At 46.3% G+C, this 144179-nt stretch overlaps 1 protein-coding gene and 1 long non-coding RNA gene across 5 annotated transcripts; both read left to right on the top strand.

Moving 5' to 3' along the window:
* The first annotated feature begins 23134 nt into the window (after positions 1–23134).
* On the top strand, positions 23135–24739 carry LOC135981246 (uncharacterized). The gene is made up of 2 exons (XR_010598185.1): positions 23135–24006; positions 24247–24739. It is a non-coding gene; the product is annotated as an uncharacterized LOC135981246 (long non-coding RNA).
* Positions 24740–26489: 1750 nt separating this feature from the next.
* Positions 26490–99922, top strand: SEC22C (SEC22 homolog C, vesicle trafficking protein). Of its 4 annotated transcripts, XM_065582632.1 has the most exons (8): positions 26608–26720; positions 35559–35812; positions 37371–37580; positions 40111–40274; positions 42569–42748; positions 49646–49764; positions 50445–50510; positions 55266–57233. In XM_065582632.1, exons 3-8 carry the CDS (start codon positions 37399–37401, stop codon positions 55464–55466), a joined length of 912 nt encoding a protein of 303 aa, XP_065438704.1. In that variant the 5' UTR covers positions 26608–26720; positions 35559–35812; positions 37371–37398; the 3' UTR covers positions 55467–57233. The 4 variants fall into 4 exon arrangements, with proteins under 4 accessions (XP_065438703.1, XP_065438706.1, XP_065438707.1 ...); XM_065582631.1 differs by lacking the exon at positions 35559–35812 and having other exon boundaries at positions 26490–26720; XM_065582634.1 differs by lacking the exons at positions 35559–35812; positions 55266–57233 and adding an exon at positions 99671–99922 and having other exon boundaries at positions 26593–26720.
* Positions 99923–144179: the final 44257 nt, after the last annotated feature.

Below are 144179 nucleotides of genomic sequence, written 5' to 3' on the forward strand. Positions count from 1 at the left end.
GTTGAATGGCAGAATAAACTCACCTCCATCTCAAAGAAAGATAGATTTAAATACCTACAGTGCAAAGCCTAGTCTGAACTAAGGAGGATGCAGTATGAGTGGTGTAGGGTGACCAGAAGTCCCGATTTTATCGGGACTGTCCCGATATTTGCTTCTTTGTCCCGCGTCCCGACCAATGTTTGGTCGGGACACTGGACAAAAAAGAAATTTTGCCCTCCGCTGTGGCGCTCGCGCCCCCCCCCCTGCCCTGGATCCGCCCCCTCCTTCCCCCATTAGTTCCCTCCCCAAATCCCCGCCCTGGCCCCGCCTCTTCCCCAACCACGCAGCATTCCTCCTCCCTTCCAGGCTTGCAGCATGGCGGTGCAAGCTTGGAGGGAGGGGGTGGCGGCAGTGCCTGGATCCTGGAGCTGGTGAGTCAGCTCCAGCACCTGGGCACCAGGCGGGCGGGCAAAGGGGGGCTGGCAAGGGAGGGAGATGGGGGGCTCAGCTGTGAGCCCCCCCGCCGTGCCAGAGGGCTTCTGCCCGGGCTGCTGCACCCGGGGCCGGAAGCGCAGCCTGGAGGCTGCTCCAGCCCTGCAGCCCGCGGGGCAGCGCGGTGGGTCCGGTCGGGGGCAGCGCGGAGCGGGCAGGGGCCGGGTGAGCAGCAGGAGCCGAATCCCCGCTGCTGCTGGGGAGCCCCACGCCTCTCCCTCCCGCTCGCGGCTGTGGCTCCTTCCCGGCGGGACACGTCCCCCGGCCCGCCCCGCCCCGGGCACATGCGGCGCGCGTCCAGCGGCTCCTTCCCGGCAGGAAGGAGACTAGGCACGGGGGACACGCGCCGCATGTGCCCGGGGCAGCGGGACGCGCGTCCCGCCGGGAAGGAGCCACAGCCGCGAGTGGGAGGGAGAGGCGCGGGGCTCCCTGGCAGCAGCGGGGATTCGGCCCCTGCCCACTCCGCGATGCCCCCGCCTGGACCCACCGCGCCCCGCATATGCCCGTGGTGGGCCAGGGGGCAGGAGGTTCTGTGGGGAGGGCAGCGCGCGGGGCCTGCTAATGCCCCAGGCCCCTTTAAAACTCTTTTTTTTTTGCTCCGCCCCCCCTGTTTTTTGCTCCGCCCCCGTCCCGATATTTTATTCTACTAATCTGGTCACCCTAGAGTGGTAGGAGAGAAAAGCTGCAGAAGTCCAGCATTACACAGATAAAAACAATGCAAAGATGTTCTTTGACTCTCTCAAAGCAGTCTACGGACCATCTAGCTCTGGCACAGCCCTCTTGAAGTCAGCAGATGACACAACCCTCATCAAAGACAAGGAGGGAATCGTACGGAGATGGGCTGAACACTTCAATAGTCTACTCAATGGACATCCACAGTCGATCAGCGTGTCCTTGATTATTTACCTGAGAAACCCATCAAAGAGGATCTTGATCTCCCTCCATCGGTTGAAGAAGTTATAAAAGCCATCAAACAACTGAACTCTGGTAAAGCATCTGGAAAGGATGATATTCCAGCAGAATTGTATAAAGGAGCAGGCCCAAAGGCTATTGAGGTGTTTCATGACATCTTGAGTAGCATTTGTGAGGAAGAAGAAATGCCACAAGACTTCAAAGATGCAATTATTGTATCAGTGTTCAAAAACAAAGGCAGCAAAGCTGACTGCGGAAACTACAGAGGCATTGTTCTCCTCTGTATAGCAGGCAAAATTCTAACTCACATTCTACTGAACAGACTCATTGCAAACATATCTGAGGAGATTCTGCCAGAAGAGCAGTGTCGTTTCAGACCAGGTTGTAGTACTATGGACATGATCTTTGTCATAAGGCAAGTCCAGGAAAAATATTTAGAGCAGAATATGGACCAGTATGCAGCTTTCATCAATTTGACCAAAGATTCCCAGCTCCAGTGCCACCCAGTATGGTTCCCACTGTGTCCCTCTTGTCTCTACGGTTTCTGTGTCTGTGAAATATGCATCCCACCGGATCATGGCATAATCAAATGTGTGCCTTATATTGTAACTGAATCATTTTTTACATGGAGCCGGGCAGGTTCCAAGCAATATGTATTTTGTAAAATTTAAAATGAGTGGGAGGTGTATCCAATTTACATCTTCCACCCCTGTTTCCTGAGTGAGGTGTACAAAAATAACATGCTTGGGCCATGGAGTGGTCACTGGACATAGAGGAAGAGTGTAATATTTATGGTGGTAAGTGGCAGAGGTACTCATTTCAGGCTGGGCCATGAGATGGGCCTACAAGGAGAGATCCTGCCCAAGAAGTAGGGGAGAGACTGACAAGCCCTCAGGGAAGATGGGGCTGTGCTCAGTTGAAACTGGAGTGAAGACTGTATGAGTGTTTTGTTTTGAAAGACTTTGTGTTGGACTACTGGGAGAGACACTGAACTAGAGGGCCATTGGGCACCTGAGGAATAAATAAATGAGATCTTTCTGGGGATTGTTTGAATTCCTTTGTGAATCTGAGTTGGCTTAAGGAGCCCTGAAGCAGGGGAAAACAGAGATGTCTGGTCATGAGGGGGCGCTCTGATGGCAGCCAGCCCTGCCACAAGTCCGAAAAGAGTTGGCTGAAGAGGTCTCCAGCCCACTGATGTTAATTTTTAATAAACCTTAGAATACAGGAGACATTCCAGAAAACTGGAAGAGTCCTAATTTTGTGTTTGTATTCAAAAAGAGCGAGCAAGATGATCTGGATAACTATTGGTTGACTAGGTTGCCATCAATCACAGACACAATAATGGAAGAACCGATACAGGATTCAAGTGATAAAGAGTTAAAGGATAGGAATATAATTAATGCCAGTCAACATGGTTTTATGAAAAATAGATTTTGTCACACAAACCTGATTTCATTCTTTGGTGAGATTACAAGTTTGATTGAAAAAGAACAGCATAGGTGTGATATACTTAGAGTTTTGTAAGTCATTTGACTTAGTACTGCATAACATTCTGATACAAAAGTTAGCCCTATAGAATATCAATACAGTTAAATGGATTAAAAATGGGCTGACTGACAGCTCAAAAAGTAGTCCTCAGTGGGGAATCATAATCGAATGAGGGTGTTTTTAGTGGCGTTCCATGGGTATTGGTACTAGGTCAAAGACTGGCGGAATGGTAAGTAATGATGAATACAGGCCAGTCATACAGAGTGATCTGAATCACTTGGTAAGCTGGGCCCATTCAAACAAAATGCATTTTAATACAGCCCAGTGCAAATCTATACATCTAGGGACAAGGAATGCAGGTCATATCTACAGAATGGGGGACTGTATCCTGTAGAGCAGAAACCATGAAAAGGATTTAGGGTTCATAGTGGACAAGCAACTGAACATGAGCTCCCAGTGTTATACTGTGGCAAAAAGGGCTAATGCGATCCTTGGACGTATAAGCAGGGGATCAGGGAGTAGAAACGGGGATGTGATATTACCTCTGTCGATGGCATCGGTGAGACTGATACTGGATTACTGCGTACCGTTCTGGTGTCCACAGTTAAAAAGGGTGTTGAGAAATTGGAGGCGGTACAGAAAACAGCCACAAAAACGATTCAAAGGCTGGAGAAGATGACTTACTGTGAGATGCTTACAGAGCTCAATCTATAATTCATCAAAAAGTAGACTGAGAGGTGATTTGATGGTATATCTTCATGGGGAAAAATACTGAGTACTAATGAGCTCTTTAACATAGCGAAGAAAGGCAGGACAAGAACTGATGGCTGGGAGATGAAGCCAGACAAATTCAAATTAGATATAAAGCACCATTTTTTAACATTGAGGGTGATTAACCATTGAAACAAACTCCTAAGGGAAGTGGTGGTTTCTCCATCTCTTGATATCTTGAATTCAAGCCTGGATTCCTTTCTGGGAGCTATGCTTTAGCCAAACACAAGTTATTGGGCTCAATATAGGGGTAACTGGGCAAAAGTTAATAGCCTGTGATAGACAGGAGTTCAAATTAGATGACCTATTAGACTCTTCTGGCCTTATACATTCGTAGATTCATAGAGTTTGACTGGCACTGTTCGGGGAAATTTTTGCAAAACAGTAAAGTGCCTAAACCACTATTGCTTGTTGCTAACAGTAGCCGAGCTAGCAGGCCGTACTGAACCACTATTGTGTGTTACTAACAGTAGTCAAGTTAGCAGGCTGTATTGAACCATTCTGGCTTATTGCTAAAAGTAGCCAAGTCAGCAGGTCGTAAATTGGTCATGCAGTGGCCTCAGCATAACCAAGACAGGAGGGGAGGGGGTTTTGGGAGCCACAGATTGGGCGGCTTGACCCCGCACCCTTCCTGCTAAGAGTGTTGAAATTGCTGATGCATGTATTTTAGAAAAACAAGAGGTCTGTTTATATGCGCCCCCCACCCCCGGGAATGTTTGTCAGGGCCCCAAGGCATGGACACTGAAAAAAAAAATCTCTGGTTAATTGATGATCATAAGGTGCTTGACCTTTTAAACCTGCTTGCTTAGCAAGTTTTCTTTAAGGGATATGCCATTGTATTACTAATGTATAAATAAGGGGGAAATGTTTGAGGTAATTGGACTTCTCAGAAGGGGCTCTTCAGGGACGCTCCCTCTGGATGCATCTTCGGGACCCCACCGGCAGACAGAAGCCTGGCCAGCAGAAGCCTGTTACGGTGCCACTCGAAAGCCACGCTCGGCTTCAGTAATTTCGAGGGTTAGGGGTGTTTTACTAACCTGTTGTGGACGTGTGTAAGTGCTTGAGACTAAGTCAAGTTTATCTTTAAGTGAAAGCATTCTTGTGTTGTCCTGTTTGTGCCAGCCATCTATCAGTCGGGCGGCCGTGTATCTCTTGATTTATTTCCTGACACCACCTCACACAGAATAAAAGTTACCAAGAGCTTTGGGTTGAAAGAACCCCAGGTAACAGCACCACTGCAATAAATAAATAATAATTGGATATAATTATCCACAGATCAAAGAACAAGTTGATATCAGCCATCAGTACCTTCCAGCATAACAATACCCTGTCCCATCTCAGTTCTGCCCATCCTACCAAGAGAGTTTCAAATGTTGGCACCAGAGTGACTTATCTCCCAGTCAGGAAAAAAATAATAATGATGCATGAGAGGGGAGACACATACATGAAAGAGCCCCTAGCACAAAGAATGGGGGAAAAGAGTTGCAGGGAGACTCTGAACTAGAGAGGGAGGGGAGGGTGGCGGGCAGAGAGCTTCTGGGAGGAATGGAGGAATACTAGAAGCCCATGGCATGTGCAATGAACTTGGCCAACAGAAGCAGCGAAGGGTGCAACCATTTGATAGTAGTAGTTATAATAATAATTATTAATAATATGAATAAATAAGACTAGCATAAAATTATGATCAGTTTGTTGTATGATCCTATTGTTGTTTGTTGTATGATCCCATTGTTTGGGAGTGAACAATTATATGCAGAGTGTGCATGTGTGTGTTCATGTAGGGGACTGGACTAGATGACCTACTGGGGTCCCTTCCAGTCCTTCATTTCTATGATTCTGTGCAGTGTGTGTGTGTGTTTTCCTCCATTGTTTGGGAATGAACAATTAGATGTGGAGAGTGTGTATGTGTGTGTGCATGCGCCTATACTCCTCCATTGTTTGGGAGTGAACAGTTAGATGGTGGGGTTGGTCCTGCTTTGAGCAGGGGTTGGACTAGATGACCCCCTGAGATCTCTTCCAATTCTAATCTTCTATTATTCTATGGTGTGTGTGTTTTCCATTGTTTGGGAGTGAACATAATTAACTGTGGAAAGTGTGTGTGCAGGGAGGCTATAGGGCAGTGGTTTTCAAACTTTTGTACTGATGATCCCTTTCACATAGCAAGCCTCTGACTGTGATCCCCATCCCCCTATAAATTAAAACCACATTTTTATATATTTAACACCATTATAAATGCTGGAGGCAAAGCGGGGTTTGGGGTGGAGGGTGACAGCTCGTGACCCCCCACGTAATAACCTCGTGACCCCCTGAGGGGTCCCGACCCCCAGTTTGAGAACCCCTGCTATAAGGTCTTCTGAAGCATTCAACATTGGCCATTGTCAGAGGCAGGATACTGCATTGATCTGTTTGGGAATGACAATTCCTATATTCTGCAGCAATAGCAAAATAGTCATTCAGGAAGTTCAGAAGCCTTGACCTCACTTAATTTGATACTAATAGATCCTTATAGGGGGCAGAAAGACATAAAATTGTTAACATGATCTAGTGAGAACCCTTGTTTATGTCCCTGCATAGGAACAATTTGTCTGATGATTAAGCAGAAGCTGAAAATAAAATAAGATGACTGGTATTTAGCTTAGAGACTAACAAATTTATTTGAGCATAAGCTTTTGTGGGCTACAGCCCACTTCATTGGATGCATAGAATGGAACATATAATAAGAGTATATAGATACATACAGAGAAGTTGCCATACCAGCTGTAGGAGGCTAATTAATTGAGATGAGCTATTATCAGCAGGAAAAAAACTTTTGTAGTGATAATCAAGATGGTCAATTACAGACAGTTGACAAGAGGTTAAGCTGTAGCCCACGAAAGCTTATGCTCAAATAAATTTGTTAGTCTCTAAGGTGCCACAAGGACGCCTGTTCTTTTTACGGATACAGACTAACACGGCTGCTACTCTGAAACCTGGTATTTAATTGACACTGTAAATTCTAGATCCCCAAATATATGCAACCAACATAAGAGTCATCGTCTGAAGTGTAGTCTGGGCTTCTGTGTGTTTGTTCCAACATAGAGAAATACTAATAATGCCTAAGAAATTGTAATCAGTGCTGCCATGTTCCTTCAGCAGATTGCATTTGTTGTTATAAATGAGCAATAATTGCTTGGGCTTTTAACATCTGTTGCAAATGTACTTTTTACATAGAATTCCATTGTCTATGGCGGGAGCTGCAGCATCTTTCCCTTTAATCATATTACAGTATGGAGGCAAGTTGCAAAGAAAGTAATGAGGGTTCTCATTGTAACTATGAATTATTACTTTTTGCAGTACGCACATAGAGCTGATTCTGGTCCCATTGAAGTTCATGACAAAACTCCCTTTGATTTCAGCGGGGTCAGGATTTGCCACATGGGGAGCAGGACTGGACCTCTGATATTGCAAGAAGGGACTTTCAGTTTCCTTGGTATAAATCCAGGCATACACTGGTGTAACTGAGGACAGATATTGGCCTTAACCGTGTGTTAATAACCTAATTTAGCTACAACTAATCAGAAGAGAGATCTTGGAGTCATCGTGGATAGTTCTCTGAAGACGTCCACACAGTGTGCAGCGGCAGTCAAAAAAGCAAACAGGATGTTAGGAATCATTCAAAAAGGGATAGAGAATAAGACGGAGAATATCTTATTGCCCTTATATAAATCCATGGTACGCCCACATCTTGAATACTGTGTACAGATGTGGTCTCCTCATCTCAAAAAAGATATACTGGCATTAGAAAAAGTTCAGAAAAGGGCAACTAAAATGATTAGGGGTTTGGAACGGGTCCCATATGAGGAGAGATTAAAGAGGCTAGGACTTTTCAACTTGGAAAAGAGGAGACTAAGGGGGGATATGATAGAGGTATATAAAATCATGAGTGGTGTGGAGAAAGTGAATAAGGAAAAGTTATTTACTTTTCCCCATAATATAAGAACTAGGGGCCACCAAATGAAATGAATGGGCAGCAGGTTTAAAACAAATAAAAGGAAGTTCTTCTTCACACAGCGCACAGTCAACCTGTGGAACTCCTTGCCTGAGGAGGTTGTGAAGGCTAGGACTATAAAAGGGTTTAAAAGAGAACTAGCTACATTCATGGAGGTTAAGTCCATTAATGGCTATTAGCCAGGATGGGTAAGGAATGGTATCCCTGGGTACCTGGCATTGGCCACTGTCGGTAGACAGGATACTGGGTTGGATGGACCTTTGGTCTGACCCAGTATGGCCGTTCTTATGTTTTATATGTTCTAACCCAAGGGTTTATCACAATCCAGGTAGTAATGAGTAGAAAAAAATCCCATGGCCTGGATCCTTTATTTGGCTATAATTATTTCTGTAGCATCAATAAGAGAGCTAGTGACTCCAAGTATAAACACAGAGCTGTCACTAGCTGAAGGTAACCCGTGCCTTCTGCATACAGCTTGGAAAATGTATCCCGATTGAGTAATGTGCCTCTGTCAGTCAAATAAAGATCAATGCTGCTATTTTGTAAAGGTGAATATACATCAATTGGGATGTTAGCTGCGTTATAGTCCCCTACAGTCCATTTTGGTTATTTTGCTCAATGCTGGAAAACATTTATCTGGAGGTACCTGCTAGTCCTTGTGAGAGGAATAATGAATAAATAGATTTTTTACTATCACCGGTAATAAATGAAGTGCTAACAGTGTATCAAAGAACAAACCATGTGGAAATTCAGCCATGCAGTTATTAGTGTCAACTGGAATCCTACTATATAGCCAGATCTGTAAAACCTAATGTCACTAGATGTGTGTCTGAATGATATAATGGTGGAACAGCAATAAAAATAAATACAAATATCAGATTGTACATATCCTGAAGGTGACTGCAATGGCTTTGCCTCTACGGTGTTTCATTTGTTGTTTATTTGCTCAAATGAACAATGTCCCAAAGCCTTAGTCACATATTCTAAGCATGTTACAATATCTTTTTGTTGCAGAGACTTCACCAACCTCTAAGTTATGTATATTTATTTTGGGAGTGGGAGACATGTTTGCTGTACCAAGGCTAAGATAAATAGCTTCCCTACCTGCAAAAAAAGTCTAACTTTAAATTATCTAGCCATTGATTTATTTGTAGGAGGAACCCAGGAATATTCAGTTCCTTTGCTATTTTCCCCACATTCTTTTAAACTGAGCTTGAATGTCAGTAGCCACCATCTGTAGATCAGGACAAACTGCATTCAGTACAGGAGAAGCAGGTTTAAAGTATTTTTTCGGAATCAGATGTAGACCTGCCTAAGTCTGATCTAAATATCCAGGCCAAAGTTTTGATCAACACTCACTGAGGTCAACTGGAGTCTTTCCATCAACTTCATTAGTCATTGGATCAGGCCCATTATTTGTTCAAGTTCGGATGTTTTCCAAGTAGGACTCAGCCTCCTGGAGTTGATGAGGGACCAGATTCCCTGCTGGTGGTACACCATTGGGTCAAATTCCTACTGCAATGTAATTGAGAGAAGAATATGTACCGTCCTCTCCACCTAATGTACCAAATACAATTGCTCACCCGCTAAAACATCTGCCTATACCTCACTTTGTATCTTCTTTTTCTGATTTATCCAACCAGTTTCTTCCCACGCTCTCCTTTGCCAGAGTACTACCTCAATCATTCTGCTCCCTCAAAGGCTCCCTCCATAGGAGATTTGTCCCCCAACAGCTGCATGATGACCCTTACTGTTAGAGAAGATCTTCTGCTTCCTTGCATTTGCTGAACTGGAACTGTTGTGCCACAGATTCACTAAAAACTTCTCTCTGCATACCATTTCTTTGTCCCAGTTACGGCAAAATAAAGGATTAAACAAATGATTTGCATCTTTGCAGCATCCTTAGGGAACAAACCACTCATAGGAAGAATGCTGAACAATCACACTCAAATGGGACAACTCTAGAGCTAATATGAAAACTTAGTGTAGAATATTATTAGGGTTGGAAGGGATCTCAAGAGATCATCTAGTCTAACCCAAGCAGGGCCAATCCCCAGACAGATTTTTGTCCCAGTTCTCTAAATGGCCCCCTGAAGGATTGAATTCACAACCCTGAGTTTAAGCAGGCCAATGCTCAAAACCTTGAGCTATCCCTCTCCCCTGTATACAATGTGTGGTAATTAGGGCAGCATGTGGAAAAGTTTAAGCCAAGCAAATGCTGAATTCAATGGATGCATCCTCTTTTTCTGTTTGTGGGGTTTTGAGATTTTTTTTCCATTTGATTTGTTATTTGAAATGATTTTCTGAAAACTTTCTCCCAATCAGTCTCAGTCTGTATATTGCTCATGAACAGCTCATTGTTGGTATTTGATAGCCAAACACTGAACTGGGTTGGTTAGTTTTGATTGGACATACAGGTCAGAGGTATCGGGTCTGTACTTTGACTGCGTTACCTTGACTCTTAGACTCGTATTTCTGGAACAAATACTGTTTGCGAGTTCAGATGTCACGTTCTGGGTGAAACTGACTCCACTTGCATTCATTCCAAACAATGTTCCCTCTAATTTTTTACATCCATGCGTGGAATGAATTTTGTTATGTGCACCAATATGGAGGTGATGTGTGGCGGGGATGGGGCTGAGGGGTTCGGAGTGTGGGAAGGGGCTTAGAGGTTGGTGCGGGTGCAGGCTCTGGGGTGGGGCCAGGGTTGAGGAGTTTGGGGTTTGGGAGGGGACTCAGGGCTAGAGCAGAGGGTTGGGCTTCGGGTGCAGGGGATGAGGTCTTTGGCTGGGGGTGCGGGCTCTGGGGTGGGGCTAGGGATGAGGGGTTTGGGGTGTGGGAGGGGGCTCAGGGCTGGGGCAGAGGGTTGGGGGGCAGTGGGGTGAGGGCTCCAGCTGGGGGTGTAGGCTCTGGGCTGGGGCTGGGCATGAGGGGGTTGGAGTGCAGGCTGCCCTGGGGCTGCGGCAGGGAGAGAGGACTCCCCCCAGCCCTTGATAGCCGCAGCAGCCCAGGGCTGAGGTCGGGGAAGAGGCGCCTCTCCCCGCCGTGGCAGCTCTGGGGCTGGGGCCAAGGGAGAGGCACCTCTGCCCGCCGCAGTCCTGCATGCCCCAACTTGCTCCCCTCTCAACCCCCCCCTCCTCTCCAGGCCCCCGGGGCTGCGCGGCTTTGTGGCCCTTCATAGCCTGCTGCGCGGATCCCAAATACCTGAGCTCTGTGCAGGAAGACTGAGGAGTCCTCCACTGCTGTTCCAGCTCACAGGAACTGCATGTTTGCATGTGCTGCTGGAGCCATGTAAGTGTAGATTAGGGTTACCATACGTCCGGTTTTTCCCGGCCATGTCCGGCTTTTCGGCAATCAAACCCCCGTCCGGGGGGAATTGCCAAAAAGCCGAACATGTCTGGGAAAAATACCGGCCGGGCGGCTGGGGTCCGGAGGCAAGGGGGCTGCCCGAAGCCCGAGCGCTACCGGCTTCATGGTTTGCTGGGCAGCCTCCAGACCCTGCGCCCCCGGCTGGGCGCTTCCCCTCCCGGGCTCCAGCTGTGCTGGGGAAGCGCCGGCCGCGGGCGCAGGGTCTGGAGGCTGCCCGGCAAACCGTGAAGCCGGTAGCGCTCGGGCAGCCCTTTTCGCGTGGCTGGGAGGGAGGAGGGGGAGTTAGAGCGGGGACTCTGGGGAAGAGGCGGGGAAGGGGTGGAGTTGGGGCGGGGCTGGGGATGGGAAAGGGGCGGGGCAAGGGCCCGTGGAGTGTCCTCTTTTTTTATTTTTTAAATATGGTAACCCTAGTGTAGATTTGTGCCCATTTCCTTGGCCCATCCCAGCCTAGTACCCACAAAGTGGCCTTCTGTTGGGTGTGGGCATGCAGGACACTTCTGTAGCATGCAGAGGGTGTGCAGCTTCCAGGGGTGTCTTACTGGTACAGGGACCAGCTCCGGCCCCTGGAAGGGGCGGGGGCCTCAGGCGGAAGGGGCGGGGTTGGGGGGGGTCAGCCTCCCCCAGCCAGCCCATCCGCGCTGCCTGGCCCCCACTGCCCGGGGCTCTGGTGGCCGCTGCTGCTGTAGTGGTGGCGGCGGTTGGGAGCCCTGGGCCCTTTTAAATCACCAGCCCCAGGGCAGCTGCCCCTTTTGTCCCCCTGGGTCAGCGGCCCGGGGGGGGGGCAAAAGGGGCAACAATGTTAAAGCGCTGTGGCAGTGCTTTAAGCAGGGTCCTTTGCTGTGGCAGCGCTTTAACTTTGCTGCCCCTTCCCCCACCCCGTCGGCGGCCCAGCCGGTACGGACCTCACCGGCCGGGCCGCCGACGGGGGAGGCAAAAGGAGCAGGGACGTTGAAGCGCTGCCACAGCGCTTTAACATGGGCTCTGTATGGGCCGGTACCGGCTTCTTACCGGTACACCCTACTGGCTCACTTTCACCCCTGCCAGGTTCCCCTGTGTGGACACTCAGCACGCAGATCTCCCAAGCAGCCCTTACATAAAGCTTAAGTGATGTGGGGAGTCTTGAGCCATGAAAATTTCACTTTCTGTGCATAGATTCTGTTTGCTGATTCCATGAGCATTCGCACCAGGAAACTCATTTGCTAGAATATTTGTGGGCAACGTGTGCAGGATGTAAATGCCCAGCTCCCAGGAACTAGTTCCTTTCACGTCTTCTTTTTAAGATGTGTCACTTTGTGCAGATGGTAAAACCTGCTATAAAGCCGCTCCTTTTTCCCCCCCAGCAAAGAAAGTAGCAAACTGATTAGTGTAAAAGAAGAGATGAGTCACCTGAACTCTGCATACCCTCTCCCAGTGTACACTTGCAGTATTGACAGTCCCAAGGGTTTAAAACTCATGAGACTAGGGCAGTGTCTCTCAAACTGGGGTCGCCTCTCGTGTAGGGAAAGCCCTCCCCCATGTCTGGCCGATCACAGCTCCCACTGGCCGCGGTTCACTGCTCCAGGCCAATGAGAGCTGCTGGAAGCGGCGCAGGCCGAGGGACTGACTGGCCCACACTTCCAGCAGCCCCCATTGGCCTGCAGCGGCGAACCGCGGCCAGTGGGAGCTGTGATCGGCCGGACCTGCAGACGGGGCAGGTAAACAAACTGGCCCGGCCCGCCAGGGGCTTTCCCTACACGAGCGGCGACCCCAGTTTGAGAAATACTGGATGAGATAGACCCCAGAAAATTGTGAGATTGGCTTAAAAATCATGAAACTTTGACAATAATAAATGCGGGGTCTTTTTTAATTTCATTTCTGTTTTTGAGCTTTTAGGATTCAAAGTTCCAAGCTTAAGTCCAGGAATGAGCCATGTAACCGCCTCTCTTCTCTCTCCCTGACAGCTGGAGGATTGTCTAACCTTCAGACACCTTATCTGGAAGTTGTAAAAATGACACACCTATTCCATAAGGGTAACTGTAACTGTAAACTGGACTGCAATTCAGCTGATCAGCTAGAGTGGCCACTGCAATTGTTAAACTTAGGGTACGTCTATACTTACCCGCCGGTTCGGCGGCAAGCAATCGATCTTCTAGGATCGATTTATCTTGTCTAGATGCGATAAATCGATCCTGGAAGTGCTCACCGTCGACGCTGGTAATCCTGCTTCGCGAGAGGAGTAGGCGGAGTCGACAGGGGAGCCTGCCTGCCGCGTGTGGACCCGCGGTAAGTTTGAACTAAGATACTTCGACTTCAGCTACGTTATTCACGTAGCTGAAGTTGCGTATCTTAGTTCGAACTGGGGGCTTAGTGTGGACCAGCCCTAAGGCTTTTTCCTTCAAGGGGCTGCTTCACTGGGAGTTGAGGATGCTGAGTACTTTGCAGGATTGAGCTTTTAGTCCGCTGAACTGCTGTTGAAAAGACCCATGTGTGTATGTGACAGCCTGTGCATGTGTTTACTTCCTGCGATGCTTCAGATAAAAGCATCACACATCGATTCTTGAGGGAAACGTAGATAAGAGGATTTTGTGTCTTTTCACTGCATCAAATCACTTGAATGAAAGGCTCATACTTTCTTCTATTATTTAGAGACATTCCAGCATAGGCAGGGACTTTGTTAGCTTGTACAAGCTAAACAAGGATGGTGCTTGTGAAGAAGACCTCCAAGGAAACTCAGAAAGTGGTGTTGGTGATTCAGCAGGGGGATGCTTTTCTCAATGAGTCTCTACTGAAGCAGGTTTCAGAGGGGTAGCTGTATTAGTCTGTATCAGCAAAAACGAGGAGTCCTTGTGGCACCTGAGTTTTAGCCCATGAAAGCTTATGCCCAAATAAATTTGTTAGTCTCTAAGGTGCCACAAGGACTCCTCGTTGTTTCAACTGAAGCAGTGCCCCAGCATGGTGTTAGGGGGAGCTGCCAGAGGTGCCATCTTTCAGATGGGATGCACAAGTTAACGAATGCTTATGTTCGTCAAATAGCCTCAGACAGATAGGGATGTTTGCTCTGGTGTTCTTGCCAGATTCTGATGTGAGTAACAACATTCTGCCCATTGAAATTCCCTCTGCAATTTTAACTAGACATGTTTGTTTGTTCACTTCTAGTCCTAAAGTGTTGTTTTCTGTGCACTGTTGTATTACAAACGAGACTGCATTTAAGTGGCAGGCAAAGTTGTTTCTCTCCAGGAGATCTAAGCGCTAAGATCTTTTAGGAAGGAAGGTGCTAAATGAGTGTAAAATCTTATATTCTTCTTATTATACAAAGCTCTGCATAACACTGTTTTCGTACTATTAGGGCCACCAGTTTGAGTCTTTCTGGAGATTAGTGGGAACAAAATGCCCTGAATCCAGGTAGAGGAAGGTTAACATTAGAAACAGACAGCTTTCTATCTTTTTGGCTTTGGAGGAGACAGATAACCTCTCTACTGAATGAATGCATTTAGACATTATCTAACAGTGCTGCGGGGGATACTCAGATGCCTGGGAACCAAGGTCATTGCAACCTGCTTTTAATTATTATAGTATTCATGCTGGTACAAAGTAAGTAGCAGAAATTGTACAAAGTGTACATGCTTTAGGCCTTCCAAAAAGCCAAATGAGGAAGCAATCATAGAGAAGTGTGTAAGAAGCAAAAATACCAGCACCATAGAGTTTAAGGCCAGAAGGTACCATCCGTTATGAAGCAGGCTGTGGTCAGTGATGCCCAGTGGTTGGAGCAGAAGGCAAACCTACCAGTTGGGGTAGGAGCCAGGCCTAGTGTGTGTAGCATGGTTTGGGCTAACAGAGGAAAGAAAAAGCCCTGTCCACTGTGGACAAAGAAGCAGAGCTTCAAAAAGTCCTGCTTTTGCATCATGAAAACTGGACAAGAGCCATTTTAGGCATCTATTTTTCACCCTGGTTGTTACGACATCACTGTCCAGGTCATAGTATGGACTGGGCCATTCCTCCCAGACGTGTTACCTCTGCTTCAAGGCACCTAGGAAAAATCTTGAGGTTTTCAGGGGGAAAGAATGAGACACATTCTTCATTTCGTCAAACAAGCCTTAGCGGTCCCTAGATGTCAGGTGATGAAAGATTTTTTCAGACGAACTCCCCCACAAAGCCTCATAAAACCAATATTAATGCTTGTTGACTCTGATAAAGCTAACTGACATAGCATGCTTCATTTATTACACTGCAGTTAATCAAGCTGGTGAACATAAGGTAAGTTATGTTCACTTAAACTGCCAGGGAAACCTGTTTGGTTTTACAATGTAAGGGCACAGAACAATGTAATTTACTGCTGAAGATAAACGACAAATGACTTGAGTTTTGGCTGGGAGTCAAACATCTCCAAAAGGGCCAACCAGTAGAGGAACTGGATTTAGTCCTTTACCCCTAGATCAGAGGACTTTGCCACTGTCAGACAGGGAAGAGAGGAGCTGGGTCTGTGCTGGAAAGCAACGATTTCTATATTTTGCTGTTTCCTCTGTTCTCTTCCATATGGCATTGTGTTCACAACCTAAGTAACTTTCTTTGAATTGGATGATCCCTGTCATGATCAATATCAACAGAAACGATGGCTGGGTCATTGCTCACATAAATCTACGTTTTTAAAATGTAGTGCATACAGTGCTCACAGCTGCTAAAATATTCCAAACAGACGATCATCTGAGGGTCCGAGTGTAAATAAGATACAGCAGAGAGTTAAAAAGAAGGGGGTGAGCTGAGAAGTGAGCGGATATAGGTGGGGTGCATCTAGTCTTAAAACGTTAAATGGGACGTGGAAGAACAGAAACAGGGAGCACAGAGAGGGTCTGGGTTTGCTGTTGTTCAGGACTGAAAACGGCGTTGGAATGGTCGAGAGGTTATCCCACATCTGCCTACTATGGATCACCTCTGAAGCATTTGGTACTGGCCACTGTTGGAGACAGGATATGGGACTATATGGACCATGGATCTGATCCAGTCTACTAGCTATACCTTTACATTGGTCCAAGACACATGTTCACATGGTCAATTGATTAGTATGACTTTCCAAATCAGCGATATGGAATCCCTAACTTTCTGTTGAAACCATCACGTTTAATGGGGAAGGAGAGGGGGAATGAGCCTGTAAGATAAAACCCTGTATCAATGGGACAAATAATTTGTCATTAAATCAGAGATAAGAGAGATTCACAAACTATCCCGGACATGGACATTGTATAGTCTTTGCAGCAGGGTTTAATAATTTGTATGTTGTGACAGTTTGAGGAACAGGCAGTGCTTAATTTGTGCTAGGGCTTGCCAAGGCTGAGCCTTGGTACCTCTAGACTTGGCACTTCATAGTCCAGGCATCTCTGTGCTTGTCATGTCAGTTATGAACATAGACTCATAGACTTTAAGGTCAGAAGGGACCATGATGATCATCTAGTCTGACCTCCTGCACAACGCAAGCCACAGAATCTCACCCATCCACTCCAGCAACAAACCCCTAACCTATGTCTGAGTTATTGAAGTCCTCAAATCGTGGTTTAAAGACCTCAAGGTGCAGAGAATCCTCCAGCAAGTGACCTGTGCCCCACACTGCAGAGGAAGGTGAAAACCCCCCAGGGCCTCTGCCAATCTGCCCTGGAGGAAAATTCCTTCCCAACCCCAAATATGGTGATCAGCTGAACCTTGAGCATGTGGGCAAGACTCACCAGCCAGCACCCAGGAAAGAATTCTCTGTAGTAACTCAGAACAAATTAAGCACTGGGAATGGGCTCCTGGAAACAGAGTCCAGGTAAATCCAGAAAACAACAAAACATATGCAAGAAGATCCAGCTTATATTTAATATTAATAATTTTATTACTTGTAATTGATCCACTGAGGCATGCTGAGTAACTGCAGAACTTATTAATTCTACTTGCTGCATCCTGTCTAAAATTAGCCCCTGATCCTGTAAACGCATATGCACATAAGTAACTTTATTCTGTCTGGGAATAGATCCATTGGCCTCCGGGGGGCTACTCAAATAAATGAAGTTAAGCAAGTTTGTAAGTGTTTGCAGGATTGAGGCCTTAGGTTGAAAACTTCTGGGACAAGGATTGTGTCTTCCTTTGTGTTCCATAGGGCACCTAGAAAACTTTTGGTTGCTGTAAAAATAATAAAATAACCTGTTGGATAGCCATATTTTATTAACAAACCCCCAGAATATAGAAAATACACAGATCCAGCTCCTTTATTTTGTGGTTTGTTTCCAACGATGTTTTGGGAAGTAATGATGAAGGGAATATGACCAGAAATGATGATCATTGTAATACGATCAGGTACTGGCCTCAGTGTTTGTGCTTGTTTGTCAGACCACAGCACTCAACAAATATCTCCTGCATCAATGTGTGCACGTTCCCAGACTTTTAATCCTTTTTCTTACAATAGCCTTAGCTCTGGGTGTCCCAAGTGGCAGCATGGGAAAGAAAGATGGGAGCTGCTGAAACACCTGTTGAAGACCTAGATCCTGAATTTACCCTACCTCCTCCAGGAGGTCAGACTAGATGATCACAATGGTCCCTTCTGATATGAAGCCTCGATCATTACTAGGAGAACATCAGCACAACGTGTCAGATAGGGTCGGTAATGCACACTTTCAACATCATGTCATTACCAAAACACATAGAATTAGGCCCTAATTCCACAAAGACTTACACACAGGGTTAACTTCACACACCGTGAATAGTCTTAGTGATTTGAACAGAACTATTTTCAATGCATAACATTAAGCTTGTCTACTACCTAGCTACCTATCTAATATACAGAGGTGATATCCATATGATAAAGGTATTTATCACTCATCTTTGACCATCTCACCTGAACTCTACCGGTTAATCCATCTTCCAGCCATCTGATCTAATGTTCAAAGTCCATGAGGAGCTTCAAATAGGTGCCATTTAAAAAAAAATAAACCTGCTAGAGAAATAAGAACATAGAAGCTGCCAAAGTGGGTCAGACCATGGTCCTTCTTACCCAGTATCCTGTCTTTGACAGTGGCCAGTACCAGAGCTTCAGAGATAGTGGACAGATCAGGGCACTTTTGGAGTGATTCATCCATGTCTTCCATTCCAGGCTTCTGGCAGTCAGTGGTTTAGGTCACCACGAGCATGGGTTGCTAATAGCCAGTGATGGACTATCTTTCATTAACTTATCTAATTCTTTTTTGAAGCCAGTTATACTTCTGCTCTCCTTCTCACACCTATGGAATTTCCTCCCAAAATTACACTTGTTCAAGGACCAAGACAGGCAAGAATCAGTCCTGGGCCAGAGACAGGTGTTCCCTACATCAAAATGTCATGCTTTCGAAGTCTAATATTTCATTACTCTGCAGGGCTAGAAATGGGGACGTTATACCATTTGTAAGGGGGGAATTCCCATTTTCTTATTGGCACCCACAGCACTTGCTTCTAACCTTAGAGGGAACTGAGATAACGTACCATGAGGGCCTAATCCAACATCCACTGAGTCAATAGGACACTGTCCATTGACTTCATTGGGCTTTGGATTAGGTTTATAAGACATAATGTATTAACTACACTTTACAGAAGAAAGAAATAGCACACACTGGGTCAGATTCTATGCTGGTGTAAATTGGCATAGCTCCAGGAACTATGCTGATTTACATCAGCAGAGAATCTGGCCCAGTGCCTACATTATCAGAACTATAACATTTGCATTTCTTGACTTTTTAGTAAATGTAACTGAATACATTTAATAGTGTATTAACACAACCTATTTTTTAAAGAAAGCGAGAGAGGGGAAAAAAAGAGGATAAAAGGAGAGGAAATATCTGGAACTACATAGCCTGTGGAGTTTAGAAGATATTGCCCTCATGCAATTTCTAACCATTGTAATTGTGTTAAATCAAAACTAATTTGTTTTTCAAACGAAGCAAAACCACTAGTCCTCAGTGAGGATTATGTCGATGGCTCATATTCAAACTTGAGTCATTTTTATTATAGCCAAGTCTAAAAGCGTGGTTAGCGTCAAGGTGTCCTGCAGTGATTCAAGAACGTAAGTACCAACCTCAGGTCAGAATGTTAAGAACCAGGGCACAAACCCCAAATTGGTAGTGAGCTCTATACTTAGATTTCACCAACCAATTAAGTGTAAACTCCTCAGGCACTATGGCAGCCTAAACATGGAGTCACAGACAGTCCCCTTGGGTACTCTGATTTGTCTCGCCATACAGGGGAGCCTATCTCTGTGACAGATGGTCCCTTACACCCAGGGCAAGTCTACACTACAAAATTAAGTTGACCTAAGTTACGTCGACGTACAGCTACCGCAGTAATTCAACTGCTTTTGCATGTCTACACGACACTCCTTGTGTTGGCGGTGCAGGTCCTCACCAGGAGTGCTTGCACTGATTTAACTGTCAGTGTGGGGCGTTGTGGAATGGCGCTGTGAGTAATGAGGAGTTGCCCCCTTTTCGAATCATGACATCGTACTGTTGGGGAAAAAGAGAATTAAAGGGGGGGTATTAAAGGACCCCTGCTAATGACGGAAGTTCAGATTATCCCTGATTAAGGTCTGTCACCTATGGTCTCAGTGAAACAGAAGAAGGACAAAATTAAAGGTGAATGAAAAGACAGTTTATTAGGTACAGGTAAGTAAAGAACACTCAGTGGTTTGGAATCAAGGGCACGAAGCCCAGGCCTTCCAGCCCTTACAGATGTTATGGACGAACAGTCAAGAAATCTATACTTTACAGAGGAGATGTCAGTCATGGAGGGAAGGTCGTGTCCGACCGATTGCCTCAGCTCTGGTGCAATGGAGCAACCCAGACCTTCCACTGTGCCTGGTGATGGTGATGTGCACAGGAGGAACACGGATCAAATCGGCTGCTGGACCAGAATCCATCAGTCTCAGGTAAGTAGGGGTGAGTTGATGTGTTGCCTCTCCCAGACTGCTCACGATGACCGACGCAGACATGGGCTGCCACCATGATGGACAGCACCCTATAGCCTGTGAGAGGAGTTTATCTACTCTCTTGTCTCCGGGCAGAACTGCTGGATCATGTGACCAATCTTTTCCCACCTTACAGAAAAAGGTAATCCCCAGGCCATTAACACCAGACCTAGAGTCTGTTCAGGCCCTTTCTTCAGGGAACCATTTACTGGTTGCACAAATGATCTTCAGGAAATCCCCAAATTCAACAGTTCAACATAAATCCAACAGCTACTTTCCCCTGGAGCTTCCTTGCCAGAGTCTCTTTGCTTCTCGTAGTTCTTCCTTAATCATCCCACAGTCTATCCGCTTGAGAGACCAAGTCTTCTCTCAAACTCTGCTACAGGGCCTGTCACAGGAGCCAACCTGCACTGTCGCTGTAGCTCTCCCTTCCCCACCAGCTGAGTTCTGACCCTTCTCAGCTGGGTCTGATAATCCCCTCTGCTAAACTTAAACACCTGTTCTTAAAAGGGTTCCACCTAAGGACAGGGCTGCCTGACCCAAGTCCACCTAGCTTGTAAAGGGGCAGGGCACTCTGTCACACACGCATTCCAAATGATTTCAATAGACGTGTATATGGCCCCCATTTACTCTCCTTTTCCTCAGCACTCCGTGAGTAGCACTCCTAGAGGCACCTTCAAAATGTGCTGTATTTGCTCAGGGAAATCAGGGGAGTAAATAGCCCTTTCGTATTTACTTTCTCAACAACAGTCAGGATTTCATAGACCTCTATTGTATTCATTCCCCCTTTAGTTATCTCTTTTCCAAGTTGGAAAGTCCTAGTCTTGTTAATCTTTTCTTATATAAAGTTGTTCCAGACCCCTGATTATTTTTGAATGCCGCTCCTTAGAATCTGCCGCCCCAAGCACGAGCTTGCTCGGCTGGTGGCTGGAGCCGGCCCTGACTGGTCAAAAGATAAGAGACAAAAGGCAAGAATAACTGATTAGTTTTCAGAATGGAGAGAGGTAAACAGTGGCATTTCCAGGTGTCTGTATTGGGAAAAAGACTTGCCAGCATGGCCAGGGGAGGCAGCCACACGCTGCCAAGTAAGTGGCATTGAAAGTATGCACCCTGTTGTGTTTTTTTGGTTTGCTGCTCCGGCCTTCCTGCACCCTGGTTGTTTTTTTGTTTTTTTTTGCTTGGGGCAGCAAAAAAGCCAGAGCCGGCCCTGTGACCAGTTATTGATCCATAAAGGACTTTTTCTCTTATCCTATAACAGCTCACCTTGCCTAAAAACCTTCAATAATCCTCTCAGAGAATTCTAGTAAACTATTTTGTACTATAATTTCTTAACTGTAAAGATGAATGCAAATTTCTACATTGGCTTTAGTCTTCTTGGGTGTTCCAAGGTGCTAAGGAAGCCTTAATTACCCAGTGGCCTCACTGGTTGTGTAGTAGGCTTCCTGCTTTTGATATACTCTCAGTATAGAAAAATCTCAAAATCTGAAAGCAGCCTGCAGGCTTAATTCTCTGAGGAGGGGAACGTTTTAAAAAAGCTTTTGGAAAGTCTAAATTCCAGTATTGGCATAGATAATGGTGCAGATTTAATCAAGTCCTAGCCAGTGTAAACTTTACTGTGGGCAACAAGTTGAAGTCAACCTCTGAAAAAAGTCCTGTACAAAAGTCATGTTAGAGCTGTTTCCCTGTGTTTACTCTAGCATCATTTATTTCACTAGGATCAAAGGGGGGAGGGGGAGAAAGGCTAAAAGAAAAAGTAAAAGGGAATAAAAAAAAAATCTATCCAGGTAACTGATTTTCCAGTATAAAAACTCTCTACAACTCAATAAAGGAATATCCAGTTGCTAAACCTGGTAAAGGGGGATGATAAAGAAAACTGTGGAAGATGGGGAAACTTGGCACTCTATGGTAACAGAAACTGTCATTCCCTTTGAGGCCATAAAAAACACTCAGGGAATGTGGACATTTCATGTACCAAATAAGGCATGTATTTCTGTATAGTATAAGGATTAACATCCAAGATATTAACAAACGGGTGGCAAGAAACTTCAGGAAAACATGCTTTAGTAGTTAAGAGGGAATATAATCCAACTAACAAAAGGTGTATAGGGACCTCAAGTGTAACACATAGTTAATATGCATTGGTGGCCAATGTATCCCAAGCAATTAATACCAAAACTGGGGAATTGTGGGACCCACATACACCACATAAAGAAACCCCTCAGACACACCAACATCATCAGGAAAAAGCACCCCAAGAATCTATAATTCAAGGGGCTTAGATTAAAAATAAAACTAAAATTCCAGTCATAAATACAGGATCAACTGTAAAATTGTATAGCATCACTAAGAATATGAAAATGTGTCAATAAAAATGTAATTGGTGCATATAGAACACATTTTTACTGGGGTATGGTAACAAATCTGTATTTAAAGTGTCCAAACAAAAGTACCCTAACATAAATGTGCATTGTGGTACCATTTTAGAAAACCGTATGCAAAATACTTCGCATGCCCTGTTGCTTCTTCTGGGAATACAATTGCGTTGTACCTGGATAAAAGAGCTGGAGGTTTGGAATAGGGTTGACGCACTGCTGTAAAAGAGATCTATTGCATACATTTTTCTAAGGTCAGTATTGTCTTTTTGTAAATCAAAGGATGAGGGGAAAAAGAAAGGAGATGGAAATTAGTTGCTTTCAGACTGTAAACCAGGGCTGAAGTTGGCCCATTAGGATGACATGTTTGATGTGGAAATGGGAGTTGGCAGAACATCACTGGTAGGATGGTTGTCAACCAATGATTACTTGGTGCACCTGGTGACTGCCAAAGTTGGTATCAATTAAAACTGGCAACAGCAGATTTTTCTCTAACCACAGACAGTGTCTGTCAACACTTCAATAATAATTATACATTAGCTCAAATTCAACAACACAAGTTCATATTATTTTACAGTTTTTACTCAGTCCTGACTTGTGTAAACCTCCCAGCAGGGTACAAGTGCAGGGAGGTCCTGAGCACTTGCCTCTTTCATTACTCCCAGTGAGAGTCACAGGTACCCAATAGTTCTCAGGGTTTGGCCCACTGGTGTCAATAAGAGTATTGCCTGAGCAAGGATTGACTTGAGTAGGGACTTTGATCCTGTCCACTGACTTTAAGAGAGTAAGATTATTTCTAATATTTTACATTGTCATTATCATGGAATAAAGCCACATTATTTTTCATCATATTATATTCACTTGTAGGGGTTATTCAATTTGTTCTTTAAATGGTCTCATTTAAGCAGCACCAATGAATGGAAGGAGGCAATTTTCATAAGCCAAAGTCACGCAAGCCCCATCTAAAAGGGCTTGTTTTGTCATCTTCAGTGATTTTTTGTATTTGACACCCATTTCACTGAATTGTTCATCTCATTTCCCCCCCTACAAATCAAAACATGTCAGTTTGACATTTTTAAAACAATGTTTGGATTTTTTGGGTCAAAACCACTTTTTGTTCTGGATTTTCCTTCCATTTTTAACCAAAAAAATAAATAAATAAATAAATAAAACCCACTCAAAAACGAACAAAATGTTTGTGAGACCCAAAATGACTTTTAAAAATGTTTGCCAAAAATTCTGACTTTTTTTTTTCAAGTTGACCCAAACCATTTTTTTTGAATTGCCAGCAAACAAAAAAATCATCATTTACATAGCTCTAGTTCTAATCTGATTCAGGGATATGCTTAAAATATGATAAAGTTGTGTCTGCATTAGAAGATTCAATTTGTTCCTCTGACATGGTTAAAACAATCTTCTTATAACCAGGTCTCCTCAGAAATTGGAAACTGTCCAGTATATCATAGCGAACAACAAAGCTCTAGCAAAAATTGCCTTGGAATCTTTAATTACCACAAATGATCAAGAACTGAGTTTTACACATCCCACGAATGCCCTTACCACTATGTTCTGCAACTGGTTCAGTGTTGACACTCAGGGAAAAGTGCTACCTGCTGAAACCCTACCACAGTTTCCTTGAATACCTAGTCTTTCTTTTGATCTCTCCCCTTCAAGCACTGATCCAATCTTACTCTGATTAGGTTATAAGCAACAGAGGGTCCTGTGGCACCTTTGAGACTAACAGAAGTACTGGGAGCGTAAGCTTTCGTGGGTAAGAACCTCACTTCTTCAGATGCAAGTCTTGCATCTGAAGAAGTGAGGTTCTTACCCACGAAAGCTTACGCTCCCAGTACTTCTGTTAGTCTCAAAGGTGCCACAGGACCCTCTGTTGCTTTTTACAGATTCAGACTAACACGGCTACCCCTCTGAAACTTGATTAGGTTATGAAGACTAAGGTCATAGTCCATGATAACATGGCTTGATCTTTTTCTATCAATAATATAACGTGCTTGTCAGCAATAAGATAAAGCTATCGGCTCAGCTTTTAATCTTAGCTGTTGGATGGACTTTGATTATGCTGTTCAGCCACTCTTTGTTAATTCTTCTTCCATAGCTTCAAAATATGGGATCATCAGCTGCTCAACATGGTGACAGATATATCCTATGCCTGACCATAGTAAATGCCACAACAATTTTGGCGTTTGTGGCCTGACTCAATAAGCCTGCTTGACTTCTTTGGGAGCCTAGGCCTCCTATGCAGTAAAGTAATATCATTTAAGCATGAGAATTGCTAGAATTTTAGACTGACCCCACCAAATAGTCCTGAATGCAAAACTGTATCTCGTGTGCATGAAATTTACCTTTTTAAATGGACACAGCTTTAAAAATTAGATTCACTTTCATTCAAATCATGCTTGTTCCTCAGATCTCATTGTGATCTATGGACTAAGTTGCACATGATGTTTCTACCTTCAACGATGTTTCATTTATCCATGCCCGGAATATCTGATGGAGCACACCACTAATGTCGAAGCATGAGTATTTTCAGGCTTATGTAACTCCAAAAATAATTGAACCGATTTTGCTGAAAACTTTCCGGAATAATTCACCTCTGGCCTGAGACCGAACATGGAAAAAATCACCCCTTAAGAGGTCTGGCTCCAGCTCTGATAGGCACCTGACTCCATCACCCTCAGTCCAATGAGCTGATGGCCAGATTTAATGGGACCCTGAAAATGACACTGAGGACTTCTTTGGATCAGCATTCCCAGGACTGGAACAAATGCTTACCCTACCTGCTGTTCATTTATAGGGAAGTGCCCTAGGTATGTACAGGGTTCTCCCCTTTCGAACGGTATAGTAGGAGAGCGAGGGGACCCCTGGACTTGATGAGGGCTGAGTGGGAAGGGACGGCCTCTCGTGGAAATGTGTTGTCCTTGCCAGAGAGGCTCCCTGAGCTCATGGGCTTTGTCAGGGGGAGACCCCAGGGGCACAGACGGTGGGGGAGTTAGGCGCCTGGGCACGGCCCCGGGGGAACGGGCGGTGGGGGAGGTGGGCGCCTGGGCACGGCCCTGGGGGAATGGGCGGGGGGGGGAGGGGGAGGTGGGCGCCTGGGCACGGCCCCGGGGGAACGGGCGCGGGGGGGAGTTGGGCGCCTGGGCACGGCCCCGGGGAACGGGCGGGGGGGAGTTGGGCGCCTGGGCACGGCCCCGGGGTACGGGCGGGGGGGGAGGTGGGCGCCTGGGCACGGCCCCGGGGGAGCGGGTGGTGGGGGAGGTGGGCGCCTGGGCTCGGCCCCGGGGGAGCGGGCGGTGGGGGAGGTGGGCGCCTGGGCACGGCCCCGGGGGAATGGGCGGTGGGGGGAGGGGGAGGTGGGCGCCTGGGCACGGCCCCGGGGGAACGGGCGGGGGGGGGGGAGGTGGGCACCTGGGCACGGCCTCGGGGAACGGGGGGGGGAGGTGGGCGCCTGGGCACGGCCCCGGGGAACGGGCGGGGGGGGGGAGGTGGGCGCCTGGGCACGGCCCCGGGGGAACGGGCGCGGGGGGGAGGTGGGCGCCTGGGCACGGCCCCGGGGAACGGGCGGGGGGGGGGGGGAGGTGGGCGCCTGGGCACGGCCCCGGGGGAACGGGCGGGGGGGGGAATTAGGCGCCTGGGCACGGCCCCGGGGGAACGGGCGGGGGGGGGGAGGTGGGCGCCTGGGCACGGCCCCGGGGAACGGGCGGGGGGGGGGGGGGAGGTGGGCGCCTGGGCACGGCCCCGGGGGAACGGGCGGGGGGGGGGAGGGGGGCGCCTGGGCACGGCCCCGGGGGAACGGGCGGTGGGGGAGTTGGGTGCCTGGGCACGGCCCCGGGGGAACGGGCGCGGGGGGAAGTTGGGTGCCTGGGCACGGTCCCGGGGAACGGGCGGGGGGGGGGGAATTAGGCGCCTGGGCACGGTCCCGGGGAACGGGCGGGGGGAATTAGGCGCCTCGGCACGGTCCCCGGGGGAGCGGGCGGGGCGGGGGGAATTAGGCGCCTAAGTCCCAGGAGGATCTGGCTTCAGGGTCTGAACGTTGGGAGCAGCTGCGGATGGCGCCGAGGCCGGGGTGGGCCAGGGGCTCCCAGCATCATCGCCCCCTTGCTGAGGGAGCTGCCGCGGCGCGGGGCTCGGGAGGCCCGAGGGCGGGGAGCGGGGAGTCCCGCGCGGGCCCGGGGCGGGCTGAGCTCGAAGCCCTGGGGCCAGGCAGCGCTTCTCGGCAGAGCCCCTCCGCGGCCTGGCCCTTTAAGAGCCGAGCCTCCACAGGCGGACTCACCTGCTTCCCCCCCGTTCCCGGCATGCTCCAGGGTGGGATGGACTCTCTCGCCGCCGTCTCGGCGGGGCGGGTTTGTTGTGGGGCCGCCGCCTGGTGGCTGTGACAGGGCCCGCGGTGGGGAAGGTAAGAGCCCAAGAGCCCTTCAGCCGCCAGCGCGGGGGGCAGGCTGAGGAGGCGGCTGGACGGGGCAGGCTGGGGGCGAGGTTGTGGGGGGAGGCTGGTGGGGCAGCTGTGCAGGGTGGGGGGCAGGCTAGGGGCGAGGCTGGGGTGTGGGGCTGAAGGGGGGGGGGAGGCTGATGGGGGAGCTGGGGAGGCCCGGGGGTAGGCTACTGGCGGGGGCGGGGGCTGAAGAGGGTGAGGGCCGGGCTGGGTGTGGGGCAGGCTAGTGGCGAGGCTGAGGGGATTGGGGGCAGGCTGGTGTGTGGGGGTGCTGGGGATACAGAGCCTGTACTGTCCACCCCAAATCTTCAACATTCATGAGTTTATTCTCACTGAAAATCATGAGATTGACTTTAATCTTCTGATTTTTATGTAAAAACAACAGATCTGGTGTTTTTATTTGCCTTCTGCATTTTGAGCCTTTAGGGTGCCCTGAGCTCACATTTCTCCACAGCCATGAGGGCTAGAAACTTACTTTTCCCTCTATGAATGAAGTCTGAAATCATCGCATATCCACTTGATTCCAGGAGCTGGGGCTTTAAGGAAAACCATTATTGTGAGGCTCATGACAAAATCATGAGAGTTGGCAACACTGCTCAGTGGATGTGCATGGAGGAGATGCCCTTGTTGGCAGCTCAGTGCTGGAGAAACACCTGGTTACGGGAGGGCGATGTGTTGGGCACTAGATCTTGTCTATATTTTTTGTCAAGGTCCAGACTCCAGAGAAATAATAATTAAAGATAAGTAAATCGATTTTGGGGTCCATTCAACAGTGTCTGGTCGTCTGCCTTTGGCCTGCAGTCTGCCTGTTGACTACCTGTTCTAAAAACAACTGTGTTGGGACACTTGGAAGTAGCACTATGTGCTCCTGATGTCTTGAAGATGTGGTTTGTGGATGGGATTGTATTGTGCTCCCAAACTGCAAAAATCCTGCTAGGTCTGGAATTTAGCTCTTCCTATGCTGCGAGAACAATTTTTGTTCTAGTTGGTCACAATATAGGTGTGACTGTGGAAAAGTGGGCAATTGAAGGGCCAATAGGTAGCTGGCTGCTTTTGGAGACTGGTCCTTAGATAACTCGAGTCAACAAGACTCTATTTGCATGAAAAACTATAACAATGTTAGAGAGACAAGGTGGGTGAGGGAATATCTTTTATTAGACCAATTTCTGTTGGTGAGGGAAACCAGCTTTTGAGCCACTCAGAGCTCTTCTTTAGGTCTGGGAAAGGAACTCAAAGTGGCACAGCAAAATGCACAGTGGAACATATTGTTAACATGAGTAGTTGTCACATATTCTAAGGTGACAGGTTTGAGTGGTAGCTGTGTTAGTCTGTATCAGCAAAAAAAAAAAAAAAGGAGTCTTTGTGGCACCTTAGAGACTAACAAATTTATTTGGGCATAAGCTTTCATGGGCTAGAACCCACTTCATCAGATGTATGAAGTAAAAGATACAAAATACATGAAAGGATGTGGGGTTATGACTGACTAACACTTGGTAAAGCAACCCACATCCTTTCATGTATTTATACCTGCTCCTGTATCTTTTACTTCATACATCTGATGGAATGGGTTCTAGTCCACGAAAGCTTATGCCCAAATAAATTTGTTGGTCTCTAAGGTGCCACAAAGCCTCCTCTTCTTCCCCCCCCCCCCGCCCCCACATATTGTAAGGGACCATTCAAGGTAGAGAGGCCTGTTAACACCTCTGCAGTCATAGGACCAAAAAAAAAAAAAAGTTGTAAAATAAGCCATAAATCCAGTGTCTGTGTTCAGTCCATGATTTTTGCTGTTTAGCAAAGTAATGAATTTAAGCTCCCAGGCTCTTGTGCTGGTTTCCTTTAAGGGTGAGGACTGATAGTCAGATATTGATCACTTTATGAAAAGTGTTCATCCACAGGTTTTTGTCTTTGCCTGTGTGAGTTCATTTGAGAGTGTAGTGGTCATCTGGTTTCACCCACATAGTTATTGGGGGATTGAGTGCACTGGATGAGGTATACCACATGTTGTGATTGGCATGTGTAGGATCCATTGATCTTGAAAGATGTGTTGTGTGTGGGGGTGTCGGCAGGTTTGCTGTGAGTTGGTGTGTCCTGGTCTGTGGGGAGCTTGCTTCTGGTGATGAGTTTGGAGAGGCTGTGGGTTGTTTGAAGGCCAGAAGAGGGGGTTCAGGAAAGATTTCTTTCAGGATGGGGTCCCTATTGACTATGGGTGGTGGTAGTTTGATGATACCCTGTGTGGGTTCCAGTGTGGGGTGGTGGTAGGTGATAAGAAGGGGTGAGGCATCAGAGGGGGTTTTATTTCTGTATTGAAGCAGATTTGTTAAGGGTATTTGGGTGGCCCATTTCATGATGCAATCTACTTCTTTGGTGGACTATCCTTGTTTGGTGAAGATGGTTTTAAATGTTTTGAGGTGTATATCCCAGATTCTGTGGTATCCAAGTGCCTGTCTGTAGATAACAGATTTCTTGGTGTGTTTGGGGTGTTTATTGTCTCTATGAAGGTAGGTGTGGTAATCCGTGTGTTTCTTGTATATGGTTGTCTGCAGGATTCCATGGTTGAAGGTGATTGTGGTGTCCAGGAAGCTGATGCTAGTGTGTGATTGTTCCAGAGGGAGTTTAAAGCAGGGGTTCTCAACCTTTTTCTTTCTGAGGCCCCCTCACTATGCTATAAAAACTCCATGGCCCACCTGTGCCACAATAACTGGTTTTCTGCATATAAAAGCCAGGGCTGGCATTAGGGTATAGCAAGCAGGGCAATTGCCTGGAGCCTCATGCCACAGGGCCCCTGCGAAACTATATTGCTCAGGCTTCAGCTTCAGTCCCAAGTGGCGGGGCTCAGGACCCAGGCTTCAGCCCCATGCAGGGGGGCTTTGGCTTTTTACCCTGGGCCCCAGCGAGTCTAATGCTGGCCCTGGTTGGTGGCCCCCCTGAAACCTGCTCGTGGCTCCCCAGGGGGCCTTGGACCCCTGGTTGAGAACCACTGGTTTAAAGGATGGATCGTGGTTGTTGAAGTTCTAGTGGAAATCTATAAGGGATTTTAGGTTGCCTGTCCAAGGTTGAAAATATCATTGAGGTATGTCACTGGTTTTGTGGTGCATTTGTGCTATCTATGTGCTAAACAATCTGTTCCACCTTGTCTTGTGACGTTGGGAGTTCCTTTCCCAGACCTGAAGAAGAGCTCTGTGTGGCTCAAAAGCTTGTCTCTCACAACAAGAGAAGCTGGTCCAACAAAAGATATTACCTCACCCACCTTGTCTCTCTAATATCCTGGGACTGACCTGACTACAATTATACACTTCGATAACACTGTTATATGTAGTAAGGAAAGACAAGACTCTTCAGGTGTGGCAGGGGGCAGTACAATCCATCCAGGATACCTGCTTCCACGGAAAAGACAAAGGCCTCGCTCCTGCTTCCACCCATACACGCTCTCATTCCCTTTATTTTTATTTCTTTTATTGGCTGAGGTAAAATATCCGCATGTGATCCGCAGCTCTGTTAAATGCTGATGAAGCTGTATATTTCCTTTATGTTTGTTTAGACCAGTGGTTCCCAAACTTGGGTTCGTGAACCGCTGGGGGTTCGCAAAATGTTATAGGGGGTTCTCAGGGGGAAAAAAATTCCCTAATGGCGGACAGAGCTGTCCCTAGGGAGAACGGGACCAGAAGCCTGGAGCCCCTGGACTTCCAAGAGCTAAGCAGATCAAAGCAAGCATCTCTATCACACTGAGGAGATTTAAACTTCAAGACTCCTTATAAGAAATGGAAAGGGAGGTGGATATTTTTTGCTGTTTTTTAAAATGAAATAGGTAGCTAGTATTTTTAAAATTATTATGAAGAAGTTTAAGCTTTGTTTTAACATACATTGTTTGCCTGGACTGCTCAAGACCTGAATGCTTGTGTAGGAGGAACGCTTTGAGTTGGCTTCTTAAATACCTTCCTGCTGTTTCACATCTGATAGTCCTTGATGAAACATAGGAGCCTTGTCTTATAACAGGCTTATTCAGAGTGATGCAAGCTACGAAAGTGAGATCTTGGAAGAGTGTTGCCGTTTTCATAATGTAATAAAAATACTGTAATGATAAATAATAATAAATAGTATGTAATAAGCATGTCATAAAAACAAATTTTATATTTCCAAGATCACTGCTTTTATAATTTATACTCAGGTAAAGGAGAAAATCCCTGGAAGTATTCATTTTTAGGAGGGTGTTTGCGAGACTTGACATGTTAGTGAAAGGGGTCCACAGGTTGTTAAAGTTTGGGAACCACTGGTTTAGACTGTTCTGTGCCTAATAGACCTAAAGAGGTATTGAGCACCCCCAGCTCCCTCTGCAGTCAGTGGAAGCTGTTGGTGTTTGGTCCATCTGAAAATGAGATCAAAGGTGTATTACATGTAGCAAAACACACATTTTAATCAAATGCACAGTCAAAAAACCTCAACTTCCTCTAAAGCTTTCCTGAGCACTGATGTAACTTTACCAGCTCTCCCTCAGTCTTCAGTGGGATTGTGTATGTCCGGCCAAGGGCAGAACTTGGCCCAGTAACTGGAAGTTAGTAAATCATTGGGCTGAAGTTGGCCTAAATGCAGCTTTTCCATAGGTAAAAGGTGACTCAAATGAGCAATGAGGAGAATAGATACTTGAGTCAGGACAGTCCAGCTTCCTGAGTGCTACCAACCTTCCCATTCTGACTAAACAAAGACAAACTCTTTCAACAATAGAGGAATTTTTTGCTTAAAAGCACACCCAGGCAGCTTGTCTGCATCTGTGCTCAGAGCCTTTGGGGTGGATACATTTTCTAAATTGCAAAATATGAAAAAAATTGAATGGAAAATGTATGGCCTGTTTTATAAATGGGAGCGCTTATTTACCCATGGAGGGGGTGCAATAATACTACAGTAAATGTCTAATTCAGTCATGCACAATACACTGACTAGTCTTTATGTGAGCCTTAGGTTAAAAAGCATATCCCTGGAATATTATTAGATGTACGAGTGTATTTCATTCATGTTGAAATTTGACGTACCTTGGTTCTTATGTAAGTTTCCACCTACTTAGTTGAAACGGCCCTTTAAAAAAAGTTTATGTGAAGTTATGTCCCGTCTATGCTGGTAGTATAACTGGACTGGCAAAATATTTTTTATTAAATGTTTCAGTAGAGTGTGGTGAGAGGCTATAAATGAAAATACTGAGAGCACGTTATTGTTTTCTTAATTTTGAGCACCAAAATGTATGATAGGTGTTTCACAAAAACAGTAATGACACTTCTACCCCGATATAATGCGATCTGATATAATGCGGTAAAGCAATGCTCCGGGGGGGGGGGGGGGGGCTGTGCACTCCGGTGGATTAAAGCAAGTTCGATATAACGCGGTTTCACCTATAACGCGGTAAGATTTTTTTTTTTTTTTTTTTTTTTTTGCTCTCGAGGACAACATATCGAGGTAGAGGTGTAGTTGGCTTCAGAGAGGCTCTGCATACGTGCAAGGGTCTGCTACACAGATCCAATGGCTGGATTGGGGCCTGAATTCAGACAAGTCATCATAGACAGAAAAGGAAACTGGGGAAGAGGAGAGGTAGACAAGGGTTAGCGTAATAAGATCGTGCAGTTACTCAGGCAGGTACACATCCTGATGAGTCCATTAATCTCTTAAGAACTAACTTTATCATGTCACCTGCAAGTGAATACATGCCATGATAATTTAAACAAGCAGAAGAGAGGTGGCTTGGGAAACATGTTTTTGGAAGGCATTTTATGCCTGTGGGGCAGCATGGAATGAACACAGGTAAAAGTGAGAGCAGAAAAATGAATGGGGTGTTGAGGCTGGTCTTGTAGGCAGAGTAGATGGAGAGAACATGCCTAGTTTGCAGCCTCGTTTGGAGATGTAGGTGGGTCTAAGTGTTTTTCAGTGTCTTGATGACAAGCTGTGGCCTCTGTGTATGACAGAGGCGTGGAACAAACTTGTGAGTTAAATCTTTTTAAGGTTTGCCCTGAATTTTATGGGGTGACATTAGTGCTGACCTCTAATCCAGGCCCTACCAGTTTTCTAACAAAACCCCAAATCAGTGAAGAATATATAAGTCTCTATCTTCTGCTCATGAGTAGATGCTTTTAAAAGTTGTACACAATTCCTTAGAAAATGATGAAAAGTGGTTTATTCTAGGTAACATAGCTATCTGTGTTCTCAGTATCCATACAAATGTCTAATTCCTTTTTGAATCCTAAAATCTTGGCAACACTGGTTTGTTGAGGCAAAGAGTTCTACGGGCTAATTATGTGATGTGTTAAAAGGATTTTTGTTTTTATGTTTTAAATTTGTTGCCTTTCCATTTAATTGAATGTCCCCTTGCTCTTCTATTACAAGAGGGTAAGTAGAAGTGTCCGATGTACCTCATCTATACCATTCATTATTTTATATAGATCTGAAACAGTTTTAGAAAAATTCATCTTAATCTGTTAGCAATAGCACCTAGTAACTGAGAGAACTCTGCTGTTTTGAGGAGCTGATCTCAGTTGAAAGTTAACAATGCTAATATTTATACTTCTTCTGAACCAACCAACAAACTTTTTTCAGTAGGTTAAAGTCTGGGCATTTTTGTGCACTGTTTGTTTTAAACATTGATATTACAAGAGCAGGTGAAAGGTCAGTATGATGTTTCACTCTCATGTATCTTGTTTATCAGTGGAATGGGAGTAATTGTTAAATAGATGATTACGGAAGTGTAATTTATTTTGGGGCTTAGTGGTTTGTCTTTTTTTTTTTTTTTTTTCAAGAAACATTAACTGCTTTAACTTTTTTTACTCTATCTTAAAAGCTCAACAGTAACACTTCTGTAGTGTCGTTCAATTTAGCAAATGACTATTTTTCTCTTTTTAATGGCATGCAAGCCCTATGTGGCTTTCTTTCTCTACTGTCGCCAGGGTCCCAGTGGGGACCAGCCGTGGTCACTCAATTAGGGTGAACTGCAAAGAATGGGGCAGACAAACCCCCAAAAGCTGGTGGATATTCCAATACTTAGGCTAGGCCTACACTCTAGGGGAGGGAGGTCGACCTAAGATACGCAACTTTTGCTGAAGTCGGCCTATCTTAGGTCGATTTACCTGGCCGATCCGGCGGGTAGTGTAGACGTACCCTTAGATTTACCAAGCCAGCATAAAACAGCTTCTTTATTACCTTGCTGGTTACTTAGAAGTCCAAACAATGCAGTTCCCTTAAAGTGATCCAGCCTCAGGCCTCCATCCAGGTACCTAAGTCAAATATGATGATTTCTGAAAATCTTATTTCATCGTATAAAAGAAAAGGTTCTACCAATCCCAAAGTATTGGACACATTGCCTCCTAAGTTATTGAATATTCCAGATCTTACCCAAATACACACTACAGCCAATTCTTATTAACTAAACTAAAATTTATTAAAAAACAAAAGTATGGTTAAAAGATCAATATACATACAGACATGAGTTCAATCCCTGAGGTTCAGATTCATAGCAGAGATGGTGAGCTTTGTAGTTGCAAAGAGTTCCTTTAGAATTCAGTTATTAGGTTATAGTCTAATGTCTAAATATCATATTCAGGACTTACCAGCATAACTGGGACCTCAGTCTTGCGACTCAAACTTCCCCTGATGAAGCTTAAGCAGATCTGAGATGACAGAATCTGGACCAAACGGTCTTTTTATACAGTGTTCTAGCATCCACTTGACCATGTAGTCCTGGTTAATAAACAATAGACCGCAATCTTTTTCGTTTGGCAGGCGCCAGACGACGAGCCACGGAGGACCGTGGCGGCAGACGAGCATCCGCTGAAATGCTGCCGACAAGCGGCAACGTCAATAGGCATCGCCGCCGAAATGCTGCCGAGAAGCAGCAGCATCCAGAGGTGTTGCCGCGATGCCTCTGGATGACGCTGCTTCTCAGCGGCATTTCGGTGGATGCTCGTCCGCCGGTCAGTACGCGGGCGCACTTAGATGCCCTGGTGGGCGCCATGGCACCCGCAGGCACCGCACTGGGGACCCCTGCAATAGGCTTTTGATGTAACCTTTTGCTTAAACTCCACCAGTAATTAGTTACACAAATTAACATAGGGCAATTTATCCATTAGGCAGTCTATCACAAACTTCAAAGAGACATATAGACAATGACATTATTTTACCAAAGATTCATCTAAATGTTAATATTCCATTTTGATCTCTGAATCAGTAGTTCTAGTGACAGACAGGAACTGTCTGGATTACACGGGCAGTATCTAAGATACACACAATTAATATTACCTCTAACGTCTAACAACGTAGGTTTGTATTTCAAAGTTCTAGCCTATTTAGCATGCAGTGCCCTAATTAACATTTCTAACATGTTTTTAAAGGCCGGCTTTGTGTCATTCAGCCTGCAAGCTGTTTAACCCTTTCTGGCCATGAGTTATATTTTGGATAAGATTTGCTGCAATTATATAGCAGTGGTAGCAACAGTGGTTTGCATGGTTATATTTTAATTAGATAACGTCACAACTTCATAGTTCTGATAAATATAACCGTATCACAAATGCCAGCACTATTCTAAGAATGGAGGATTTGCTCCCTCTGGTTGTCTAGTTTCATAACAACAAAAATTGAATCATGTGTAATTAAGTGCCTTACTCTTTTTTGATATGGTGGCCAGTTCAGCATGCCAAACCCCGTAGTTACACAGTGTACTTTTGACTGTGATTATTTCATCGTATAAAAGAAAAGGTTCTACCAATCCCAAAGTATTGGACACATTGCCTCCTAAGTTATTGAATATTCCAGATCTTTTTCTTTTCTTTGCAGTTTCTTTCAGTTCTATGATTCTTCCTTAGCAGGCCACCTAATATCCCATGGAAGCCAATTAAGTGTCACACTGTATCTGGTACATTCAAGAAGCACAGCAGATATGTCCCTCAAAAATGTACCGTGAGAGTTCAGCAGCAAAAATGCTAGAAGACTAAGGCATCAACTTACACATCGTCTCAGAAATAGAACTCAATGGATCATCTGAAAAAACTTGCCAGTGAGCTGATCAGCATACTCCAATATTCTAGGAGGTATGCTTGCCTACTAAAATTAGTTTGCTTCAGGACAAACTCTTTGTACAATAAAATCACAGGACTGGAAGGGACCTTGAGAGGTCATGAAGTCTAGTCCCTGCACTCATGACAGGACTAAGTATTATCTAGACCATCCCTGACAGGTGTTTGTCCAACCTGCTCTTAAAAATCCCCAGTGATGGAAATTCCATAACCTCCCTAGACAATTCATTCCAGTGCTTAACCACCCTCACAGTTAGGAAGTTTTCCCTAATGTCCAACCTAAACTGCCCTTGAAGCAATGGCCTTAAATTGCAACTTGTCCTATCCTCAGAGGTTAAGAAGAACAATTTTTCTCCCTCTTCCTTGTAATCACCTTTTATATACTTGAAAACTGTTATCATGTTCCCTCTGTCTTCTCTTCTCCATACTAAACAAACCCAATTTTTTCAATCTTCCCTCATAGGTCATGTATTCTAGACCTTTAATCATTTTTGTTGCTCTTCTCTGGACTTTCTCCAATTTGTCCACATCTTTCCTGAATTGTGGCACTCAGAACTGGACCCAATTAGGACTCCAGCTGAGGCCTAATCAGCGCAGAGTAGAGTGGAAGAATTGCTTCTTGTGTCTTGCTTACAATACTCCTGCTAATACATCCCAGAATGATGTTTGCTTTTTTTGCAACAATGTTACACCGTTGACTCATATTTAGCTTGTGGTTCACTATGATCCCCAGATCCCTTTCCGCAAGAAGAATTAGGGTTGTCCCCTCTTTTGATTTTTATATATTATATAAAAAAGTCCTGAAAGTTTTTGGACAAAAAACTTATTTCCTGTTTGTGTTTTTTACATTAGGAATTTAGGACTCGTCTGCAACAGTAAGAATATGTCTGCAGTGCAGATTAAGGTGTGATTGTAACATGGGTTTTAAGTTAGCTTGTGTGAGTAATAGCAGCGAAGATGTGGCAGCATGGACCCTGGGCAGGGCTAGCAACCCAAGTATGTACCTAGAATCCCTGGCAGGCTGGTACTGGGGTGGCTAGCCTGTGCTGAAGCTCGCACCACCACGTCCTCACTACCACTGTTACTCGCACCAGCTAGATTAAAGCTAGCATGGGTATGTCTAACCGCACTGCAAACATACCATCATTTGTGGTATAGATGTACCATTTGATGACTGACAGGAGGGCTAGTGGAAATGAGAGCTAGTCAGTGTGAGTTAAATGTGCAAGTGCTATTTTTATCTTTGAATATCTCTTCCAATGTTCCTGAGATTTCTAGAGTAAAAAGCTATCAGGAAGAAATTGGTGAATTCTTTCAGGAAGAGAACATTTTCTGGTCATTATTATACATCAGCAAGAAGCAGAAAAAGAGACAGTTCTAATTTAAAAAAGCAAAAAAAAAAAAAAAATACCGCATGCTTTTTAGATCATCTTTAAAAGATGATGGCAGTACAAGAAGTATTGTTGAGAAGCAGCAATGAAAGAGTTAAATCTGTGCTTTAACACCATACATCCTTGCGTAGCAGGTTATTCTATAAATGGCTGCAATCTTAATTTAATACATTTATTTCCAGATTGTCCTCATGAATACTCTTGGGGAGGATGTCCATGATCCTCTTTGCTTGTGTGGTGAGAGTGAGGGACGGACTTCCACTTTCAGCCTCTACGGATTTTCATCTCAACCAGGACTTTCTTGAATGCAGGAAGAGACTGAAGGCATTATCCCTAATTCTGGCACAGTATCCCGATCGCGGCACAGCAACAGGGCGTGGCTTCAGCATACAGTAAGCTACCACGTTCACTTGGTCTTAATTTCACAGAATTGTTTATCCTGTTGGGATTAATTTAACTTCAAGGGTTGGCTATCCTATAATATATATGTTTTTATCCTATAATATAACTGCAACTTGAACATGTGCTACAGGTATAACATGAACTTTTAGTATTCTATGAAAATGAGTGTTTGTATTATCATGTTATATAAACTTTATTACTAATTTCCTCCTGCTATCTTTTTGCTTCCAACCTGCATCTCGTCTCCCCTCCCTGTCCTTCATGTTGGTGTTCCCACTTCTTTATGGAAATGAAACTCTTTCTGTCTTAAGCATTTCTAAAACAGCCATCACTACTATAACATCTAGATCAGTGGTTCTCAAAGCCGGTCTGCCGCTTGTTCAGAGGAAGCCCCTGGCGGGCCGGGCCGGTTTGTTTACCTGCTGCGTCCGCAGGTTCGGCCGATCGCGGCTCTCACTGGCCGCGGTTCACCACTCCAGGCCAATGGGGGCTGTGGGAAGTGGCATGGGCCGAGGGATGTCCTGGTCGCCCTTCTCATAGCCCCCGTTGGCGCTTGGAGCGGCGAACCGCAGCTGGTAAACAAATCGGTCCGGCCTGCCAGGGGCTTTCACTGAACAAGCAGCAGACCAGCTTTGAGAACCACTGATCTAGATGAGTTTTCTCTAATCTCAAGATCTTCATTCAGTCATGTCAGTTGTATTACCTTTTAAATTGTACATTTAAAAAGGTAATCTTGTCAAGACAAAAATAATATTTATAATAAATAATCCTACCAGAGTATACTCTTTAAATTAGATTTTAAAATGGTTTTAATAGGCTCTTCAGCTTTTTTTCCTCATTCCACTTAGCCTTGATCTGTAAGACTACTTGGGCCTGTTGATGATCAAAATTCCCTTCCCATTGAATCATGGGAAGCTAGTTTTTTCTTAGGCTTAAGAACCAGCCGAGGTCATTCGTGAATGAAAGTTAGCATCTGGTGGTTGTTTGGTCTCAATACTGGACGGAACTCAGAGGATGGGAAAGCCCCCTTCATTGTGTCTGGCCCATGCAAGCCATCCAGACTGGTGAATGCCCATGTCTGAGAAATAATACTTCAAGGATCCTAGCCTTGACCACATATTACAAAATTCCTTTTCTCTGTTCTGCAGCCCATATGTTGTTCTCTTAGTTTACATAATGATCTATTTCTTTTTTCACTACACTTCCTCCATTGGAACAATATTTGTGTACCCATCTCCTTTAGGCACTTATGAAAATCCCACTCCATGTGTCTGAATTTTAAACTGCTACCAACATTCCTGGAGGGGACCTGTGATTATCCAGTATTTTGATTTGCACCACAGCCTTGTGATTCCTACCTAACACAGCAAGAGTGATATGATGAAAATTCACTTTTTTTAAAATAGTGCCAATTGTTTTATGCATGAATGTGCGTGCTTCCTAGGATCAGAAATCACTCCGTGAACAGGGCCATTTGGCTCAGACTTACAACAATGGATTTTCAGTGGGAGTCTCACGCAACTTCCTTAGGCATGTCTGAAAATCCTACTGGTGGTAGAAGAACCGGTGAGACTCCTGCCAATAGGATCCCATAACCCCTCCAAATAAATATGCCACGACCCACACGGTGGCTGCAATTAGATATCTAGCAGTTTAATAAGACCTGAGGAACCACAAAAATTCCCCTGCCAGGCGCAAAAAATGTTGCCTCACAAAACTTAAATTGTAGATTGTTGTGTCTTAAAAATTATGGACAAGAAATTGAGGAACCGGTTTTACAGGAAAATGCTTTCTCGTTTCATGCACAGCGGCTTATTCTCTAAAACCTATAGACTAACATCTGCTTCCGTTGCTAGAAAAAGCATAGCTTTAATTTGTAAGAAAAATATAAATCTCATGTTCTGGATATTTGCAAAAGGGAATATTAATGAATTGTTTGTTTTTTGTATAATCTAAATTGGTTGGATTTTATTTCTTAAGTGATCAGAGCTCACATCTGAGACTGCACTCCTGGTTAGAGATTGTAAGGGCTGGTTATTGGAGACCTGAGCTATAAGTGATTGTATGTATGTGTATAATTTATTTTTGTGGCGTGGAGGGGGGCTATGAACTTTGAATGAATGAATTGAGAAAGGAAAGATTAAAGTTTTAATTGGTTTTCCTTCAAAGCCAGTGTAACAAGGCATGAATTTCATGTTTATGTTTAATCTTCAGCAGTGTCAGGTGAAGGTGATAACTTTTAGATCTAGTGCCCTTTGTAGAGAAGGGACCATAAACAGGTATGGGGGGGTAAAGGCTATAAATAAACTGCTACTTTATACAGAGATTGGTATATTTCCTTTAAATAGAACTACAACTGGGATGAAAACCAGATGGTTTTTCTTCAGTACTCTTTCCCAACTAATGCAGCCAAGATAAAAATATTTTTTAGAGACCGTAAAGTCTAACGTACAGTTGCTGTCCAGCATAACTCTTCTACCTCTTAATTGTGATTTTTAAAATGGATGTTTTTCTTTTCAGTTTTCATTCTTCTGGGGACATCGCCTGCATGGGGATCTGCACCAGTAGTTGCCCAACCGTCATGGCATTTTGTTTCCTGGAGGAGCTCCAGTGGAAATTTTCTGCTTCATATGATTCTACGAGCATAAGCTTGGCTACCAGACCCTATGCTTTTCTTGAATTTGGTTTGTAGATTTACTCTTTTACTGTTAAAAGAACAGGAGTACTTGTGGCACCTTAGAGACTAACAAATTTATTAGAGCATAAGCTTTCGTGGACTACAGCCCACTTCTTCGGATGCATATAGCTTTTACTGTTAGAATCCTTTGTACAGAGCATCATATTTGAAATAATTAAACTAGCGGACAGGTTGGTAATGACAAGGAACCATGCTAATTCCTGATTGTACAGAGTGGCTTTATGTGTCAGGAGAAGGGTGTACGAAAAATATTCATATAATAATATGAAACTGTATATTATTATTGTGGTATTTCTTAGGAGTCTTAGTCGTAGACCTGGGCCCTGTTGTGCTAGGTGCTGTACAAACACAGAACAAAAAGACAGTCCCTGCCCCAAAATGTTTACAATCTAAGTACAAGACAAGACTGGAAAAAAGATCGTGTGAGCAGCACAGAAAACAGTGAGATGACGCAGGTCAGTGTGGTAGACCGTTTCACTTCCCACATAGCTTAGGTTCATGTAGCACTTCGTGATCATACCGTGTGTCCTCTCTGACCTGTGATTCCTGACAGAAATAAATGACTTTTTTTTTTTTTTTTTTCCCCCCACCTACCAACTAGGGCTCCTTGTGAACATCACATCTCTGGAAAAATATGACTAGCTCTGTAGGATTAGTTCCATTAGTGAGATCTCTATACCCTGTGAGGGGTAGGTGGTGAAATAGGTTAATACACTAACGTCCAGCTCTGAACAAGAGATTTCAGATCCTGCTTAGAAGAAAGAGATGCTTAAAGGGAAACTACAGTATGCAGCAGTTCTTGCGTTGTGAGTGAATTGACGGCCAGCCACATTCTAATTTCTTCATAAATCTGTGTTGAAATTTGCATTTTGTTGTTTCTCCTGCATTTTGGCTAGGGATTTCTAGCTTATTTTAAGTATCAGGGGGTAGCCGCGTTAGTCTGTATCTACAAAAACAACAAAGAGTCTGGTGGCACCTTAAAGACTAACAGATTATGCATCCGAAGAAGTGAGGTTTTTACTCACGAAAGCTTATGCCCAAATAAATCTGTTAGTCTTTAAGGTGCCACCAGACTCTTTGTTGTTTTTGTAGCTTATTTTAATTACACATTGGCAATGTACTAAAAAAACAAAATGCAAAAGTTTTGGTTCCTTGCATTTTTCATTTTCAGTATCATGTTTCCCTCCCCTCTTATGCTTTTTTGCATGATCTTTTATACATTCTTCTAAAGTTGCACTGAATAAATTGCAAGATCTGAACTGTTGCCTTAATAGTTATTGATCTTTGTAACTGTTTAACTCTTGGAATATTGCAACGTTAATATGATCCCTGTAGTTGTTGCTTGAAATCACTTATCCTTGCCTGATGCTGTGTACTCTGGGTCATAAAGCACTCTGTAGTCTTGCAGTTCAGTAGGATCTGCCATCAACCTAAATTATATGTTGTAACTTACTGTTTGGATGTATTGCCTTTTAAGTTAAGATTTTTTTTTTTTACTTCACTTAAAAAAACAGATTTCTTTATAAATCTGCTTCTATATTTAATTTGCTTCATTACATTATTTTTTATAATAATCATGAGTAACAAAACCTCCACCCTTCATAGTATAGAGATAAGCAAGTAAGCGAGGCTAGAGAACAGCTAGCAATATCTGTAATGTGGAGCTCCAGCTCTGGAGATGTGCATGATTGTTACTGAGATGCTACTGTAGGTTGTAGTTTTAGTGCTCTGCAACTTGACTCAAACCTGTGGAGAGGGATATTTTTGTATGAGAACGCTGTTATAAAATCTAACTATGGAATATTTGTCTGAGTCATTTGTAGCACAAGTCTCAGGAAAATCCCTCTGCATCCTGGTCTGAGAAGTTGTTGCTGTGACTTTGAATAGTAGGTCCCATCTTGCACTGTAAAACTAAAATTCCCGGCACTGTTTAAAATACAATTCTGTCTTGCGGAGTAGATGGGATGTTACAGCATTCAAGGCTTCATTGTGATTTATAGACCTTGTTAAACCATGGTTAGGTCATCTCTACTGTGCAGAGTAAAGCTGTGTTTTAAGCAAATGTGGGATGGCGAGTGTGTGTGTTACAGCATCCAGAAGTGTGATCGGTACTTTACACAACAAATAGAAAGCAAAGTATTTGACCCAAACAGTAACCAATAACATTTTAGATATGCTACAATTAAGGTTAAAAAAAAGGGATAGGAAGGTCCGGGATATCAGTTAGCTCATTAACAATCCAGTGTTTTAATTAAAATATTTCTTGATACCCTCTTACAGATAATATTATTCAGAAAGTGAAATACCATTTCAACTACACAAGCTGCTCTCAAATGAAGAACAGCCTGGAGAAAATTCAGGAAGAGCTGAAGTCCCATCCTCCTGTGCTTCTGAAACTAGAGGATACAGAGCTGATGAACGGGATGATTAACGGGCACACAGAAGTGCAGATGGGGTCTGGTAAGTTATTGGTATGCAAAGTTTTTTTTCAATGTCAACAATACAGGTTTCTTCTGATGACTACCTTTTTAAGCCTATGATGAATAGTTAAAAATCCCAGTTGTGTTTTTCTGAAATGAGAAACCCATGTTAACATATATAAACCTCAGACAAATAGTTCTTGTTCAAGGCTAGCTTTTTCATCATCATGAAGAGGACATAAACCCTTGTGTTATAGCAGATACATAATGAAACTAATGAAGTACTTATAGTAGTTCATCTTTAACCATCAATCATTTTCTCTATGGAAGTTCGTTATGACTGGAATTACGAATTGCACATTCCCTTGCATTTAAGCAAGTTGAGGCTTTAATTTTCTTTAAGAGAAAGAGCTTCATTATATCATTTGTTCCATAAACAAAGACCCAAAATATATTTCCAGTCTAGAAGATTTATTTTAGCTTAAGGGAGAAAATGATTCAAAGAATAAATATCTCTGAGACCGCAGGGTGATGTCTCACTTAAGATTATCCATCTTGAATTGTTTCACGGCATTTCACCTTTCCCTCTTCCCCAGTAGCCAGGCAAGATAACAGCTTATATTTAAAGTTGCTGTAAGTAAAAAACAGAATTAAAGCTATCTTACAGTTATGATAAACATCTACCTAAATATCATATTGAGAGGTTTCACATATCTAACGTTGTATAACAAACACTTTAAAATGTATCTATTTGTTTTTCAGTATCATCTTACTATGCAAAAACTTTAGAATACAGCTTGACTTGCCTCTTTCAGGGTGAATCTGTAGGGCTAACAAAAAAACCCCATTGTTTTATTTATAAACGAAGCAGATTTGATTGGCAAGTTATATTCGTGATCAGTTTTCAGAATCACATGTGAAGGGACAATATCTTATGACTTGCCAGGCTTAGAAATACTTTGAACTAGTACAGATGCTTTCAAGACCAGTAAATATTTCCACGCTAGACCTGAACAAATGATCAGAACTAAATATTCAGTTCTCATAACCTCCGTATTCTTTATTACTTACTTCCGTTTTCCATCTAGTTTTGTACCTCTGGCTCTTTTCAGTGGTCTAACCCAGATACTCATACATATTGTTTCATCCTTATTGTAAGAACCATTTTCAGCCTCATCTGTCTACCGCTGCTTGACTCCGCTTTTCTGGCTTTTGTCTGGATCTCGGTCTTTCATTTTCTGTCATTAACAGAAGCAGTGGCTGAATCCCATTCTACTGCCTCCAAAATTTGCTTGTCCTTTCTTAGAAGGGAACTAAGACTTTATCTACACTACAGCTATACTAGTCAGGAAACTCAGTGACAACACAAAGCCAGGGGATCTGATTACAATAAGGTTGAAAGATATAGTAGAGACAGGACCTAATCATGTCCTCGTAAACAGGTAAAAATGTGTACTGTCCAAGGCTTTAGTCTTGTCATAGGAACTAACCACCTCCCTATCTACACTTTGTAACCATACTGTGACCAGATCCTCTGACTCCCTATTTCTAATATAGGAAAGGTGAGCATAGTCTAGCCATCTCCTCCCGATTTACTCTGGCCAGAGAGAACCCCTTTTGCGCCATGCTAAAGAACAATGCTTGAACCCACTTCTTGCTAGCAAGGTGCTAGCATTGTTCCTTTGGTCAGTGTGGTCGCCATTGTCTTACTGGAAAGCGTAACTCCTATCTTGACGGTGTTTATATAGCGGGTGAAGTTCTGGAAGAGACTGGGCCCTTAAGAAATGTTGTAAATAGTTGATGTGGAGAGGAGAGAACATTTCCAACCTAGACAGATACAGAAATGGTATTTATGAAATGGAAAAACATCTTGTCCTAATTGTCTGGTAAACATGGTAATAAGCTATGCAGCATTGTGTTCTCCTGAATGAACACCACAAGTCTCCTGAACAGCTTTACAGGTTGTATTTAAAGCATAATTATGTTTTCTTCAGATGAGATCGTAATACAAGTGTTTTTCAGATTTAAAATACCTCACTTATTTTTAAATGGAAATGTCTGAGTCTAATTTCATACTGCTAAAGATCATGCATTGACTTGGAGCTCTCTGTCAGCCTTATTTCTCTGCTTGGCTCCTTGGCAGCCAACTATTTGTACAATGCCCTGAGGAAATAGCCATTACTGTTTGCTGCAAATTCCATTCTATCTCCAGTTAAATAGGCTGAGGGAGTCAGTTTGGAAAAATCTTGAGTGAAACTTCTGCCCGTTACTTAGTGAACGGTTTTGCGGGATTGTATAGTCCCCTGGAGAAATGCACAAACTGCTGCTGCTAAGGACAGAACAAACTCCGATTCTCCAAGGCCAGGTCCACACAATTTATGTACCAACTTAACTATTTCTGTTATGGGTGTGATTTTGAAATAGCTACATCAGTACTACCCCTAATGTGGTTGTAGTTATACTGGTATAAGGATACTTATACTGACCTGGTTTATTCTCTTAAATATGGGAATAAGCCATACCACTGTAAGTGGTACAGCTTTTATGAGTGGGTAATGCCTAAGACTTTATATAGGAATAAAATGAAATGAAAACTTTTGTCTTGGGGTATAAAGTCAGTAATAAACCAACCCCAGATGATCAGGCGTAGCAATCTCCACTCTTTTTTTTTTTTTTTCTCCCATGATATTAACGCTTATTGCCTCCTGTATAGAACTTCTAATTTGTAAATTTTCCAAACTTTTCTTCATCATATTCAAGTCTCAATATGTTGCTTCCATAGTTTCTCACTGGGGACTGGAAGCTGATGATACGCTTACTTCAAGCAGGGAAGAATGACTCTTATTAGTTATTGACAATTCCTGTTTCTTTTAAAGTGAAACACTGATTGACTCTGAAGTGAATCTTGGCAACGTATTTATTTATTTGACATATGCAGTCTGGTCAAGACAAGCCACGGCATTCTTATTAACGACGTTCCAGGCACGAAGACCTCCAGGAAGTTGTCATTTTGCAGTCCTCAACAATATGTGTCATAGTTTGTGATTGCCCACATTGACATATAGTGGACTGTCTGTAAAATACCACTGAAATTTCACTGCAGCACAAATTCCATGTCCAGCACGAAACTGGTTCAGAAGCCTCCATTGCCTTCATGGTAAATCAAACCGAGGATGACATTGAGTGGGGTCCGAGACAAGATAATTATTTGTCACTTTCTCAGCAGACCATGGCGCTCACCACGTGTCCTCTACCGTAAATCCCTCACCTGGTAAACTTATCTACAACGGCCAATGTGAGGGCAGACGATCATGTGGTGGATTAAACAAGTGGATGTGGCATATCATGGAGAGTCGTCATGAGCTTTGCTTCGCTCTCCTCTCTGCAAACACTGAGTGAAGCAATATTGCAGAGAACCAGTAACCATGGTAGAGGAGTAGATTTAAGTGGCCTGAAATAATACGCATGGTGGAATTAAGTAGTATGTCAATCATCTGTGTGAGAGACAAGTGAGCCCATACTGGAGTGCAATGCTCTGCCGCTGAATAACAGATTGCCACGGCTGAAGTGTGTAATGTTTGGGCTTTGGCACCCCATGTCATTATGGACAGTTTTCTGAGCAGGTTGCTGTGTTTTGACCTTAGTCGCTTTCTTTATAAAATGGTCATGATATGTGAGTTCTATCCAATGTAACGCCTAGATAAACCAGGTGTGAATCATGCTTTATTCGCTGACCATTGAGAACTATATTCAGCTCTCTGCCCACTTGTGCATGACGGAAGTGGAAAACACTCAACACAGTCTTACTTCCACTTGGTATCAGGTGCAACCGACGACAATTGGTCATAGCCACCATATCTGCGTTTAGAACACTCTCTTAGGTATGTCAAAGGCATGTGACTGAGTGCCAAGGCACATGTCGTCTGCATGAACAAACTTGGCAACTTGCAATCACGGGATAGCTAGACGAGGGAGAGAGAATCAATGCTCTTTTCGGGAGAATTGTGTGGGGGAGGAATATGCACTATTGCTTATTTTAGTAAAACTTAATCCATCAAGAGTAATGTACAGTAAACTGTGTGCGGATCATTGAGAAAATAAAACCTGCTGGTGCTGCTTATCGGACTAAACACTGTTCAGTGAGTCACGTAGATGTTAAATTTCATTGCTGTTTTTTATTATGCAAAGTCGTATTTAAATGACTGAGATACCTGCACCGTTGATTTCAGTGGAAACTTTTATACACTAATGTTGCATGATGCTGGCATATTGCATAACAAGATTAATGTGACTGCTGCCGCAGCAATGGCTGAGATAAAAGCAGGTGTGTGCGGGAGTGCCAATTGAGTTAATCGCGTAGCCATTTATTAGCGCTAATTCACACCGCTGTATTCAAGTAGCATTGAAGCTTGCTGTAAACCTACGTTGTCAAGGAAACCTCAGTTATAGGACAAGCCTTTATTTTAATAATAATAAAAAAAAGAGGTGGGTGACTTTCCTACTTTAAACTGGTTAGTATCGCTGTATTAAACAGCTGCTGCATTCCATCCCAGCAGTGGCTGCATTTCACTCTTTAGTGAAATGCGATGATACGCATTTACCCTATAGGAGAGCTCCTGTCCTGGGGAGGTGTAATATTTGTACTGCATTTTGAGACAGCTGGATTAAAGGTGCTATAAAACGTACATCATCCTATTTTTGCATCCTTATATTGCTACTAGTATGTATTTTTGAGGTGGAGGAAGATCACTTCTGGTTCTGAGGCCCTTCCAATAAAGGAATTGCTGCCTCTTAACTCCTTGCTCTTGTGTGTTTAAGTCTGATATTAACAAAGTTAATATTTAAACTTTTTGTATAGATTTATATAATGCTCAAATATGTAATTGGGTATTCTGTATTTTTCATGATTGGAATTCCATCCTCTGCTGTTTTTATAAATAAGTTTCTAGCCCTTATGGGTATAAGGAAAACCTTGTCTATTTTGGAGTCCTTGTGGCACCTTAGAGACTAACACATTTATTTGGGCATAAGCTTTCGTGGGCTAAAACCCACTTCATCAGATGCACGGAGTAGAAAAAACACCACAAAAGCTTATGCCCAAATAAATGTGTTAGTCTCAAAGGTGCCACAAGGACTCCTGGTTGTTTTTGCTAATACAGACTAACACAGCTCCCACTCTGAAACTTGTCTAGTTTGTTTAATCTTCCTGAAGCTGCAATGAGCATAAAATGTTGCTGCACATTATCTCCCCTGCTTGCAGGCTCTTTGCTACCTTAGGAATCCAGTTGCAGCTGCTGAACTGAGACCCAACCTGGTGGAGCGGAATTCTCCGCTGGCATAAAAGCTAGTGGAGCTACCTCCTGCGCCAGCTGCCTCTGTCCCCCCCGCTTCCCCAGCCAGGAGTGGTTGGTGAGGGTGCAATGTGGAGCTCCTCTATGCTACACAGTCTGGGGATAACAGCCAGCTACTGGTTATATCTGGGCTGAGGCCAGAACATCGTAAGAACGGGGGAGACTCCTGGATGACCCTTCTCTTCTTTCTTGCATCTAGGGGATCTTGGTGTAAGAGAGAATTGGAGCCCACTATTTGAGGTGTGAACTTAGCCTACTCATCTCAGTGCTGGAGTTCCTTCTGAAGCCTAAGGGCAGGTTAATGTTGGCAGATAAGGTGCTGAAACCATCGATGTTGGATGTGGGTACCAGCAGTGCAGCTGTTGTCGAGGGTTCGCTGGGGTCAGGAACTAAAGCTACGTCTACACATCACACCACTTTTGGCGTAGCTGTGCAGTGCAGAGTGGACACGGTGTGCTTTTCACTGCGGTGAAAGTCTCTGGCAGAGGGCCGGCAGTGTGGAAAGGCTTCAGCTGCTCCCTGCTGCCAGAGCCTGTCACTGCAGGGAGGAAGTACTCTAGAAAGGGGGAGCAGTGGGGAAATGCTGAGCCTTTTCCCTTCTGCTGATGCCTTTCTCCGCTGCAGGGAAGGGCTTCAGCAGCGGGGAGCTACTGGAGCCTTTCCATGCTACCTCCTTGCTGCTGGAGCCTTTCCCTGCAGTGTGGAAGAGCTCCGCAGTGGGACGCTGCAGTGTAGGTGGGAGGCACAGCTTGGGCCAGTAGAGAACATGTCTATGCTGCTATAGATGCCCGTGCTGGAAGGCCTATGCACGTATGTATACTACAAGCTGCCAAAAGAATCCTGCAGTGTAGATGCACCCTAAGAGTTAAAGCCCCTTTCCGTCCCTATGTGTAAAGTCCTCTCTGCCCACAAGGAGCAGCAAAGAGGAGATACTTCCCCTCTCAGTGTCAAAAGCTGTAACTGCTTCTTGGGTGCCAGAACTGTAAGCCACCTGCCATGACTTTTGGATGCCAAAACCTCCGGCTTTTCTGCTGACAAGGAAGTGAAGTGTCTGCAATACAAAAATCTGAGGCATGCTGACAATTGAAAATGTAGGTGTGGCATAAAATAAGTGACACTTAATATCCAGATGCATAATGCAAGTGCTAATGGACTGATTGTATCATTCAGTCCATTAAAAATCACTTCAGTTTATTGGTAGCTGCTGTGGAATTTCCAGGTGCCCTGAGAATTCAGCAATGGAGTGGAACAGAAACTGTGGGCGCCTTGCCACAAAATTAAAGTCCATCTTGCCAGAGTGTACACAAGGCCTTGAATATACAGCCCACAATTCGACTGAATTTGAGTTACCTTATGAAAAAGGAATGAAGCATCATATATACTCGTTCATAAGCCGACTTTTACTAAAAATGGGAAGCACCAGAGACAAGGGTCGGCTTATGAACTGGTTATAAAAAAATTCAACTTTTACTTATCCATCTTGGGGGCGGGGTTGGCTTATAAACGAACCGGCTTATGATCGAGTATATACGGTAATTGGAATTAATTTTCAATAGTCTCTCTTTTTTTTTTTTAATTGTCTGAAGCCCCTACCTACAGAATGCAACCTGTGACTCCTTTGGGGATTCTGTCCCTTGTTCTCAACATCATGTGTGGGGCTTTGAACCTCATTCGAGGAGTTCATCTAGCAGAGTATTCTTTTCAGGTAACCTTTTATTGACTTTTGAGTTGTAGTGTGGGGGCAGGGAGGGGAGGATTAGAGTTATATAAGTATCCGATCATCGGTGGTTATTGCACACCATAACTTTTCAAGTTATGCTTTGTTTATCCGGAGAGCTTGATTCAGATGAAGGAATATACTTCATACTTCTGTCAGAGCCTGAATTTTTTGAGCTTCAGGGCATGTTGCAAAATCTTTTTTCCCTGGAGGGAGTGGAGTGATGTAGTTCATTTGAAAGGTGGAGGAGAATCTTACTTTTGACATCCTGGAAGGGTTTTATGTGGACATATTGTCCCACTTTAAAATGTCTGTTTTGATAAATTGCATGTGTTTCTTCAGATGGTGCATTTTTATACCATTTAGAAAATGTATTGTGGAATCAGCATAAAGTACCTCTTTAAAAAAAAAAAATCTAAATCATTTAGTGTTTTGCGGTTTTTATTTTGTGGCATAAATTGATCTATACATCTCAATTTCCAGTATTTTGTTCAATGAATATTGATTTAACTCCAGTCTGACTTTGTAGTCTGAAATTATGATAGTCTCATTCTACTGCGGTACTAAGTACTTCTATAGAATGTACCTATATAAAATGTCAAGCAGCACTTTGCGTCAATTAAAACTCAGTAACTCTTAAAAAATTCTTCTTTATCTTCCCCAAACAGGAAGACCACGAGGGAACTGGAAATGTAATAGCATTTCTCCTTTCTTTTCTAGCCTGCATTTTTCAGGTATGTTAAATTTAGCTATTGTGCTCTGGCACTCTTCCTGCATTTTTCATCTGCTGCGCTGCATCTAACAAACATTTGTTGAGTACGATCAATGAGCAGAATAGGAGCAGAAGCACATTGGCTGTTCACTGGGTGAAATTCTGCATTTGGATGCATACGTGACACAGGAGCAAAAATTGGCCAGTGGGTAGATTCAGTCTACAAATGGAGCCTTCACGTTTCTAACCCATTATGCATCTATTGACTAATCGCTCCTCTCAACCCCTCAGCTGTAGGTTTATCTATCCCCTTCATTGTACAGATCTCTCAAGAACTGTTCTGGTTTAAAGTAGCCCCCACATAAACCACTAGTTAAATGAAAACTCCCCAAAGCAGCAATAGATATGCTTTGTGCTATTCCAGCATTGTAGCAGTTTTCTTTAACCGCTTGAAAGAGCGGGGTCGTACAAACTTCAAAAGCCTTGAGCCATCATTTTAATTATATTAACGACTTTTAAAACTTTCACACTTAAACATTTTCTAAAGAGAATCCTTAAGATACTGTAGCACAATCCTTGTTTTTCCATTGTCTCACTGCCATAATGTATAACGAGTCACCAGAATTGTTTGTGAATCTGAGACAAATCCAGGGCCTGCTAAGTTTTATTCCAACTCTGCCATTGACTCAGTGCAGCCTTGAATAAATCGCAACTTGTCAGCCTTCGTCTTTCTATCTGTAAAATGACAATTACGCACTGTAGCGGGGGGCTTGGCTCCTGCCCCTGTTGTGCTGACAAAGTCACTCCGAGGCCCTGGGCTTCAGTAACCACTGGTGCCGTTTATTTACAAGTTGTGCTCCCACCGTCTTTTCACCATACACCGCTTGGGTTCTAGTGTCTGCGCCCAGGAGGGAAGAGCTATCGCTCTGCTTCCACTCCCTCGCTCCTCCCCCGGCTTCCTTCCTCCCAGCCTTTTATATAGCCCCAGGATAACTGGGCGGGCAGCTGTCTCCCAATTAGTTGCAGGTTTTCTCTAGCCAGCTCCAATTTACATCCCTTAATGGGGGCTGGCGTGACAGAGGGCTGAGTCAGCAATTCTTGCCCAACACCCTGCCACATGCACATCTGTTTACTTTACAAAATAGCTTTTATGTCACATTACTGTGTATTTGACCATTGTTCTTGCATTCAGAATCTCCTCTCTCTTTTTGCCAATAAACAATCCTGAGGTCATATATGAAGATCCTTTTGCATTGCAGTCATGTTGGATTTTGCAATGGACTCCTAGTCAGTAGGCAAAAGGAATTGCTGATGTTAATGGTGTAACTTATGCATCAGGTGTGAGCAGTAAAGTAATGTAACTTGCACTGATCTGGCATTTGATGGAGTGCAAAAATATGTTACTGCAATTTAATGCTACCTGTGGACCAGTTCTGGCATAAACAGGCGCAACTCACACAAAGATTTGTAACTTACGTTCTACACAGCGGCGGCTCCAGCCACCAGTGCTCCAAGCCGCGGGGGGCGCCCTGCCGGTCCCTGTGAGGGCGGCAGTCAGGCAGCCTTCGATGGCTTGCCTGCGGGGGAGGTCCACCATCCCGCGGATACGGTGGCAGGTACGTCGAAGGCGCGGGACTGGCGGACCTCCCACAGGCATGCCGCTGAATCCGTGGGACCGGGGACCTCCCGCAGGCATGCCGCCGAAGGCAGCCTGCCTGCTGTGCTTAGGGCGGCAAAAAAGCTAGAGCTGCCCCTGGTTCTACACATCACGGCTGAACTTGGTTTAGAGACAAATCTCGGTGGGAGTTGGTCCTGTTTCCAGGCTGTTTTTAGCATGAGCATGGCCCAATATCCAATCTACTTCTTTAATAGCATGTGCAGCCCTCATCTCCTCATTCTTTTAAGGTAGCTACCAGATAATTATTTCTTCTTGCATTATTTCAAATGGTAACTGAAACCCCCTTTCTTCTCTGAGAGCGTCGCAAGAATTTGAGTCATCTTTTGTGCGGTATAGTGGAAGAACAAGCATTCATGCTTGGCATTCCTTAGAGCTTTGGCATATTCATTTTCTAAATTATGTTCTTGGTTTTCTGATTCACATGGACATAATGGATGAGTTTTCATGTCTAAACAAGTCAACGTACAAATGAGCAGCAGTCATCCTGATTTCAGGGTCATGTGGTGCTTGAATTGAGCTCAATTATTTGAGGAACTTGGACTTTGCATAACTGGGAAAATGGACTGAAAATGGGCAAAACTACATGCTCCAATTTATTTAAAAATAAGTCTTGAAATTTTAAACTGTATCATCTGGATTGGCTGAACCCCTGTTTTGGGGGGGGGGAAATTCAACATTGCTATTTAGTCTTGTCTTTGGACACTAACCTTCGTTGCTAAAATAGAGGAATTCTAGACTATAACAAATTAACATTTAAAATATTAAATGCTTTAAAAACCCTTGCTGTTTGCCCAGCTCAGCCTTTCTTCAAATGAGGAGTTACTTTGGACACGCTCTCAAATCTACAGCGGAAAGAGCCAATATATTTATTGTGTATAAAATGCCACCTTGGTTTCTGCATAATCTAAGGTTTAATCAGAAGGTCAAGTTGTGTTCTGTCACTCCAGCCACTCAATTCCACTGACTTAAGTGAAGTAGCACGAATATGAGGGCAGAATTTGACCCTTGTTAAATAGTAATTACAGGCTTGATACAGTGCATCTTTGCTGTAAAGTGCCAAATGCAGCTCTGTGATAAATGAGTCTTGGCACAGAGATGACTGGTTTCCAGGAGGGGTGAAGTATTATTTCTTCCAGGCTGAGGTCTTGGATTTAGGCTTGTGCATCATTGCCCTTTGAAAACCTGACCAAATGTAAAATAGCAGAATTGCATCAAAGTTTTTATAATTGGCATAAAGATCAAGTTCTAAGTGTGTATACAACTCCAGACCTCTTGCAAAAACGTAAATTAGTGAAGTATCACTTTCAGTATTTCTGTGTGGTGATTAATATGCTAGAAATATTTAGAAAACTATTTGCCATGTTGGGTTACCCTAGGCTGATAATGAAATGTACCTTTAATATCTGATTTGTTTTGTCCAATCACAGAATTTCAGAAACTTAGGGTACGTCTATACTTACTTCCTGGTCCGGATGTAAGCGATTGATCTTCTGGGATCGATTTATTGCGTCTTGTCTAGACGCGATAAATCGATCCCGGAAGTGCTTGCTGTCGACGCCGGTACTCCAGCTCAGCGAGAGGAGTACGTGGCATCGACGGGGGAGCTTGCCTGCCGCGTCTGGACCCGCGGTAAGTTCGGACTAAGGTACTTCGAATTCAGCTACGTTATTAACATAGCTGAATTTGCGTACCTTAGTCCGAAGTGGGGGGTTAGTGTGGACCTGGACTTAGTCCTTTATTGTACCACATGGCTTCTAGCTTGGCTTGATTCTCTGACTGTGATTGAAGTTTATTGCCCTTTAAATTCATTGGATTTTTTTGCCAAAATAAGTGGGGAGGCAGTTAAAGTGAAACAAGTCCTCACTCTGGTACATGTGTAACCCATTTTTACCATGGTTCTCTGTCTACTCTAACGGCTGGACCACTTAGAGGTTTGGATCTGCTGCTGGCTTTGAGATAACAGGGCCTGGGTCTTTTAGCTCAGGCAGTAGAGTCTTATGCTTCTAGATCCAGAGGTCCTACCCTTGGTCCTGACAGCTGGTGACCCACCCCGGGGTGGTACATATATATATATATATACAATAAGAGAAGTAATCATGTAGCTTATACTATTTTTTGGTGCTAGCATTTCATAGTAGAAACTTTGTATTTTTTGTGGAGACGTGATCTGCTCCTTAACTTGATGCCAGTCAGTTTCACCTTCTTACATAGAGTAGCTCCCTCTTGACTTTCCCAACTTCTCGCCTGATAGTGGAAAATGCTAACAAACATTGTGTTTTGGGCTCTTTGCCCTCTTAAATTATGGCAGGACAGTGTCCTGAAGTGACCCTGCATAATCATACTCAGTGCAAAGTGCTGTGTATTTAGCAATGCCACGTCTCACCAGCAAGGTTTGAAAGCAAGGACCTCCAGCGGACTAAAGCGTGAGTCTTGACTGCTTGAGCTAAACAAGTAACTCCTCTAGCTGGCACGCGTAATAGGCTCTTGCCCTGTTATGTGGACCAACCATTATAGCAGGTCACTTAAAATACACTGAACCAGTGGACTGTACCTGCACTGGGAATTTTTTGTTTTGTTTTGTTTAAATATTGCTCTGAGTCTCTTGTGAGAAATTATATCCTTTAATATTAAAGTGAATTCTGGGATAAAATCATTGTTAATTTAGCCCTTTATTTATGCCCAGAATAGGTACAGCAGAAGTGAGTATAGGTTTGCCTCATATCTCCCTGCCGTTGAGTTTCAGCCTTAACCTACAAGGCTCACTTCTGAGTCTTAAAACGTAGTTTAGCTTTCATACTTGTTTAATTCTTGCCAATCCTTTCTAGACTACCAACAAGGGTGCCAATTGTGCTGGCGGGTTTCTTTTGTTGTGGATACGATACCTGTTCAGTAGGATCTGGATTGAGGCCACCAATTCACTTCTGTTGGATGGATGGTCTTTATAATAGATAAGACTTGAAAAGAGCTTTAAGCTTCTTGTGTGCATTTTAGTGGCAGGTGCATCCCTAAATCATAGGTGCCAGTAATTGTAAGCTGTGATCCTTGTCTGTATGTATTCAGTTTGATGTTGCTAACATTGTTTCTCTGGTGCTATTCCAGTGTTATTTGTACTTGTTCCACGGTTCATCAAAGAAGATGAAGGCGTTTGTACTGTTTTTCTCCATTTGTCTATGCAACATTTACTTGTATGGTTTAAGGAACATCTGGCAAATACTCTTTCACATAGGAGTGGCTTCTCTTTCTTCATATGAGATACTGACAAGGCAAGTGATGGAGAAACAGCCAGATTTTGGAGTATGAAAACACACGTGGGATTCATCACTCATATTTTAAAAACTCTTGTATTTGCTTACACTGGCCAAAAGTACTTTGGGGAATATTTTAAAAATGCACAACGATGGTTATCACGAGAGAGAGATTTTGAAACGAAACAACTCGAAATAAACTGTGCTCTTATAATTCGTGTCAAATAGACATGCAGGGGATTAGTTGTAGGTCAACTGTGCATTGAAGACTATTTGCAAGCATTCGTAATGGAGGTTCTCCCTGCCATTGAGAATCTTCAGTACCCAGTCTTTTCAGTGTACTCCTTGACTAACACCAAACAGTCAATCTCTCTTCATTTGTCTCATTTGCTTTGCAACAGTTCACTGTTTCAGTGTGTTGCCCTGGGAGTTTGACAGAAAACATTGAAATTGTACGTTAAAACCAAGACTGATTAAAATTGGGGATAATAATGCTTAGCACTTTCATCTATAGATCTCAAGTTGCTTGACAGTTGTAAGCTAAGGAGGCGTTTGTCATAATTAGTCAGTAATTGGTGGGGGGAAAATGCTTTTAGTGGGATCTTCAGGGTAATCCTATTAAGGTGAAATAGAATTATAGGGTCTGAAGAAAAGAAAAGGGCAGGGGCCCTTTTAAAAACCATAAAGGATGTAAAATGTCTCATGAGTAAACTGTACATCTTAATTGTTGGTACGGTGTGAGCTTGAAGTAAGTTTGAAGCTGCATAAAACAAACCTAGAAAACACACAACTGACCTTTCAGCCCAACTGGCCTTTATTTCCTTGTTGAAGGTCACGTTGTTTGAAAGGGTAATAATATGTTTGTTTGGCTTATACAGATAAATAAGCTTGGAAGATGTATTTTGTGACAACCCAGTGAGTTTTTCCACCTTTCAAAAGATACGTTATTAGCGATTAGCAATCCATTCCCCACCCTGGAAAGCAAGAGCAGGTTCTCTTTATTTTACATTTAAGCTCTCATGCTACGGTTAATTTATGAGCATGCACTTTTGAATATAGTCATTAGGAGCTGAATTTGTCCACCTCTGCTGCAATGTATATTCTGGTATTTAATGTACTGAAGTATATACTGACATTTTAAATGTCTATGAACACTTTTTTGATACTTTTTTGGTAAATTGTATAGAGAATGTCCTAATATTTTGATGCAGCTATCTTTTGGAGGGTTAGTGGAGAATCAAACTGAGAAATTACAGGAAGCTTGTAGGTGTAATATTGTGGAGGTACCTTCTTAATTTTTTCTCACTTAACCGTTTTATGGTAGCCCTATGTATTATGTAGAATTTCATCCCCTTGCTAAGGAATTGTTCTTTCACTTAATGACTCTACCTTTCATGGTTGCAAAGAGATTAAATTGATGGAGAGTTACCTTCCTGACTCTGTAGGCAGCTTAAATGTTAGTCAATATTATCTATTTCACTACTGACTATTCTAGCAGAAACATCCAGCTAATATTTTAAACCACAGTCCCACACATTGTGTGCTAAAAGCCCTAACAACTGACTGTCCAGCTGCTGAAACCTCCAGCTTCCTCTGACAACTTGTGCAATGCAACTCTGTGGAGCCAATGCATAAATCCGTGCATAAAGATTTAAGTGACTGGATATTGCATTGATGTCTGCTGTTCTCAGTAGTACAGCCTTTACTGTACCTAGTCCAATGCACTGCTACAGAGAAATAGAAGAATCATTTGCTGTGTTTTTGGGACATGGAAAGGCACTGTGTTGTAAAGGAAGTTCCAGGAGTAAATAAACTTTAAAAAGGGAAAAATATATAAGAAGGAAAGGGATAAAATGAAACGTCAGAAACAGTCGCGGGGAGAAACCTAGAGACCAGTGGAAACTTTAGCTTGATAGGAGACAGTAAATTGGATGTGAAATTGCAAGATGATATGACAGCCAAAAAGGCCCTATAATTGTAGGCTGCATGGGGTGAGACATGTCTCAGAGCAGGGAAGGATCATAATACTTCCTACAGCTCGGATGCAAGCACTCAGAGAATTATTTCATTCAGTTCCAGATATCAGTACCAAAGATAGACGCACTGAAGGGTGTCCATAGAGGACTGTCCAGGTATTGATATTTGAAGAGAGAAGGGAAAGTCACTGCTTGGCATAGTAACGAAAGGGGTCGACCTATCTTGATGTTTGTCCTTCAGATATCGGGTCAGATGAGAGAGAAGTTAGGGCCCAAGAAGGCATAACTAAGGCTAATAGAATGAAACTGAGGAAAAGGAACATTTAGGTTGACTTTAGCAAAGTTTTTGATACGGACTTCCACAGTATTCTTGCCAGCAAGTTAAAGTAGTATGGGCTGGATGAATGGACTATAAGGTGGATAGAAAGCTGGCTAGATTGTCAGGCTCAGCGGGTAGTGATCAATGGCTCCATGTCTAGTTGGCAGCTGGTATCAAGCGGAGTGCCCCAAGGGTCGGTCCTGGGGCCGGTTTTGTTCAATATCTTCATTAATGATCTGGAGGATGGTGTGGATTGCACCCTCAGCAAGTTTGCAGATGACACTAAACTGGGAGGAGTGGTAGATACGCTGGAGGGTAGAGATAGGATACAGAGGGACCTAGACAAATTAGAGGATTGGGCCAAAAGAAATCTGATGAGGTTCAACAAGGACAAGTGCAGAGTCCTGCATTTAGGACGGAAGAATCCCATGCACCGCTACAGACTAGGGTCCGAGTGGCTAGGCAGCAGTTCTGCAGAAAAGGACCTAGGGGTCACAGTGGACGAGAAGCTGGATACGAGTCAACGGTGTGCTCTTGTTGCCAAGGAGGCTAACGGCATTGTGGGCTGTATAAGTAGGGGCATTTCCAGCAGATCGAGGGACGTGATCATTCCCCTCTATTCGACATTGGTGAGGTCTCATCTGGAGTACTGTGTCCAGTTTTGGGCCCCACACTACAAGAAGGATTTGGGAAAAATTGGAAAGAGTCCAGTGGAGGGCAACAAAAATGATTTAGGGGGCTGGAGCACATGACTTATGAGGAAAGGCTGAGGGAACTGGGATTGTTCAGTCTGCAGAAGAGAAGAATGAGGGGGGATTTGATAGCTGCTTTCAACTACCTGAAAGGGGGTTCCAAAGAGGATGGATCTAGACTGTTCTCTGTGGTACCAGATGACAGAACAAGGAGTAATGGTCTCAAGTTGCAATGGGGGAGGTTTAGGTTGGATATTAGGAAAAGCTTTTTTACTAGGAGCATGGTGAAGCACTGGAATGGGTTCCCTAGGGAGCTGGTGGAATCTCCTTCCTTAGAGGTTTTTAAGGCCTGGCTTGACAAAGCCCTGCCTGGGATGATTTATTTGGTGATTGGTCCTGCTTTGAGCATGGGGTTGGACTAGATGACCTCCTGAGGTCCCTTCCAACCCTGATATTCTATGAAAACTGCTTGATACTAAGATCTATTAAACTTTGTGGAATTGGCTGAGGCAGCAGGTCCCAGACTTCATGATTAAAATAACACTTGGGCCTGGTCAAAACCGGGCGGGGGCGGGATGGATCTAAGATATGCAACTTAAGCTACCAGAATAGCGTAGCTGAAGTCAACGTATCTTAGATCGACTTAGAATCACTTACTTCACGTCCTCGCGTCGCGGGATCGACGGCCGCCGCGCCCCCGTCGACTTTGCTTCTGCCTCTCCCCGAACTGGAGTTCAGCAGTCGATGGGAGAGCGATCGGGCATCGATTTATCGTGTCTACACTACACGCGATAAATCGATCCCCGATGGATCGATCGCTACCCGCCGATCCGGCTGGTAGTGTAGACATACCCTTGCCTAAAAATTTGATGTTTGAAGTACCATTTGCAAATTTTTCCTTTTTTATTTTAGTATTTCTGAACTCATCGTAAAATAAATGCCCAAGGAAGCCTAAAATTATAACCTCCTTTTTAAACATTTCAAGTTTTTTATCAGTGAATTAAAAAGCACAATGAAACAGCAATTGTTGGTCATTTTACTCAAATGACAAGGAAGAATTAAATGTCAAGTGACATGTTGACGTAGCTCTGTATGCTGCTAAGCTATGTCAAGGCCTGACTTTAATATATCAATTCAAAGTTCCTCCTCATTCTTATCTGGACTATTGTTGAACATGAGCCAAAGTTCTTTACTTACGTTTTGACAATATTTAAAATAAGAGCTAATCAAAATGTTTTGCATTTTCTCTGATAAAAATATAAAAGTACCATTAATGAGAAGGGTGTTCTTGCTTCACAGATCACGGTTGCTTTGTGTCAGGTAAAATTTTGCTGAGCTTCAGCTGAAGGTCTGGTCCTGCAGACCTAAGTTTCATCTTGTACCTTTTTTTTTTTTTTTTTTTTTTTTAATGGTGATCAGGGCAGAAATCCAGTTCTGTCAGGGAAATCTTTCTGAACATTCAGCCTAGTAGCACTTGTTCCGTTCATGTGAACGGAGGTCTTATTGGAAAATAAGCCACGAAGATGACTAAGAGTAAACTTTTTTTTAATAATCTGTTTTCTAAATTTCCATACGAGGCTCTGCCTTGCTGAGGTTACGGGACATGGTGCTCATACCTCTGGCTAGTCTACTAGGCACTCTTAACCAGGTAGCAGCGCATTGACTTAAATAGGGAAGGCTGTTTCTGCTAGGAAAAGGGGTAGGAGTTTTACTTTTACATGGACAAAACATTGTGGGGAGTAACCTGAATGACAGGATCTGATTTCTACGTCTCCCATGGACCCTGATCCTGGTAGTTTTGTACTTGTCTCCACTAAACGTATTTGAATAAAGCTAGTCTTGCATAGACTTGGGCATCTAGAACACGTAGGTATATCAACACTACTATCTGGAGATGTGAATTCCAGCGCAGGGAGGACATACCTGCACTAGCTCTCATTCAGCTGGCATGCGTCGCCCCGGTGTTAGAAGTGATGGGAGGGCTATCTGCCTTGAGTACATCCCGTCCAAGACTCTGGGTTTAAGCATAATGAAATGAATCACTGGATTTACCTCCTGGAAGGATCATCCAACCCAAGAATCTTTAGGAAAGCAATACAGCAAAATCTCTCAATACAACGTCTGCTTGTCCCGTTGGATCCTATGTTTGGTGAATGGACAAACACCTGGTAGAGATTTGTTACAAAGGAAGTAGGATTGGCAGGGAACCATTCACAGAGAGATTTGGTTCTATAATGTGGGTAATCCTGCCTACAAGATCCATGTTAGGGAACATACATTTAGCAATGTATGTCCATTAATATCTGAACACTTCTTCCAGCTTGGATTGTGATTCAGAGACCAAGGAGAGTTCAAGTTAAGCATGGACTGTCCTAATTTTTTTTTCTGTAAATGTTTACAGTGGCTTCTTGGTATGTTAATTCTGTGCACAGTGCGTGTATAATATATGTTTAAACTTCCTTTTGCTAAAACAGGAAAAGAGATAACAGTTTACATTTATACGAGTCCTTCAGGATTTAATAAAACGAGCGTTTTACTGTTTGAGAACAGAAAATCTGGATCAGAACACTAGGATTGTGCTTGTGTTGAATCAAATCTTTAAAAGGAATCAATTTTTTGTCAGAACCTTAGACCATTTAAAATTGTTTATCCACTTCATGTGAAAATCGAAAGTGAGAATTAAGTCCTTTGGAAACTCTGTTCATCTAGAAATATAACACAAGAAAATAGGCCAAGAGTAAACCTTCCTTACAGTTAAAATATTTATAGTGCTTTGCCAACTTATGAAATATTGACCCATTCTCCCCCTGCCTTTTTAACCAAAGATCTGTTAAGGTTTCTTGAAAGGCTGGCTGGTACCTTTTTAAAAAAACTTTTGCACTGCATTAACAATTGAACCTGTGTATATGTATGTAAAGTCATTTTTTGCACGTGTGTTTGTGTATATATGTACATATCTAATATGATTAGAGTAAAAAATAAATGACTTTTTATAATGGCTGTGTTCATTTATATCTTCAGAAATTAGTGAAACACATCAAACAGGATAAACAAGCTTTTTATCAATGTTGCATCATAAAAAATAAATATACATACCAAACTCTTGACACATTTTCCAGCCTTCAGTATGTATATCTCGAGAATAAGTTGAAGAGAGAAGTTGAGCTTATTTAACAAATACATTTTAAATCCAATCGGGTTCAAATGTTGCCCTAACACTTGCTGAGCGATCTGTGTGGGCTCTCTGTTTTTCCTAGAGAGAAATGTCTGCATGTAGTCATGATGTAGTTATTTTTTTTTAAAATAAGTCTCGTTAGAAAGATGTGCCCATAAAAAATGAAATCCAGTGTACCGAATTAAGAGGCAAGTCAGCCTCCTTTTAGATCACTTGGTGATTGCATAAGGGAGTTGGGGTGATTTTAATTTGAGCCCAAAGTGTAAGTGTATTTCTTACACTCTCCTGTTAGCTTTTTATCCTACACTCCTCTCTTCCATCCGCTTAGCAAGAACCTTATATCAACCTAGGTTTCCTTAGAAGCAGTGATCCAAAGGTGATGTGTAAGGAAATAGGTCTAAGTTACTGAGTCCTGTGCCCATTTTCCAATGTGTAAATATAAGGTGCTTTCTAAATTCCAAGGCCTTGCCTTCGCTAGGTGACAAGGTGTGTTTAACCTTTTAAAAGCCTAGTGTAGACAAGGAAAGTTGTCGTTTTAACATCTCTTAGCTGGTCAAGGTAAACCCTAGGCTCCCTGATAGCGTTTTCTGTGATCAGCTAACAATTTGTTAAAATACAGCTGCCTTTTCTACTCTAGGATGTTAATGGATGTTAAAAATGTGCCCTTTTCCTCGTGTAAACATGACCCAAGCTGATGTGGGATACCAGGTAGCTGACTGGGTAACAAAATGGCAGATGAAATTCAATGTTGATACATGCAAAGTAATACACGTTGGAAAACATAATCCCAACTATACATATAAAATAATGGGGTCTAAATGAGCTGTTACTACTCAAGAGGGAGATTTTTGGAGTCAATTGTGGATAGTTCACTGAAAACATCCACGCAATATGCGGCGGCAGTCAAAAAAACCTAACAAAGTTGGGAATCGTTAGGCAAGGGATAGAAAAGACAGAAAATATCATATTGCCTCCATATAAATCCATGGTACTCCCACATCTTGAATACTGAGTGCAGATCTGGTCTCCCCCATCTCAAGAGATTGGAATTGGAAAAGGTACAGAAAAGAGCAACAAAAATGTTTAGTGGGATGGGACAGCTTCCATATGAAGAGAGGTTAATAAGACTGGGGCTCTTCAGCTTGGAAAAGAGACGACTAAGGGGGTATATGATAGAGGTCTATAAAATCATGACTGGTGTGGAGAGAGTAAATAAGGAAGTGTTGTTTACTCCTCATATAACACAAGAAATAGGGGTCACCAAATGAAATTAATAGGCAGCAGATTTAAAACAAACAAAAGGAAGTATTTTTTCACACAATACACAGTCAACCTGTGGAACTCTTTGCTAGAGGATATTGTGAAGGCCAAGACCATACCAGCATTCAAAAAAGAACTAGATAAATTCAAGGAGGATAGGTCCATCAATGGCGATGGGCAGGGATGGTGTCCCTAGCCTCTACTAGAAGCTGGGAATGGGCATCAGGCGATGGATGACTTTATGATTACCTGTTCTGTTCATTCCCTGTGAAGCATCTGGCATTGACCACTGTGGGAAGACAGGATACTGGGCTAGATGGACCTTTGGTCTGACCCAGTAGGGCCGTTCTTATGCCCATAAATGCACTGAAAGAGCCACAATTTCAACTCTAGCTTCACTTTTGAATGTGCCCTAATGTATCTACCTTCAAAAGTAGAAGGGCTGAGTCATCCTTGCTGAGGTGCTAACTAGCGGTGCTGGGGTGTATAGATATTTCCAACCTGAAGCTTAACGGAAGTGTTTCTGCTGTAATGAGGTACAATGTAGCCGGTAACAAATGAGAGCCTTATTCTTCTGAACTGCTCCGCCCTTAGAATTCTATTTTTCTTGTAAATAAAGGGCTGCTCAACGCACGTTTCTTCTTGGGATGCCAAATGGAAAAGAGCCGCTGCTTTGCCCTTTTTTCTTTTCCCTCGATGTTAGGGGAGAAAGCAAGAACAGCTTCATTTTCTTTTGAAGATTCTGAGAAGAGGAGGCAGGAGGATGAGAGGAGCGTCATGCCAAAGGAGGAACAATTCCTCTGGTGATGAGTGTGTGCAATTTCATGATAAAGCATGCACATCTATGCCTGACCTTGGGCGTTTGGCAACTCAACTTTTGTGTCAAGTATCAGAGGGGGAGCCGTGTTAGTCTGGATCTGTAAAAAGCAACAGAGAGTCCTGTGGCACCTTATAGACTAACAGACGTATTGGAGCATGAGCTTTCGTGGGTGAATACCCGCTTGTCAGACGCAATACCCGCTTGCGTCTGACGAAGTGGGTATTCACCCACGAAAACTTATGCTCCAATACGTCCGTTAGTCTATAAGGCGCCACAGGACTCGTTGTTGCTTTCAACTTTTGTGCTGATGCTTTCCTTTGAGTGTGACCCAGTTACATCTAGAACTACGTTTGGAGCGGTAATGGTCACTAGGAAAAGATCAGCTTGGAATGCATTATTTGCTCCTGAGGCAGGTTTGATGAGCGTCCTGGTTAAAAGTGAAAGAATCCTGCCATTATAACAGCCGTTGGTCCTTAAATGGATCACCAACATGGTGGCACGCAGCCTGTATAGGCCCCCAAATTTGTTTCCCTTAAGGGCAAGCGGCAGTGGATACCATTTTAGGAACTCGTCAGTCACTATGCCATATACCTGCAGTATCCACAGTATGTGCCTGGGGCTAGAAGAGCAGAGAAGTTATTACGCTCCCTGTGGAATAGCCAATGAGTTTTTAATGGTGGCTACTGTTTACAGCATCTCAGAAGATGGCTTTTAATCTGTGTCAGAAATGAAAACAGAAGAACAGGAGTACTTGTGGGCTGTAGTCCACGAAAGCTTATGCTCTAATAAATTTGTTAGTCTCTAAGGTGCCACAAGTACTCCTGTTCTTCTTTTTGCGGATACAGACTAACACGGCTGTTACTCTGAGAAATGAAAACAGCACCATTGCTGGGAAAGTTGGTTAATATTAAAGGGGAACAGTGACTGGAATGTGGTTGCACTAGCGTTTTGCATTCCGAATTTTGTGTCAGAATCTTCAAACCTGAAATATTTTGACCAGATCGTCAACTGGTAGAAATCATGAAACAATTGGTGGACATATATATAATATTTTCCATTGTCAAGTATTTTATTAGGAATTTGAAAACTGACAACCAACTATACAGCCCGGGGAAGGGTGAGGGTGTGGGACTGCAGACACATGACTTGTAAAAATTGGGATGACTTTTTCATATGTGAAAAACTGAATTTTGGAACTTGTAGATCAGTTTTCATGCTTAGGTTTGGTCTGGCTCCCTTCTATATCTGATACTTAGACCCAAATGCCGCTTTTGCCACACTTTTAATTTTCACTGTGTGTTTTTTAAAATGTCTTTTTTACGTTTGCCTTTCAGGTAAAGAGGAACACTAGTTTTGGATACTTGAAACAGACCATTTTGAATAATTAAATGGTGAAAACTCTGATTTCTGCTACTATAAGAATGAAAAGTAATCAAAATACAGGACCAGGCCTAATTACATTTGGTAGAATAAAAGTCATTCTGTATAAGAGGAGGTGAGAAGGAGCAGAGAAGATAGAGGGACTGAAAGAATGGCTATTAAAATGTAAAGCAGAAGTCAGCATAGCATGGCACAAGTCTAGAGAGAGCGGCTGAGATTCATTATTTCATTACACAATGAAATATATTAACATACAAAATCCTTTCTTTCAAGGGCTCTGGTGTGGAACAGTTTAAAAAAAAAGAAAAAAAGCAATTATGCAAAAAGTTCAGTTATGGAATACATTAGTGTTCATAAATATGTATTAGGCCAGCCAATCAAAGAGCCCTGTCCTGTGTGGTGCTGAACTCTATCAACTCCCACTGACTTGACGGAAAGTTGGGCCTGTCGAGTCCCAGGCAGGATCGGACCTGAACAATCCACACTTGCCTGATGACAAAGGCCAAAAAAGTCTTTCAGTTCATGCAGCCCCTTCAGATGTGGGAAGTCCAGGACACGTGACCTGCCATTCCCCATTGCTTCTAGCACTCAAGACCCACAGGTTGCTGGGATGAGCATCCCCTCTGGGTGTGGAATCCCCATTAATTCCAATCGCAGATGGACGCTGGGAGGTCTTAGCAGAGTGGACCCTATATATTCTAAATAAGCATCTGTTTTACATGTTCAGCCATCTCTTAAAGGTATATAACCATTATTCATGTAATATCCATCCAGGTACTTCTATGGCTCTTATCACCAGTGTCTGAGCACCTGTGTTTATGTTATGGTAACATCCAGAGTCCCTAGTAAAATCTGCAGTCCCATGGTGCCAGGTATTGTAGAAATATCGAGGCAGACTCTGCGGAGCTGAAATCTGCAAAGGAGGAAAAAGTAAATATTCCCAGTAATATTAGGCCACTCTGTGAGAGAGATTTTGGTCTGAGAAGTTTGTGTCTTAACAGCATGGAATTCCCTTCCAGAGGTGGAATCCCTCATTCATAGTATTGCCATATTAATTTATTTACTTAATTCTGCGCTGCTTTATGATGATCCAACTTCCAGTTGTGCATTCCCATCCCCCGGTGCAGTGTATTCTTTGTCTTTGGCCCTTTGGAGGTAAGGACCACTGTTTCCTCTATAACCTGGCTCGGGCAGAACAGTCAGTGTTCGACAAATGACACGATGCCCATTCCATGTGATCTCTCAGTGTACTGACTGTGTCCAACTATAACCCACTAGGATGCAGACCCCTGCCTGGCATCAGAACTTTGGAAAAGCTCTTCCTGTGACTTGCTAGTGCAGAAGTGAGTCCATCACGCTGTATGCAGTGGTGTTGGTTGTTCCCAAGATATTAGACAAGGTGGATGAGGTCATATCTTTAATTGGACCAACGTCTGTGGGTGAGAGAGACAAGCTTACTGTCCAATTAAAGATATGACCTCCCCCGCCTTGTCTCCCTAATCCAGCAAGCTGTTAGACCTGGGAGCCTCATTTATTCCAGCCGGTCTTGCAGCATTTAAAGTTCTATTTCTTATTAGCTCTCTACACAGTCTTATGCCCTGATCTGCATAACCAAGCCTTTGCACTCACATGGAGCCTGTGATGTCAGTGGTTTCCACAGAGGGGCGCTCCTGCATGGAGTTCATTCCTGCATCAGTGCCATCAATTGTGCAGTGGGGACTGGGCTCATTAGAGGGCCAACTTCCAGGGCACCTTTCTGCTAATAACTGAAGTCAAGGACACAAACTGTGTTGCGTGATTCAGTGATTCAGGCAGGCATCTGCCAGGCAGCGCAGATAAAGCCTTCATCTCAGATTTTTAGGAATTCCTACAGTTTTTCCTTTAATTTATTGTCCATCTCCTTAACCTCCTGTAGGACATTGCATCTGTGTGATAGAATCATAGACTATCAGGGTTGGAAGAGACCTCAGGAGGTCATCTAGTCCAACCCCCTGCTCAACGCAGGACCAATCCCCAGTGGGATGCTGCACACAGGTCTGACAGCAAGGGAAGAAAAAATACCCTATTAATTGCAGGAGGAATGAGAAATTTGAGACAAAGCGCAACTGAAGAGTGAGGGCTAAATTTTCAAAAGTGCCCCAGTGTCTTGGAAACTTGTCACATTTTCAGAAGTGACTTAGGCCCAGATCCACAAAGGTACATGGGTGTCTAACTTCTAATGTATCAGAGGGTTAGCCGTGTTAGTCTGAATCTGTAAAAAGCAACAGAGGGTCCTGTGGCACCTTTAAGACTAACAGAAGTATTGGAGCATAAGCTTTCGTGGGTGAATGCCCACTTCATCAGACGCATGTTCACCCACGAAAGCTTATGCTCCAATACTTCTGTTAGTCTTAAAGGTGCCACAGGACCCTCTGTTGCTTTTTACTTCTAATGATTTCAGTGGCAAGTAGGCACTTGAATACCTTTGAGGATCTTGGCCCTACGGCCAGCTTTTCAGAAGTGTTTTTAGGTGCCTACAGCTGTAGATAAGCGCCTGGCGGGCTTTCCAAGAGCAGGGAGTCGGCACCTAACCTATTCAGGCACTTTTGAAAACTCCCAGTGGGTGCCTCTCTGCACCTAAAGCTACTTTTGAAAATCTGGCCCTGAGGCTCCGAAGCTCCCTGGAAGTCAACAGAACTTAGGCTCCTATCGGTCACTTTTGAAAATTGGACGTTGGTTCCTAAGTGACTTAGGTGCGTTTTGGTATTTTCTCCCTCATTCCCGCTCTAGTACAGGAGTTCTTAAAGCATTGAGGTAGCTGAATTATTCCTGACATTGCCTCAATTTCTAATGAAAGTTTCATGTACATCTATCGTCTTCCTTAAGGAGAACAAATGCTATAAACACCCGCTTATTGCTAAAAAGGCTTAATTCTGCTCCTTTTGGGTTCATTAGCGAGGTTTCCATTGACTTCATTAGGAGCAGGGTCACCTGAGATCACTATTAGCCGGTTCCATTGTATTTAACTCCTTGGTTACTAGGGTGACCAGACAGCAAGTGTGAGAAATCTGACAATAGGTGGGGGGGTAATAGGAGCCTATATAAGAAAAAGACCCAAAAAACAGGACTGTCCCTATAAAATCGGGACATCTGCTCACCCTATTGGTTATAGAGACAGTTTCACTAGGAAATGAGGTGCATTTTAAAACGTTAACTAACCCATGTTAACACTACATCTTACCTTGTCTAGGCTAGGATTTTAACACCTGTGTAAAACACCTTTTCCTAGCGTAGATGTGGCCAAAGTGAAATGTGTTTTGAAGAGATCTCTAGTTGCATTTCAAGCTTTTTTAAGTGCCAATCTCTGTTCTAACCACTAAGAGGCATCAGCGTACAAGCTAATGCTGCATTTCTCAAGCCACGGAATTGGACAGATGGAGAATCAGCAATGGGTCTTTAAAAAAAAACCAAAACCCTGCTTATATGAAGAATAAGATTTCCCAGATATGTTTTGTAAACTCCAAAACAAAATCTAAAGCACTTCAGACACATTAAGGGGAACATTCCAGAAAGAAAAGTCCACTTACCTAACTGCATTGAGGCGATTTGTCAGACCTAAAAAAATTGCAGCCTCTTTTTGTCCTTTCCCATTTTTGGTTCTTTGATGAATGGTTGTGCTAAATACTAACCCTCTGGTTCCTGATGATTGGGGCTTTCTAGCTGAGCTCTAAGGACTCAGGAAGGGAATTGATTGTGCTTGAGAAACCACTCCAGTAAGGGGGTATAAATATCAAGGTACAAAACATATTCCTTAAAAAAACGTTAACCAGTGTTTGAAAATTTAAGCAAAGCAAAAAGGAAAACGACAGTATTTATGTTTTGGTTCAAGGCCAAAATCAGTGCCTGTACCTTTGATTTTGATTAACCTGAAGGCAACATTCTTTCCTAGCCAGGACAAGTAAGTCACTTTCCACTTTGATGCAGTCGTTAGCCATCGATGGAAACTAATCACTCTAATGATGGTGAAGGGTAAACTAGTGGTTAGCGCACTCCACTTGGACTCAGGAAACATGGGTTTAATTCCTGGCTTGGCCTCAGGCTTCTTGTGTGACCTTGGGCAAGTACTTAAACTACCCTGTGCCTCAGTTCCCCAGTTGTATCTCACAGGGGTATTATGAAGATGAGATAATGATAACATATTCTTGCATGCACAAGCTGATTATGTGGTAATACTTAAATGCCTTACAAGTAAAATAGGAATAGTATTTACATGCCTTAGAGGGGATGCTCTGTGGCCTAGTGGCCACACTGGGGCACTGCCCTGGCACTCAGCAGCTGTGGGTTCTATTCCTAGCACTGGCTTGCTTGGTGACCTCAGTCGTGTCATTGTTCTGTGGCTTAGTTTCCCCATCTATAAAATGGGGATAATGACACTTGTCTGGCTGTGGAAAATGCTTTGAGATCTACAGCTGAAAAGTGCTATGTAAGAGCAAAGTATTATTAGTTCATTACTATTCCTACCTATCAGTCTGTATGAGGTACTATCTTCGCTGTTTGTAGAGAGACTTGGGATACTCAGGAGAAAGGCACTAGGCGTGAAATCCTGGCCCTCTGAAGTCAGTGGGAATTTTGCCTTTGATTTGAATGGGGCCAGGATGTCACCCAATAAACTTGCGAATGATTACAAATAAAGCTAATGTGAGAGTTAGATAAGAAGTCAGTTTTCACGGGTTTATAGCCCAATCCTTCTGCCCCTGAAGATAACGGCAAAACTCCCACTGATATAGAAGGGAGCCAGACCAGCCACACACACGGTCTCCCCGATGGTGAGGTAGGAACTCACTCCAGCAGAGCAAAAATACAAGGAGGTGAGAAAATCCATTTGCCTCTTGGAGGGGCTAAAAGGAGCCTTCCATCTTCAGAGACAGAGCAAGAGCCCCAGTCCTTTAGTGGAGACCTGTATAGTAATGCTGGGTGTCTGAGCGAGGGCTTGGCAATGAAACACGGTTTGGCTGCCTTCCAGCTCTTGGATCCACTCCACCTGCTGCTAGTGTTCTTGTGAGGCTCACGAGCAAGAACTCTTTGTCTTTCTCCAAAAATATTAGGCTTTTATGGAGATTTCTATATATTTTCCTCCCTGCTTTTTAAATGAATGAGTGTGTCTTTCCGCCACATTCGATTGTTTCTAGAGTAACGAACCGGCATTCAGCGGGCCTCAAAACGCCTGTTCTTATACTGTGGAAAACGTGGTTCTTCCACCTCAAATTGTCTTTTACTGTGTTAAACGCTCTTGTGACTCCAAACTCTAAAGTGGGCCCGTTCACCATCAATGCCTTTGCGTGCTAAGGGTGTGTCTATGCTGCGGTTATAAACCTGCCACTGGCCTGTGCCGGGCTTGCGGGACAGGGGCTAAGATGCTGTTTAATTGCGGTGTAGACATTCAGGCTTGGGTTGGAGCCTGGCTCTAGGACCCATCCCGGAACAGGGGCTGCAGCCCAAGCCCAAACCTTTACACCACAGTTACAGCCTTACCCAAACCCACGTCAGCTAGCACAGGCCCAGTCATGGGGGTCTAATTGTAGAGTGGACATTCCCTAAAGAACGGATCCAAATTCCACTGACTTCAGTAGGCTTTGGATTAGGTGCTACAGCCCAGATCCTGCAGTCAGGTCCCTGGGGAGCTGAATGCAGGAAAAAACTACTCTGCTATTCTGCTTGGGATAGCAAGACGCTAAGAAATCCAGTGATCCTCTAGAGGGGGTTGCTGCTTTTCAGGGGGTGGCTAGACCCAGCATGGCCCAGCAGAAGGAGACACATAGCCCACCTTCTAAGGACCTTATGCTACTCTCCCTTACACCAGTGCAACTCCCCTGGCTCCACTGGGGTTACTCCTGATTGACATCAGTGTAAGTGAGAATCATAGACGTGTAAGACTGGAAGGAACCTCAGTAGGTCACCTTGTCCAGTCCCCTGCACTCAAGGCAGGGCTGCGTAATAACGACACCATTCCTGCCAGGTGCTCATCTAACTGTTCTTAAAAACCTCCAATGATGGAGATTCTACAGCCTCCCTATGCAATTCGTTCCAGTGCTTGACCACCTGACAGGAAGTTTGTCCTAACATCCATCCTAAACCTCCCATGCTGCAGTTTAAGCCCATTGCTTCTTCTCCTATCCGCCGAGGTTAACGAGAACAATTTTTCACCCTCCTCCTTGTAACAAGAAGAGAATCACACTGCCCCATAGGAAGTTAGTCCCATCCTGAATAGGTATCTTCTGGATTTTAAGAGCTGGATTCTTTGCCTCTGTTCCAGCCCCAGTTGTCAAACTGATAAATCTCCCTAGTGGAGGGGAATTCTCCACTGGTATTTAGCTGGCAGCCCTGATTTTTGTGTCACTGCCTGTCTGTCACCGGGTGTAGGGGGTATTTTGGGAATGGGAGGGGTGTGCCAGGGCCTGTAGTGGGCAGAACTCTACTATGCTAAGCCAATTTGCCATTGGCATATGGTCTTCTACAGGCCATAGCTAGCTGTTGTAAGTTAGAGCAGTGCCTAGGCTGCTCTAACTTTTCTCGAGGCTGGGGCAGCTTAAGAACCCAGGTCTGACCCTCTCCTGTCCTGCGCTGAGTGCAGGAGGAAAGCTGGACCTAAATATATGCATTTTTAAAATGTACCCTTCAGTATTGAGAAATAGCCATCATTTAAAAGCCTCCATTTTGGGTGTGACACACCAACACCGCTCCCCCCCTCGGCCCCCGACATAGGCTAAATGTCCAGAAAGATGCATTAATGTCGCACATGTAAAACCAGCAACTGTACGTCTGGTATGTCTATTTATCTACAGAAATTAGACTGGCGGATAATATCACGCCAAAAATCCATACAAGGGATGCAGCAAATAAGAGCATTACAAGCCCTATTTTATTTTTAATTGCAATTAATTCATTTCCTTCTGCAGAATCAATTCATGTTTTTAACTGTAAAAGAAGTTTTTAACAGTTTTCAAGTACATAAATATTTGTTACAAGGAAGAGAGAAATATTGTTCTTGTTAACTTCTGAGGATAGGACAAGAAGCAATGGGCTTAAATTGCAGCAAAGGAGATTTAGGTTAGACATTAGGAAAAACTTCCTAACTGTCAGGGTGGTTAAGCACTGGAATAAATTGCCTAGGGAGGTTGTGGAATCTCTGTCACTGGAGATTTTTAAGAGCAGGTTGGACAAACACCTGTCAGGGATGGTCTAGATAATATTTAGTCCTGCTTTGTATGCAGGGAACTAGGATAGAAGACCTCTCAAAGTCCCTTCCAGTCCTATGATTCTATGTTATCTGGGCTCCGTCCACCAAGGTGACACCCTAACAAACCTAATCGAACCCTAAAAGAGCATAGGACCATCTCACCACCCCAGGCTTCCACCTAGGAACTGATCCAAAATCCATTGAAGTCCACGCTAGCGCTCACAGTGACTTCAGTGGACTTTGGATCAGGCCCATTGTAACTCCCTGGCTACTTTATGGTATCTTGTGGGGGCAGTCTGTGACTCAAGTTCTGTGGGAAATCAGTGTCTTCCCTTCGGCTCATGCAGTTCAGTCCAAATCTTGTTACAATAAATGAAGTTGTGGACTTTCCAACTCTCCTCTGGGCTTCTAGACGCAGTTTGACAAAGGTATTTAGGCTCCAAACTTCCACTGAAATCACTAGATGGTCTGAACACAGCCCTACTCTTCATCCTGTCCCGCCAACACCGAAGTGCTGTCATGGTGCAGTTAGCCAGTTGGACTCCTTGCCTGGTCTTCCGTGGGATCTCAGTGAGGATTAATCAATGCTATTGACCTGCACTTGGAGCTTGTCTTCACTAGGAAAAACGATGTGTTCTTACCATGTGTTAGCTAGCACGTGGGAACTAACACCAGGGAAAAGCCTAGTGAAGACGAGGCGATTGTAGTTTTAACACGTCAGCAGGTAAACCCTAGGGCAGGGCTTCTCAACCAGGGGTACCCAGAGGCCTTCTGGGCGGTACATCAACTCATCAAGGTATTTGCCTAGTTTTAGAACAGGCTACATAAAAAGCACTAGCAAAGTCCAGACCAACTAAAATGTCATACAGACAATGACTTGTTTATATTGCTCTCTATATACTATGCACTGAACTGTAAGTACAATATTTACATTCCAATTGATTTATTTTATAATTACATGGTAAAAATGAGACAGTCAGCAATTGTTCAGTGCTGTGACACTTGTGTTTCGATGTCGGATTTTGTAAGCAAGTAGTTTTTAAGTGAGGTGAAACTTGGGGGTACGCAAGACAAATCAGACCCCTGAAAGAGGTACAGTGGTCTGGAAAGGTGGAGAGCCACTGCCCTAGGGTCTCCCCCATTAGCGAACAGCCCTTAGGCTTTTTCTCCCCCGGGTGCTCACACAGACTATGAAATATGAGTTGCACCCGCACCCTTGAACATCTTCCTTAGAAACTTGGCACATCAGCCTGTTCTAAACCGAGTGCCGTTGTAATTAAAAAAGGAGACATTATTGCTGGCCTAAGCAGCTGTGAGTCAGTGGATCACAGAAGACTCATTTATATCTTGGCAAAGGCAGCATTGAAATAACAAGTCATCAAAGTAATGGAAAAGTTATCGGGGTGAGTGATTCATCCGCAGAATCTGCTCGAAGGGCTTCAGCTGGGGGATGGTCAAATAAACCGGACAAGTCCTAATTAACTCTGGACTTGGTTTGGTTTCGAGGAGTAGGTCGTTATCGTTGTTATAGTTAGTCCGCCAGCATGCAGGGGTGTGCTAGGTGCCTTCCAGGACTTAGCCCAGATCTTTAAAGGTACTTTGGCATTGCACCATCAGCACTGCAACGCCTAACCCCTCTGGGTAAGTCAGCACAGCCAATGGCGGCCAGTTTCTGAGTCCGGGCCGATGGATTCAGGCTCGAAGGGCGTGGGCTGCGGCACTAAAAGCAGCACTGTAGATGTTACGGCTCCGGCTGTGAAGCCTAGGGAGGAGGGGTGAGCTTGACCCTGGCTCCGAGACCTGCTGCCTCTCGCTGTGTAGAAGTACCCCCCCCACCTGGTGGAATTTTCAGCCCCAAGAAAGGTGTCCGAGCTCCCTATACAATGGACTGGGAGAGCTAGGCACCTAAGGAAGGGATTTTCAGAAGCTGGCCAGCTGAGCAGGGGCTAGCCCGGAGCGAAATGCCAAGGAGAGGGGCTTTGGTGCCTATGCAGTTTACCCAGAGTGCCTGGCTGATGGGCCAGAGAGAGATGTCTCCCACCATGTGGGCTCCCTTCAGTGCCTGATCCAAAGCCCACTGAAGGCAAAGGGAGGCCTTCCAGCGACTTCTGCTTTCGCTCAAGCTGTAGCCATTCATGGTTTAGTGCCGGCGTTCCCCTGTTCGATCCCCGGCATGTTGGCTGTGAAGAGGAGCGTCTGTCACGTGTAGTCTAGAAGAGACAGCAAAGGGCTGGGGTGGGATCAAGTGTGTGCGGTAAGGGTGTGTGACTCTACACTTCATAAGGGATCAGGTTCTGAATGTTGTTATGTTGGTGGCTTGGGGGAGATGAGACGTGATCTGTACAGAGGAGGGGAGAGGCAGCAGAAGCCCCAAAGACCATTCTTATTCTGATTTATTGTTATAACATCTAAAGGCCCCTGACAGATCAGGGCCCCATGGTGCGTGCACAAATTCATAGTGAAAAAGAACCTGGGCCCCAAAGAACTTACCATCTAAATAGATAAACAGACCCAGGAAATATCCTAAGCCCCATTTTACAGATGGAGAGTCGAGGAACACATAGATTAGTGACTCAGCCCAGGTCTACTCTACAAAATTAAGTCGACCTAACTTACGTCGGCAGAGAGCCGCTGCAGTAATTACATCCCTTGTGCCTGTCCATGCTACGCTTCTTATGTCGGTGGTGGGCGTCCTCATCAGGAGCGCTTGCATCGATTGTACTGTGTGCAGGGCATTGTGGGACGGCTTCTGAAAGCCAGCAACAGTCGACCTAAGCAACGCAGTGTCTGCCTTGACACTGTGTCAACCTAACTACAGCGACCTTGGCTCTACGCCGCTCGTGGAAGGGGAGTTATTAAGTCGGTGTAGCTGGGCCATTATGTCGGCAGGAGCGAAATGTAAGTGTAGACGCTTCCATGGTTAGGTTGACGTAAGCTGCCTTGGGTCGACCTCACTCTGGAGTGTCGACCAGGCCTCGCACAATGAATCTGTGGCAAAACTGGGTATCGGGCCCAGATCTCAGGAGTCTTTGAGCCTGCCATTTGAACCACAAGGCCAGCCTTTCTCAGGCTCCATGCTTTGAAAATAATTGGCGTATTGTACGGCAGAAAAGAATATTTCCTGCTTAGAAAACTGATGTTTAAACCATGTCTTTGACTACAAAAAGAAAGGCATTGTAGGCAACAGTAAACACCATGCAGCTGCGAAGTCAGGGAATCACTGGAAGGAGGGGCATATGCCACCCACCTTCCTAGAAAGACACCTCTGGAGCTTGGAAAATAACTCACCCAGAGAGCTGTCGACCTGTCAGCTTTCCTTAACAGCTTTGTCACGATGTGTGGGGTAATGTGCAGAGCTGGATAACGCATCTGGAGGGGCTGTGGCTTTAATCTCTTCAGTGCTTGCTTCCGTGCACTATTCTGCATTCCCTTTGTTAATGAAAAGCCTCTCCTGTCTCTTGTCTTCTGTTCCCCTTGTCTCCCCAGTTCCTGTTTACTTTGGGTTGACTGAAAAAAGATCTGATGAGGCCACAGGCATAGGCGCCGACTGTGGGTGCTCTGGGGTTGGAGCACCCGCAGGGAAAAATTAGTGGGTGCTCTGCACCCACCGGCAGCCAACCTCCCCTCACCCCCGCCCCACCTCCTCCTCCCACCCGTGAGCGCGCCGCGTCCCCGCTCCTCCACCAAGCTCCCAGCGTTTCCTGCCCGGCCGCCGCCAAACAGCTGTTTGGCAGCGTTAGCACGCTCCGGGTTGAGGGGGGAGGAGTGGGATCGCGGTGCGCTCAGGGGAGGAGGTGGGGAAGAGGCGGGACCGGGGCGGGGATTTGGGGAAGGAGTTGGAATATTGGCAGGGAGGGGGCGGAGTTGGGGCGGGGACTTTGGAGAAGGGGTTGGAATGGGGGCAGGGCGGGGGTGGGAAGAGGCGGGACGGGGGCAGGGCCAGAGGCAGAGGGTGGGGGGGTCAAGCACCCACATGAAAGAGGGGAGGTCGGCGCCTATGGCCACAGGAGGTGGATAGGTGCTCCAGTGGTCTTGGCTTGTGAGAGAAAGCAAACAATCCGAATCTTGTGTGTGTGTGAGAGAATAAAGTAGCATGATCTTTAGCCTGGCTCCCTTTCAGAAGATTATGTTGGGTAGTCCAGGCCCCAAATGTAGGGTTTATGGTAAAAGCCAAATGGATTTTAGGGACTGATTCAGTTAAGCCATGCCAACACTGCCACTTACATCGGCAAAATTCCTGTTGCTCAGGGGTGTGAAACAACCCCCCCCTGGAGTGACATAAGCTGCGCTGGTAGAAGTGATAGTGTGCACAGCGTTATGTCGGTGGGAGAGCGTCTCCCACCAATGTAGCCACCGCCGCTCGCTGGTGGTGGTTTAATTATGTTGACAGGAGAGAGCTCTCTCCTGCCGGTATAGAGCAGCCACACGGGAGATCTTACAGTGGCGCAGCTGTAAGGTCTCTAGTGTAGACACAGCCCTAGTTACACTGAGGCCCCTTCACACCACTGTGGCCTTGTGAAGGGCTATTGAAGTAAGTGTGAACTGCATTTACATTTTCAACCACTTTAAGGCTCGTTGATGGTATCAGTGCAGCAGAAATGGTAGCTGAGACTCAAGCCCTTAGGCTGTGTCTACACTTAAACAAGTCCAGCAGGGCAGCTGTAGCGCTTCAGTGTAGACGCTTACTACAGCAACTGGAGAGGTTCTCCCTTTGCTGTAGTTAATCCACCTCTCTGAGAGACAGTATTACTAGTTCTTCCGTCCACCTAGTGCTGTCTACACAGGGGTCGTGAGGGTTGGTGGTGGTTGGGCCGGTTTAATGACGTCGCTCAGGAGTCTGGATTTATCATTTTAGAGATTAACCAAACCTAATGTTAATCGACATGTTTTCATTAATTAAAAAACAAAGACAACCTTTCTTGTGCCTGGAATTATCCATTTCCCTGCATTTTTTTTGCAGCATTGTAATCGTGCATGAGAGCCAGAAATAAAGTGAAACAGACCACTCTATTTTCATTGTCCACCTACCTAAGCTATTTATATGGCCCTCGTGACTGTAATATCAGAATGCCTCACCATTTTTAATGTAATGCTCTTCCTAACACCCCTCTGGGGTAGGGAGGGGCTATGAACCCCCTTTTAAAAAAGGGAAACTGAGAGACGAGCCAGAGGTCACACAAGAAGCCCATGGTAGAGGAGGAACTTGAACCCATCACCCACATCTGCAGCTAGCACACAAACCACAAGACCATCTTTCGTTTTCATAGAATCATAGAATATCAGGGTTGGAAGGGACCTCAGGAGGTCATCTAGTCCAACCCTCTGCTCAAAGCAGGACCAATTCCCAACTAAATCATCCCAGCCAGGGCTTTGTCAAGCCTGACCTTAAAAACCTCTAAGGAAGGAGATTCCACCACCTCCCTAGGTAACCCATTCCAGTGCTTCACCACCCTCCTAGTGAAAAAGTTTTTCCTAATATCCAACCTAAACCTCCCCAACTGCAACTTGAGACCATTACTCCTTGTTCTGTCATCAGGTACCACTGAGAACAGTTTGGATCCATCCTCTTTGGAACTCCCTTTCAGGTAGTTGAAAACAGCTATCAGATCCCTCCTCATTCTTCTCTTCTGCAGACTAAACAATCCCAGTTCCTTCAGCCTTTCCTCATAAGTCATGTGCTCCAGCCCCCTAATCATTTTTGTTGCCCTCCACTGGACTCTCTCCAATTTTTCCACATCCTTCTTATAGTGTGGGGCCCAAAACTGGACACAGTACTCCAGATGAGGCCTCACCAATGTCGAATAGAGGGTAATGATCACGTCCCTCGATCTGCTGGCAATGCCCCTACTTATACAGCCCAAAATGCCGTTAGCCTTCTTGGCAACAAGGGCACACTGTTGACTCATATCCAGCTTCTTGGCCACTGTAACCCCTAGGTCCTTTTCTGCAGAACTGCTTCCTAGCTATTCGGTCCCTAGTCTGTAACAGTGCATGGGATTCTTCCGTCCTAAGTGCAGGACTCTGCACTTGTCCTTGTTGAACCTCATCAGGTTTCTTTTGGCCCAATCCTCTAATTTGTCTAGGTCCCTCTGTATCCTGTCCCTACCCTCCAGCGTATGTACCACTCCTCCCAGTTTAGTGTCATCTGCAAACTTGCTGAGAGTGCAGTCCACGCCATCCTCCAGATCATTAATGAAGATATTGAATAAAACCGGCCCCAGGACCGACCCTCGGGGCACTCCACTTGAAACCGGCTGCCAACTAGACATGGAGCCGTTGATCACTACCCGTTGAGCCCGACAATCTAGCCAGTTTTCTATCCACCTTATAGTCCATTCATCCAGCCCATACTTCTTTAACTTGCTGGCAGGAATACTGTGGGAGACCGTATCAAAAGTTTTGCTAAAGTCAAGGAATAACACATCCACTGCTTTCTCCTCATCCACAGAGTCAGTTATCTCCTCATAGAAGGCAGTTAGGTTAGTCAGGCATGACTTGCCCTTGGTGAATCCATGCTGACTGTTCCTGATCACTTTCCTCTCCTCTAAGTGCTTCAGAATTGATTCCTTGAGGACCTGCTCCATGATTTTTCCAGGGACTGAGGTGAGGCTGACTGGCCTGTAGTTCCCTGGATCCTCCTTCTTCCCTTTTTTAAAGATGGGCACTACATTAGCCTTTTTCCAGTCATCTGGGACCTCCCCCAATCGCCATGAGTTTTCAAAGATAATGGCCAATGGCTCTGCAATCACATCCGCCAACTCCTTTAGCACCCTCGGATGCAGCGCACCCGGCCCCATGGACTTGTGCCTCTAGGTTTGGTGAAATACAAATCCGTAGGAATGGAGGAGTGAACATCCTGGATCAGAGCAGTGGCCCATCTTGTCCAATATCCTATCTCCTATAGTGACTAGTACTAGTGAACATGTAACCCACAGTAACACAGTGTGGGTCTTTGTCCCCCTCTAGTGGCTAGTCAGTAGAAGTGGATAAGAGACAACGACTGCAATCCACAAGATCAAGTGACAAAGACTTATGCTTTTAGCACTGAGAGTCTCAGGTTCAAACCCCACTAGTGATTTAATGTGGCAAGGGTCCCTCTATATGCAGTCACGCTCAATATTTTTGGATCTGCTTGTATCTGGTGCTAAGTTAGTGACCCTGTGTATTTTTGTGTGTGCCCTGGCCAGTGGCACTGGTTCCATTCAAGCCCTGATTAGAACCAGGTATTTGGAGTACATGATTTCCCTGTTCTCCTCAGGCACAGGCTGGTTTCAGGGCACTCGCTTAGAGTGCAGCAATTCACCCAAACACGGAGAAATGTGCAGAGTGGAATTCGGAGGGAGCCACATGTGATTGACTCTCGAGGGTGGGAAGGAAAAGGAAGAATAGAAATGAACCTGAGCAGGGATTTGATTTCAATTTAAACTCCCTGCAAAACTCAGATGTGGGAAGATCATCCAGGAGAACTGCCCAAATTAATGTTTGCCGTTTCACCCGCCCATGGGTAACGTCTGAGCATTTGCTCTCTCTGCCTTATTTGGTGTGTGGTTGTCTTGACTGCTGTGAAACATTCAGCCTCCAGTCAGCTTCATTTTTTTCCAGTGCTGCATGTTTATTAGATGGGCTCTGGAGTTCTAGACACATCACTAGCTGCAAAAATCAGCTAGTTGAGTATAAAAGGTACCCAGCTGCCTTCTGTTAAGACTAGAGGCTAAAATTCACCCCTGCACAGAGGCCCAGCATAGGATCTATGCATCACTTACATACACAAACTGTAGGCCAAGGTTTTCCAACATGACTAGTGATGTTTGGTGCCGCCATTTTTGGGTGCCCAACTGGAGGCATCTTAAAAGGGCCTGGTTTTCAGAGGGCCAATGCTCAGTACTCTCTGAATATCAGGCCCCTTTAAAGTGTCTCAAGATGGGTCCCCAAAAATTCACTAGTCACCTCGGAAAAGCTTGGCCATTGGTTTAGTTTAAAATGAATGCTGGGTGTTAGAAGACGTCTGATAGATGCCCTTCCTGCACTGGTGTGACAGTCTATACTATTATGTTCACCACTTTTACAAGACTATGATAAATTGTATGCAAAGTATGCCTTGTGAGGCATACTTTGAAACATCATAATTTGCTGAACATTACTGTCCTCGTAAAATATGTGTATCAACATTGTATGTGAAGTTATAAGATTCTACTATGTATCATTACTGTAACATGCTCCAAGTTTAAGAAAAGCAGGTGTGAAAAATCACCCCCCGAGCGCAGCAAGTTTGAGCGCTTTAAAGTGCTAGTGTGGACAGGCTCCGAGCGCTCGGAGCTATTCCCCTCGTGAGGTGGATTACCAGGAGCTCATGCGTGACCACACTCACACTTCAAAGCGCTGCCGCGGGAGTGCTCCCGCAGCAGTGCTTTGAAATTTCTAGTGTAGACGTAGCCTCAGAAACAAAGGACAGACCAACAACCAGCCAGGTGTTAAATGACTATCACCTACGTAACTGTCCAGTCTCTGAGGGGAGAAGGAGTGAATAAGAAATTTACATTCCATCACAGGGATGGGCCAGACCTCATGTCCACAAGAGACTACTTGTCATAAGAACATAAGAATGATCATAATGGGTCAGACCAAAGGTCCATCTAGCCCAGTATCCTGTCTTCTGACAGTGGCCAGTGCCAGGTGCCCCAGAGGGAATGAACAGAACAGGGAGTCATCAAGTGATCCATCCCCTGTCGCCCATTCCCAGTTTCTGGCAAACAGAGGCTAGGGACACCATCCCTGCCCATCCTGGCTAATAGCCATTGATGGACCTATCCTCCATGAATTTATCTAGTTCTTTTTGCCTGTATCCCAGCTTGGGGTAATCCTCAAAGAGGGGAGAGTAGTATAAGAATGCGAGACATTGGCCTCCAAATCACCTCTCTCCCCTCCATCTCTACTCATAGCAGCTACAATGCTTGAAAGACAATGGAAACATCATTGAGCTAGGGGAGGGGTGGTCCTGGCAGTACAGACTGCTGTAAACATATGATGAGACAAACCCTTTTTGCTTTTAAGTTCACTTAGCTTGTTAAGTTAAATATTCGCTTGGGTTTAACTTTTTTATTTCTTTTGTAACCGGTCCTGGCTTTTATGCGTCATTACTTGTAATCACTTTAAAAATAACTTTCTGTAGTTAATAAACTTATCTTATTGTTCTTGCTTAACCAGGGTGTTTGGTTAACGTGTGTGGGGAAACTCCATTTGAGATAATGGGGCTGGTTCATATCAACTTCCTTTGATGAAATGATGGACTTTCTGTGAACTTGTACTGTTCAGATGGGTACTGAGCAGTACAAGATGCAGATTTCTGGGGACAAGGCTGGGACTGGGAATTTGCTGGTGTCGCCCTATATGTAATTCATGAAGGCTGCCAGGGCATTCATGGAACGTAGCTGGGAGTGATTTTGCATGTTAGAGGCTGTGTGTGAACAGGCCAGGAGTGGATGTTCTTACAGCACGGCAGTGGAAAAGGCACTTTAGGCTAGAGAATTGAGGGGACACAGCTGTTCAACAGTCCAGATTGTACCCTGGGTAATGTCACATGTGGAAGTGAATGGGTGTCCCGCAATAGAGGCCACTAGTGATACAAGGACATAAATGTATTTGGCTGGACGCCCCAAGTTAAAACTAAAAGTGGCCCCCACATCCCTTCAACGTTATTAAATTAATGAAAAACCCTCCCTTCTGCTCCCCTGATGGTGTCACTTCCAAGCACCAGGCACAGTTTGCCATGTTCATGAACATGTTCTGTTGGAAAGCCTCACTGAACCGACTCCAAAGAGCTTTAGTAACTGACAGACATTACACTGGAGTTTCCCCCGAGCTGATAATCAACCCTATCGAGCCATCTTCCTTGCATGTGACCTTCAGACCTTACTTGATATGCTACAAACTGGACTGTGCAAACTCCATGGGACTGTATTTGCAGAGGACAAATCTTTCCTTTAGGCAGAGCTGCCTGTGTCCACCAGCACACTATGGCAAAGCCTCTGGTGCCTGTTGTATTCAGGGTAAGTGGCAGGATCTAGAGGTGCCATCAGCACAAATTCAAGGCAGAGATTAGATCGCGTTCAAACAGGAGTGAGAGAGGGAGGGTTTCCATCAGACTCAGACCAACCTCCTGCCATTATTAAGGTGGGAAGAGGTTCGTCAGGAAGAGGTTAAAGAGCAGCTATGGGCTCGTCAGCCCTGCTGCACCCGTGAAGCACGCCGGAACTTGAGGTGTGACTATGTTGCAGCTGGGGGTGTGACTTGCAGCTCATCTAGATGTACCCACATTAGCTGTTCTCTCGCTAGCTTGCTAAAAATAGAAGTGAGGACTCCACGGGGCAGGCTGCAGCACGAGCTACTAATCACATTCCCACTCAGGAGAAAGTGGGGTGATGTAGGAAGTGGTCCAGGGAAGAAGCAAGAAGTCTGCGAGACAGACCTTGACCACTTGCTACAGGGTCCCTGGGCTGGAACCCAGGATAGAGGGAGGGAGTGGGTTCCTCTATGGGGTTCTGTCTCACCGAGGCGGATAACATGAAGGCCCCAAACTTGAGGGCAGAAGGACCATAAAGCCTGGATCTGTGCTGATGACCTGAGGTGAGGTCATGGGACTATCATCGAATTGAACTTTGGTTTACCCCAAAAGGGGCTAGCCTAAATGTGACCTGGCCAGTCACAAGATCAAGGGGACCAGCAGCAGAGCTGAGAGCCCAGTCAGTGGGGCTACGGAGAGGGAAAACACTGCAGCCAACCACTAGGGGACACCTGGCAGGTGAGTCACTTTGTCACAAATGGCCACATTCGGAGCCCACAGTGACTACATAGGGGCCCACAAATATGTTTGGCGCCGGGGCCCACAAAAGGTTAATCCAGCCCTGGCTGGAGCACATGATTTATGAGGAGAGGCTGAGGGAACTGGGATTATTTAGTCTGCAGAAGAGAAGAATGAGGGGGGATTTGATAGCTGCTTTCAACTACCTGAAAGGGGGTTCCAAAGAGGATGGATCCAGACTGTTCTCAGTGGTACCAGATGACAGAACAAGGAGTAATGGTCTCAAGTTGCAGTGGGGGAGGTGTAGGTTGGATATTAGGAAAAACTATTTCACTAGGAGGGTGGTGAAGCACTGGAATGGGTTACCTAGGGAGGTGGTGGAATCTCCTTCCTTAGAGGTTTTTAAGGTCAGGCTTGACAAAGCCCTGGCTGGGATGATTTAGTTGGGGATTGGTTCTGCTTTGAGCAGGGGGTTGGACTAGATGACCCCCTGAGGTTCCTTCCAACCCTATGATTCTATGATTCTATGAACACCACATATCAAAATATACAAATCCTGAAATCAAACTCTATTAATTTCTCAAGCAGCGTTTTTCTCATTTTGCCTATGCGGGCATTTCAATTACTGAGAGAGAGATTTTTTCCATCGGTTTGTGTGTGCGGCGAAATTGACGCTTCCCAGCATTTACCAATAAAAAGTGAATTCTTCCAAGCCTAGATATACAGTAGCATAATAGCCCGTTTTCCTCTCTTCTGCCATTCCTACTGCACTGAGGTTCTGGAATACTCATCCTGTAGGAAGCAACTGATAGGAGGGTGTAAAGCTTGGTGCTGGGGCAGGGCCGGCTCCAGGCACCAGCTTAACAAGCAGGTGCTTGGGGCGGCCAAGGGAGAGGGGCGGCACCTGCGGCAATTCGGGGGCGGCAGGTCCCTCACTCCCTCTAGGAACGAAGGACCTGCCGCTGAACTTCCACCACCGAGCGTGGCTTTTTTTTTTTCCAATTGCCGCCGCCGATGGCTTGGGGCGGCAGAAATGCTGGAGCCGGCCCTGTGCTGGGGCCCTGTGTGCTTCATGTTTCCAGCTGCTAAATTGCATTCAAAGAAGCTAAATATATATTCATTGCTCTCTTGGTCCTCTGAGGGGGTGGTCCAGGGGATTGTTAGTATGCGGGGAGACACTCCAGGCTGTTGCAAAGGGGAGAGGAGGTTTTGATGATGATGATGTGCTATTTACATTGCAATAGGAATAGCGCATAAGCCCCCCGGACATGGACCCCGACCCATTGTGCTTGGTGGTGTACAAACACAGAACAAACGCTGTGTCTACCCTGCAGTCGGGAAGTCTGACTGCAGCCCATGTAGACAAGCCCAAGCTAGCTCTGCTCTAGCTGAAGCTGTGGTAGCACAGGGGATGGCTACTCAAGTATATAGCCAGGGTCTTGGGCGGGTGGGGCTACCCCTTGCAGGGACCCTGGCTGCTGCAGCTTCACTGCTGTTGTTCCTGGAGCTAGCTTTGTTCAAGCTGGATCAAAGTTAGCTCAGGTACGTCTACACTCGCTGCAATCACACATCCCGACTGCACTGGGACCTCTTGCTCTACTGAGTTGTGGGTCACTCTATGAAACTTTGAAAACTCCAGTATCAGAGGGGTAGCCGTGTTAGTCTGAATCTGTAAAAAGCAACAGAGGGTCCTGTGGCACCTTTAAGACTAACAGAAGTATTGGGAGCATAAGCTTTCGTGGGTAAGAACCTCACTTCTTGCATCTGAAGAAGTGAGGTTCTTACCCACGAAAGCTTATGCTCCCAATACTTCTTTTAGTCTTAAAGGTGCCACAGGACCCTCTGTTGCTTTTTGAAAACTCCTGTTCTCAGGGTTAATCCAGCAATGAGGCTGTGGTGGTGGTGGTGGGGATAGTGTTCGCATCCCTTCAAAGATTGGATATTGAGTGAGATTTCGCCCTTCTGGAAACAGGCAGAACTGCACTGACGTTACACTGGCTTACAGTGTGGGTAAATTCAGCCCAAAGGATCCGATCTAACTGCCATGGAAATAAATGGGAAGACGCCCATTGACTTCAATGGGTGTTGGATCAGGCTTGTAGCCTTTATTTTTATTGAAAGTTAATTTTAGTGATCTTATATCACACCAGCGTGGGTTCAGCTCCAGTAGCTACCATCTCAAGTTCAACAGAGTTATCTCTGTCTGTTTTAGATCTAGAGCTCATAGGAACACATGAAACCACAGGCCAGTAACTCATACAATCACAAGAACAAGGTCCGTTATCTTTTATCAATTTTATTCAAGTTACCAACATAGTTATGTATGTCACAGCATAAATAACTCCTAGGTTTAGCCATGCACCAGTTATAACTACAGACATACTCACATCCCCCTAGATAGTGTTAGGTTCTGATGGGTCTCTCATGGATTGATCGTCAGTAGAGGGATGGTTCCTGCTGGAGTTTTCCTGTAGAAGGCCCAATTTTCCCAATCTGGGCACCCCCTTTTATAATGTGATTCTGCCTATACCTATATTCTGTGCATGAACATGGAAGTGTCAACCCTCTTATCCCTTGTTGGTTTGGTGTCCCCTGGAAACTGGAGGTACCCCAATTCCTATAGGTTGTGTATAGTTCCTGTTATTTTCATTAGAACTGATGCATGACCTATATCCTGTTAAGACACACTAGGTTCACCGGGGGGAAGGAGACCAAAGCCCTGAGGTAAGTGGGGAAATGGGATCCTGGGAGGAAGCACAAGCAGGAGAGCGCAAGAGGGGAGGACTCCTGTCTCATACTGAGAAAGAAGGACAATCGTTGAGTTATCTTAAGTGCCCATACACAAATGCAAGAAGCCTGGGAAACAAGCAGGGAGAACTGGAAGTCCTGGCACAGTCAGGGAACTATGATGCGATTGGAATAACAGAGACTTGGTGGGATAACTCACATGACTGGAGTACTGTCATGGATGGATATAAACTGTTCAGGAAGGACAGGCAGGGCAGAAAAGGTGGGGGAGTTGCGTTGTATGTAAGAGAGGAGTATGAGTGCTCAGAGCTCCGGTATGAAACTGCAGAAAAGCCTGAGAGTCTCTGGATAAAGTTGAGAAGTGTGAGCAACAAGGGTGATGTTGTTGTCGGAGTCTGCTATAGACCACCAGACCAGGGGGATGAGGTGAATGAGGCTTTCTTCTGGCAACTAGCAGAAGTTGCTAGATCGCAGGCCCTGGTTCTCATGGGAGACTTTAATCACCCTGATATCTGCTGGGAGAGCAATACAGCGGTGCACAGACAATCCAGGAAGTTTTTGGAAAGTGTAGGGGACAATTTCCTGGTGCAAGTGCTGGAGGAACCAACTAGGGGCAGAGCTTTTCTTGACCTGCTGCTCACAAACCGGGAAGAATTAGTAGGGGAAGCAAAAGTGGATGGGAACCTGGGAGGCAGTGACCATGAGATGGTCGAGATCAGGATCCTGACACAAGGAAGAAAGGAGAGCAGCAGAATACGGACCCTGGACTTCAGAAAAGCAGACTTTGTCTCCCTCTGGGAACTGATGGGCAGGATCCCCTGGGAAAATAACATGAAGGGCAAAGGGGTCCAGGAGAGCTGGCTGTATTTTAAAGAATCCTTATTGCGGTTGCAGGAACAAACCATCCCGATGTGTAGAAAGAATAGTAAATATGGCAGGCGACCAGCTTGGCTAAACAGTGAAATCCTTGCTGATCTTAAACGCAAAAAAGAAGCTTACAAGAAGTGGAAGATTGGACAAATGACCAGGGAGGAGTATAAAAATATTGCTCAGGCATGCAGGAGTGAAATGAGGAAGGCCAAATCACACTTGGAGTTGCAGCTAGCAAGAGATGTTAAGAGTAACAAGAAGGGTTTCTTCAGGTATGTTAGCAACAAGAAGAAAGTCAAGGAAAGTGTGGGCCCCTTACTGAATGAGGGAGGCAACCTAGTGACCGAGGATGTGGAAAAAGCTAATGTACTCAATGCTTTTTTTGCCTCTGTCTTTACGAACAAGGTCAGCTCCCAGACTACTGCACTGAGCAGCACAGCATGGGGAGGAGGTGACCAGCCCTCTGTGGAGAAAGAAGTGGTTCGGGACTATTTAGAAAAACTGGACGTGCACAAGTCCATGGGGCCAGATGCGCTGCATCCGAGGGTGCTAAAGGAGTTGGCGGATGAGATTGCAGAGCCATTAGCCATTATTTTTGAAAACTCATGGCGATCGGGGGAAGTCCCAGATGACTGGAAAAAGGCTAATGTAGTGCCCATCTTTAAAAAAGGGAAGAAGGAGGATCCGGGGAACTACAGGCCAGTCAGCCTCACCTCAGTCCCTGGAAAAATCATGGAGCAGGTCCTCAAGGAATCAATTATGAAACATTTAGCGGAGAGGAAAGTGATCAGGAACAGTCAGCATGGATTCACCAAGGGGAAGTTGTGCCTGACTAACCTAATTTCCTTCTATGATGAGATAACTGGCTCTGTGGATGAGGGGAAAGCAGTGGATGTGTTATTCCTTGACTTTAGCAAAGCTTTTGATATGGTCTCCCACAGTATTCTTGCCGCCAAGTTAAAGAAGCATGGGCTGGATGAGTGGATTGTAAGGTGGATAGAAAGCTGGCTAGATCGTCGGGCTCAACGGGTAGTGATCAATGGCTCCATGTCTAGTTGGCAGCCGGTTTCAAGCGGAATGCCCCAAGGGTCGGTCCTGGGGCCAGTTTTGTTTAATATCTTTATTAATGATCTGGAGGATGGTGTGGACTGCACTCTCAGCAAGTTTGCAGATGACACTAAACTAGGAGGCGTGGTAGATACACTAGAGGGTAGGGATCGGATACAGAGGGACCTAGACAAATTAGAGGATTGGGCCAAAAAAAAAAACCTGATGAGGTTCAACAAGGACAAGTGCAGAGTCCTGCACTTAGGACGGAAGAATCCCATGCACTGCTACAGACTAGGGACCGAATGGCTAGGTAGCAGTTCTGCAGAAAAGGACCTAGGGGTCACAGTGGACGAGAAGCTGGATATGAGTCAACAGTGTGCTCTTGTTGCCAAGAAGGCTAACGGCATTTTGGGCTGTATGAGTAGGGGCATTGCCAGCAGATCGAGGAATGTGATCGTTCCCCTTTATTCAACATTGGTGAGGCCTCATCTGGAGTACTGTGTCCAGTTTTGGGCCCCACACTACAAGAAGGATGTGGAAAAATTGGAAAGAGTCCAGCGGAGGGCAACAAAAATGATTAGAGGTCTGGAGCACATGACTTATGAGGAGAGGCTGAGGGAACTGGGATTGTTTAGTCTCCAGAAGAGAAGAATGAGGGGGGATTTGATAGCAGCCTTCAACTACCTGAAGGGGGGTTCCAAAGAGGATGGAGCTCGGCTGTTCTCAGTGGTGGCAAATGACAGAACAAGGAGCAATGGTCTCAAGTTGCAGTGGGGAAGGTCCAGGTTGGCTATTAGGAAACACTATTTCACTAGGAGGGTGGTGAAGCACTGGAATGCGTTACCTAGGGAGGTGGTAGAGTCTCCTTCCTTGGAGGTTTTTAAGGCCCGGCTTGACAAAGCCCTGGCTGGGATGATTTAGTTGGGAATTGGTCCTGCTATGAGCAGGGGGTTGGACTAGATGACCTCTTGAGGTCCCTTCCAACCCTGATATTCTGTGATTCTATGATTCTAGAGATAGATGTGCCTCTAAAGCATTTTTTGTGATTTAAAACCAATCTTCCGGCTAATTTTTTGCAATATTACCCCTTGATACCTCTCTTCCCGTAATCTTATGGCATCCGGTTATTCTTCGGTCACTCATGTCAGCATTTCTTACCGCCAAGACCTAAAATAGCTAAGCTAAAATCTTACAGGCCTCAACTCTCCTAACTTAGATATCTAATACATAATTATTCCTTCTAAATACTGATCACTCTTATACTTCTATAATCCTACGACTTTACTCTATTTAACATGCAATGATTATATATGAGATAACAGGTTAATTAATCATAACATCACACAGTAATGGAATAATAAACTAAAATCATTGGCTATGGGCACTAAATAGTTTCTTTCCCTAGATAAAATATGGTGTGAGATTCTTACGGAAGGGTTCGGTGCGGGTAACAGTAGCACCATGATTAGCATTACGCTTACCCTTGTGTTTCTACTTCTAGGTTTTTGCAATTTCTTTGTCTGGCGTGTGCATTATTTTTAATCCAGTTGTCAAATTGGGCAGACAGATGCTAGAGAGACTGGAGAGCTGGCATGTGCCACACGGCATACAGCAATGATGGATGCTGGCTTATTAGAGATTCATTTGTCACCAGAGGTTCTCAGAAGCAGCCTTGCTGGTTAATAAGAAGTTCCCCTTCGCTTTCCTTTTGTTGTCGCCCTTGCTGCATTGTGCAAGGAGGAAGAAACTGCAGGTGGTGTGAGGTTGTTTAGCTTTCCTCAGAGCAGGCAGTAAACAGGCCGGCTAGCGCTTGTGACACTTTCAAAATGCCTGGGGGTAGGGGGTGGCGTAAAAATCCATTCAGACTCTCCAACCATAATTTTAATGGTGCCACTGTAAATATTCAGACAATAAAGGGGGAACAAAGATGCTTTATTCTTGTGAATGTGATCTTTCTCTGACTCAGAGACAGGTCATCTCCCTCTCATGCCCCGCTGAACTAGGAGCAAACAATGAAATTGTCATTGGAAGGAAACACCTCTCCTCATACATGTGTGATGGCCGCCATCTTGGCTGACCCACCGTGGGATTGGCCTGGGGGCCTCTGGAGGTAGAAACACAAACTGCTACAGCTTGAGCTAAAGCTTTGTAGGTGGGGCTTGTAACAGACTCATAGCTGCTGTGGATTGTGCACAAAGGGAGACCTATAACACATGCTCACCAATAGATTCCACATGTCCTGTCACTCCTGAGCTATAGACGCCTCAGTGACCATGTTATCTCTCTTCACCATGTGCTCGTATTAGAATGAAGCCCCTAGATAGCAGATTCTGCAGCATTCACCACAGAGATCAAGAACCAGACCATGTGGTGGTGCCACGGGTTTGTTACTTGCTATTGTGGCACCTCCTTGTGGCCGCATCTGGAGATTAGCTCTCGACCAGTCTGATGCCCCCTCCTTCAGTTGCTTGCCCCATGTCTTTCCCTCCAGGCTTGATTGCTCCCTCTTCAAAACTCAAGGTGATCCCTCTTCGTGGCTTGGCCCTCCGGCCAGCTCACTATAGTTTTCCTCTTCCAGGGTAACAAAGTCTCTCTGGACAAACTGTCTCAGCAGTCTTGTGCTCCACTGCCCAGATTGTGCCACTTCCCCAGGCCTGTCCGTGACCTGGGTTCCAGCCTGGGGACCCTATGCCCAGCAGCTACGGTCTAGTCAAGCTCCGCTCTTGTTGCTGTTTCCTTGGGCTCCTTCCTACCTTTCTTCTCTTGCTCTGCTCCATCCACTGGGTTACCATTGGAGCTTCCTCCGCTCCCTGTGGCTATTTCGGAACTTCTTGGGTTCTTGCTAGAGTCTGCATTCCAAGGCAGGATCTCAGAGGTTATTTCTGCTAGAACTCCCCCTTGGCTCTTTCCATGTCCCCTCCTCTCTAGCGAGCGACTGCAGAGTTCCTTCCAGCAGCCCCCTCTTTTCACCAGCTTCCTCTCTATGCCTGTCCCAGGTCGGCTTCATCAGCCATTAGGCCTTATTACTTCTGGCTGTCCACCAGGTGCAGCCTGTCCCGGGGTTAATTGGCCCTTCCTACCTCCTCAGACCTTGTGGAGGCAGACACCCTGTCCCAGCTGGGAAAGAGAGCCCTTGTTACAGGCATGCATGCAGGTTTGCATTTTGGGAGAGGGGCTCATTGGAGCATAGTTGTGACAGTCTCTACCCCTACGTTCACCCCTTTTACCTGACTATGTTACATTTTGTACAAAGCAGACTGTATACGGTATCATTTGAAAACTCATGAATCACTGATCAGTATTGTCCTGGTAAAAGATGTGTGGCAACATTGTATGTAAAAATATAGGATTCCACTGTACAATATTACCAAGACCTGTGCCAACATGTTCTGGAGGGAAGTCACAAACAAGTTCCCCAGAGACAAAAGGCTAACCAATGCCTCAGCCAGATGTCAATGAGATCAAACGGACCACCACTTGGTTAAGTGGCCTTTCTTTGACAAGAGAGAAAGTGTGGGCAAAAAATCTACATTTTGACAAAGAAGCAGCTTAAGGTTCTTGGCCACACAGACTTGCTGTCTCCTGAACAACATCTGGAGATGATTCTTGTGCAAGAGAAAGGGCTATAAGAGTAGAGGACAGATGCTCCAAATCCTCTCTCCCTTGCTGTCCACCCACGGCACCATCAACCTCTGCAGAACAAAGAAAGCAGCATTGGACCGGGGGTGGGGAGATCCTGACTGAAAGATTCAGTCAGTAAGACTGTTGGAACTGGTGGTGAGAGAGACCTTTGCTTTGTATTCACTTAACTTGTTAAGTTAGGGGGTAGTTGCATTTTACCTTTTATTTCCTTGTAACCAATTCTGACTTATATGCCTCATTGCTTGTAGTCACTTAAAATCTATCTTTCCATAGTTAACAAATTTGTTTTGTTGTTTTATCTAAACCAGTGAGTTGGGATTGCAGTGTTTGGGGAAACTCCATTTGGGAAAACAAGATTTGTGCATATCATTTTCTATTAATAAATGACGGACTTTATATGAGCTTGTATTGTCCAGGAGGGTGCTGGGCAGTACAGGACACACATTTCTGGGGGAAAGTCTGGGACTGGGAATTTGCTGGTGTTGCCCTACAGCGTAATTCAAGGTGGCTGGCTATAGATCTCATACAGCATAGCTGGGAGTGATTTACATGCTGGAGGCTGTGTGATAGCAGACCAGGAGTGGTTGCTCTCACAGCAAAGCAGGGTAAAAGGCACCCCAGGCTGGAGAACTGAAGGGACACAGCTGTCCATCAGTCTGGATTGTACCCTGGGTAACGTCACCATAGTAACAAATGTATATGAAGCCCAGATGAGTAATTAAAGTGCTACATCCATATTATTGGAGTGCTCCTGGCATCACGGCACTGAGTGCCATGGTTGGGTATGTGACTATGAGTATTACAGCCAGGGGTGAAAGTAATATTAATCTCTTACTAGTATGGGGGCTGGCTCCGAGCCCCCGGAAGGGGCAGAGCCTCTGGGTGAAGGGGTGGGACTGGGGGTCAGCCTCCCCCAGCCAGCCCATCCGCGCTGCCTGGCCCCCACTGCCCGGGGCTCTGGCAGCAATTTAAAAGGACCCGGGGCTCTGGCCGCTGCTGGTGGTGGCAATGGCGGCTGGGATCCCTGGTTCCTTTTAAATCGCCAGCCCTGGGGTAGCTGCCCCTTTTGCCCCCCTGTCAGCGGCCTAGGGTAGGGCAAAAGGGGCAGCGACATTAAAGCGCTGCCATGCGGCTGCATACGGGCTGGTACTGGCTTCTTACCGGTATGCTGGTACCAGCCCGTACCGGCCCACTTTCACCCCTGATTACAGATCCATTTCAGTATTCCAAAATCCTGTCCATCATCCACTGAGCTCAGTGTAAAACCTGGGCTGGATTCTCTGGGTGTAGCTTTTGTTTCTTTGGCCCTTCCAAAGTCCTCATCGGGAATCTGAAGGGATGGCCCCAGGATTCCAGTAGTTACACCACATTGTGCTGCATTCTTATTCAATCTCATAATGTAAGCAAGGGTGGGCCTAATTCATAATTTTAATTAATGGAGATATCCCATTGCCTAGAACTGGAAGGGACCCTGAAAGGTCATGGAGTCCAGCCCCCTGCCTTCACTAGCAGGACCAAGTACTGATTTTGCCCCAGATCCCCCCTCAACGATTAAACTCACAACCCTGGGTTTAGCAAGCCAATGCTCAAACCACTGAGCTATCCCTCCCCCCATTCAATGATTTGAATGAAAGTCACACAAGGAAAACCTGGGGCGTTAGGAAGCATGATACTACCGAAGATGCCATTTGTCAGATGAGATGTAAAACATGTTTTGAGCACAGTGGTTATTAAAGCATCATATGGTGCTTTTGGTCAGAGTAAAGGTGTTAACTCCAGTGTGCATGATTACAATCTGCCTACTCAAGATCCCCTTGCAGTGTCAGTTGGAAAAGGTATTTTGTAGGGATTGTCTGGTGTGTATGGGGAGGGGTTAATGTTAGAGATCTGCCACATTCCACCCCAGAGGTGGCTGCATTTCAGTGGGGGGTGAAATGGTACCTACAAATAGAGAATATAGTTGGTCAAGGGTGTTGGGATCTATCAGAGCAAACATGCAATATAACTTAAAATATGATTTCAGATTAGATGCCTCTCTCTGACTCAGTGAGAAGACATAATCAGGAGACTTTTCAACGGGGATCTGTTGCTGTGCGCTTTCCTTGAAAAATGTATGTGTTTAAAGGTCAACACCTTATCAAATTTCAAAGCAACGTATCTTTTCATTCCAAGTGTTTGTTGGCAATCACACGGCTCTCCTGTTACATCCCTGCTCTTCCTGTTGTGCTCTGGGTTCCTGAACCTCTTCTCGCTTTCACTAGGTTTACACTGCCGGGACTCCAGTGGAGTTATTCTGGATTCGCCCTGGCGTGAGAGCAGAATCAGGCCTTGCGTGATTGAACTGCTGCGGGGGCTTGTCCTGAGGTGGCTGCCAGGGCTGGCTCTGGCTTTTTGGCCGCCCCAAGCAAAAAACAAAACAAAACAAAACAAAAAAAACGGGGCAACCAGAACGGCAAAGCAAAAAAACAAAACAAAACAAAACAAACCTGTGGCGCGGCCGGAGCGCGGGTGCAGGGGGACCGGCTGGGGGGGAGGGAGTGGGCAGGAGAGAGAGAGAAAGGGGCGGCCAGGGCTACACCAGGGGTGCTGCCACACAGCCCCTCCCGCTGCGCTGCCTCCTGCCACCTGCCGCGAGGGCTCTGCTCCGGTCGGCGGGGAGGGAAGGAAGAGGACAGCCCTGAAGGGCGCTCTGGTTCTCCACGCTGCCGCCCCCTACAGGGCGGCCGGAGCGGAACAAGAACAAAACAAAACAACAACAACAAAAAGCGGCCGGGCCGCCCTAGGATTGGGCAGAATGCCGCCTCCAACAATCTGCCGCCCCAAACACCAGCTTGCTCAGCTGGTGCCTGGAGCCGGCCCTGGTGGCTGCACACCGCGGCAGTAGTGGACCAGACATCTCGGATTGTTTTGCTCTGGCTGGCCGTATTTGACTGGAAACGTTACTGTGCCAGAACTCATTCCCGCCTTTAAAGGGGAAACACATAGAAATGATGAGACAACACAAGGCGTGATGGTCCTCTGGCTTACGCCAAGCAGCTATTTATGTGGTTCTCATCACGTCGGTATCCAAACATGTCACTATCTTCAATAGATTTCATCATCCCAACACCCCCCAGAGGTAGCGAAGTCTATTGGGCAGTTGGGCTACCAGTAAGGCAGAGAGGAGATTAATTGACTTGTCCACAGTCAATCCATGGCAGAAGCAGGCAGTGAACTCACGTATCCTGAGGCCCAGTCTAGTCCTCGCACCACTGAACCACCCTTGACTTGAACGGTAGTGCTCCTCTTGTACATCAGCATAAGCAACAGGAGACAGAGGCCCACAATCGTATGGCCAGCCACCTGGTGCACTACAATGCACAAGCCAGCTCTGTAGCGGGTGACCTCCCCAAACAGGCCAGTCCTAACGTTTAATTTCATTGAATTCTAGAATTTAGAGAGAGGAAATGATCTACTGAGCCAACACACTCTGTCTGCCTTTAAGTCTGTAGTCAATCTGAAAGGGCGAGTGATTTCCGGAACGACAGCTCGTGCCGCAAAGATAAGCTGCAAAGCTAGAATGAAGTTTAAACCCAGTTTTCCTGGGCGTGCTGAACGCCCTCACTAATTAGGCTGTGCAGGGCACTCAGCAGAGATTTACACTCTCTGGAGGTGCAACATATTGCTGTGTTATCACTGCTGTGATAGTTACATGTTGCTGGAGGCATGATTTAAACAATGAGCCTCATCGGATCTTTAGTATAGCAGAGGCCCCAACTGAGATCATGGCCCCATTGTGCTAGGTGCTGTACATTCAGACACTCAGAGACAGCCTCTCTCCAGAACAGCTTCCAATCTAAACAGACAATAAATCTAAACAGACAAGCCAATGGAAGGATCGTTATTCCCATTTTACAGATGGTGAACTGAGGAACAGAGAGACTAAGGCCCACATCCTCAAAAGCAGGTAACTAACTCCCATGGGAGATCTGGGTCTGAGTGACTTACCTACAGTCACAGAGGAAATCTATGGTATCACCAGGTTCCACACTCAGAAATTCTGAGTCCTATGCTAAGACCATAAGACCACCCTTCTTATCTTTCTAGGAAGCCAAAATATACTTCCAGATACTACATTAGTGGGGCCTATGTAAGTACCTAAGATACATCTGGTAAATCATATTGACTTTGCTGGGAAACATCTGTGCGCAGCATCTATGAAAATCAGAAAGTTATTTAGGTGCCTTAGTTATAGATGTCTAATTTCAGGCACCCAAGAGAGAAAACCTTCACCTCACTGTGTCTTTCAGAAATTGTGTTGGTGCAAAAAAGCTTCTGGAGAACCTGAGATTCGGATCAGCTGACAACCGACGCAGTGGGATTAAATGCACCCATCAGTCAGTGACTGTAGATAAAATAAATCAGCTTCTTAGAATGAACATAGTCAATGAAAGGAAAGGTCACGGTATTTCACTGCCTGTGTTTGGTCTTGGGCGAGGGTTATGCCCAGTAATGTGTGTCTTAAAGAAGGGCCGGAATACATCGTTGGTATTAAAAGCCTTGTTTTTGTTGACAGTTCATCTTTGTAGCACACAGATCCTTAAACAACAGAAGCTGCTCTTGGAGGGCTGTTTTCCCCAAGCTGAATCTGCATGTTACTCTGCCCAAATATTGCTCAGCTACAAGGCCCTTCCCCTTATCACAGCCAATTAAGTTAATGGAGGAATAAATTAAGAGGCGGACACTGTAGAAAGGCTTATTTCCTTTTGGAGCCTGTGACTCTAGGCAAAAGGGAGACGGTGTGGATATTGGAGTGGGAAGCAGGAGAGCTGGGTTCTTGTCCCAGCTCTGCCACTGATTGGCTGCCTAACATTGGGCAGGGCTCCTCGGTGTCAGTTTCCACTTCTGCAAAATGGGAATAATGAGACTTAGCCTCTTTTGTAGAGTGCTTTGAGATCTAGGGGTGGGAAATGCTAGATAAGAGATAAGCATTGGTATTGAAGGCTAATACTGAGAGATCTGGTAAGAGGGGAGAGCTAGAAACAGGAGATAAGTGAATGACTGAGCAATACACAGGATGTTGGCTGCCCGAAGGCTACTTGGGAAATCCAAGAAACCTCCAGTAGAACAGAGAGTAATAAGGGCCTGGTGGACTCCCTGAAGTCAATGGGAGTCTAGTCTAGATTAACACCCTGACTGTGCCAGTCAGTGCCTGCTGCAGGCTGGCTTGTGGCGCTCCCAATACCGCTCTTGGAATCCAGCCACTGTGGCAGGTTAAATCCCCTTCACGTGGAAGCTCCAGGAGTAGATATGCAATGGGGCCCAGCCCAGAAGCCAGGGGAGCCTAGAATACAGAGCTGATGTACCCCTCTTGGGATGTTTGTACCAAGGCATAGGGAGCTGCATGCCTAGAGGAAAGATGGCCCAATGGTTAGCATGGTGTCCTGGGACTTTAGAGCTGCAGTTCCTGGCTCTGCTACCGACTAGTTATGTGACCTTGGGCAACTCACTTAGTCTCTCAGTTCCCCCTCTTTAAAAGGGGATATTAGCACTGTCCTCACTTAGATGAGTGGTGTGAGGATAGACACATCAGTGCATTAAAGGGGTGTGAGGTACTCAGACAGTAGGATGATGGGGCCAGGGCTGGATTAACTCTCCTGTGGGCCCAGAGCTATTAGATTTTGTGGGGCCCCTGTATACCACAGGCAGCTCCTGGCTGGCGGTGCAGCAGGGCTCAGACAGGGTGCCTGCATGCCCTGGCCCCACACTGCTCCCGGAAGCGGCCGGCTGCTGGAACGTCTCTGTGTGCCTCTGGGGGAAGGTGGACAGTGTGTCTCTGGGCATTGCCGGCGCCCGCAAGCGCCACCCCCGCAGCTCCTGTTGGCCGGGAACCGACCAACAGGAGCTGCGGGATGGTGCTGGGGGAGCGTGTGGAGCCACCTCCCCCCCGCCAGCGGCCCCAGAGACATGCCAGCAGCCGGCCGCTTCCGGGAGTGGCGTGGGGCCAGGGCATGCAGGCACCCTGCCTGAGCCCTGCTGCGCCGCTGGACTTTTAGCGGCCGGAAGCTCGTGATCGACGGGTTGATGACCACTGATTTATTTTTGCAGGGTCCCCCTTAGCCCGAGGCCCTGGCCTGCAGCCCCTAAAGCCCTTGCGTTAATCCGGCCCTGGATGGGGCTCCTATAAGTACCTAACGTATTTAACCTGCAATAAAGGCAGAACTAACTGTGGGTATATACAGACCCTGAGCTAGTGTCTGAGTGAGAAGATGTGTCCAGCTTAGGAAGAGAGATTTAGTGAGAGTCCCCGGGAGCTGCTACTCAGACTTCTGCTCTTCCTGATCTCGATAAATGACCCAATAAAAAGGGCTCAGCTGTAAACCGAGGCCACTTGATGAGGCTGTAAGCGAAGGGAAATGTACACCCTGGAAGCCCTTTCCGATACTCCCCTCCATCACCGGAGAAATACATTAAAAACAGCGAGATGCTCTGATACCATGGTAACGGCGGCCGGGTACGGCCCACGGCTGACGTATTGATACAGAGGAAGCGGTGGGTGCAGTTCAGTAGGACTGACAGCGTGATGTGCTGTTCTGCTGGAAATACCGGCAGAGCGTTGTGGTTGTTAAGATCCCCCGGCCTTTCTCTTCAGGGGAAAGTGGTTAATGCTGGTGTCCTGCACTAATCCCAGTGCAGGTCATTCCCCCTGCAGGGCGGCGATGCTCAAGCAGTGGGCTGCAGTCTCTGGAGAGCCAGTTAGTCACACAGTACTGGCTCCTCCTCCTTGTTTCCAGCTACAAGTGTCAACCCGGTGAGACTGGCTTCAGGAGAGGCAGCTCCCAGCTACAGTGACAGCAACAGCTCTGTATTTCGTATGGCACTATTCGTCCAAGGACCTCTAAGCACTTCACGTTAGGGACCATCACAGCAGCCCTTTCAGAGCACTGTATAGGTAGATGGGCCACCTAAGGAACACCTGGATCCGGGGAATTGTCCCAGGTCTCAATGGCCGAGGATATAAGTGACCCGCAACTGCTTGCTCCAACCATTAGACTACGCTCCCTCTGCATCACTAGCCCTTGTCGACACGGAGGCCTGAAGGTTCAAATGAAATAAAAATTGAACCCGAGGCAAGAGTTTAAAAATGGGGCTCTGAAGTCAGGCTCCAAAGTCCATATCTAGGTACCCGTGTAAAATACCAGATTCTTCAGAGCACTCAGTGAATAATTATGGATTTAGGAGCTGGAGTCCAGGCCTTTGTTTTACACACTATTGGCCATAATCATTGTCCAAACTTTCTCCAAGTCTGAAAACTTTTGGAAGGTCTCTACTGGATTCACGTAGGGACCCCATAAGAAGAGGGGATGGATGGGCCTGGAGTTAAATCCCAGGATATAAAGGATCTGGGTTCAGTTGCCACCTTTGCCACAGACGCCCTGTGGGACCTGGGCAAGTCACTTAGGCCCAGATTTTTTATGGATATTTAGGCATTGTGACTGACTTTCAATAACACTTATGCTCCTAAGTGCCTAGGTTACTTCTGATAAGGACACTTAGGATCCTAAGTCAAGTGATGCAATGTGGAGCTAAGCAATGGCGAAATGCCTTTAAAAATCTGAGCCTTAGTCTCTCTAGGCTTCAGTGCTCCACCTATAAACCAAATCAAATCCTTCCTTTCTCCCACTTGTCTATTTAAAGGTGGAATTCTGAACCGTGCTCTTAACTGTAAGCTCTTGAGACAGGGGCATTTTTACCCTGTGTATGTACATCTCCTAGCACCACGGTGCCCTGATTTCAGTTTGGGCCACTCAATATTATTGCAATGCAAATAATTAACTCCCCCGTGGGTATGGCATCACCACAGTTGGCAGGGAGCCTCCCAGTCTACAGAGGCAGACTCAGGCTAGCTCGGCTCGCGCTAGCGCACTAACAATAGCAGTGTAGACGCTGCGGCTCGGGCTCTCAAGCCCACCCAAGCTCATGGGTCTGAGCTCGGCTGGCTAGCCCAAGCTGCCATCCTAGCCACAAGGTCTACACTGCTCTTTTTAGTGTGCTCGCTAGCGCCCTCTAGCGTGAGCCTGCCTCTTGGGTTGGTAGACTTGCTTCCCAGCTGCAGTGTAGACGTGCCCTAGAAGGCCAGCTCCTTAGCAGCTGTAAGTGACCGTAGCTCTGTTGAGGTCATGTTTGACTGAAGTCAGTGGAGCTATGTTGATTTACACCAGCTGAGGATCTAACCTTTAATTTTCTTGACCCACTCAGCATAGGGTTTAACTGGAAATCTCATGAGAATAGCCTCATTTCATTTCTTCTCTTTCTCTCTCTCTCTTTTTTTAGATCAAATGTAGCTGGGCCATGTTTGTTGCAAACAGAGGAGTAATTACATTTACTGGAAATGCTCTCGGATCAGGTATTCATTTACCAGCTGCTAAAATAAAACCAAGTGCCACTAGAGAGTTGGATTCGTAAAGTGGAGAAGGCAAATGAAACACGCAACCAGGGCTCAGTTGCTTCCTTTGGCCTGTAATTCTTCCTCCACGTCTGCTCATCTGAGGTTTGAAAGTTAGAAAGCATCCAGGCCAGTGGTCCGGGAGGAGAGAGTATTCCACGCTATGCGGTAGCAGCTTTTAGCTGGGATCTCAATGCCCTGGACAAACATTACCCAATGAAGCTTAATAAATCACAACCATCCTATGACGTTAGGTATGGAATTATATGACTTCCACCATCTGTAGGGAGCAGCTGGTCCTGGTTTTGACTTCACTGCAGAAACTGTGTGTTTTTTATATCAGGGTAGCAGTCTCAGTGGAAAATCATAGTGCAGACAAGGCACAGGTGGCTTCTACTTTGACCTGGGGAAGCCAACCTTGTACAGCACCGGGGGTTTGGATCGTCTAGCACCATCCGGGTAAAAATGACAGTGTCTCGTTCCTACTAGGATTTCACACAGAGGGAGCTATTGCTATGTAAAAACTCGTCTCTCTTGAAGTGGAGACAGCCTACCGCAAAGCTAGGCCTAACCACAGGTCAGATGAGCAAGTAAAGAGAATGTTGTCTACCAGGGGCTTTCAGACTTTCTCCTTTCATCTTAACGGAGAGATTGTTGCATGGTTGCTGCCCATTCACCATCAAGCAGCCCAGCTCCCTTCCCATGGAGAGTCTCCTGACACTCCCCGGTAATTACAGCCTTTGCTAGCCTGGAAATTGTGTCAAAGGCTGCTAAAAATCCATTAAGCAACATAAGAGCTGGAAATGAGGAGGAGGAGCTAGTCCCATGTGACTAGCTGGCTCCCCAGAGGCAGGCCTTGGCCTGCAGACCACAGCTTGCACATTGCCACTCTGCAGGGGGAATGTAATGACCTGCACTGGGACTAGTCCAGGACACCAGCATTAACAACTCCTAAGAAAAAGGCCATGGGATCTTAACAACCACAAGTATTCTCCAGTATTTCCTGCCGAACAGGACATCACGCTGTCAGTCCTACGGTACGGCAGCTACCGCTCCCTCTGTACCAATGCAGCAGCCGTGAGATGTTCCTGGCCCCTGTTGCCAGAGTATCTGAGCATCTCACAGGTTTTAATGTATTTCTCCGGTGAGGGAGGGAAGTATTATCCCATTCCCCACCCATTTTACAGACAAGGAACCGAGAAACAAAGGGCCAGGTTGACAAAGCAGGTTGGAGATGCAGAGAGGTGCCAGGTGGAATTTTCAAAAGTTCCTCATCTGCTCAGGCACCTACATCCCAGGTCATCTTGGAAGTCTGTGGCAGAGGAGGGAATAGCACCCAGACCCTGGTGTTCCAGCTAGCTCCCTAACCATTGGGACATCCTTCCTCTGTGAGGCTACTACCCTATTGTAGTTTGTAAAATGCTTTGGGATGCTTGGATTTGATGGTGGTGGGACCCATAAAAGTAGGCAGAAAGGAAGCATCCTAAAAGTCTGGTTTTCTCTGTCAAGGGTGACTCTGTCCTTTGCATTTTTAATTTAAAACATGGTTGATAATCTTGCTACCATCCAGTATGTAACTGGCCCTTTGCCAGCGTGGTTGCACGGCAGCTATGTCAAGCAATTTAGTCAGTGCCTTTTAATTTCGGGATTTCTTATGGGATTAATGAAATTCACGCAGAAGGTGATAATGCAGCAAAGCATATCTATTGGCATGAGCTCCCACCACAGAGACACAGTCACTTGAACCAGATAGATAGGGGCTTAAATGGCAGAGATAAAACTTAGCATAAGTGTCGTTTTTCTTCTAATGTGAGAATTCTCAAAATACAAAAAGCAGCAGCCCCAAAGGGGGTGGTTGGTAATAAGCATGATGTGGTAAATGGATGAATATTAATGTGACTCTGATAGGGTTGTTCAGCTATCTCTAGGAGCTGCGCGTAAACACCAACCTGTGCACAAACCCCCCCCCCACACACACACACACTATGCAGAGCCCTAATTCACCCCTTTCCTAGGGTTTGGCTTTTTTGAAATCAGCAATAACAAAATTCAGGCTTGGCTGATCGTAGGGTTCCTCACCCAGGACTGCTCAGCCCACACCTTAGATCCTCTCTCCTCAGGCAGCTACTCGCACTTATCTCAGTAGGGAAATGAATTGCTGATCTCAGAGTCTGCAGAACCCACCAACAGTTATCAATTGCTAACAGGGAGAGGTTGTTTCAGGCAAACAGCTCCAGTCAGTTAGTGCCCTTTAAGGTTGGTAATCCTTTAAAACCTACATCCTGGGCCTTTTTGGTTTTGGTGTCATTTTGAATTTCGCTGGAGGACAATGATGATTGACAATGATATGCCGTCACATGGGGCTACTCCTATGAATCATAGAAATGAGAGCTGTAAGAGACCTATTTGGTCATCTGATCTATCTTCCTAGCAATGCAAGAGTCTTTCCTGATGTACATTTGGTAGTGTTTTACACGGTGAAGCTTTCAATGTTTTAAGGGATGGGGCTTCCATGTCTTCCTTTACTCATCAGCCAGCTAGACTAATGGGTCCCTGCCCCAATCACTGTGCAAACAAAAGGAGATTCCAAGCTACATTATTTAGAGTATGGCAAGGGATGATGAACAGCAGAACAAAGAGAGGGTGGGAGGATGAGGGTGACAGCAGTGGGAGATATGGACTTTCTCATTATCAATATGAAAGACCAATTCTTTTTTGAATCCTACTAAGCTCTTTGCCATGATAGTATCTAGTGGCAATGAGTTCCACAAGATAACCTGGTTTAAAATAAACAAATACAAGTATTTTCTTCAATTGCTTTAAAATGTTTTGCCCTTTGTCCCCAATTCCCCTTCTCTAGCCCATTTACTAGGTTACAAACCTCTATTGCGTCCCCTCTTCTTCATTTCCTCCCCAAAACTAAACTGGTCTTTCAAATCTGTCTCCATTTGGGGGTCTCTAATTGTTCTTAATGCCCATCCGTGGACCCCTTCTGCTTTGGCTGGACGTTTTTCTGAGATGGGGTGACCAGATCTGTGCACAACTGAGTTATTAAATTCTGTGTAGCATTTATGATCAAACTCTGAGTAATTACATTTTATGTAGCCTTTGTGTATCATTTGCAGTCAGATCATTTAGCTTTCTTTGGCACATTGAGCCTGTGAGGAATCACCATCTATTTTCTTTTGCTTTTCCATCATGCAGAGAGTGTGTATGGGAGAGAAGGAGGGTGAATAAGAGGGGAGCCCTCAAAGAACATAAAACCACCGTGCAAACAAAAGATCCATGATCCTTAGCTGGAGGCAATGCACCCTTAAAGTCAGTGGAGTTACACTGATTTACATCAGCTGGGGATCTGGTCACAGGCCGTCAGTAAAGCCGTGATGTCAATTTGGTTTAATTGTCCACAGTGGAACAGGTGGCAGAGTAGCTGGACAAGCCATGGCCGCACTGGGCTAGGCTCTGACTCTCCCTTGGGCAGTTCAGCACATGTTCAACCATGAGTGTAACTGCCAGAAAAACCAGCCCTGCCACTGCTGAGCTGACCCAATGGGGACGTCACACTCCTGGAAAAGGACAGAGGGATGGTGTGACGTCCCTGCTCACTGTTTGTCCCACCGTGCGCTCTCTGTACCGTCGGGTTTCTGAGGAGCAGAGGCCACGTTCTTTCCCCCTGGGCATCTAGCCAATGAGAAGGGTGTCACCCCACCAAGCCAGGTAAGCAGGAGCCCACCTGCAATGCCTTTAATGGGGCCCCTTGTACAAGGCCCAAGAAGCATTCCTCTCTCCCCGCAGCCTCAGTCGAACGGCTCTGCCCTGCGAGCAGACAGGAGGATTCAGAGCAGAGGGTGGGGGCCATTGGAGGAGGTGTCCACTGCCAGACAGGATGGGTGGTCCAGTGCTGACCTGAGTTCAAGTTCCTGCTCTACCACAGACTCCATATGTGACCTTGGGCAAGTCACTTGGCCTCCCTGTGCCTCAGGTCCCCATCTGTAAAATGTGGTACTGGGCTGTTGAGGGATGAATGCACTGAAGTCTGTGAGGTGCTCAGATATTAGGGTAATAAGGGCCACCTAGTCTATAGGACAGTGGAATGTGTGTGTGTTTTTCCCCAGAGGGTTCAGGTTGCTGTCTCTGAACCCCTGTTTGCCACAAAGCAGCTTGTATCCTGGACCAGTTGGGACTGGAGCACGACTGGCACACGTCCTGCTATCACTTCAATCTGCCTCGTCCTGAGTGGGGCCGCATTGACCACGGGGCTCCCCTGCCTCTGTAACTTTGGCACTATTGTCTGATCTGGCCAAAAACATGCTTCCCAGCAGTGGGAAACCATCCCTCTCTCAAAGCCGAAAGTCGGTATTCTCAGCAGTAAACCAACTACCATGACACAGGTGTAATGGTGGTGCAAGGCAATGGAGAATCAGATGGCTCCTTTGTCTTGCACCTCCTACATCCACGCTTCGCCAGGCTGGAGGGTAGAGTCTCCTCCTACAGATTGCTTTGGGGATGGGCTCCCAGAGGTCATGGGACTTCTAATCGGGTGGCCTCTTGCTGCAGCAGACCTCCCTAAGCCGTGGTGTCCCCTCTGAAATGGGGAGCTCTTTCGATTCTGCTGCCTCTACAGTTGCCTTTTATTAGCATACATCTGTGGGTCACAGTACAGGGCCAGATCCTCAGCTGGTGTCAATTGGTGTTGCTCCATTAAAGTCAGTGAACCACTGTGACTTATACCACGTGGCCCAAGGTTCCTCGCACATGGACTGGCTTCTTGCTGGGACATGGTTATTTGTTGTTCTCTGAGGACCCCTTTTTACTCGGTGTCTTAATGGCAAAGTGATTCTACGTTTCTCAGTAATGTCAATTATGCTGAACAAGATTTGCCTGGCAGCGTCAACTTGGGAACATGCTGTGACAGACCAGAGGGCCCCCTGCTAAGAATGCACTGTCTACTCAACAGCTTCCCAACCTTTAAGTGTGATAGTGAACGATGGTGAAAACACTACCGCTGTGCATGAGGAGAGAGGACTAGCCTGAATCTGTTATGCTTAGCCAGGGGCCCGATCTCGTTACTCCAACCCATGCCAGGGATGTGCGTATGGATGCCATCTATCCATGGATCAGGTACCCAAGGGCAGCAGATGGAGAAGGATGGGCTTGTGTTTAAGACACTGCCTTGGGACACAGCAGATGAAGGATGGTTGAGGGTGTTAGCTTAAGACTCAGGAAACCTGGGTTCAATCCCAGCTCTGCCTCAGCTTTCTCAGTAAAATGGGGATGGTGATTATAATACTTGATCCAGGGCTGTTGTGAGGCACCCAGATGCTACATTGGTGGGGGCCTGAAAGCAGATGGAAAATAATTTTGTGATCTTCTTCTACATGGCTCTGCCAATGTGCCCTGAGCTGGAGGGACCACCTCTGGTAGGTAAGAGGACAGGTTTAGTTTCCACGCCACATTGTCTTTGGTGCCTCTGCTCAGCCCAACAAGGGGGCCATGTAGAATTGGTATGTCGTAGACACCTCTCCAGGGTGCCATGGAGACCTTGCTTCTCCATACTCCAGAGTGCAGCATTACCTCGGGTTGCTTCACTCATGTTCATCCCCAAGCCCAGCTGGACTCTCATGAATAACCTGCCTCCATCCCATTTTTGAGCCATGTGACTTCCTGGAACACTTTTACTAAAACAAACCCACTTGTTCCCTAAACAACCCGAACAGCTTTAAATCCACTTGTAAAAGCCACTTGTTTAGCAGGGCATTCTGTTTCCTTTTCTAATCCATTTTCATTGCAGACTTGACTAGGAACAGCAGCGCAGTTGGTATCAGCTTTGTACAACCCCCTGTAGGAAAAGTGCTGTATAACATTAAACTAAATGAGAGAGAAAAGGTGGGTGAGGGAATATCTTTTATTGGACCAACTTCTGTTGGTGAGAGAGACAAGCTTTCGAGCCACACAGACCTCTTCCTCAGGTCTGAGACAGTACCGGATTTACCATGGCGCCGGGCCCACAATCCAAAGGGGCCCCGCCCCGGCCCGTTCTTCTCCACCTCCCCCCCCCCCCCCCCCGTGGGGCAGAAGCTTAGTGCTACTGGATCCTGCTGCAGGCTCTGCTGGTAGCCAAGCTCCTCCCCCCACTCTGTCCCCAGCGTGCTAGGTTCCCTCCCCCCCCCGCCACCAATCAGCTGCTTGCCGGCAGGAGGGAGGGGAAGAGCGGAGCCTCAGCACGCTCACAGCTCCGGGGGGGAGGGGGGGAGAGGAGGAGAAAAGGCCGGGGAGGGGCCTTGGGGAAGGGGCTGGAATCAGGGCATACCCCCTCCAGCCCCACGGCCCCAGCCCACAACCCCAGCCCTTGGCCCACCCTGACCCCTGCACCCCATCACACCTCCCCAGCCTCCTGACCTGACCCCTGAACCCCCCTCACACCTCCCCTGCCCTGACTCCTGCACCCCCTCACACCTCCCCAGCTCCCTGCCCTGACCCGTGCACCCCCTCACACACCTCCAGCCCTCACGGCGACGGGCAGGCCGCCCCCCCCGCGCCTTGCCACCCCAGGCATGCGCTTGCTGCGCTGGTGCCTGGAGCCACCCCTGCAAGTGATCCATCCGCTGTCGTCCATTCCCAGCTTCTGGCAAACAGAGGTTAGGGACACCATCCCTGCCCATCCTGGCTAATAGCCATTGATGGATTTATCCTCCATGAACTTATCTAGGGTTTTTTTTAACCTTGTTATAGTCTTGGCCTTCACAATATCCTCTGGCAAAGAGTTCCACAGGTTGACTGTGCATTGTGTGAAAAAAATACTTCCTTTTCTTTGTTTTAAACCTGCTGCCTGTTAATTTCATTTGCTCACCCCTATAGTTCTTGTGTTATGAGAAGGAGTAAACAAAACTTCCTTATTTACTTTCTCCACACCAGTCATGATTTTATAGACCTCTATCATATCCCCACTTAGTTGTCTCTTTTCCAAGCTGAAAAGTTCAAATCTTTTTTCTCTCTCCTCATATGGAAGCTGTTCCATACCCCTCATCATTTTTGTTGCCTTTTTCTGTACCTTTTCCAATTCCAATATATCTTTTTTGAGAGCCACACAGCAAGTTCATACTGGCAGTAACAGACTCTGGCTTATCACAAAAAATTTTCTCTCGCCTACCACATATAAGGAAAGACAATACACATTCAGCCTCCCGCAGTACAGTGCAATTCCAAAATCCTAATTACAACCTTAGTCACATGAGCTGGTATTGGGTGTCGACATATCTGCCCAAGTTGAGGGCATGGAGTGTTATAAATTTATGGGGGGGGGGGAGTTGAGGTTGTAACTAGACGGTTTGCGGGCTCTGAGTTTCAGTGAGATGAAAAATCTGAAGGATAATAACCCAGCGATGTGTTATCGAGAGGGCACCGTATAAAAGGTCAGATATTGGAAATTAAGTGTCCCTGTGGCAGAGTGCCAACCCAGATCGCCCCCCAGTGACACAGCAAGGCCCTGCTGCAGGCATACCACCCTCAGCTCCCTCTTGTTTCTCCCAAATACCTTGTTTGCAGTCCAGCTCACTAAGGCTAGGTCTATACTACCCGCCTGAATCGGCGGGTAGAAATCGACTTCTCGGGGATCGATTTATCGCATCCCGTTGGGACGCGACAATCGATCCCCGAATCGGCGCTCTTACTCCACCAGCGGAGGTGGTAGTAAGCGCCGCCGACAGAAAGCCGCAGAAGTCGATTTTGCCGCCATCCTCACAACGGGGTAAGTCGGCTGCGATACGTCGAATTCAGCTATGCTATTCACGTAGCTGAATTTGCGTATTTTAAATCGACTCCCCCTGTAGTGTAGATGTACCCTTAAAGTAATAGTCCCCTTCCAGCATCCAATTTGAAGCAGTTTCCTTTAGCCCCTGAGGCCCCAAACCAGGCTCAGCTAAGGTACCACCTGCCTCCTCTTCCCTCTCCCCCTCCCCTACACTTAGATAGCTTACCTGCTGCTCCCTTTAACACCTGTTCCTTAAAGGGGCCATGTCATGGAAAGAGTAGGCTGACCCCAAGGCCCCTGACATCTTAGAAGAGCCAGGCCACCCTGTTAGAGTCCCATTCTCATAGTCATTGTAAAGCATAAACTTATTTTCACATTTCATTTCAAATCCCCAGAGAATGTAGTCTTTGTTCTCAGATAATATGCTGTGAACGTGGGGAGGAGATGCCTGTGACATAGATGGCAATTGCTGGCAGTATCTTTGGGAGATCTCACTGCATTACGTTCCTGGATCACTGTGGGCCAGGGACTGTCTGTAATTCCATGGGCAGGGTGACCACAGCCTTCCAGGAACTAAGAACACAGGGGGGAGATTAGCCAAATACATTCAGGTTGTAACATCTCCCAAGAGGCTCACATAGACTGGTTCAAACTGGATTCTCCAGAGACCATCAGGCAAAGAAAGGAGTTTTGTATAAATAGCCTGAATTTAAACTGATGTAGGACCTGCTTTCTGATCCAGCAAGCAGACAGGACATTCTCCAGAAGGGAGATCCCCATCCTTCCTGGGAAAGGTTGGAAGGACTTGATCTATTTGTGGGTGGTTGTTCTGAGCCAAGCTTATGAACTTGTAACTGCAAGAAAACCCCAGGGTCAGACTTGAAGGACTGGCTACCTCCCAGAGTCCTTGCTGGAGCTGGGGTGATCTCCGGTAAGCTTATTAGCATGCATGTAGGTTCTTTTATTTGTAATGTTTTTTTCTGTAATGCTTTCACCTTAAACATAAATGTGCTTGCTTAAAAAGAACTGTGTGGCAACCCTCTAAGACGTGCGGTTGGGCGGTCACGCAGAAGGCTATCGAGGGCCATGGAGGTGCACAGCCACAGGGGCCTGGAATAGAGAAGAGAAAGAGAAAGAAGGGCCTGGTGCAGGGAGCTAAGACAGAGTACCTGGGTGGAGCAGGGCTGGATGGCCCCAGGCTGTGGCCTAGTAGGAGGCTAAGCAGTACTGGGGGTTGCAGAGGGCAGCCCGTGGGTAGGCCAAGGCAGCAGGTCCAAACCCAACCTTACCTGTGATGAGTGGCCTATAATGCAGTCTGCCCCAGGGAGTGGGGGCTAGTTGGTGACTGGCAGTGGCCTTATTCTGAGGTGAAGTAAGGATAGTGGATGGGGGTTCCCTGGGAAGGGGAGACTCTAGTACTGAGGGGTGTACTGCCAGGGGGCAGCACCCCAGATAAAAGGGCACTGGGGTCGGGGAGGGACACAGGGCCAGAGGACAGGCGGATCAGCGGCCTGCAGGGGGCGCTCCAGGATGCTGGAAGAGCTAATTCCCAGAAGAGACCAGCAGGAGGTGCTGCAGGGGTGAGTCTGCCCCTCTACAGCGGTATATTATTCAGCTACTAGATGGATGCTGTGTGATGTGTAGGGTTCCAGGTAGGGCATCGTCCCTGGTAAACAAAGGATACAAAGCTGGAACACAAGCTGTGTAGAAGCCTGTTTGCATCACTCATTTATTGCTGTTTTTTTAAATAAACACCTCCTGTTTAAGAAGGTCTGAGATTCCATATATTATGACAGCAAACAGCTGCCTACATCAATAACTACTTGATACTAATTGGCTGCCTTGCTGGCGTTCTGAGCAGAGACCAAAGTTTGAAAAGGCCATGGAGAAAAAACAGCCCTCTCGTTAGTAGAAATCCCTTGAGGACAGGGTCAAGGCACATAGGCAGGGCAGGACAAGGGATGTTTGCACTGCTGCTCCCTTGCTGTACACATTCCATCAATAAAGAGGCTTTCAGTCTCCAGGGCTAGCAGTCAAGAACACGAGGTGAATTCACAATAAAAATACACTGCGAAGTGAGGATTAGACCTGACACACCACTTAAACAACTGATGAATTGGTTTTCTCAGGCTATCAAGAAGCAATTCAGCTGCATTTGCTGCAGCATTATTTTCTAGCATGAAGTACACATTCTAGCATGAAGCCACCAGATAATTCACTTTAATGTATGCAGTGTAGTTGTAGCCATGTCAGTCCCAGGATATTAGAGAGACGAGGTAGCTTCACTATTGGGAACATGGCTCCCGCTGCCCAAGAACTGTCCACACCAGCGCTTTTCGTCGCTAAAACTTTTCTCATTGAGGGGGGGTGTTTTTTCACGCCCCTGAGCGACAAAAGTTTTAGCAAGGAAAGTTCCAGTATAGACATAGCCTATGAAGGTAGGTTATCCGTAACCCTCTACCCCCCTCTTTTTGTCCTATGACTGCCTATGTTAACAGGCCACTCTACCTAGACTGGTCCCTGACAATATGGACTAACTACTTTTGCTAAACAATCTGTTCCACCTTGTATTTTGCTGTGTTGCTGGGAGTTCCTTGGGCCGGATTAACTTTTTGTGGGCCCGGCTCCAGAACATATTTGTGGGCCCCCCAGGGAATGATTGTAAAAGGGGCCGGGGGCAAAAGCACATTGGGGCAGGAGCTAGGGTTGGTCCCTGGAGCAAGGGAGGGATCAGGGGTTCTAGCCCATTCTCTTTGTCTCTCTCTGCACTGGGCTGCCCCTCCTCCAGTGTGACAAAGTGGGAATGTTCTTAATGTTTTCTCTGAATACTGTGTGGGTGTCTCAGTTTCCCCGATGCATTTCTTAAGTATCTAGGTGGTGGGATAAGGGTGTGTGATTGTTGCAGAGCCCTAGAGGGCAGGTGTGATGCTGTCTGCACAGAGAATGGCCGACACCCTGTCTCCTGGCAACTGGTGGCCTGGGCCCCTCCCCTGCAAGGTGCCAACTGAAGGTGTTGGAGAACAAAGAGATCAGGTGGCCTCCTGGCCCGGGAAAGAGACAAAGGCCAGAGTAGGGGCTGGAGGGGGTTGCAGTTTGGAGCTGGCTGGGGAAATAGAGGGAGGCCCACCACTGGTGTCTGGGCTCCCTACCCCACCAGACGGACCTGACTGAGGGGTCCTGTTTTCCATACCTACAAGCTCTGCTTTGACTGTGTTCCTGTCGTCTAATAAACCTTCTGTTTTACCGGATGGCTGAGAGTCACGGGGAATCGCAGGAAGTGTGGGGGGGTGCAGGACCCTGACTCCCCCACACTCTGTGACATCCAGCAGCAGCAGGACAGGTTCTCTTCCAGCCCTCTGGGGTGGGTGTTGGGAGTGGAAGGAGCAGAGGGTAATGTGGTTACTCCTAGAACCGGACTTTTAGTTGTTAACCAGACACCCAGGTCCCATTTTCTACTGGAGTTTCCAGTCTAAAACTGGATACCTGGCAGCAGGGGTGCCGAGGAGGAGCAATCAATCATTTTTAAAAGTGAGAGGGCTAAGCCTTAAGTGGTGGGAAGCAAGGGGTGGGTGGACTAGGGAGTGGAGAGGCGCTAGTGAGCAGGGCCATGTCTGCTGTACTGCCCAGATAGGTTGGAGACTGAGAGGATCAGCTGACACAGTATCCCCAGCCTGGGTGACGTGACAGCCAGTGGTAGATTTAGAGTTAGTGGGGACCCCCAGTCCTGTGCTTAGCTTCATTTTTGGGGCCCCTCCTTGGGACCCAGCCAAGAAAAAGAACATTCTCTCTTATCTCCCCCCCGCCCCCATTTTTCATTCTTGTTTTCTTCATCCTCCTCCTATAAGTAATAGCAAGTAAATGAAAATAAAGTGAGGTACCTTGATTGTTCTTGTCACCGGTCCCGTGGTTTCGGCGGCAATTCAGCGGCGGGTAGGCCGAAGGCGTGGGACCGGCGGACCTCCTGCAGGTGTGCCACCGAAAGCCGCCTGACTGCCGTGCTTGGGGCAGGAAAATACATAGAGCCACCCCATATCACTTGTTCTGTTAATTCCTTCTGAAGCACCTGGCATTGGCCACTGTTGGAAGACAGGATACTGGGCTAGATGGACCTCTAGGTCTGACCCAGTATGGCCGTTCTTACGTTCTTATGTTCAAATGTATAGTTAAGAGCCAGTATTGCTAAGCCCGTGCATTCAAAAATCATGACCCCAACAAAAACATGAAAATGGCTTTAAAAATCATGACTTTAAAGTAATAAATAGTTCTTCTGTTTTGGTTTTTATTTGCTTTCTAGTTTTTGAGCCTTTAGGATTTGTGGTTTCAATCTCTTCTCTATAACAAAGAGATACATTTATGAATGGGATTATATGACTGGGTATTTGTGATAGCAGGGGACTGAAGTTGATGACCCCGGAAGTCCTGCCAGTCCTGTGCTCCCAGGAGGGCTAGAATCCTCCCTTTTTAAAGTGGAAGCTGAGATTCTTGTGTAAGCACATGGCTTCAAGAGCTGAGTTATTAGCACTGAAGAGGTCTGGTCTATAATTTGGTATTTCCTTGCTTATTGGGGTTTGTCTTGTGGCATGTTGCACTTAACCAACCTCAATTGTCCTTGTTTTGTTTTGTTTTTTTTAAAGGTTTTGTCTGTGGAATTTATAGGAAGTGTTTTAAAAAAATCAATAAAACTCATTTCACTTTCAAAAGTGAGAGCTGCAAAAGTCAATATTGCATTATCCTCTGCACTGTTCGTTCTTGGTTTTTAATTACATCCATTATCTTTTTAACAATCTAAAAATTGCTTGTAAAAAGCCAAAGGAAACAACTATGTTCTAATGAAGTTTCTCACACTCTGAAGAAATTGTATTGACTCTGAAATGCCCCATCTCATCTAGTAAGTATTGATTGGGGGGGAGAAAAAACATCGTCAGCTGAGGTTCTGGTCTGTTATATCCGCATACATCCAGAGTCACACTATAGAAGTCAATGAAGTAACACTGATGTTGGTGGATCTTAAATTAGATGGGATGATGGAGGTATTTGAAGAAAAGTAATCTGGTCAAATAGATGAGCTGAGAAGATGACTTTAGGAGCTGTATTTTCATGGATAGACAAGTGGTTCCGTGTGTGTGGCCAGAAAGGAAGGCTCTGTAGTCAAGTGGGGATAGAATGCGAACCGCTGGTAGAAAATGGACTTTTTAGTGGAAACTTTCAGTTTTGGGCTGGAAACTGAAATGCTGCTGTGGTCCCATTGGAAGTTGTAGTCCAGATGCCTCATGCTCCCATTCTCCTCCATAGGCCAGACTCTCTGGTTGGACTACATCTCCCACGATGCTCCACACTCTCCTCCGTTGGGGCGGTTACGTGGCTGTGATGCATCATGGGAGATGAAGTATGGCAAGGGAATCCAGTCCATAGAGGAGAACGGGGTCATGAGATGTGAGCTACAACTCCTTTCAGGCACTGCAGGAGCACTTCAGAATTAAAATATTTCATTTTTGGCTAAAACCTGATTTTGGGGTGTTTGTTTTTCCAAAGCAAAGAAAAGAAAAAAGGACATTTTTCCATGAAAAGGAGGGAATTCTGCCAAAAAAATAAAAATAGTGAAACCCAATTTTCCAGCAAAACGGTTTTGATGGAAAACTTTTGAGCAGCCCTAATAGGAAGGGCCGGAATGAACAATTTGGTTGCGGGGCTGTCAGGAGGTAGAGCACAGGGAGTTGTTTGAAAGGGGCATGTTCAGATTGATCCCAGCTCGGAAACTATCTCTTTGAATTCGATCTGTTGTATCTTCAGCAGAAAATGCCAATGTTCTGCTTTATCTCCCTATTGGCAGACTCCTGCCTGTGTAACAAGTGGCTGGGCTGGCCCATAGGGGAATAGAGGACTGGAAAGACTTCAGGAGTCAGTTGCAAAGGCTTTTTGAATCCCCTCACGCAAACTAAAAGCACTGAAAGGCCCACACGTAGGCCATGTCTACACGCACAGCGCTGCAGCTCTCCTGTCAGCATAATAAAACCACCTCCGCGAATGGCAGAAGCTCTCCTTCCAGCACAGCGCTATGCACACTAGTGCTGATGTCAGTTCAGGGGGGTGGAATATTCGCACCCCTGAGCGACATATGTTTTGCTGACAGTGGTAGTGTAGACATAGCTAATAAAAGGTAGGTGCTAAGGCTAAGAATTTTTGAAGCAGTTAAAGTCGTTAGGCACTGAACTCCCATTGCTTTTCAATGGGGCGTGTGCGCCTGACTCACTTTTGAAGATTCCTCCCTAAATAACTCTCACCTTGATTAACTTTAAAGCAGTTAATTGCAATCCAAGTCGTTCTAAATAATCAGCTAGCTCCAACTTAACAAAGGCTGCATAGTCAGTAAAGATTCCTAGATTCACATCTACCAAGTTGCCAACTTTCTCTTTGCAGAAAACTGAACACCCTCGCCCCGCCCCTTCCCCGAGGCCCTGCCCCATGCCCCGCCCTTTCTTTGAGGCCCCGCCCCCACTCACACCATTCCCCCCCCCTCGCTCATTTTCACCAGACTGGGGCAGGGGATTGGGGTTCGGGAGGGGATGAGGGCTTTGGCTGGGGGTGCGGGCTCTGAGGTGTGGCTGGAGATGAGGGGTTTGAGGTGCAGGAGGAGGCTCTGGGCTGGAGCCGAGGGGTTTGGCGTGTGGGAGGGGGTTCCAGGCTGGGGCAGGGGATTGGGGTGTGGGAGGGGGTATGGGCTCTGGGCTGGGGGTGCAGGCTCTGGGCTAGGAGATGGGGTTGAGGGATTCAGAGCGTGGGAGGGGACTCCGGGCTGGGGCAGGGGGTTGGGGTGTGGGAAGGGGTACAGGCTCTGGGCTGGGGGTGTGGGCTGTGGGGTGTGGCTGGGGATGAGGGGGTTGGGGTGCAGGAGGGGACTCAGGGGGCAGGGGGTTGGGTGTGGGCTCTGGGAGGGGGCTCAGAAGGGGTTTGGGTGATCCCTGACTGAGGTAATAGACCCTTGGGGGTTATTACTAGGTAGCATAATTTAGAGCAGCCCTGAAGCTGTTCTAATGTGCGAGGAGGCGGAACCAGCCCCTGGCAGTCAGGGATTGGGGGCGTGTAAAGCCCTGAAGCCATTGCACCTTCACCTCAGGTCTTTGGTCAGAGCCATTGCGCTTTACCAAGCTACCTAGTTAATCCTCCTAACCCTTCAGCCAGGGAGGGAAGCATGAGCTCCATTTTACAGATGGGACGACCGGCACTGAGGGTACATCTACAGAGCAAGTAAACACCCGTGGCTGGCCCGGGTCAGTGGGCTCAAACTGCCGAACAATTGCTGTGTAGATGTTCAGGCTCAGGCTGGAGCCTGAGCTCTGGGACCCCACGATGGGGGAGAGTTCCCAGAGCCCAGGCTCTATCCCGAGGCCTAACGTCTACACTCAATTTTTCGCCCCATGAGCCTGAGTCAGCTGACCTAGGCCACACGTGTGGCTGCGCAACAGGTACCTAGGGAGGTGGTGGAATCTCCTTCCTTAGCGGTTTTTAAGGCCCGGCTTGACAAAGCCCTGGCTGGGATGATTTAGTTGGGGATTGGTCCTGCTTTGAGCAGGGGGTTGGACTAGATGACCGCCTGAGGTCTCTTCCAACCCTGATATTCTATGATTCTAATTCCTATATCAGCACCTTCCTGGTGTGGAGACATGTCCGGAGCCTGCTTGGAAGGAAGGGGGTGTGACTGGAGTGTTTCTGTGCTCTGACGATCACTGTCTGGCATTTGGGCTCCTGGGGGGCACAGTCAGATTGGCTTAGGTTTGGAGTGGCTGGGGATAGGGACAGTGTAGAACGGGCCTTAGATTTGAGGAGCTGCAGCAGTTTCGTTGCAGCTCCCCTCCCTCACCTGCGGTCAGTTCTCTGGGAAGTCTAACGGCATCACTTCTCTAGTGCATAGCGTGATCTAGAAGCTGGGTTCTCTGTACGTCACAGAGCCTTGACACCGACATCAAAGACCGCTCAAAACTACCACCCCCAGGAAAGGCAACATTAATAAAGAGCGACAAAAGGAGCAGGCAGGTAAGTGTAAATTTTCTCTGCGTCCCTGGTGTGCCCCCCGCCCCCCTCTGCAGGGAGTTGCTTAGTAACAGACAGCCCCATTGTGTCACCAATGCCATTTGATTTTCCAGTGTAGCTTTTTATAAAAGTGCGCTCCAAGCAAATATCTTGCCACTCACTGTCTTAGTGCTATCATACAAAAACAAGTGCGGCTGATGTTCTGCTGACATAGATGTCAGCTTGTTTAGCTGGTTCTTGATGGAGGAAAGTGATGGCAGAATCTTATTGCTAAGAGGTAGGAGAGCTGAGGTGGCCCGGTGGTTAGGGCATGAGCCTAGGAGTTGGTATACCAGGGTTCAGTTTTGTGCTCTGCCACAGACTTCCCGTGGGACCTTGGGCAAGTTGCTTAGCCTCTCTGTGCCTCCACTTCCCATCCATAAAGTGGGGATAATAGCACTGGCCGGACTCCCAGGGGAGTGGTGAGGATCAATAGTGACGAGGTGCTGAGATACCATGGTAAAGGGGGCTAGATAAGTACAAATAATATAGACAGAAATGGGGTTCTGATGTTCCCACACTCAAGCAAAGAGGAAGCTAGTCAGTCTTCAGCTCCATTGAATTATTGTGTCTGTTTCAAGGAGGGTGTCAGGCTTAAGAGTTTCTCCTTATCTTTAAACGTAGGCCCCTTTAAATCACCAGTGACAGACTGATGCCAGATTCAAAGCACCAATCCTTTCCTTGTTTCATTCCAATGCTGTGGCCTCTTTTCTGGTTCTGCTGGCACCCGAGGAGTGCGAAACCCCTTGATCTTTAACAGGATTGATAAAGACCGGAACAGGGTGACATCAACAGCTCAAGGCACCTTTCTAGAGAGTCTGTAGCCTGGTGCTAGAGGAATTGGCATGTGATTATTATTGGGATGAGTGTAAGGGCAGTGAAATGTAACTATCCTTGGGTAACACGGGCAAAAGAACTGAACTAAATCGGCCTGGGTGAGGCGTCATCCTCTCCAAAACCTCCATTCTGTATGGCTGGGAAGTGGAGCATCTCAGGAGGGTCTGTCTCCAAGAGGCCAGGACTCCGTCCACACATTGCTCTTTCTTCCCACCTAGAAGAGCTAGCCGTTTGAAGGTCATGTGGCCGGGCAGTGGTGTAGAGCTGAGCTGGGTTGCTCTACAGAGAGGCCCCATCCAGACCTGCAAAGCCCATTCTTTGGAGAGGTGACATGGACTGATGGCAGTGGTGATGGAGGGACTCGGGGTGGGCTGGTGGCAGCAGTGGCCATGGAGAGGACTCCAGATGGCTAGGATGGCAGAGGTGAGCTGATATGACTTTACAGGGCCTCAGCTGGAGCTGGCTGGGAATCTGACACAAGGACTCTTGCTGGAAAATGCTGATTTGTCAAAATGAAGCTTTCCCCAGGATTTGTCAAAACCCTGTGCTGGGAAAGGTTCTCAGCTCCCAAAGGACTGCAGTCTAGGATAGCCAATAGCGTGATGGTCGGGGCATTTCTCGCCCAGCACTAGCTTTCACCCCCTCAGAGTTGGGGCAAACTGGACCTCAAGCTGAGCTTGTGGCCACACCTTTGGGTGGCAGCAGCTCCAGGGGGAGCCAGTACCTGCAAAGGGCATCATCCCTGAAAGAGCTGGGCTACCCCAAATTGACTCAGGGAGTGGGGTACCAGGTGGGAACGCCAGGAGGCAGACGGCTAGTACTGAACATTTGTAGACTGAGAGGAGGGGAGAAGAATAGACTCCCTGCACGTCCATGAGGATTTCTCAATTTTCTCTGAGTACATAATAGTCTTGTTCTTTCCTTTCAATGCAGTTCAACATAGTCAAGAGTGCTTGTGTGCTGGGAAGAATCACCTGATCAGGGTCACTAGAGAGGGCTTTATTTCATTTCCTAGAGCAGAAATTCCAGTGAGCATCTGGCATGGGAGCTCGAACCTGTATTAAAGTAGCTCCCTGGCTAGTTCGTTCTAAGGCCTTGGTGCTGGCAGAAGGGTTCTGCAGGCAGTGGAGTTCTATGCAGTAGCTAAACCAGAAAAACTGCTGTCATAGAGCACTGAAGGCTTGCATGGAAAACTCTGCCCAGTTTTATAGTCAATAATACTTGTGTTAAGGTCCTGTTCTGTCACAGGAGCTTTGTCACCTCCTGTTATGGGAAGCAATAGCTGTCCCAGCAGTAGAAAAGGAATTACACGGGGCCCTCAGTACTTTGACAAACAAATGTCAAGGAGAAACAACGCAGCTGAAGAGACAGAGCAGAGATGCCTGCCGAAGGTGAGGTTAGGAGAACCTAGTGTAGCCTGGGGTCAAGGGACAGGAGGCGTTCGGTAGGGAGGAGTATCACAAAATGTACTTTATCCTGATGGCTCGCCCATCCTTAGGGTTTTCAGCATCAAATGTAGGGGTGGCTGAATTGAATTGCACATAACTCGAGGGGTGGATTTAGCCCCTGTGGTGCCAGCTGGTCTGAGTGGTAGCTGTCAGGGAATCCTTACACAGTGTAGGTGTGGTGGGTATAATCCCGGCCTTGCTGAAGTCAGTGGGAGTCGTGTCATTGACTTCAATAGCGCCAGGGTTTCACTTCTGACAACCCTCAGTCACCACAACGCCCTCTTGCAGCACCCTTGCAAGGGGTTATAAATATATCAGCAGCTGAGCCAGCCCCCAGTAGCCTCAGGGAGGTACAGCAACTTTCTCCTGCCCTTCTGCCACTTGGATCTTGGAGTGAATGTAACTGAGCTGGTCCCAAGGATCAGGCTCCTTGAGGTGAAGAAAAATCTGTATTCGGTTACCAAATCCTGGAGAGCCAGGCCTTGGTTTGTTCCATTGCCCTGGACATGGTTATCATTTACACCTGTGCAAAGTGGGTATAAAATGCTACCATTACAATTTGATGGCAGTTGCCCCTGTGTAACATGCTTATACAATGTACACGGCAAGGGAGGATCACCCACCACTGAATTGACGGAGGTGGATTTACTGCTTGTTTTGCTCTGTGTTCAGAACAAGCAAGGAGTAACCAACTGGCAAAGGCTGCTCCTCCCAAATTCAAGTCCCCATGAAAAGCCAAACAGCTGTTAAACAATAAACTGAGCCGTGTGTTTAAACAGGGATCACCTCGCTCCTGGGTTCACGTGACACTGTTGCATTGGTCAGAGGGTGTCTTCTGAGAAGCCGAAGGCTCCTGCGTCAGTTGTTTAAGGCCGAAGCGTGTGGTGCTCATTTGAGGCTGGAGCCTCCAGGGTGCTGGGCACCCTTTGTTCTCTTTGACCTTAGCGAGTGTTGAGAGTGTTCAGTGTTACTCAGGCTCGCTTGATGCCTTGCAGGATTGAACCTCAGTCCCCAGGCACAACTCCCGTGGAAATCAATTGCCTGAAGGAGGACTGTAGAATGGGACCTTTGTGATTACAAAGCATGGGAGGAAAGGCACTCTGTAGTTGCCCCTACTGTACAGAAGTTCTTGGGAGCAGTTCTTTAATCACCGGAAAGAGACAGTATTATTCTGTATCCTCACAGCTTCGGATAACAGCCCAGAGGTTTAACAGTGGTCAGTCCCTTTCACCCAGCAGTCTCCCCATCCCAATCTAAAGCACCTGGGGAGCTGTAATGTTCTGATTAAATGAAAGGCCCTGGTAAGAGTTCCCTGTTTCCAAACAGTCTGCCACACTGCTAACCGTACTAGCTGTGATTCAGACCCAGATACAGGTCAGTGTCACAGGTCCCGCTCTGTGCTAATACACAGAGAGGGGCTGTAACAGGTGGCGCTTTAGCTCAAGTAGCTTGTGCTTTTTACCTCTGAAGTTTCCTGGTTCAGTCCCGGAGGGTGGCCAGCGCACTCCCATACTGTGGTGATGGAGCCATAGAAGTGGCGGGCGAGAGAGAGCAGTTCAGCAGGCTGACAACTGCAGTATTTTCCTTACCGTGGGAGAACGCCATTCCTTGCTGCTGAATTGCAGGGGCTACTTTGGTTACTGTTGTGGGACTGAAAGCTCTTTCCCGCTGCACACCCCTCAATGGCTGGGTGAAATTCTTCAGTGCAGGGGAGCGTGTGGAATGTTGTGGGTTTCCCCCTTGACTTTATCCTGCTCTGTCACTTGCTGACCACGTTAAGGTCCATTATTTCCTCTGGGCCACAGCAGCTGAAGCTCTACCGCTTGAGAGGGGGAGGGGTGAAAGGGAAGCTCAATGCTTGAACAGAACTCATGTGTGCTTGGCAGTAGCACAAGCTGAAGCAAGGAGATGGTCCTTGGATTTAGACTGTAATCTGTTTGGGGCAGGGGCTTTTGGTTCTGTGTGTACAGTGCCTAGCACAGTGGGGTCCTGGTCCATGACTGGAGCTCCTAGGCACGGCTACAATACAAGTAAATAGTAATAAGTCCAAGTTGAAAGAAGGAGCCGACAATGTGTTCTAGGTTGTAAGGTCTTTAGGACAGTGACTCCTACTGTTTGTTTGTACAGCACCTGGCACAAAGGGGTCCCAATCCTGGGGGCCTCTGGGTGCTGGTGGAATAGAAATAATAAACTAATGTTCCAACTGGTGGTAGAGTTTAGTCAAATCCAGTTATCTGCCTTAGTCTGCAGAGTTGTGGTGTGCCTGGGTCCTTCCTGGGGATGGCCATGGGACTTCACCTCTGAAGTGATCTGTTCTAAGTGCTAAGTGTTGGTTAGAACATAAGAATTGCTATACTGGGTCAGACCAAAGGTCCATCTAGCCCAGTATCCTGTCTACCGACAGTGACCAATGTTAAATGCCCCAGAGGGAGTGAACCTAACAGGTAATGATCAAGTGATCTCTCTCCTGCCGTCCATCTCCACCCTCTGACAAACAGAGGCTAGGGACACCATTCCTTACCCATCCTGGCTAATAGCCATTAATGGACTTAACCTCCATGAATTTATCTAGTTCTGTTTTAAACCCTGTTATAGTCCTAGCCTTCACAACCTCCTCAGGCAAGGAGTTCCACAGGTTGATTGTGCGCTGTGTGAAGAACTTCTTTTTATTTGTTTTAAACCTGCTGTCCATTAATTTCATTTGGTGGCCCCTAGTTCTTATATTATGGGAACAAGTAAATAATTTTTCCTTATTCACTTTCTTCACACCACTCATGATTTTATATACCTCTATCATATCCCCCCTTAGTCTCCTCTTTTCCAAACTGTAAAATCCTAGCCTCTTTAATCTCTCCTCATATGGGACCTGTTCCAAACTCCTAATCATTTTAGTTGCCCTTTTCTGAACTTTTTCTAATGCCAGTATATCTTTTTAGAGATGAGACCACATCTGTACGCAGTTTTCAAGATGTGGGCATACCATGGATTTATATAAGGGCAATAAGATATTCTCCGTCTTATTCTCTATCCCTTTTTTAATGATTCCTAACATCCTGGTTGGTTTTTTGACTGCCGCTGCACACTGCGTGGATGTCTTCAGAGAACTATCCACGATGACTCCAAGATCTTTTTCCTGATTAGTTGTAGCTGAATTAGCCCCTATCATATTGTATGTATAGTTGGGGTTATTTTTTCCAATGTGCATTATTTTACATTTATCCACATTAAATTTCATTTGCCATTTTGTTGCCCAATCACTTAGTTTTGTGAGATCTTTTTGAAGTTCTTCACAGTCTGCTTTGGTCTCAATTATCTTGAGCAGTTTAGTATCATCTGCAAACTCTGCCATCTCACTGTTTACCCCTTTCTTCAAATCATTTATGAATAAATTGAATAAGATTGGTCCTAGGATTGACCCTTGGGGAGCACCACTAGTTACTCCTCTCCATTCTGAACATTTACCATTTATTCCTACCCTTTGTTCCCTGTCTTTTAACCAGTTCTCAATCCATGAAAGGATCTTCCCTCTTATCCATGGCAACTTAATTTACGTAAGAGCCTTTGGTGAGGGACCTTGTCAAAGGCTTTCTGGAAATCTAAGTACACTATGTCCACTGGATCCCCCTTGTCCACATGTTTGTTGACCCCTTCAAAGAACTCTAACAGATTAGTAAGACATAAAGCTCTGTTTCCTCGTTGACTAATAAATAACATGCATCTGTTAGTGCGGTGCTGGGATGTATACATAGGGACGGGGCTACCTTCTTCTGGGTAGGACCATAGCATCCTATCCTGAGTGCAGGGTTTCTCAGACCCAGCTGGGGTATGTGTGTAATTAATTCTCCACACCTCCCAGCACACAGCATCAGAATCTGACAGAAGTCAGGATTTCTACGAAGAGGGGTTCCCCTCTCTGGAGCTGGCTGAACAGAGCCACAGGTTAGACCAGTGCTCCCAAAAGTGTGGGGGTGTGGAGGAATGTTTTGGTGGGGGCATGCAGCAGGGCTGGGCCGGCCCCCACAAGGTCCGGGCCAGCCCCCATACAGCTCAAGTCCGGCCCTCGCCACAGCTCTGCCCTCATTCCCTCTCTGCTCCCAGGCCAGCTCCGCCTCTAGCTCCAGCTTCTCCCTCGCCCCCAGTTCTGCTCCCAGCTTCGCCTTCAGCCCACGCTCCTCTGCTGAGCCATCTATGCAGTAATGGGCTTGCTGCTCTGATGGCCTGCCAGGGTCTCTCTCTACCGCACCTGCTGGTGTCCAGGGGTGCTTTCATTCTCCTTAATCCCATGCCATGTTGCTTTCGCCAGGGTGTGCGCTATGATTAGCTTATTTCCACTCGGATAAGAGAGAAACAGAGAGAGACACAACATAACACACAGTATGGATGTCAAAACAGTTTATCGCCCCTTCTGCGCAGCATGGCCCCGAATGCTGACGAAGGCAACTGGGCTACCTGCCAGCGAAAGCAATCTGTCCCCCGGCTTTCCTGTTAATAGGGATCCCAATCAATCATGTCAGACTTGTATCTGGGCTGCCTGAGCATGAGTGTAGTGCATTAAAAAAATTAAAGGATTAGACATTTCTATAAGTAAGACTGGCCCATACCAGTAACTAGGAGAAACATTAGTGTTAGCCACAGATAGGATGCTTCCTGGCATCAGCTGACCATCAACAGGGATTAGGAAGAAATTTAATCTCACTATGAAGGCCCATATATTGGCCTTCTGTGTAATTTATGTGGTGCTGTGCTCTAGGGAGACGAAGTTTCTCAGCAGGGGCAGCTCCAGGCACCAGTGCAGCAAGTGTGTACCTGGGGCAGCAAGCCGTGGGGGGCGGCCTGCTGGTCGCTGTGAGCAGGCTTCGGCGGCTTGCCTGCGGGAGGTCCGCCGGTCTTGCGGTTTCGGTGGTGGGTACGCCGAAGTCGCAGGACCGGCAGACCTCCCGCAGGCATGCCGCTGAATCCGTATTACCAGTGGACCTCCCGCAGGCATGCCGCTGAATCCGTATTACCAGTGGACCTCCCGCAGGCATGCCGCCGAAAGCCGCCTGACTGCCGTGCTTGGGGCAGCAAAATACATAGAGCCGCCCCTGTTTCTCAGTCCCCTGAATCCAGCGTTTAGATCTGTTAGTCTGTTGCTTCCCTTGGAACAGTTTTGTTCCTTTATGCTGTCTTCACTGCTAACAGTTATGCTTTTTTACATTGCAATAACCTTCTCCCAGAGGAGATAAGGCATAGATTACTTCTACGCAGGGGTGTGCACACGGGGTAGGATGGGGTGTTTGGGGGAGAAGGAAATCAGGGACAAGGCTCCCCCCGTAATTGGCAGGGGCACAGAACTCCTTTGGCTCTGGGGCCACGGTGAGGGCACAGAACATGCCCCTCCAAAAGCGATAACATTTAAATTCCTGTGCATGTCCCTGCTTCTACCTCAGTGTGGCAAATGAGGCAGTGTGGTCAAGTGGGCAGTGGGGGTTTGGAAGATTTGGGTTCTATTCCCTGCTCTCCTGTTGGCCTGCTAGGCTTCATTTTTGGGGTGACAAATGCAACATGGATGAGTGAAGCATAAGACATATGGGCAGGGTGGAGCAGGAAATAATCTCAACTATACATATACAATGATGGGGTCTGTACAATTTAGCTGATACCACCCAAGAAAGATCTTGGAGTCACTGTGGGTAGTTTGCTCTAAACTTCAGCTCAGCGTCCAGCAGTGGTCAAAAAACTAACAATGTTAGGAAAGGGATGGAAAATAAGACTAAAAATATCAAATGCTACTATACAAATCCATGGTGCACCACACCTTGAATACCATGTGCAGTCCTGGTTGCCCCATCTGAAAAAGGATACAGCGGAACTGGAAAAGGTTCAGAGAAGGGCAACAAAAAGTGTGGAATGGCTTCCATATGAGGAGAGACTAAAAGGATTAGGGCTCATCAGATGACTAAGGAGGGATGTGATAGAGGTCTATAAAATCATGAATGGTGTGGAAAAAGTGAATACAAGAGTGGTTACACTTTCCCACAATACAAAAACGAGGAGTTACCCAATGACACGAACAAGCAGCAGGTTTAATACAAACAAGAGGAGGTACTCTTTCACACGGAGCACAGTTAACCTGTGGAACTCATTGCCATGGGATGTTGTGATGGCCAAAAGTATAACTGGGTTCATGGACATAGATCCCTCAATGGCTATTAGCCATGATGGTCAGGTACACAACCCAATGCTTGGGGTCACCCTACATTTCTGACTGCCAGAAGCAGGGAGGGGAAAATAGGGGTGGATCCCTCCAACTGACCTGCTCTGTGTACTCCTCCTGAAGTTTTGGCACAGGCCACTACTAAAGACAGGATGCGGGGCTAGGTGGTTCTCAAACTTTTGTATTGGTGACTCCTATCACGCAGCAAGCCTCTGATTGTGACACCACCCCCTTATAAATTAAAAACACTCTTTTATATTTAACACTATTATAAATGCTGGAGATGAAGTGGAGTTTGGGGGTGGAGGTTGACAGCTCACAACCCCCCACGTAATAACCTTGTGACCCCCTGAGGGGTCATGACTCCCAGTTTGAGACCCCGAGGCTAAATGCACTAAGGATATGAGCAAGTAGGGTAGTTTTTAAGTTCTGTGCCTCCATTTCCTCATCTGTAAAATGGGGATAACCTCCTTTTGTAAAGTGCTTTGGATTCTACTGATGAAAAGTTCTATAAAAGCAAAAACATGCTGAAGAGCTCTGTGTGGCTTGAAAGCTTCTCACCAACAGAAATTAGTCCAATAAAAGATGTTACCTCACCCACCTTATCTCCCTAATAGAAGACACAGGCATGATTGTTTATTAATTAAGGTCAAATGTACAGTAGAACCTCCGAGTTACGAACACCTTGGGAATGGAGGTTGTTTGTAACTCTGAACAAAACATTATGGTGCTTCCTCCAAAAGTTTACAACTGAACATTGACTTAATACAGCTTTGAAACTTTACTATGCAGAAGAAAAATGCTACTTTCCCTTAATTTCTTACTAGTTTAACACAGTACTGTACTGTATTTGTCACCCCCCCCGCCCCGCTGCTGCCTGATTGCGTACTTTTGGTTCCAAATGAGGTGTGTGGTTGACTGGTCAGTTTGTAATTCTGGTGTTCGTAACTCTGAGATTCTACTGTATACCTTCCACCTGGGTTGCCCTTGACTAGCTGCACCAAGGTAAACACAATGTCTTGTCTCTATGATTTTATACTGAGATAGCTAACCGGAGTTAGCTCTCAATGTAAATATACCCCTACATTTTTCAGGGAAGATACACAGCCTTAGAAATCATCAGGCAGTAAACATCTGAGATGTTACAAGCAAAAATCCCAGTTTGCTTAAACGAATGAGCAAACAGGATTTATTGACATATTACAGGATAGCGAGAGCGTAGACATCAAATACTGTAAATTCATGCTTCTCTAAATGAACACACCTGAAAGCATCTTTAGACTGTCTCTCAACTTGAAAGTACAGGGTTCTTGACAAATCCATGCTATCTGTTATTTATCACCCTTATTATCTTCTAGGTGTTTGCAAATTGATTGCTTAATTATTTGCTCCATTATCTTTCCTGGTACAGAAGTTAAGCTGACTGGTCTGTAATTCCCCGGGTTGTCCTTATTTCCCTTTTTATAGATGGGATTTTGCTATATTTGCCCTTTTCCAGTCTTCTGGAATGTCTCCCGTCTTCCATGACTTTTCAAAGATAATCGCTAATGGCTCAGATATCTCCTCAGTCAGCTCCTGGAGTATTCTAGGATGCATTTCATCAGGCCCTGGTGATTTAAAGACATCTAACTTGTCTAAGTAATTTTTGACTTGTTTTTTCCCTATTTTAGACTCTGATCCTACCTCATTTTCACAAGCATTCACTATGCTAGACGTCCAATTGCCACAAACCTTCTTGATGAAAACCGAAAAAAAAAGTCATTAAGCACCTCTGCCATATCCACATTTTCTGTTATTATCTTTCCCCCCTCACTGAGTAACAGGCCTACTCTGTCCTTGGGTCTTCCTCTTGCTTCTAATGTATTTGTAGAATGTTTTCTTGTTTCCTTTTATGTCCCTAGCTAGTTTCATCTGGTTTTGTGCCTTGGCTTTTCTAATTTTGTCCCTACATACTTGTGTTATTTGTTTATATTCACCCGTTGTAATTTGACCTGTATCTGATGTATATGCTCTCTCTATCCTGTAATATGTCATTATATCCTGTTCATTCATTTGTGTTTGTACAGCACCTAGCACTTTGAGGTCTGTGGTCCATGACTGGGGCTCTTGGTCGCTATGGGAATACTGCTACTAGTTCTTATTGCTATTTCACAACGGAGTACACCGTAGACTTTTTTATGCCTTCCTTTGAAGCCCCTGGCTGAGGCTGAAGTCAGTGGGGTTATGCACAGATGTCAGGGTGAACCCTTGTGGCTCTAGCTGCAAGATCAGGGCCATATGCAGCAATAATCTGTTGACACAGATGCTTGATATTAACAGATACTAGCATGCTGCTCAGGGAGTGAGCCATGCCGCTTTCATCGGGAAGGGCGAGTGGCTGTGTTGCCTTTAAAATGGAAGGATGAGCTTGTGATTCGGTTCATGGACCGGGGCTCAGGAGCTCTGCATTCAGTTCTCAGCTCTCTGCCGGACTCCCCTGTGTGCCCTTGCTCAAGTCACTTTGTGCCTCTGTTCCCCATCTGTGAGATAATATTCCCTGACTCCCACCTTTTGTCTCTTTGGAGTGTTAGCTCCTCCAGGGAGGGACTGTCTGTTAATTAGAATCATAGAGTATCAGGGTTGGAAGGAACCTCTGGAGGTCATCTAGTCCAACCCCCTGCTCAAAGCAGGACCAACCCCCAACTGAATCATCCCAGCCAGGGCTTTGTCAAGCCAGGCCTTAAAAACCTCTAAGGATGGAGATTCCACCACCTCCCTAGGTAACCCATTTCAGTGCATTAAGCACCTGCGGTTGGCCTGTGTCAGCTGACTTGAGCTATGGGGCTGTGTAACTGTGCTGGGCTTTGGGACCCTACCCCTCACAGGGGACTGGGCTCCAGCCCGATCCGGAATGTCTACACAGCAGTTTTACAGCCCGAGCCACACGAGCCCGAGTCAGTTGAAGCAGGCCAGCTGTGGGTGTTTAGTGGCAGTGTAGACACGCCATATTGTCTGTACAGTGCTTGGCACAATGGGGCCCTGATCTTGGTTGGGGACTCTGAAGATCCGTCTGTACTGCAATCCACAGTGTGACTGCATCTCAGGTAGACGTAGCCCGTGTCAGCTTTACCCGCACTAGTGTTAAAAACCGCATTGCAGATGCAGCATGATGCGTTGTACAAGCCTGCCTGGAACCCTAGATACCTACTCGCCTTGCTGAAGCCCACCCCACTGCATCTACACAGCTTCTTTTATCCAGGCTAGTGGGGGTAAAGCTAGGATGGACATATCTACCCAAGCTGCAAGCACACCTTGGATTTCCATGTAGACATAGGCCTTGCCAAACGACCACTTCAGTTGATGTAAATTACTTCGCTCCGGGTTGTAAAAAACCACCCCACGAGCGACGTAGCTTACATCGACTTAACGCGGTGTCTACACCACACGATGTCGGCGGGAGATGCTCTCTCATGGACATGGCTTCTGTCTCTCATTGAAGATGAATTAAGTCGACGGGAGAGCGCTCTTATTGCGTCTTCACCAGACCTGCTAAATCAACGCTGTTGCATCGATCGCAGTGGGGCCGATTTAGCGCTGTAGTGAAGACAAGCCCATAGTCTGAGAGCTACCAGCACCCTGACCGCTAGGTTTGGCAGAATCTTAGTGCAGTTTTTTTTCCACCATTAGGTGGCACTAGGGGAAATAGAATGAATACAGACTGGAAAGGCGAGTGAAGATTCAGTAACAAACTTCAGATGGTGATTTTTGAAAGCTTCCCGGAACAATTTTTCCTTTGCTGGGCCTGTGAAGCCAAATAAAGAAAAAGAGTTGGCAGGGACCATGATGCTCTGTGTGTATGTGTGCGCGCCTCAGAGGGAGAGAGACCGTCAAAGGGCATAGGATTCAATCAAATTGAAACTGTCAAGATAAGTCATTAGAGCCGGGAAAATGAAGTGGCTGCTGGCCTAATTGTCCTGTAGATGGCCCGGGGCATATGATAACGAGGGCTCCTGAACTCAGATAAACTTATAAATGGTGGGATGGGAGGGGGAGAAAAGGCCGTCTTTGACAGCAATCCGATGAGAAAAATTGCAATTGGACGTGTTTGCGTAGGGGGAAGGATAGCACCAGGAAGACTAAAGGAGGGTAAGAGAAGGAGGCAACTCCACAGCTGCATCTTAGGAACCAAATGTTTCCATCTGAACGAAACACCATTAGACTGACGTGTAAAGACTCCAGTTGTGCATGAATCTCTGCAAATGTATGTTATGTTGATGGCGTGCTAGAGAAAGTAAGGTAAATCCTGTATTTACCCCCTGGATGTACCGTTCGGAGCTGCTCTGCCCTGGCTTCAAAGTACTTGTTTGATCCGGATAGGGACAGTCCCGATTTTGGGGTCTTTTTCTTATATAAGCTCCTATTACCCCTCTCCCCACCCCCATCCCGATTTTTCACATTTGCTGTCTGGTCACCCTAGATCCAGACTGCCAACCCCTGACCAACATTTGAGGCTGTTTTGGATGTGGCTTGTTGGTTAGGCCCTAACTGGACGTAAAATGGTTCCAAACAGATTGTGTGGAAAGAGACCCTTCTGCTCACCCCCCGTTTCTCTGACTGAAATGGTTTGGCTTAGTTGCTGGGAAGGAGAAGACGTCAGGAGCTTTCTGTAGAGCGTGGGGAAAAGCAGCTCTCTGAAAATGGTATTGGGGTGTTCCATGTTCGTTGTCTCTCCCGTAACGGCCAAAGCAAATGTGCTTTGGTCTCACAAGTGAAAATAAGGGGGCTTTGCTCTTACCTGCCAGTTCTTCAAGCTCCTGCTGCCATCTGAGAGTCAAGCTGGGTTCTTCGTTTCTTGTGCCATCACCATCAGTGCTAAAGGTTCCGCTAGCTAGCTTGGGTCCTCAGTAGCTTTTGTGCGGCCCCGTTGCTTTTAGTGGGTTTGCGTGAATGCAGCTGAGTAGAAATGACTGAATAATCCTGTTGATGATGCACCCGAAGGAACAGATTCCTGCCCAGGCGCTGATTCTGTGGGTGCTCTGGGGCTCAAGCACCCACATTAAAAAAAATAGGGGATGCTGAGCACCCACCAGCCACAGCTGTTTGGCGGGGCCACCGATCAGCTGTTTGGCGGCTGGCAGGAGGTGCTCGGGGGAGGGCAGAGAGCAGGAAGGTGTGGCGGGAGGGGGCGGAGCAGGGGCAGGAAGAGGTGGAGCAAGGGGGGCTTTAGGGGAGGGGTGGAGCAGGGATGGGGACAGGTGGAGCAAGGGTGGGGCCTCAGGGGAAGGGGCAAAGTGGGGACTGAGCCTTGCGGGGAGTCGGGGTGGAACACCTGCTTGGAAAAATAAAAGTCAGCTCCTGTGGACTCCTGCATTCTCTCCCCTAGCCATTGGGCTCTGCAGGGTCAGCACGAGTAGAAATAAATAAATCTTCCTTTGACGTTCAGATCTGCAGAGATTTGAAAAGGACGTTTTACATAGAATCATAGAATATCAGGGTTGGAAGGGACCTCAGGAGGTCATCCAGTCCAATCCCCTGCTCAAAGCAGGACCAACCCCCAACTAAATCATCCCAGCCAGGGCTTTATCAAGCCTGACCTTAAAAACCTCTAAGGAAGAAGATTCCACTACCTCCCTAGGTAACCCATTCCAGTGCTTCACCACCCTCCTAGTGAAAAAGTTTTTCTTAATATCCAACTTAAACCTCCCCAACTGCATCTTGAGACCATTACTCCTTGTTCTGTCATGAGGTACCACTGAGAACAATCTAGATCCATCCTCTTTGGAACCCCCTTTCAGGTAGTTGAAAGCAGCTATCAAATCCCCCCTCATTCTTCTCTTCTGCAGACTAAACAATCCCAGTTCCCTCAGCCTCTCCTCATAAGTCATGTGTTCCAGCCCCCTAATCATTTTTGTTGCCCTCCGCTGGACTCTTTCCAATTTTTCCACATCCTCCTTGTGGTGTGGGGCCCAAAACTGGACACAGTACTCCAGATGAGGCCTCACCAATGTCGAATAGAGGGGAATGATCACGTCCCTCGATCTGCTGGCAATGCCCCTACTTATACAGCCCAAAATGCCGTTAGCCTTCTTGGCAACAAGGGCACACCATTGACTTTTATCCAGCTTCTTGTCCACTGTAACCCCTAGGTTCTTTTCTGCAGAACTGCTACCCAGCCATTCGGTCCCTAGTCTGTAACAGTGCATGAGATTCTTCCGTCCTAAGTGCAGGACTCTGCACTTGTCCTTGTTGATCATCTCATCAGGTTTCTTTTGGCCCAATCTTCTAATTTGTCTAGGTCCCTCTATATCCTTTCCCTACCCTCAAGCGTATCTACCACTGCTCCCAGTTTAGTGTCATCTGCAAACTTGCTGAGGGTGCAGTCCATGCCATCCTCCAGATCATTAATGAAGATATTGAACAAAACCAGCCCCAGGACCGACCCTTGGGGCACTCTGCTTGAAACCAGCTGCCAACTAGACATGGAGCTGTTGATCACTACCCATTGAGCCCGACGATTTAGCCAGCTTTCTATCCACCTTACAGTCCATTCATCCAGCCCATACTTCTTTAACTTGGTGGCAAGAATACTGTGGGCGACCGTATCAAAAGCTTTGCTAAAGTCAAGGAATAACACATCCACTGCTTTCCCCTCATCCACAGAGTCAGTTATCTCCTCATAGAAGGCAATTAGGTTAGCCAGGCATGACTTGCCCTTGGCGAATCCATGCTGACTGTTCCTGATCACTTTCCTCTCCTCTAAGTGCTTCAGAATTGAATTCATAGTCGCTTCTCAGAACCCAACCACGCTTTAAACATGGTTAGAGTTCAACAGTCTGCTAAAAATTTAGGCTGAGATTCCAAAGGTGCCTAAGGGAGTTAGGTGCTGAAATTCATTGGGATCCCAACTCTTTTAAGGTATGTCTACACAGCAAAGAAAACCCCGCAGCTGGCCCATGCCCGCTGACTCGGGCTGCGGGGCTGTTTCATTGCTGTGCAGGTGTCTGGGCTTGGGCTGGAGCCCAGGTTCTAGGATCCTGCAGGGTGGAAGTCTACACAGCAATGAAACAGCCCTGCAGCCCAAGCCCCACGAGCCTGAGTTGGCTGGCCTGGGCCAGCCGTGGCTTCTTCTTTGCTGCGTAGACATATGCTTAGGCTCTTTGGCGGATCCCAGCCTCAGACAACTCTTCTGGTTCTAAATCTGCAACCTCACCTCAACAATGGAACATAGGTCTGATCCAGTCTGGCAATTCCTAAGGTCCATCTTAGACCTTAGGTCCTAAGGTCTAGTAATTGGCCACTGTCTCTGACAGTGGCCAATTACTAGATGCTGCCAAGGGAGGTGTAAGCACCACAGTCAGCAGATGGGTGATAATCTGCCCCGCGTACATTCCTAGTCATTAATCTGGTTTAATGCCTGAAGAACAATGTTTAATATTGTTGGTTGTCATGAATTACGGTAACCCTGGATATTCTTGTTACCCATATAAAATCCAATAACTTTTTGAATCTTAAGTTCTTGGCCTCAATGTCTTCAGTGGCTGTAGTGCACTGGAAACTGAAAACTGCAACCTCTCACGCTGAGCGTGAGGTGCTTCCTGATCCTGCTTGCAGGCTTGGTGGCTCTGTAGGGAAACATGTGATCTGGGCCTAGCAGCACTTTAGGGTGGCTGTGTGCAGACTGAGCTGGGGTGGTGAGTTGTGTTCTTCTCCCTTAGGGAGCAGCCTGCTTTCTCTCCAGTTTTGGTTCTTGTGTTCTGAATTCTAAGAAATAAAGTCGTTACACTGCAACCTTCCAGCAAGAGTGTTTGGTTTTTATTTAACTTCTCTGACCATAACAATGGCATTTATTTCTCTGTAGGTTCTTATACTACATGCATCAGTGTAGTATCTGAGTGACTTGAGTATTTGAAAGGTTTGTCTTGACTCTAAGAGCTGGCCCAAACTTGGGGAGAGCTGTTAGAGTTTGAGAAAGAAACAGGCCTCTCTTATGGGACTGCAACTTCATCAGCTTCTAGGTGCGTTTCACTGTCTCCTAGCTGTCAATGTGCTTTTTCTGTGGCTTCTGCCCTCTTTTTTAATAAGGGCTTGCTAGGCGAGGGAATAAAAGCTCCTCCCGGCTTGTGAATTTTTTCAGGAGCCCCTGGTGGCTGCCTGGAAGGCTTTCCAAGCTGTGCTGTGCAAATGTGAAGTGCCTTAGCATTAGCTGGTAAGACTTGAAACAGAAAGAGATCAAAGCACTGCTAACAAACAGAGTGAGGGGGATTCACACAGAGTGGGGAGAAATAAAAGCCTGTGTCTGAAGAGGAATGATGGGAGAAAAAGCAGTGTTGGAGTCCAGTCTCCAGAACCGGATAAGGTCCTGGCTTTCACGTAGTCTGACGCCTTGAATTGCCTGTGTTCTTTGGGTGGTTTTTAACCTGCTTCCGTGAGGGCTCCCCGTTGAATAACTGAGCCCCTTTCGCTGGGTCTGACTGCTTGTCATGAGGAACACGGAGGCTCCATTTTGAACCACGCTGTCCTTGCGCTTCTTCAACACTGATAGAAAAGCCTTTCAGGTAGCAGAGACCCCCAAAACCACGGAGACTGTGCAGGGGTTGTAAAAAGATGTTAGACCTTTTAGCTCAGCAATAACTGGATGCTGTTTTACTTCCCCCTCCCCTCCCACGCCCAAACTGTAGTCCACTGTGTCTTTAAAGAGCCCGACACCAGCAAGTGCAGCTGTCTGGATGCGGGGATGGTATATGCATTGTGATCGGAGAGGTTGTAATAAATATTGGTTTGTTGAAGCATCTGGAGTTGTCTGTTAACTGACCCTAAGTGTTTGTCTACCCTGCAATCAGCAGCGACTGCAGCACCTGTACACATTCCTGCGCTAGCTTTGATCTAGCCACCACAAACAACAGCTTGTGCGGCTACATTTTCACTGGTACACAAGTCTACCTGGGACCAGGGGTACACGCTCAAGCACTAAGCCTGGGCTGTTACCCTGGGTTGCTGCTGCTGTTCAAGCTAACTAGATCAAAGCTAGCTTGGCTAGGTGCTGCAGTCTCACCTCCGTTTGCAGTGTAGACATACCCTAAGTCTGATACCAAACCAGGGACTGTTAGTTCAGACCCTTTTCTCTGCGTCAGTGTTGTACCAATGTCCCCAGAGTGGTACGAAGGAGTCTGGAGAAGTAAAGTGGAATTCTTGGCCACCTCTGATCATTAAAAGGCCTGATACTCTTTCCAAGAGTCACTGGTGTCCTGGTCCAAATGACGTCCTTGTACTGAAGTTCCCCCTTTCTTGCACCTAGACTTGCTCCATCTAAGAATGGGAATTAAAGAAGGGGATGCTCATATAGTCCAGTGATGGCCATGTAAACACCTGGGTAGACAGCTGCCTCCCTTTGCAGGGGAAGTGTGTAAGGAATGTTTATCTGTATGATGAGGGAAAAGGATGGGTAAGGACTGAGAATACTGCTAGTTGCTAGTGATATAGAGCTTATAAGCGGCGGCAGCTCCAGGCACCAGCGCTCCAAGCGCGTGCCTGGGGCGGCAAGCCGCGGGGGGCGCCCTGCTGGTCTCCGCGAGGGCGGCAGTCAGGCAGCCTTCGGCGGCATGCCTGCGGGAGGTCCGCCGGTCCTGTGAATTCGGCGGTGGGTACACCGAAGCCGCGGGACCGGGGACCTCCCGCAGGCATGCCGCCGAAGGCAGCCTGCCTGCCGTGCTTGGGGCGGCAAAAAAGCTAGAGCCGCCCCTGCTTATAAGTAGGGCTGGTTTGGAAAAAAGTAGGAATCTTTTTTTCTAAAAGTTTGAACAAAAGTTCCAGTGGCAAAAAGCGGAGAGGAGCAGGGGAGGGAATGAGTTTGAAGCACATTTTTTTTTAGTTGTTTCATTGAAAAACTGGAGAACTCTGAACAGAATGCAAAACTATCCAGAAACTTTGACAAATGTTTGACCACCCTTACCTGGGATACATAACTTAGCCCTGGTCTACACTCAGGACGGGGGGAGGGGATCGATCTAAGTTATGCAACTTCAGCTACGTGAATAATGTAGCTGAAGTCGACGTACTTAGATCGACTTACTGTGGTGTCTTCACCGTGGTGAGTTAACTGCTGCTGCTCCCCCATCTACTCTTCCTGCGCCTCTCGCGGCGCTGGAGTACAGGAGTCGACGGGAGAGGGCTCGGGGGTCGATTTATCGCGTCTAGACTAGATGCGATAAATCGATCCCTGCTGGATCGATCGCTACCTGCCGATCCGGCGGGTAGTGTCGACATACCCTTAGTTTTGTAAGCTGTTTGGGGGCAGGGACTGTCCTTTTGTCCTGTCTCTTTGTACAGTGCCTCGCACAACTGGAGCTCCATAACTGGGGCTCCAAGGAACAATGCTAATACAAATGATAAGCAGCTATGATTCAGTCCAGCAACTGGCAGTAGTACAAATACACACTGGCTGGCTCATTATAGGACAACTATTGTATCCTTTCTGCTGAAGTCCATAGCTACTCTTGTGACTGTGGTGTACATAGGTGTGTTGTTTTTCTCTTCATCACATTTCTAGGAGCCTGCTGGTGAGTGACATTTTGTGCTCTCACACGCAGCATGTCAGAGGGTGCACAAGCACACCAGAGACTTTACTTGGTTCGTTTGTCTCTTAGTCAGGAGTAAAAGCCCCTGACACCGAAGTATGACTGCAGCGGCTGCCAACTTGGCTGGTGCTGGGGATTGAGTCAGGCACCTCCATATCTAAACAGCTGGTGCTATAACTCCCAAATCCTCTATGGATTGGGCATAGGGGGGGACTTGTAACAGACAGTCACCAGTGGGTCACAGCTGCTCTCTGAGGGCCTGATCTAATGTCCATTAAAGTCAATGGAAAAGCTCCCACAGGTATCTGATTCTAAGGTCCGAAGAGACCTCTCTGATCAGGATTACATCCCGTGTGTTTAAAAACAGCGAGTGCATTTGCACTTAGGATGAAAATTTAAAAGTGCCACTGCATCTTTTTGAGGCAAAACCAGCCAAAAGGCAGAAATCCAATGGTTTCCCTTTGTCTGAAATGTATCGTGCCTAGTCATTTCCACTCCAAGTAAACAAAGGAGTGACATTTTCCCTTTCTGTTATTGCTACAGCCTAGTGATAAAAAACATTGAGGTGGCACTTTCAGGCCAGAGAAATTTATTATAGTGTCATGTCTCAAAACAGCTTGTTGTAGCAAGCAGTGGAGCGATTCAGCAATGGGCCATGTACAGTGGAGATAACCACGGGGTTATAGTGGGCAGCTGTGAAGCCAGAAATCTCACTGAGTCAGGCCCCCTGCCAGGGCTTGGAAAGAGGAAGAATAAGGAGTGGAATGATGGGCGTGACCATATGGACTGATTGCTGCAAGTTGGTGTTTCATGCTTAGAAGGAAGGTGGAGACATTCTAGTTTCTTAGGAGATGGGGAAAACCATTTTGAAAGCATTTATTAAGCAGCCCGTAGGTATTTCATTGTGTCTTCTCCCTTGGTTGGTTGGTTTGTTTATTTATTTATTGGCATTCTGGGTTAACTCCTAGGGAAAACCGTTCAATAGAACATGCTAATAAGCAAGCCACTCCGTGGCAAGCTACAATCTGGGAACTAAGATGAATCCATTGGCGCTATTTCCACTTGGGTCTGTCTCCACAAAGGGGATTTCTACTCGTGTCTTGACGCAGCAAATTGCATGGTGCCCCAGTGGTAGAGTAAGTGTGGTCTGTGACAATGTTTGGGGGGGAGGGATAGCTCAGTGGTTTGAGCATTGGCCTGCTAAACCTAGGGTTGTGAGTTCAATCCAGGAGGGAGCCACTTGGGGATCTGGGGCAAAATCAGTACTTGGTCCTGCTAGTGAAGGCAGGGGGCTGGACTTGATGACCTTTCAAGGTCCCTTCCAGTTCTAGGAGATGGGATATCTCCATTATTTATTATTCTATCACAACAGGGGAAGAATGAACTTAGGAAATGAGTGGCAGTTCCCCCACTCTAGCAAGTCCTTCGCTGCCCAGGCCAGGGCCCCATGGCTGCCATAATTTTGCCTGATTTGGATGCTGCACAGACTCAGTGGTTGTAACCAGTCCCTGTATTTGTCTAGGTATACATTCAGCTAGGGTATGGGTTGCTGATGGTACCAAAGTAGAGGGGGCTGGCAAACAGAGGAAGCATGGCCCAGGGGTTAGGGACCTCGCCTAGGATTTTGGAGATGCAGGTTCCATTCCCTCTTCCACCACACACTTCCTGTGTGATCTCGACAAGTCACTTAGTCTTTCTGCACCTCAGTTGCCCATCTGTAAAATGCAGATAATAGCGCTGCCCTACCTGAAGATAAGACACTGCAAGGAAGCCTGCTCTTGTGAGACTTTCTGTCCAATTTTCTCAGCTAAGTTCAAAAGGAGACTGGATGGCTCAGGGGATTGTTAATGGCCTACAGAGTCATTCAACTGTGTATTGCCACTTCAAATCCAGCCTACCTGCAGTTGTTGTTACTATTTGGCAGATTTCTGGTGTCCTGTAGGGAAAGGAATTGGGTGGCAAATATCAAGATCACCAGAACACCACCACAACTGCAGAGTCGAGGACTGAACGGGCTGTGGAGATGCTAACCTCAGGAGGTGGTCCCTCCAGGTTCGAAATGAGCCACATTGACAGGGCAATGTGCAGCGACCCGGCGGTTCAGTCTCTCTGGCTGTCAATCTAGCAGCTTTAATGAGCACTAAATTCATACCTACATAAATGTTTCCTTCCCCGCTAGGTTTTTACAGGATATTTAGAGACATTCTCCATCTAGGAATTCTCTAACATTTGAACTTCAGACACTGCTGGAAAACATTTCAAAAGGGTAAAACGCGCACACGTGCAACTTGTGTCGTAGCAATTTTACAGAAGGTTTTTTTAATGTCAACTCTTTAAGGAAACTGCAAACGGATGGCACCTTGTTCTGTGAAAATGGTAAAGAATTTGTTTCCTACTGAACCAGGAACTTTATGGAATAAGGAAACCGGTATATTCTGTAAAGCTATCCTCTTTGCTTTGCTATGGGTATGTCTGCACTGGAGCTGGGGGGCTAATCTCCAGGTCAAGTAGACGTACCGTGCTAGCTCTGATCAAGTTAGTGCACTAAAAATACAAGTGTTACATGGCAGTGTGAATGGTTGGAGGTGTTAGCCACCCTGACTGCAATCCCGTCTGAGACCCTAGGTATGTTCTTGGGGCAGCTAGTCTCACCCACCGTGGCGATACTCTCTATTTTTAGCACACTTGATTGGTCAAAGCTAGTGCAAGTATGTCTCCTAGAGCTGGAAATCACACCTCCAGCTCTAAATTTAGACATATCCTACATGGTTTCTGCCTAGAACCCTTCCTAGCCTTGGGGTGCCTGCTATGTTGTAAGAGACAGTACACATAACCGTACATCATAAGGTATAACTGGGACCTCTCCTGAGGCACACCTTTAACCTTGGGGGGGGGGGGGGCTAGTTCTGCCACCCTTATTCAGGCTGACTAGCTCCTTGCTTCCAACAGGACACAATCAGAAGCGAAAACTACAGGAAATAAGACAGCTAGAACTGGTTCTGAAGAGATGCCTTATGTGGGAAGTTGCAATCTGGATAGGAATCCAGGTTTGGAGTTCAGGTCCACTTCTAGTGACATCCAGAGACTTCCAGCTCAATTCCACTGCCCCAGTAGGTTCATATGTTTCAGATCAGCCTTTGAATTCCTGGTTGTTTCTCAAAGTCAGTCAGCACCTTTGAATCCTTGGAAGTTGGCTCACCACTAGCTAACATGTCTCATGGCATTTCAAGCGTGTGCGCCAGGTCACTGGCTTGCATAGATCAGAATAGTTCCAGTGGCCGATCTGTCCGAATAGTAATCCTCGCATTCTGGGGTTTGGGACGTATTGATCTGGTGATATTTCCTCAGCCTCTGCATGGATTTTCTACTTGCTTAGCTCTAGTGATGATAGTATTTTACCGGTGGGATTTCCCCTGCCACATGCCGGGCGAGAAGAACTACAGAAGCAGCAATCTCCTGAAGGATTCTATATAGGAAACATGAGCGTGACCATAAGGGTCTGATTCTGATCTTACAGGGGTGTAAATCTGGAGTAACACTACTGAATTCCAGTGGCTTTACACTGATGTAAAATCAGTGTCAAGGAAAGAGAATCAGATCCTCAAAACTTAATATTGATTTGACTGTAGCTTAAAATGTATGCACAGTGCAGCAGAACTCAAAGGCATTTAGTGTTGGTAGGTGGAAGAAGCCTGGATTTAGGATGTGGAGCAACATGAGAAATATTGCCAGCATTTAAAGACAGGAAGAAAACACAGAATAGCAGAGGACAGACAAATGGACCTGTACATGCTGTGTAAGTACTACCAAACTACAACACCTAGGAGCTAAATCCTTACGTTCTCTGTAATGGAATGCACGGTGAGTATATTAGGGTGACCAGACAGCAAGTGTGAAAAATCGGGACGGGGGTGGGGGGTAATAGGTGCCCATATATAAGACAAAGCCCCAAATATCGGGACTGTCCCTATAAAATCGGGACATCTGGTCACCCTAGAGTATATCCTAGTGACAGAGCCACAGTGGGCTGGAATCATCTTTCCTTATTGGCTCAAAGGAACGGTATCTGTAGATTTACTGCTAGTAACCTGGGGTGTTATCTTTGTTAGAGGGCTTTCCCTCAACCCTCCCACGTCCCCGATTCTTGTCACGCAGACAGCAAGCAGCAAAAGACCAGAAGTCTGAAGTGCAGACAGTGTGATGTTTATTGGGGTTAGTTTCCAAACAAGCATATTCAGAAGCCCTTCATACCAGTTAGGCTTATCTCTATATACACTGATAAGAGTCTAGTCCACAGTGTTCCCTTCTCAGCTCTGACGCCGCAGAGTGAGTCCCCCTTGTCCCCCTTCCCAGCTTTAACACCACAGAGCCTTGCCTGTGTCCCTGTTCCCTAGTCCCTGTTTCTGTTCCCCAGTCCCTGTTTCTGTTCCCCCCCATTAGCAAACATGAGTCCAATTTCCCTTCCCCCCACTTCCTGTTTGACCCCAGTTTATATAGTAATATTCTCAGCTGTATCTTAACCAATCATTTTATTGAAATTTACCTAACCAATCCTAACATATGGTAACATAATTCTCTAACCAATTATATCCCACTACCCTAATTCACTTACACCTAGCAAAATTAATTGTACAGCAGACAGAAACAATTAGAGAACCAGACAGATTAACAATAGAAAAGTGGGGACCATAAAGATAAAACAATACGGAAATGAGGGTTTCACAACCACAACTATTGAGAAGTGATTTCTTGCCAGACAGGATGCTGTCAAACTACGTTTTCTTTAACCATCTTAAGATCTGTTTCTTTATCTGGTGGTGGTGGGCACTATCAGGACAGGACTGTATTCCTAACAGCCCAATAGCACCTTATTTCATTGTGACTGGTTTGGGATGTGAGGATGTGACCGTTCGCTTCGCAGCTTACGGCTGCCCCTGCTGCTTAGCCGAAGGCCTTAGCCTAAGAACAAGGCCTCAGACTCTCCTAGTGAGAGAAGGCCCATACGCAGGCGGACTGTGATTTTGATTCTTTGTTTTTATACCCCTGTAATTAGCTAAGTGATAAAAATACACCTAAGTTCTTAATGTATAGGCCTTTACAGGTAGGTCTGCATATCTATATTCTAACAATCTTCTGCCTGGATGATAACATTCTAGGCCCTGATCCTGTGAGTGGACCCTTGTTATCCACATGGAGCTCTGCACAGCCACAGGGGTCCAACCAGGTAGACTCAATTGCCAAATCAGGGCCTTCCTAGAAGATGCTGGGAGTTATTCAGGTTCTTATACTGTGCCCATCCCCCTGGTATCTAACCGCCTGGCTAATCGACATGGCAGTCGTTCCCTTGGGACGCCCTGTATGCACTAAGTGAAACTGTAGTAACCTTATGGGAAAAAACCATATGTGCCTGTGAGCTTATACAGCTTGGAATAGAGTCAGTGACCTGCGAATAGGACATTTCCTCTGGATTACGGATGGGAGGGACGCTAATGGGCCTGCGGCTGCACTTCCCAGCTGGTCACTAATCCCCAGGAAATGCCCCATCTTGTCTCTCTTAAACAGGAGACGAATGTCAGATGTACTCTTCTATGTTTTGTTATTAGTCACCCAAACCCTCGTGTCGGGGCTGCCCGGGGAGGTGGGCTCAGTCTGTGGGAGTTGCTGGTTCTCAACATCTTTTAGGATCAGCCTCTTATTCACAGTACATGGGAACAAACAGGGAACTGGATGACTCGTGGTTGGTTTGGGTTATGGATTCTCTTGCCACTAGGTAACATATTCCAGTCCAAGTAAGGGTGGGCTGGACTGACAGTTGTTACCGTCTATGACAGGGGAGGGAAAACTATGGCCCACGGGACAGATCTGGCCCATCAGGCCTTTCATTCCGGCCCGCGGGATTGCCAGCCTGTGGCACAGCGGGGCTAAGGCAGACTCCCTGCTTGCCCTGGCCCCACGCCACTCCCAGAAGCGGCCAGCACCACGTCCCTGTGGCCCCTGGGGGAGGGGAGACAGAGGGCCCCATGCGCTGCTCTTGCCTGCAGGCACTGCCCCCTGCAGCTCCCATTGGTCGGGAATGGGGAACCACGGCCAATGGGAGGTTTGGGTGTGGTACCCACAGGTGAGGGCAGTGTGCGTGGAGCTGCCTGCCCCACCCCACCCCCAGGAGCCACTGTCGGACATGCTGGCCACTTTTGGGAGCGGTGCAGGGCCAGGGCAGGCAGGGAGCCTGCCTTAGCCCCGCTGCGCACCACTGCCACCCCGGAGCCGCTCGAGGTAAGCAGCGCCGGGCCAGAGCCATCACCCTGAATCCTTCCTGCACCCCAACCCCCTGCCTTGAGCCCCCGCCGCACCCTGCACCCCAACCCCCTGCCCTGAGCCCCCTAACCCCCTGCCTTGAGCCCCCTGCCACACCCCAACCCCCTGCCCTGAGCCCCCAACCCCCTGCCTTGAGCTCCCTTCTGCCCCCTAATCCCCTGCCTTGAGCCCCCTAATCCCCTGCCTTGAGCCCCCTGCTGCACCCAACCCCCTGCCCTGAGCCCCCAACCCCCTCCTGAGCCCCCTCCTGAACCCCTTGTCCTGAGCCCCTTCCTGTCCAGAGCACCCCCTCCTACACCCTGCACTCCCTCCCGCACCCCAACCCCCTGCTCCAGCCCTACATTCATGGCCCCGCATACAATTTTCCCACTCAGATGTGGCCCTTGGGCCAAAAAGTTTTCCCACCCCTGGTCTATGATGTCATCAATGCTGGACTGAGACCCAGTCAATTCTTTTGCCCTGGGCCGTTTTCTAGTGGCAGTAATTGGCTTCCTTGCTGGCAGTCACGGCAGAGAGGAAGGATGATTCAATCGTTAGGGCATTCCCCTAGACTTGGGAAGACCCAGATTCAAGTCCCTGGTTTTCCACAGACACCCTGTGTGACTTTGGGTAACTCTCTAGGCTTCTTTCTGACTCCGTTCCCCATCTGTGAAAAGGGGCTGATAGTATTTTCCTGCCTCACTGGGGTGTTGGGAGGATAAATTCATTAAAATTTGAGGTGATCGCTACTGTGGTGACAGGGGCCATATAAGTACCTAACCTAGCTGAAAGGCCATGAATTGAACTGTTCTCTCATTGTCAAGGCTGATTCCCCACTCTGGCACTTCGAGTGCAGAAGGTGGGGGCCCCCAAGGATTCAAAAAAATTAATACTGGCCACTCCAGGCTTGTATTAAACTCCCAAGGTTACAGCTTCTCTCTGACCTTGGATGGATAGATGCTGCCACCACCCAAATGCAAACCCCTTGGAACCCAGGAAGGCGCATGTGGGAATTCCTCCCTGTGGGGTACCCTCAAGCCCTTTCACCCCCCCTCTGTGGAAGAGCTGAGAAAGAAAACAAAGGAAATTAGCTGTTGCCCCCAGCTAATTAAACAACATGTGCACAAACCTCTTAGGACATCAAAAATCCAATCCTGTTCTTAAAAAAGGTAAATTTTATTAAAAACAAAAAGAAAGAAAATACATCTGGAACTTAGGATTTTGCCAGATTTTAAAAGAGCAATTCCAAAAAGTAAGCACCCAAAATCGCTTTCTTGGGGGTTCAGCTTAAAGGTTACAAGCAAACAAAAGCACCTGGGTTTAGCACAGAGGAGTCCACTAGCCATAAGAAATAAACAGAAATAAATCTAATCACGTCTTTCTAAACATTCCTGATCTACTTACACATCTTGGCGTTCCAAATAAGTAGTTCTAGGTATGATCTATGATCATACCGGCTTAAAGCTTCTCATAGCATAACTGCTCCCTGTTTCCCTCTTTCCCAGAGAACAGAAACAGCAGAGACAAAGGGGAAGTTCCCCCCCCCCCATTTAAAAAAGGTCTAGCCTTCCCATTGGCTCTTTTGGTCAGGTGTCCACTCCCTTTCCTTTAGCTGGGGGACTTTTTAACCCTTTACAGGTAAAGCAAGCAGAGAACAGCCACCAAGAGGGATTTTATAGCTAATTGGCTGGCTGGGTGTCCATGAAAGGGAGCTACCTCCCCCCACTTCATTTATCACACTCATCCTTAGCTGCACTCCTTCACAGGCAATGACTGCAGTCGTGCTGTCCATGTTGTCATTGTTCTGTGACTAAATGGAGGATTTCATTCCCCAGAGCTGTTACCTTTTCTGAGCACAATGCGTCCGGCCCAATGAAGTTAATAGACTCCTATTGTCTATGATGGGCTGTGAATGGGCCCAAAATGATATTAAAAAAAATCAAGCACAAAACCCACGAGCAGTTAACCCAACCAATTACAGCCGTTGCAAACTACAGCTAAAATACCCCAGCTTTGGAAGCCAGCCTGTAGTTCACATCCTCGCCAGCCAAGGTTAGCGACCTCACATTCTCATCAAACAGGCTTTTAGTGGATGTGGGTTTTTAAGCCTTCAAAGCAACAATCTTTTCTCCTCTATTGCAAGGGGAGGTCTGGTTAGCGAATGGGGCTCTGGGCTTCTTAGGGAAACAGAACAGAGTCAGGGTGCAGAACCGCAGCATCTTCATAGGATGTGGCTCTGAACACTTACTGAGCCGCTGGTTTGAAATGTGGTCAATCCTGTCCTCACCTGACAGTGTGCTGGTGATGTCTGCTTCTCACAGCATAGCTGCTTTGATGGTCCGCTTGCTCATCTATGTGCCTGGGCTATTGCTGTACCGCTACCGAGCTAGTAACTGCCCTGTGTGGAATGTCTTTCTAATGAATTTGCTGTGGGGGATGTTATTGCATGTAGTGCTCTGTGATTCATCTCAGAGAGCCAATGGCATTTATATATAGTCTTATCCTGCAGAGACGTATGCACATACTTAACTCAGACTACTCGTTGCATGGGTACCTGGGACCACTCCCAGGCATCAAGTTAAGCAGGTGTGTAAGTCTTTGCAGGATCAGGGCCATGGAGAAGAAAGTAGCTCCTCATTGGCATCTGTTTGCTCTTCCCCACAATTTTGCCAGCGCTGGTGTGGGAGCCTTCTCCTCTGCCGCTCTCCTTTCTGGCGGAGCCTGAATCTGTCTCATCAGCTCCCCACCTACTCTCAAATTGCATCTGAAAACATACGTCTCTCTCTCTCTCTCTCTCTCCTGAAGTTTATTCTAGGCCTTTCTCTACCATTTAGTTTTATCCTGTAAAACAGGATGGGACTGCATCCCTGCATTGCACAAATCTTGGGCTATAATAATTAATGGATATATCCCATCTCCTAGAACTGGAAAGGACCTTGAAAGGACATTGAGTCCAGCCCCCTGCCTTCACTAGCAGGACCAGGTACTGATTTTGCCCCAAATCCCCAAGTGGCCCCCTCAAGGATTGAATTCACAACCCTGGGTTTAACAGGCCAATGCTCAAACCACTGAGCTATCCCTCCCCCCAATGTCTCCATCAGCTTTTCAGCACAGCTCCCCCTTCATTTCCGTGGGGCGTTATCCTTAAAAATCAGTGCCACCACATGACCCAAAGGTATGGGGCCACTAGATTCGGCTCTCATGTATGCTGGTGCAAATCCAGACTAGCTCCACAGAGGGCAATAGAAGTCT

This window comes from Chrysemys picta, chromosome 2 (genome assembly GCF_011386835.1).
Source record: "Chrysemys picta bellii isolate R12L10 chromosome 2, ASM1138683v2, whole genome shotgun sequence".
Taxonomy (NCBI): domain Eukaryota; kingdom Metazoa; phylum Chordata; order Testudines; family Emydidae; genus Chrysemys; species Chrysemys picta.

Coding starts and splice junctions, on each gene's coding strand:
- SEC22C (XM_065582631.1), top strand. CDS start 37,399: ATGTCCATGATCCTCTTTGCTTGTGTGGTGAGAGTGAGGGACGGACTT. Junction 49,765..50,444: donor TAGCAGAGTATTCTTTTCAG/GTAACCTTTTAT, acceptor TTCCCCAAACAG/GAAGACCACGAGGGAACTGG. Junction 50,511..55,265: donor TTCTAGCCTGCATTTTTCAG/GTATGTTAAATT, acceptor GTGCTATTCCAG/TGTTATTTGTACTTGTTCCA.